The 143,184-nt window shown below is 48.8% G+C and overlaps 1 protein-coding gene and 1 pseudogene across 7 annotated transcripts; both read right to left on the reverse strand.

Annotated features, from left to right (window-relative positions):
- Positions 1–5,641: 5,641 nt before the first annotated feature.
- Positions 5,642–5,854, reverse strand: LOC118632686 (annotated as a pseudogene).
- Positions 5,855–19,635: 13,781 nt separating this feature from the next.
- Positions 19,636–108,694, reverse strand: PAX2 (paired box 2). Of its 7 annotated transcripts, none has more exons than XR_004959987.1 (11): positions 97,809–98,535; positions 94,184–94,352; positions 93,189–93,386; positions 66,830–66,915; positions 65,245–65,364; positions 41,900–42,075; positions 39,518–39,644; positions 24,692–24,793; positions 24,467–24,547; positions 22,364–22,450; positions 19,636–21,910 (listed from the first exon to the last, which is right to left on the reverse strand). XR_004959987.1 is itself a non-coding variant. In XM_036265060.1 (11 exons), the coding sequence occupies exons 1-11, from the start codon at positions 108,389–108,391 to the stop codon at positions 21,834–21,836; spliced, it is 1,278 nt and encodes a 425-aa protein (XP_036120953.1). In that variant the 5' UTR covers positions 108,392–108,694; the 3' UTR covers positions 19,636–21,833. The 7 variants fall into 7 exon arrangements, 6 of the variants coding, with proteins under 6 accessions (XP_036120953.1, XP_036120952.1, XP_036120954.1 ...); XM_036265060.1 differs by lacking the exon at positions 24,467–24,547 and adding an exon at positions 108,367–108,694 and having other exon boundaries at positions 97,809–97,919; XM_036265059.1 differs by lacking the exon at positions 24,467–24,547 and adding an exon at positions 59,731–59,799 and having other exon boundaries at positions 19,636–21,891.
- Positions 108,695–143,184: the final 34,490 nt, after the last annotated feature.

Below are 143,184 nucleotides of genomic sequence, written 5' to 3' on the forward strand. Positions count from 1 at the left end.
TGTGCCATGGGATGAAAAAGGCTGAAAATCACTGCTATAGAGGACTTGGCAACAATCACAAATGGGGCACTGACAGGTACTGACCCATGGGGCTCTCCAATGTATATTGTTGAATGAGAAACACAAGTTACAGAACAAAACCATTGTCTTTTGTGTATATATGGACTTCCTACCTCTCCCCCACAAATTAAGGAGTTTAATAAGGTAAAAACAAGATTCTCCTCGAATTTCTCCATATATATCTTAATCTTTGTAGGATTCAATGTAAATAAGAATCTTAGTGCTAAAAAGGAATTTTTTTTTTTTTTAATACATAGAACCTTTTCTTTTTATTGTGGTAAAAATATATTTAACACAAATTTTGCCATTTTAACCATATGAATGTGGACAATTTGGTGGCATTAATTATATTCACAATGTTGTGCAGCTATTATCACTATTTCTAAAAATTCCTCATCATCCCAAACAGAATTCTCTATCCATTAAGCAATAACTTCCCATTCCCTCCTCTCATAAGCTTCCAGTAACCAATTATCTACTTTGTGTCTCTATGAATTTCCCTATAAGATATTTCATACATGGAATCATGCAATATTTGTCTTTTTGTATCTGGCTTCTTTCACTTAGCATAATGTCTTCAAAATTCATCCATGTTGTAGCATGTGTCAAACTTTTATTCCTTATTATGACTGAATAATATTTCATCATATGTACATGCCACATTTTAAAATCCCTTCATCTGACAGGCATTTTCTCTTGTAATGTCAGAAATCTGTTCCTTCAAATCAAACGTTCTGTGTGAAAACACTAACTGGGAGCCTGTCTTCCATTATTTTAATTTTTTTTTTTTTATCCTCACCCGAGGATATTTTTCCACTTTTTGTACAGATAGAGTGGGAGGGAGAGAGAAGAAGGGAGAGAAAGAGAGAAACATCGATGTGAAGGGACACATCGAGTGGCTGCCACCCGCACGACCAACCAGGGCCGGGGACAAACTGCAACCGAAGTACGTGCCCTTAGCGGGAACCGAACCCGGGTCTCTCTGGACCGCAGGCCGACGCTCTAACCGCTGAGCCAAACTGGCCAGGGCTCTTCCATTATTTTAAATGGCAAAAATGGTAGCAGGTTGTGTCAACTTGAATCCCTCCACAGATTTCCTAAACTGTAACTAAATCCCAGTAAAATGCCAATATATATACTATAAATTATGTTAGGATGTAAAATGCTAAAAAGTTGCTTCCTGGTTACCAAATAAGGTATATAATTGTAACAAAAGTTGCTTTTTTAGCAATAATAAGACCTCTGAGTGTCAGCCACACTCCAGACTCACATCCCTTTGGTGACACATTTCCAAATGTCAACATGCGAGTCTGACATCCTACTAATTTTATTTGAATTGTAACTTGGGGTTTTTCTGGTACATCATTATGTTTAGAATGCCATATTGAGTTTGGGGGATGAAAATACTGTATATTTTCCTTATATAAACAAGAACTGAAAAGCATTATCATGAGATACACGTGTTCTATCAAGTTTGGGTACTAAACACCTAGAGATGCTCTGCCAGGAAAATGGTAATAGGGTGATATGTTCTACAGGATATGCCAACATAGTTAAACAAAAAGCTAAGCATATGTTTTTTATGTACATATAGGTGTATAAACGCACAGAAGAATATACACCACGCTAATAACAATAAAGAATAGACTAGAATTAGAAAAACTGGTCAGTGAGGGCTTTAGCTTTATCCATAATATTTGCATTTTAATTAGTATGTATTGCTTGTGTGATTAAACATAAACATGAATGAATGAATGAATGAATGAATGAATGAATAAATAAATAAATTAATTAAAAAGTGTGTTTAACATCCAGGACAACCTTTGGGGTAGAAGGTCATGTTGTGTTATTAACCAAAGACAGAGAAGATTTGCTACCTTTCCTTTCTTTGCAGAGTGTTGAGGAGAATGACTTCAAATCAGAAACAGTAAAAAAATATTATAATAAAAAGATCCAGGTCCAGATAGGTGTCAAGAACATAATGATCAGGAATTTGCTTTCAGTGGGGAATTGTGGAGGATGGGAGGAGTGGTCTGGGATGGAAACGGACAAGTACTGCATATACTCAGCAAGGCGTAGACAGTGGATTTGGAAATTAAAGATTGTCAAGATTGGTGTTGATTCCTGGCAAAATTCTAGAAATGATGATTGTATATGGGGTCTGGCAATGATTAGCAAGGAGAATGTGTCTGCCTTTGGTGGAAGCTATCATGAGTTCTCTAAGAACACATACTAAAAAGGAGAATATCATGCTTCTTTTGTTGATATAGCTAGGGAAATGCTGAAGATTCTGTTTTTCTTTTTTTAAAAATTAATATTTCAAGACTTTATTTATTTATTTATTTTGGTACGTGCCCCTAGCCGGAACTGAACCTGGGACTCTTGTCTGCAGGTAGATGCTCCAACCGCTGAGCCAAACCGGCCAGGGCTGAAGATGCTGTTTTTGCTTTCAATAGGGCAGTAAGCAGTTTGTCAGATTATGCTTGTGGATACAATACAGAAATGTGAGCCATGTGATGGCCTTGCTTGGAGGATTCATAACTGGTGAATCACTATACCCAAAGGGGTGTATGATGATAGGGTTTATGTCTTGCCAGCGGGAAGTTTTGAGCCTGTGACTCAGCCCTAGTCAGGTGATATTTTTATAAGTGGCTCAGATGAAGATGTAGGTGTCCAGCTCATCACACTTCCAGATGATGCAAAGAGGAACAGTATCACTAATAGGTTGGATGACAATTGAGATTCGAAATGATCTTGACAGGCTGGAACGATGATCATACATGAACAAATGACATATACAAGAAGGTGGGTGTGGAGTCCTGCAGGCAAGTTACAAAAGATCAGAGGTGCAAATATGGGGCTGGAGCCCTGGTTTAAGAATGAATCACTTGAGCCCTGGCCGGTTTGGCTCAGCGGTTGGAGCGTCCGCCTGCGGTCCGGAGAGACCTGGGTTCGGTTCCCGCTAAGGGATGTGCCCCTTTCACATCGATGTTTCCCTCTCTCTCTCTTCCTCTCTCTCCCTCCCACTCTATCTGTACAAAAAAAATGGAAAAATGTCCTCGGGTGAGGATAAAAAAAAAAAAAATTAAAGAATGAATCACTTGAAAAAGACCTAATTTATTTGACAGCCAATTCATTGTGAATCAGTTGTGTGGCACTGTCAGGAGTATGATCACTCCCCTGCTCCCAAACTGCCTTAGTGAATGCAGAAAGCTTGGAATAAGAAAAGTCAGTTGTCCAATTAGGTTCCATATTTGCTAGGTTCAGAGCTGAAGACCCTTTTTAAAATTTATTTTTATTTTTTTTATCCTCACCCAAGGACATTTTTGCATTTATATTCAGATAAAGTGGGAGGGAGAGAGGGGGGAAGAGAGAGAGAGAGAAACATCAATGTGAGAGAGACACATCGACTGATTGCATCCCACACCATTCCAACCAGGACCAGGGAAAAACTGCAACTGAGCTATGTGCCCTTAGCGGGAACCGAACCTGGTACTTTCTGGTCTGTGGGCCGAAGCTCTAACCACTGAGCTAACTGGCCAGGGTTGAGGACCCTTTTGAAGGCAACCCCCATGGTAAAGGATCTAAACATCAAGTCTTTTTTTTTTTTTTTTTTTTTTTTTTTTTTTTTTTGTATCCTCACCTGAGGACATTTTTCCATTTTTTGTTCAGATAGAGTGGGAGGGAGAGAGAGGAAGAGAGAGAGAGAAACATCGACGTGAAGGGACACATCGAGTGGCTGCCACCCGCACGACCAACCAGGGCCGGGGACAAATTGCAACCGAGGTACATGCCCTTAGCGGGAACCGAACCCGGGTCTCTCTGTACCGCAGGCCGACGCTCCAACCGCTGAGCCAAACCGGCCAGGGCTAAACATCAAGTCTTAATGAGTAGAGTCACTATAAAATTTATTACCTAAACTGGGACACATTTGAGAGTAAAATAAAATTATTAATAACTGCAATGTATAATAATTCTACATTTGAGCTATCATCAGAAGAACTGGGAGTTTTTATACCAGAGAAGAAAAGAATTAAAATAATCAAATGGTTGTCATATGAGAAGGGGACTATATTTCTATGGCCCATTATCTTTAAAAAATCATTATTTAGGCCTGGCCAGTGTGGCTTAGTGGTTGAGCGTCAACCCATGCAGCAAGAGGTTGCCGGTTCGATTTCCAGTCAGGGCACATGCCCATGTGGTAGGCCATATCCCCAGTGGGTGGCATGCAGGAGGCGGCCAATGTTTTCTCTCATTGATGTTTCTATCTCTCTCTCTCCCTCTCTCCTCTCTCTAAAATCAATAAAGAAAAAAAATATTTTTTAAATCATTATTTAAAAAGGAATGCCTGATCATTGAAAAATTTCAAATGATAGCCAACTCTCTTCTGTAAAATGGATAAGATACTAGTATCTACCTCGAGTTGTTGAGGTTTAAATGAGTGTAAAGTGTTTAGAATAGTACATGGCATAAGAATTTGTAAGATAAAAATAAAACTGTTTAAAAGAAAAAGAAGTTTTCCCTTTCCTCACTCCCTCCCATTCCTCTATCAGTTATGTGCCTCAGAGGTAGCCATATTATTAATTTGTTGTATGTATTTATAAACATTTTAATTAAAAATTAAACTAATACCCTGGCTGGTGTAGCTCAATGGTTGGAGTGTCAGCCTGTGCACTGGGGGGTCTTGGGTTTAATTCCCAGTCAAGGGCACATACCTGGGTTGCAGGTCCAATCCTTGGCCCCCGTAGGGTGTGTGCAGGAGACAACCAATCAATGTTTCTCTTTTCTCTCTCTTTCTCTCCCCCTCCTTCCCTCTCTTCTCTTTTTAAAAAAAAAAAATCAGTGGAAAAAAATATCCTCAGGTGAGAATTAACAAAATAAATAAGTAAAATAAAAATTAAACTAATATGTTTATATAAAGCAAGTATAGCAAAATCTAGATAATGGCTAACTAACTCTGAGTGATTAGGCTATGGGAGTTCAGTGTACCATTTTCTCTGTTTTTATGTATCTTTGAATTTTTCATTAAAAATAGTTCTTTACATAGCTCAAACAGAAAACTAATAAAAGTTTATAGCTATTCCCTATTAGCTCCCCAAAGGCTGTATTTTAAAATTGTTTAGCTATGTCCTCTGATACTTACCTTTCTATTTCTATTGAAATATTACATTTATATTGCTATATTTGACTTTTCATTTTTCAGAATTATCTATAGACTGTCTATTATGGAAGATGAAGATGGGGCTCTTTTATACCAACACCTATATTTACTTTATCTTTCTTAATTCTCTCAATATAATTATATCACAATTTGGAGTAAAATCAATATTTTGTGTTTATGTAAATAAAATTGCAATTTGAAATTTTTAACATTTTAAAAATGTTTTTTATTGATTTTAGAGAGAGAGGAGGGGAAAGAGAGAAACATCGATCAGTTGCCTCCTGCACACACCCCCACTGAGGATTGAGCCCTCAACTAGGGCATGTGCCCCGACCAGGAATCGAACCAGTGACCTCCTGGTTCATGGGACCAACTGGCTGGGTTTAATATTTTCATACAGTTCAGATCAGCGTGTCTGGTTCATTTCAGTTCCTGCTCTGATAAACCTGAGGACAGGGACTGCTTCAGTTTCTCTGCCTTTGCTTTGTCTATGATGACCAAGGTATAAAGGAACCTGCTGCATTGGACTTTAAACTTCACATTATCCTTATTTTTCTTGATCTGGACAGATTTGGCTTCCTTTCTCATGTTCATGAGCAGGAAGTCCTTGAATTCCTCAATTTTTCAAGGCATGGTTAGTAGCTAGGAGGCATGGAGAGCATGTGAGGCATAGCAAGCGGCAAGAAGCAAGGAAAACAACAAAGAACAAAAGTGTATGTTTTTTACAGCTGAGTCATGTTGTGAATTGCATCACATTTTATTTCTTGTATAACTTTTTTATTTTTCCTGGGGTTAATAAGTGCCTAAGTTTTATTTTATTTGTTAAGTTTTCCAGTTACTTATTACTAATTCATGTCCAAATTCCCAACAGAAATATGAAACTCATTTTATTTTTGTCAACCATATTTTGTCATCTATGGTTACAGGTAGCATCCTTTTCAGACCCACAATTTTTTTTTTTTTTATCCTCACCCGAGGATATTTTTCCATTTTTTGTACAGATAGAGTGGGAGGGAGAGAGAGGAAGGAGAGAGAGAGAGAAACATCGACGTGAAGGGACACACCCGCACGACCAACCAGGGCCAGGGACAAACTGCAACCGAAGTACGTGCCCTTAGCGGGAACCGAACCCGGGTCTCTCCGGACCGCAGGCCGACGCTCTAACTGCTGAGCCAAACTGGCCAGGGCAAAGGGAAATTTTTTTTTTGGTATGTGCCCCTAGCGGGAACTGAACCCGGGACTCTCTGGTCCACAGGCCAACGCTCCAACCGCTGAGCCAAATTGGCCAGGGCGGACCCACAATTTTTTCATTCAGGACCATCACTAGCACAAATGACCTTTTGAGTAAAGTTCTTTAAAAAGGCATCTCCTCTGGACAGACAGATTATAAAAAGGAGCTTCCTGGGATGACAAGTTACAGAACAGTGCTCTCTTTGGGAAGAGCGATTAATAAGTGTTTTCTTCCTCTGTTTATTTATTTTTTATTATTTTTTAAGAATTTTTTTCTTTATTGATTTTTAGAGAGGAAGAGAGAGATAGAAACATCAATGAGAGAGAACATCCATTGGCTGCCTCCTGCATGACCCCCACTGGGGATTTGGCCCACAATCTGGGCATGTGTCCTGACCAGGAATCGAACCAACGACCTCTTAGTGCATAGGTCAATGCTCAACCACTGAGCCACACCGGCCGGGCTTTCCTCTGTGTTTAATGCAACACTTTATCAGGACTGTGACTTGGCAAGCAGCATGCAAGATGGATTTCAGCTTTAATTTATGGCCACAAAGCTTGACACCTTTGGTCAGAAAACAACCTACACTAGTGGTGTAATGTACCTGTTCCTCTTCCTATCTGAACTGGTTAGTCTGTGGATATGTTGCTTGACGGTCACTACTGATTTTCCTTTTCCATCATTTTGGAGATTCCCCACACCCTTCTCCTGTGTTAGATCTTTTGCTTACTGGGTCCCAAGTATTCCTCTTTCTTGGTTTATTCATTCACTTTTTTTAATTGATTTTTTTTTTTTTAGAGAGAGAATGGAAGGGAGAGGGAGAGAGCATCAGTTGGCTGCCTCCTGCATGTCCCCCACTGGAGATTAGGCCCACAACCTGGGCATGTGCCCTGACTGGGAATGGAACCAGTGACCTCTTGATACATGGGTCGATGCTCAACCACTGAGCCACACTGGTTGGGCTATTCATTCATTTTTTATGGAGAACATTCTCCAATAATTTTTAAAGAAAGGATGCCTGAGAATTTGGGGGGATTTGGAAGCATGAAGAAGACTATTTTAGTCTCAAACTTGTTTGATATTTTAGCTGGCTATAGAATTTTAGACTTGAAATGATTTTTCCTAAGAATTTTGAAGGTATTGTTCTATTATCTAATAGTTTTCATTGTTGCTATTGAGAAGTTTGCTACCCTTCTTATTTCCAGACTATTGTATTTAAACCTTATTTCCTCTCTTTCTCTCATTCTGAAAGCTACTCTTTATCCCTTGATGTTCTATAATTTTATAATCATATGCTTTGGTGTGGGAATTTGTAAATCCATTTTGCTGGGTATTTGGTAGGCCCTTTCAATCTAGAAATTCATGTCCTTTATTTTGGGGAAATGTATGGAATTATATTTTGATAATTTTCTCACCTCCATTTTCTTCGCTTTCTTTTTCAGAGTCTCCTATTAGTCAGGTAGTTATACTTTCTGTATTTATCCTCCAGTTTGTTATTTTTTTCTTTCCTACTTTCATCTCTGTTGCCATTCATTGTACTTTTTGGATATTTTCTCAACTTTACCATAAAAACCTACTTTTGAATGTTTTAAATTCTGTTATTACACACACACACACACACATTAATTTATAGGGTTTTAAAATTATTATTATTTGCTAAATGTACCTTAAAATACACACTTTTTATTTCATGAGCATGTTTCTTTTACCTCTTTGAAGTTATTAATTATAAAGTTTTTATTTTAGTTTTCTTCTCTTCCCTGAATTGTCTTAGATTTTTTCAAGCTCTTTTTCTTGTGGTAGTTAATTCTGGTCTCTATCTCTCATGTTAGAGACTTATTTTAAACCATTAATATATTTTCCTGTCCATCAATACACAAAAGTAAGGTAGTAAAAGACTGCTTGGAAACTCTGTGTGCATGTTTGGGCCCTGTTGATCAGTAGATATCACCGAAGAGTAATAAGGTGGAGATCCAGATGTTTTGTGGGAGACCCCGATTGCCAGAATTTTGAGGCATTTTCTATTAGACTGGTCAGTTTCTTCAGAATCTCCAGCTTAGACAGCTGACCAATTGAAGACAGTTGTCAGCTTTCTGAAAATCAAGATAGGGAAGATGTTAACCCCAAATTTAACCAGTTTGATTTAATATAGCAGTGGTTTAAAACTTTTTGTTATTGAAAATTTCAAAAATATATACAAATAGTGAAGACAGTATGATGAACCCAGCTCAAAGAATTATCAGTTTATAGCCAGTCTTGTTCCAATCTCTCTGTCCCCATATTATTTTATAGAAAATCCCAGATACTATATTATTTAATCTGTAAATATTTCAGTTAAATAATTCTAAAACAAAAGGAATTTTTAAAAAATGGCCATAATACCACTAACCCATCTAAAAATTTTACAATGTGCAATTAATGCAGTGTTCACATGTCAATGATTACTTCATAACTTCTCCTCTCCTGCTCTTCCTCTTCTTCCTCTGCTTGCTCTCCTCCTCTTTTTAACTACTTGCAAGATTCAAGTATAATTGCAATTAGTTGATATAGCTCTTAAGTTTCCTTTAGTCTATTTATTTCCCCCCTTGCAATTTCTTTATTGAAGATACCAGGTTATTTGCCCTATAGAGTCTCACAGTCTGGGGATACTATACAAACAAGAGCCTAAATTTTATCTTTGTGATTTTCTCTGTTCATAGTATTATCTGTAAAATGGTGTTGCATATAGAAGCTTGATCATATTCAGGTTTGATATTTTTAAAAATATTACCTAATAGTGTTTTTTTTGTTTTTGTTTTTGCTGTGTTTGTATTTTCTATTTTCATCAAGAGGCACATAATGTTCTGTTGTTTCTCTTTTTGTGAAATTAACAGCCATTGATGTTCATTGCCTAGATCTATTATTCCATTAGGGGTTGCAAAATGGTGATAGTCTAATTCTATCCATTTCTTCTTCATTTATTAGCTGTACAATACTTATAAAGAGAAATTTCCCCTCACCCACTATTTGATTTTCCTGATACAGTTCTTATAAGAAAAGCAGAGAAATGCTTGCTTGATTCTTTCTATTTATTTATCAATTTCCCAAATAATGAGTTGGTTTCTTAGTATCCTACAAAGAAGATCAATAAGATATTTCTCTTAAGTGTAAGTATATATTCATAGATTTAAATATGAGTTTCAGTCAGTTGTAGTATTATTGTAGTATTATTTTCATTGATGCTCAATTATCTCATTGTTGATTAATGGCAGCCTCTAATTGGCACCTAAGTCCTTTTGACTAGACCCTAGTAGTAGTCTTTAATAGCTTTTTTACTTTCTGTTATGACAAGATTTCCAGAATCATCTTCCATTTCTCCAAAGAGTCCTGGTTCCTTTTAGTGTAATGTGGTATTTAAAGACCACAGTCTGGGGACTAGAGGTGCTTATTGCTATTGAGTTGATTAACTCCTTGTCTTTTTCAGTAGGGACAGCTAGGAAATACAGTTTTTGAAAAGGTAAAATGCATCGAGTTATTACTATTGCATCCAATTTAAATCCAGGACTATAGGGATTTTACTTAATCTTCATCGATCTCCTATTTTGTTTTGTTTGTTTGTTTTTCCCACACCCAAAACTCCAACATCAATACCATTGCTTATTTGCTTTATCAGTGTATGTCCCACTAGGGAATGTACATATAGTCAATTACTATGTTTGAAATTACTTGAAATAGTTTCTATGTAGTATGATTCCAACTCAGTGGACAGTTAGGTTCATTTATTTCATTTTGCTTCTGCCTTTTGGGAAATTACTTATTTATCACTTGATTTCATTGGTTTATTATATAAAATATGTATATGATTCTAAAGTCAAATCTACAAAATAAGATATAGTCAGTGAGGTAGTTTCTATCTCGTCTTCTCTGTTTTGTTTCCCTCTTCTTCAATAGATTGAACATTAAAAAAACTTTTTGGTTTATCTTGCCATTTTGTAAAATGTAAGCAAATAAGTATATGTATTCATATTTCTCTTTTCTTTTTTAGATAAATGGTTGCTTATTATACAAATTTTTATTCACCTTAACATTTGTCTTTTAACAAAATTTATGTTTAGGAAAGTTACCTGTTTATGTTGTAGCTCAATCTGCTCCCTGGTTTGCCTCTTATTATTGTATGACATCATCGCCACACTCTGCCATTATGTTATGGCATCATTATATCAGTACATCATTACTGAGTTAACATAGTTATACTGTCAAGTTGTCATTTTGTTGCTGGATTGTGTGCCTTGTTACAGTGTCACTGATTACATGGTTATTTCATTACCACAATACAGCTCTATATTGTTAACTAGTGCATTGACCCATCATTTCCTAGTTCATATTAATAAATTGTCATATGGTTATTCTGTTTCTGGATTACATCATTGCACTATTATTATAAGCCCTACACTATCACTTATACCTTGTGACATACTTTACTGCATTATATTATTTAGGATAATTTGTTTCAGTATTATACTATCACTTTGTCACACAATTACATTGGCCTACTCTAACTAAATGTAAATTTGGAGGATAGGAAAGTGGGGACAGGAAGGTATCTCCCAATTCCACATCCCAAGGCCAATTCACTCCCAAGCAACTGCTCTGTAGTTCTGTCTTTTGGACATCATGCCCAGGCATGCCAAATTCAGGCATATGTATTTAGTATACAAAGTCATGCTCATTGTTTCTAGTCTCAAGTAAACCTCTCTTCTTACCTCTACTGATTGCCCCACCAGCCACCCAGACTCTTGGAACACAAATTTTGGAGTCATCTTTGCCCTATCTCTCTACCTCACCTTCAGATCCAATTGGCGGCCAAATCCAGATATGTTATCTCAGTGAGGTTGCCAACAGGCTTTTGGGCTTCTTGGAGATGGAGCACACTCAGCTCACATCATTCCCCTCTGCCCCTCATGGGAGACTTCTCCATGACAGACCTTCCTTCCACAAGTCTCAGTCTCTCTCTCTCTCTCTCTCTCTCTCTCTCTCTCTCTCTCAACTGCACCAGCCTTCTAATGGTCTCTCTGATTCAACCTTCACTTCAGACACCCTGTCTGGCAGTCAGAATTAAGTTGGCAAATAAAACTTTGCATCTGGCCATCTTTAGAAGCAGTCAATGACCACCCCCTACCATCAAGGGCAGGAAAAAGGGCAAACTCAGCCTGGCATTCATTGCTCTGCAAAACTGGTCTTCCTCTCCCTCATCCCTTTCATTTAATCAATATCCAAGTCCTGTCAGTTCAACTTCTGGTATATATATCAAAATCCATTTTGGAAAGTGCCCTTTCCAGCAGTTTATTCCCCTCCTCCTCTGATCAGCCTATGCTTCAGCCAAACCTCGTATCTGCCCAGAGCATGTTTCTTCCAGACCCTGGGCTTTGCGCTTCTAGGAAATCCTCACAGAAATTCTCTCTACCATTCTAACCTCCCTCTCTCAGTAGCCTCTCCATCATCTGAACTCACTTAGCATGGCTGGTTTGGGTCCATCTGATGGGCTCACAAGTTGACTGTTTTTTTGAGGGTTTCTTATCTCTCTAGTCATCCCAGCCTGCCTTGGCTATTAGGAGAGGTCTGATTCTGGGGAGCTTGGCCTCACAGTTAGGTCAGGGACAGAGCTAAGAAAAGGTTGGGTGTTTATTCATTCATTTACTTATTTAATTTCTCTCTCTCTTTTTTTTAATCCTCACCTGATGACATTTTTCCATTTTTTGTTCAGATAGGGTGGGAGGGAGAGAGAGGAAAAAAGAGAGAGAGAGGAAAACAGAGAGAGAGAGAGAGAGAAAGAGAGAGAGAGAGAGAGAAACATCGACGTGAAAGGGACACATCGAGTGGCTGCCACCTGCACAACCCAACAGGGCCAGGGACAAACTGCAACGGAGATACATGCCCTTAGCGGGAACCGAACCCGGGTCTCTCTGGACAGCAGGCCGACGCTCAGCCAAACTGGCCAGAGCTACCAATTTAATTTCTGGTATCCATTAAATGCCAGGCTCTACAGATAAAGACATGGACTCCATTTTTGTGAAAGTTAACGTTTTTGTGGAAGGACAGACAATGCACAGGTAGGGTGACAATGTTGATGAATGAAGAAATTTGGGAGCTGCAAAAGCTTACTAAAGGGCCAGCGAAGTCTTCCTGGAGGGAGTGACATTTAATCTGAGATTTCAAGGATGAACAGGAGTTAGTCAGGTGAATGGTGGGAGTTAGACAAGTGAAAGGTAGAAAGAGTTTTTCAGGATGAGAGAACAGCATGTGCAGAGCCAAAAGGGAAGGTAAAGGGGCTGGAGCTGAGAGAGCAGGGAAAGCATGCTGGAGGCAAGGCTGGGCTGCTAGCAGAGGCTGGGGTTTGTGCCTTCTCAATTAAGTTAAAAGTTTGAACTTGATCACCTCCGAGCCCATGGTGGTCCACCAAAGAGTGTTAAACTAGATCGTGTGTGTGTGTGTGTGTTGGGGGGCACAACAGGGTATTATATGTACTTTTAAAGCTCACTTCAACTGCAAGTGAGGACCTAAATCAGGAGAGCAGGCAGAGCTGCTGGTGGCCCAGCCTTGGGTGATAGGGGGAAGCTGGAAGCAAGTGGCACAGATTTGACATGACTACAGGAGGTTGAACTGATAGAACTTGGATTCTGATTGGTTGAGAGGGATGAAGGAGAAAGTGAAGTCAAGGACAACTGGTGGGATTCTGTCTTGAGCATTTGGGTGGAAGATTAGGATCAGTGAGTGGCACAGTCATGTTTTGGACTCCATACAAAGAGTCATGCAAGATGGTTGAGATTAGTGATAGTGAAGTACAGAGAGTTAAGGCTTCTAACCCAGTCGGGGGTTGAAGAAGGCTTCCTGATTGGGGTAGCTAGTGGCAAGGCCATGACTAAATGTGGCTTAGGGTACAGGATCAAAAGTTAGGTCTAAGATTGGATCAGGGGAGACACAGAGCTGAGGAAGCAGGAGGCTGAAGACTTGGAAGTGGACTCAGGGTGGCCCAAGTTCTGGGTGACTCTAGCCTTCATTGGTGACAGACGGCTTGGCTGGGCTGGGCTGCCCTCTCTTCCTCTGATAATTAATCCCACACGGGGGCCGCGGGCGATGACAGGGCTGTCTAGCGTGCACTTAAGCATTAAATGACCAATTTCTGTCAGACTAACTTCCCCAGCCTCCCTGTCCCCTCCTCTGCCGCACCCCCCTTGTCTGCACCCCCTCCTTCCGCTCCCTGCACTCCGAGTTTTTCAGCAACTGATGGCTCCTGGTTCATTTCTGTGGAATTAATTGGTCCCTGAATGAATTCTGTTGACAGGGCAATTTATCATGTGTTTGGGCTGACAGTGCGGGTGTCGGGGGGTAGGGTGGTGGGGAGATGAATGTGGGGGCCTGAGATGAAGGGGGAGGGGTCTGAGTTGGGGTGAATGTTGACCATAGATACAGGCTTGAGAGACACCAGCCCTAGGTCTTAGGGGGCTATAGAGTGCCCCCAATCATGTCTTCATCCTTTGCTACACATCATTGATCCCACAAGTTTAAGAGAAAACCCCAAACTGGAGAAGACCCACCAAACTTTGGCCTCTCCCTAACTTTTCAAAAGGGGGGCGTCTTCACTGGAGAATTCAATATCACCCTACATTAACTCTCTGAAGGCTGGAATGGGGTCTGGAGCTTTGGGAAAGAATAAGGCTCTGTGTGTGTGTGTGTGCGCGCGCGCGCGCATGCACGTGCGGGTTTATGTGTGTGCATGCACACTCACGCACTCCAGAATTGAAGGACTGATTAGTCTGGTGGGTAAGGGGGCTGGTCCCTAGGGAGTTGGGCGCTCAGCCGGCCTTGCTAACAGGGGCCTAAGGGACTAGCTAATTAAGGTATTGGGATGGTTGGGCAGGTGGGGGTGTCAGGGAGGCAGGAAATATAGTTGGTCCCAAATAGCTGTTTTCTTTGTCTCCCTCCCCTAGTCTCCTGCCCTGCATCCTCAGTGGTCCCCACTATTCTCCTGTGTCAATGCTCAAAGCCGCTACCTCTAGAAATCTCTAGGCAGACACTGGGAAGAGATTAAAAAGACTGTACTAACTCCCTAACTCCCAACATGGGAGAGATGACAACACATGAATTAATCTATGCCTTTTCCTTTTCTAGCTTAAAAAGCCTTCCATCCTTTCCCCCATCTGAATGTATCCACTCTACTGCCACAAAACTTTCTTGAACTTCTCCTGATCACAGAGCTTGCCTGAGCACCCACAGAATACAACTACAGAAGAACAGGATGTCACATGGGAAGGAGTCCTACAGGCCATCTGATTTTAAACAAGAGGAAACCGAGCATAGTTGTGGGGGGCTTGTTGAAGGTAACACAGTGACCCTGTGAGACAACTTTTGGATTCCTCCTGCTATTGGCTTGGAGATGCCTCCATTCACACATGATTTCTGTTCTACCTCTAGGTTGTATATGGGGACTGGGAGTTCCTTGGGAGGCTGGGTCTTCTATAGGCCTATCCTACAAGGCAGTTGAGGCCATGACTGGGTGCTTGGGGATGGATAGTCACAAAGGTCAGACTATGAGAATGGGCCCAAGGTGCTGCTAGGGTTCATCAAGTGGGGTGGCCACATGGAGGAGAGGGATGTAGATGAGATGGGAGAGGGGAGAGCAGTGTAATTTTGGGAGTCTAGGATATTACGTCCTAAGAGATGGAGTCAGCCAGGGCAAGGGGAGCTAAGAATCTTCCACTCATGTGTGCTCTCCTTGCTGCTACCTGGCAATGAGCTCCTTCTACTCTCACAGACTTCCTTCTGAACCCCCAAGAAAAATGCTTCCAAAATTCTCCTCAAGGCTAAACCCAGCCCTGCTTCCCCCACCCTCAGCAGACAGCAATTGTGTCTCCTGCAATCTTTCTGAACAACCCTACCAGTACCAGACCCCTCTCCCTCATGACCTTCATCTCCCCAGAATACTTCTCTGGTTCCTCCCCACCTGTCACCCCTATGCCTCTACCATATTAGTTCAGGCCTCCTTTCATAAACTCTTCATATCTGTTTCTGAACAGCCCCTCTTTACCCCGGCTGCCTCCCACCCTCTGCCTCAGCCAGGAGGCTTGTCCATAGCCCTGAGCCTGAAATAATCTTCCCTTGAGCTCACTGACAACATCATTCGGCCCTTCTCATGTTCCCCTCTCTTCCCAACCTTTCAAAAGAATTATTTATACTCCTTCTCCTTCTATTTCCGTAAGACTTAGCCACCTCACCTTCAACTCCCAGCACTGGGTATCCCCTATTCACCAAATCCAGTGAACATTCCTTCAATTGTACAACAAAAAAGTAAAATTTGGGCCCTGGCCAGTTTGGCTCAGCAGTTAGAGCGTCGGCCTATGGTCCAGAGAGACCCAGGTTTGGTTCCCGCTAAGAGCATGTACCTCGGTTGTGGTTTGTCCCCGGCCCTGGTTGGGGTCGTGTGGGTGGCAACCACTCGATGTGTTCCTTCCACATTGATGTTTCTTTCTCTCTCTTTCTTCTTCTCTCTCCCTCCCACTCTATCTGAACAAAAAATGGAAAAAATGTCCTCGGGTAAGGATAAAAAAAAAAAAGTAAAATTTGGTTTATTCTTTAAATAATTATGCTTTATGTGTCAAGGATCTAGTTGTCTCTTGTCTCCTTACTTAAAAAATTTTTTTTTCTTTATTGATTTTAGAGAGAGAGGAAGTGGAAAGGGAGAGAGAGATAGAAACATCGACCAGAGAGAACATATTGGCTGCCTCCTGCATGCCCTCCACTGGGGATTTGGCCCACAACCTGAGCATGTGCCCTGACCGGGAATCAAACCAGTGACCGATTGGTGCATGTAGTGCATTGTAGATCAGTTTTAGGATTCTGACTTTAAGGGAGAAGGGGAGCCGCTGGAAGCCTCTGAGCAGAGGAGGGTCATAATCTGCTTTACATGTCGGAGAATCACTCTGCTGCTGGGGGCAGAATATACTGGAGTGGGGGTAAAGATGGAAACAGGAAGACCAGTGAGAACTCTTTTTTTGCAAATTCAGGTGAAGGATCGTAGTGGCTTGGACTGGGATCATTATAAGTGGTAAAATTCTGAACCTATTTTAAAGGCAGAGCTGTCTAGTTTTGGTGATGATCAGATATGGGATGGGAAAGACAGGAACAGTCAGGGAAGATTTAGGGTAGAATAAAGCTATTCTTGACTGAGATGAGGAAGACTGGGAAATCCCCTTAAAGTCTCCATTGGGATTTGCTGCTAATAGTTAATGTCCTCATTCTCTTCATACTTCCTAGTGCTGTGTCCTGAGAGAGGGGGGCTGATTGGAGTCATTAGCACAAATATGTTGGTTACATGGGCAGGAGGGGATTGAATGGGGCAGCTTCCTTAAAGAAGCCATGTAAGTGATGAATACCATTTTGACATTTCTAGCACGGTGTCCTGGCTCTCAACTATTTCATGTCCTGTGACCAGATGCTCCAGCAACATTCTGTCTGGTATATTTCCATGCCTCCATGACTTTGTTCCTGCTGTTCCCTCAACCCAGGATACTTTTCTTCATCTGTTTCTAACTGTCATACTTGGCATGCCTCAGCTCTGGGGGTGGGCTGGGGATAAGACTGGCAGAGTCAGAATTGGGTGAGTTAATGGAGAATAGGTCCTATTTGTGATTGGAGTATGTATATGGGGCTGCAGTTAGAACAAGCAACTGCTCAAGGACTATAGAACATGTTTTGAGGATTGAGCTGAGTCCAAGCAGAAACCAACACCCTAGGTGAAACAGCATGAGAGTGTCTGGACAGAGGTGGTCATTCTCAACAGTGGGACTCTCACTGTCTAATTTGGTATGAGGAGACTAGAAATAGAACAAAAGTTAAGGAGTTCTGGTGGGAACCAGGTAAGAGGACCTGACTCCCAATTTGATGTATTGGGTGAAGCAGCCCTCCCAGTCTGGGGACACCTGGAGGCAAAACCAGGCACTGGGGCCCAGATAACCTGCTACATATGATGAGGGCAGCACTGACTGGTCCAATCCAGTGCCCTGAGGACAACTTTCAGGAACTTACCTGCTGGGCATCAGGCAGTAGTCAGGAGTTCTGCCATGCTGGGTTTTAATGGGTTCTGAGCAGGATCTCTAAAGTGGGGTGTACATCTCCCAGGGGGGTGCAAGATAATCCACTTATCTTAGAGAACATTCGGACTCTTTTGTCTATGTATTTCAATCTCATCATTTTACTATATTATGTCTTTTTTTTTGGTTAATCCTCACCAGCAGGTATTTTTCCATTGCGTTTTAGAGAGAGTGGAAGAGTGGGAGGGAGGGAGATAGAGAAAGAGAGAAACATCTATGTAAGAGAGACACATCAATTGGCTGCCTACTGCACAACCCTGACTGGGGCCGGGGATTGAACCCACAACCCAGGCACCTGCCCTTGACCAGAAATTGAAGCCCTGACCCTTTGGTCTGCAGGCCGTCTCTCTAACTGCTGAACCAAACTGGCCAGGGCACTATTTATGTCTTGTAAAATTTATAATATGTTAGTCCAGTAGTACATTTATGGAATTTGTAAAATAAGTCAATATTTAAATAAATATATTATATTGGGAGTGCATGTTAAGAATTATTTTTACTGATAGGATGTATGATAAGAAAACTTTGAAGACCACCCTTCCAGGAAAATGATAGTTAAGAGAGGCAGTGCCAAGCAGGGTGGAAGGTGGGATGATTATTTGCTGAGATGGGGAATAGGGAGAAGGTACAGGGAGGGAGGGAGGAAATAGAGGATGGACTTGATTAGGGGCTTGCTGATTTGTTGGGGATCCTGCATATCCTCCTGAAGTGTCACAGGGTGAAACTGGGCACATAGGCTTGGGGAAAGAAAGGCCTCTGGGATCCTGGAGGGAAGGAGGTGTCTGGGACACACTACTCCCAGCCAAGAGGGAAAATCACTCCTTAGTCAACCATTCCTGGCAGCTCAGAGCAGCAAGAGCCTTCCAAGTGGGAGGAGGCCCAGCTAAGAGCTGAGCTGGGAAGGTTTCCTAGGGCCAGAGAATGAAAGTCTCCAAGAGTGAGACCAGGTGAAGGCTGCAGCCTTTATGGGAGGTTGATGTTGAGAGGTTGCTAGAGGGAGATAGAGGAGACCCCTTCCAAGTATCTCAGATTCCACCGGGACAATTCTGGACAATCACTCCATCCTTCCCCCACATGAGAACAGAGACACGGGATAGACACAGATCCTTTACGCCCCCCCCTCCCCAATCACATTCTTGTACCGGGCACAAAAACAGTGAGAGTGTCTGAAATAGCAAACAATTCTCCCATTTCCCCACCCCGGGGCCACCCAGGAATATGTAGACCTACACGGTGGAACATAAATAGGAGCACCAACCGACCCACACACTCCTGTATTCCCTCTCAGGGACACACCCAGACTACACCAATCCTAGTTGCTGCTGGCGAGGGCCTAGGACTCCGCAAGGCACAGGGGGCGCGCGAGGTCTGGTGAGCTGGCAGGTTCTTCCTTCGTGGAGCTGGGCACTGTCCGCGCGCGGAACTAAATGAGAGGCGAGGAAACTTGTGATAAGGGTCTTCGGTCTCTGTGCAGACGCGGGATAAAATTGAGGCTGCGCGGAGCAGAGGAGGAAGAAGACAGGTCCCCAACCCCCACCCTCCTTTCCCACCTCCGCGCGCGAGCGCTCGCGCGCGCGCGCACACACACTGGGAGAGGGCCTCTAATGTCGCACTTTGAGAGTCTGAACTCTAAATCTGGGTGCCGGTGGAGAGGCAGGGCGACCCCTTCGGCCTGGTATAGATGTGTAACTCGAAGTTATTGTGAAGTTTTGAAAAGCTCCTTGTCCCAAGGGCGGGGCGGGTGGGGGAGGGTGGTTACTGAAGGGGCCACTGGTCAGGGCCTTTGCCTTGCTTTCAGCTGCCTCTAAGAGGGTCTTGGTAAAGGGGTGGGGGTGGGGTGGCGGTGGCGGTGGGAGTGTAGTTGGGAGGATCACTTAAGGGGTTATCTGGGATCCACCAGTGTGAGGGGAGGCCTGTCCCAGAGACAGGGAGAGACAAACCTGGAGCCATGGGGAGTGACATACAAAATTTTATTATTATTTATTTATTATTTATTTATTATTTATTATTATTTATTTCTCATGTGCACAATAAAAAAAGAAAGAAAGAAAGAAAGAAAAAGGAAAAGAATAAAAACGAACCGACGCGCTTAAAGTGGCCAAGGAGACCAGAGCTATCAGGGGCTCTCCCTCGGGTTCGGCTGGGTCTTGGCTCTGGTGCCCCTGCCCGGCCAGCCCCAGGAGGACTGGAATGGGCCGGGCCTCGGAGTTTGAACCTCGGCACCCTCGCCGCCCCGCTCGGGCCACTGGAGCCTGGCTAGGCGCCGGCAGTTCCCTTAAACTATTCTCTTTTCTCATTTTCCTTTTCAAATAAAAAGGCTCGAAGGGGAGAGAGATCTGGGTGAGGACTCCAAGCCTTTCGTATTTGTTCAAGGACTTTTATTTATTTATTTATTTTCACTTTTATTGACTTTGTTTCTGTTATTTCGAGTCGTCACGATCCACGGGTGAGGAGACATGCAGGGCGCATCGCCGCTACCGAGAGAGCAACTACGGGGCGGGGCGGCCCGGCCGCCGGTAGCCCAGGGCGCGCGGGGCACGGCCGCAAGGGGACAAGCCTGGGGGTGGAGCTGCCACCTCTGATCTAGCCTGCGAGGACAAGGCGGCCGGGCGGGGATGGGGAGAGAGGCCGAGACAGAGACAAAGACGCAGAGTGACAGAGACTGAGGAGACAGAGATGGAGAAAGGGGAGAGATACGCAGGAGAAAGATGAGAGTGAAAACACGGGATTACAGAGGTATAACCAACAAAACTGAGGCGAGAGGAGTCCACAGGACCATGTTCGTCGTTTTGCATAGAGATTTCTTTTCTTTCGTAATTTTTTTTTTGTAACATAAAAAATGCCCCCCTCCCCCAGGACGTGCTGTGCTTTAGTGGGCGTATAGCTGTGTCCCCCCCTCCCCCCCAGCGAGCGGCGACTCTCACAGCACAGAGAGCAGGGCTATCTACAGGCAGGGCGGGCGGGCGGGGACTCTACCGGGTGGGGCGGGGCAGACGGGGTGGAGTTATATACACAGGTGTTCGCCTTCACACGACACACACCGTCTTTCTACAAAGCAGCAGCCTGTTGGGTTTTGTTTTTTCCTTTTTGCAAAGATCATCATATTAAATAAATGTAGACTTCTTGCGGTTCTATTCAGTTCCTGCCGGAGGAGGAGTCTGGGGGTGAAGTGGGCAGCCCCTCACTTCCACCCCGCCACAGCTGAGAACCTGCTCCAGCCACCGGCAGATCGAGAGTCTGTGTCGGGGGAGGGACATCAAGTAACTGTTGGAAAAGACCAGTGCCCAAGGCCTATGGAAACTGGTCCTACGGCACCGGAGAGCCTCCGACGGGGTGGCGAGATAGGGAGGAGTGAGTGATGCAGAGCATCGTGGAATGGGAAAAGGACGGGCAGGAGGGAAGACTGGGAGGTCACAGATGGCAGAGACGCTGAGGTAGGGGCAAGGTGGGGCTGAGAGTCTTGTCACTAGTAGGAGATGCCTGGGCCCTGGGGAACTGGCAAGCTCTGGTGAAGTAGGCAAGAGCCGAGAGTCGGGCTCGGTGGGTGGGGGCTGCTGGGGCTGTGTGCCTTGGGTCCCAACCTTGGAAAGACCTGACGACTAGAGCCCAGCCCCCACGTCCCCATTCCATTCCACCTTCTGGGGCTGGGCACACGCGGAAGGTGGGAAGTCTGGCTGGTGCAGGGGTAACGACTTTCCCCCAAGGGTTCGACAGGAGGCTCTTCCTCCTTCTGCAGAAAATCGTTTTGTTTTTAATTTCCTTTTCCCAGTCCCTCCAGCGAGGCCTCCTGGCGCCGGAGCGTCCAAGTCGGGCTGCTTTGGGGCTGGGCCGCTCTGCAGTTCGCGCTGATTGTGTGTCACAGAAACGTGTCCCCGCGCACAGCGGCGGCCCGGCCTGAGTTCGGTGTTGTGGCTGGTCCGCTCCGGTTCGGCTCGGGCAAGGCCGGGGCGAGCTTGGTGGGGCCCTCCTCGACGCACCACGAAGTCCAGGCAGGCGGGAAGAGGCCGAGTCGGGGTTGGGGGCGGGGCCTGTGCCTGAGGGTCTCGCCCGAGGCTCCACTAGTCCTGTCCTGCCTTCGACTTCGACGGGGTGATGTGAACGGCTGCCGGTGTCCTGGGGTGGGGGTGGGGCTGGGGCGGTGGCCAGGAGGCTTCGCGTCGAATCGGTCCTCCCTCCCTCCGGGGTGGGCGGTCAGACAGGGACGATGTGGAGGCCGAAGCTGTCGGCCTGAAGCTTGATGTGGTCCCCGCGGTAACTAGTGGCGGTCATAGGCAGCGGCAGCAGCGGCAGGGGCGGAGCCCCGGGGGGCGGCACTATAATAATAAGGGGAACCTGGAAGTTAACACAGGAGAAGAATGGGCTGGGTGAGAGGACAAACAGGAGAACAAAAAAAGGAAAGAAAAGCAAAGACCTCCCGGGGCTCGGGTCTGGTGGGATCTGGGCAGGAAGATCTTGGCGGGGCTGCGGGAGCGTTTACTCCCAGGAGAGCTGCATTCACCGGGTGGGAGAGGGACCCAGTCCGCAGCGACTCCCGACTCCCGCCGCCCCACTGTGGATCTTCCAGGGCGGCTGAAGGTGGGGGAGGCTTCTCAGTGACCGGGGAGCAAGAAAAGGGGAAGGCAGGGCGGGAGGCACGGGCGTCCTCAAGGGATCCTCGGCCTCAGTACTGCACTAATGGGCCTGCCTGGGCGGCACCGAGTCGGACGCATCCAGAAGCAGCCGGCCCAGCGGGCGGGCGGGCGGGCAGACGCGCTGAGCCGCCGGCCAGCCAGGTGGCGTACTCACTTAGTAAGGCGGGGTTGCTGAATCTCCAAGCCTCGTTGTAGGCCGTGTACTGGGGGTGGCTGTACGGGTTGCCGGAGAACTCGCTCCCTGCGGGAGTGTGGGGGAGTGGGGATCAGACACGCGCAACACTGGGCCAGCGGCCTCTCCCCGGTCCCAGGTGCAGGTGGGGCGGGCAGGGCAATGCCCACTGTGGCAGGGCAGTGCCCACCAGGCCAGGTGAAGGCGGAGCAATCCACAGAGTTGGTGTGGGGAGAGCCCGTGGTGTGTGTAGAGGGGGAATGCAGAAGCACCCACGAGCCTCGCACACGAACATGGAGGGACCTGCAGGGCAGTGCCCGCCTGGGGCACCCCCCGCGGAGGCGCCTCTGGTCACCCAAGAAGAGTTTATTCTGGGTCCAGTCATGCCTACTCCCCCCTTCCCCCCGCTGCTATGGCGGACAGGGTCTTTTTAGTGGAGACTGGTTCTGGGAGATATAGCCCCACCGGGTGGAAGCAGAGGAGGGTGGCGAAGAAAGGCCCTCGGGACACTTTGTCCCAGAAAGTCCTAAAAATGGCATCTTAGCACTGTGCCAAAGCAAAGGGCTTGGGGCTGTGCTGGCAAACCCCCTCCCACCTTTTCCTCTGAGAGATTGGACTTGTGGGCTACGCAGCAGGAGAAGGAGGTGGCGGGGAGCAGGTTGACTGCCCGCTGGGTCCGTGAGCAGTGAGCGGAGGGCCCGTGGGCTGGGAGCCGTCGGAAGCTGCTTCACTCCCTCCGCGGGAGAAAGGCCAGGCCTCCAGGTTTCCCCCTCGCCCTTTCTCCTGTGTGATGACCCCAGACTGTTTACAGTGATCCCTAACCGCGGGTTAAGTAGAGGAGAAGGGGCCCCTCTCGGAGAGGGAGCTGGGGTGGGGGTGGGGGATGCAGCCACTGGAAAGCCTGTTTATTGACGAGGAGGGAAAGCATGCGTGCAGCAGGATAATGAGCTTCTGAGCTCAACTGTGACCAAGAGGAACTGAGCTATCTCCTTCCCCATCGCTAATGAAACAAGTGTAATTTCCTCATCAGCACTAGATTCTGTTTAACGACTCCCCCCTTGCCACCATGAGCTCTCTGCGCTCCCCTCATCCCCATCTCCTTACAGACTCCCCCCCCTCCCTCACCCCCATCTCTCCAAGACCTTCTCCAGCCTCCACTAGCTCACTTCTGGGACCTTCCTGGAAGAATCTCCTTGTCCCCAACACTTCTATGCCCTCTACTCCACATCTGGGTAGGACTCCCCTCATCCACACCTCAGCTCTTCTTACCCAGTTCCTCTAACTCTCTTCAGCTCCTATTCTACCACACTCCACAGCAATGCCCCCTTTGCCATACCCCTCCTCCAATTCTGCTTATCCAGGGCTGTCCCTGGATGGACAGTCCAAGAAGGGGGCCTGCCACCCTTGTCTATCCACCCCCTCCCATGAGAGTTGAGCTTCAGGGAAGGGGCACACAAGAAGGCAGTCGGGGGAGTGGCTGCAGGCCCAGTGAGTCTCACCCTTTCTAAGACAAGAATTTTCTGGTGTTTATGGAACGGGAGCATCAACTCTCTTTAGCTTCCAGCCTGGCTCCCAATCTAAGGTAAGGGGCTGGGAAGAGCACAAGCTCCAGCTGCCATACCAGAGCCTAAATGCACCCCCTGCCTCTGATCCACACAGCCTAACCCAGCTGCTCTCATACAGGAATGGTCTGAGCTCTGAGGAGCAAGGAGAGTCTGGTTCCTCTGAGGACATGTGAGGGGCTTTAGCATATCTCTCTGAAGCTAGCCTTTCTGGTTCCTGCCATAACCTGTCCCCTGTTCCTCTTTCCTTAGGGACTAGCTCTCTCCTCTCTCTGGGGTGGGGTAGGTTCTCAACGCTGGTTTTCCCTGTGGGTTGGTGTGGACCAGGGTGGCTTTGTCTGAGTGACTGACATGTCCCTGGAAATGGTTCTTGGCTCCAAGTTTCCATGGAAACCAGGGCAGGCTCTTCCAAGCAGTGTCAGCTGGTTGGGGGTGGGCTGGGGCACCGAGGGCTGAGCTGAGGCTGAGTGCTCCCCAGGCACAGGTTTGGATGGGTGGGCCCTGTGGAGGAGCCATGACATACAGTGGAGTGCACACAAGTGGCACTTCTGCAAGCTCCCTACCTAGGTTGCTTATGAAGGAGGATGAGGGACCAACTGCAGCTCTAAAGAGAGCAGGGGATAGAAAGGCAGTGGCTTCGGGGGAGGGGATACTGGATCTCTTCCCACCCCCAGCCTCAGACTAAAGACCACTCAGCAGCTCACCCACAATTAAGTCACCCCCACATAAATTAGGCATTGTCACCTACCAGGCACCATTCCTGCCAGGGTGGAGGTGGGGTAGCTTCCCTGGCCAGTGGGGGGCACGTGAGGGGGGTAACCAGGCAGAGTGGTGCTCGCCATGTCACGACCTGGAAAAACACAAAGGGGAAGGCATGAGGCCTGGAAGAGAGGGGGTTGCCTCTTCTCACACAAGGGTACTCCATGGAAAGAGAACCCTTGGAGAAGAAAGAACTGTGTGTAGACACAAGGGGATGCATGCGATGAGCAGGTCCGGGTGTGCCTTTGCAAGTGTGTAAGCTCGTTACCTAAATGTCTGTCCTACAATCAGCTGTGTGTATGCACCTCTGCTTTGCAAGGCTCTTTGTGTCTTTCTCTGTGCATGTGTGTGTATATGTGTTTCCCCTTGCTTGTGTCTCTTTGTAGCCCAAACCCAGATGGAGAAGGGAGGGAGGATGACCTGGTTTTACTCCTCCTTACACCAAGATATCCAGTGGTCTCTCTAGTAGCCAAATGGACCTCTATGATCTTGCTCACCTCTCTCTTCCCTAACACCCCATCTTTCCTTCAGGCTTGGAGGATACCCCACCACCACCTATACGGGATGATGGGTCTTTCTTGTCCTCTCCAAGTGGTGCTGCAGGTGCTGGGCCTGGCAGGTATGGCGGGCAGGGGGCCAGACAGTGGGTTATTTTGCTGTTAGTGTTTATGGCGTAGAAAACCATCTCTGAAGTGAATCAGAAGCTTTTGAGCCAACAGTGTAAGTGGATCAGATCAAGTTCCAAAATCTGCTCCCCCCACCAACTGCTGGACATCTGTCCTGGGAGTCCTCTATTAGCTAGAGTGGGAGGCAGGGCTTTCCTTAGTGTCCTGGAGCAAAGGCAAAGCAAGTCAATATTAGGGAAATACCTATGACCCACAGACATCTCCTCTGGAACACAGCTGCACCTGAGTGGACCCCCTTCCTGTCTGTCCCCTCCATCACCACGAAGGGGTCAGCACCTCCCCTTGCATTTTAGCATGCTCCAGTCACTAATGACAATAATTTGCCCTCTTTCCTCTCCCATACTTTCATGCCCTAGAGACTACTTTATGCTCTCCTTGGTCCCATTCATCCTCTCCAGATCCCCTTTATTATCCTCATTATATAGGGGCACTCTTTAATTCTAGTGACTCTGTCCAACCCAGGGAAGGCAAGGTATGGCTGGAGGAAGTTATAGAACTATATATATATATATATGGCCCAGTTCGCTTTCTGTTAATCAATTGCACTGATCCTCATCCTCCTAATGGCTGTTCCAAAGCCTGGTTCTGTCTCTCTTTCCTTGCCATTCCCCCCACCTTGAAATTGATCTTACGTCCTACTTTTCTGAGACTTGTGAGTTTTTTCATCTCCACCTTAATGCATCTGAGTGATTCACCTTTCCTACCCTCAGAATACAGAGATATAATTCAGATTGTTATATGTCTAGCTTCCTGCTGAATATTTTCATTAGCTGTCTCACTGTCACCTCAAACTTGACAGGAATAAAAGCTGATTCATTGTCTCTACAATCAGTTCTACCAACAATTTACTTGAAGACCATCAGACCAAAAATATTGGAGTCCTTGACATGGCCTTTTTCCTCCCCTTCTAAATGAAGTCAGTTACCAAGTGCAGTCAGTTCCTCTTAGCAATGTCTGTCACATCTGTCCCTTCTCCATTTCCTCCACCACCTCCATAGCTCAGACCGGCCCTTGGTTTGCCATAACATTTTTCTTGCTTGTATTCCCTGCCTCTACATTCTTCCCCCTCAGGTCTCTCCCAAATGTGGATGCTTGGCTTGTCCTCATGAAACATTGCTCTCATCACTTCCCTTGTAAAAACCATCATTGATTCTCTGTAGGCTACAGTTTGAATCTAAACTCTGCCAGGGTTTCACGGCCTGCCAGGTACCCCTCCCCACCCAGCTTTCTCAGCTCTGATTTGCACCCCTCCTGGTTTGCACCCCTCTGGCTTGTTGCTGTAAAATCTCTGTGCTTTTGCCATATCATTTTCATCTTCTTACTCAAATTGTCTTCTCCTTCCAGCTCAAGCCTTAAAACCTCTACTATTCTACCCATCAGATACGTTTCTCTCTCTTAAATGTCTATAGTGTCTGTGCTCCATGGCTTAACATGCCATTATTTCGTAACACACCAGCCCTGCTGTTTCGTATCATGGCTTGCTTCTTCAAGCAGATCAAAATCAAACCAAGGGATCTGTCTTATGTGCTATCTTGCACAGCTGAGAAATGGTAGATGCTCAATAAATACTTGTCGATTAATTTTGTGTCACTCTATGAACAACAAAACTAATAGAAAGCGTTATATTATTTTTTAATTGTTTTATATGTGTGGGTCTCCTTTGAAGAGATATGTGGAATATAAAGGCTGGGACAAATGTAAATGTTTCAACCTGCCTTTTCTCTAAAAATAGTTGGAACAATGGATTATGAATTTTTACAGGTTGATGAAAGATTTACAGTAAGGGCCTGGCCGGTGTGGCTCAGTGGTTGAGCGTCGACCCATGAACCAAGAGGTTGCCGGTTTGATTCCTGGTCAGGGCACATGCCCAGGTTGTGGGCCAAATCTCCAGTGGGGCATGTGGAGGTGGCCAATGTTCTCTCTCATTGATGTTTCCATCTCTCTCTCCTTCTCCCTTCTTCTCTTTCTCAAATCCATAAAGAAGAAATTTTTTTTTAAAAGAGAAAGATTTACAGTAAGGGACTCATATATTGTGACTCGGCTTTATCATGCAATGGAATGATTTTCCTCTAACCTATTTAATATAGCTTACATCTTACATTTTAAAACTCAAGAAAAAACAACAGAGTAGAACTGTCAAACAAGAGATCACTTTAGACTCCCAGAGAGCAGCAGAAAGAATCTCTGCTTTGTTGTGGGTTTTCTCTCATTGACTTCTATTGTCAGTAAATGGTACACTCCTTCTGACCACCTCTCAGAGAGTGGAAGAGTGGACAATGAGAAAAGTATCTATCAGCTCCTAGAAATGACTAAGAGGAGAGTTAAAGAGGATGTAGAGGTTTTGAAATTAGAAAGATATAGAAACCCAATTCCTCTTGGTCTTGCGATCTTAATGTCTACAGAGCAGCCAGGAATATAAGTATGCTTCTGTCTTAATAAACAAGAATTTAAATGCATCCGAATTCTGATTTTCAGCTGAATGATTTCCATAACCTGTCACACATGAATTCCTTGTAATCTAAGATTTTGTCACATAATCCCGTACTTAGCTTCAGAGACTGATGACTGAAAAGGTGTTTCCAGCAAACCTGGAGGTACCCTACTTCAATGTTTATTTCCACTGGCCTTTTCTCTTGCCAATTTCTAACATTTAGAAACTTTTGCATGCTGAAAGCCACCCACAGAATTGTTGATTAAAATACATTTCTAAATTCGACTTTAAACAAGAAATCTGTGAAGTGCTATTCAGACTTTTTTTTGTAGTCAAGGTGTCAGTCTATTTTTTTCTCAAAATAGATTTTTTTTAATTGAAGTAACATTTGTTTATAACATTATATAAGTTTCAGGTGTACAATATTATTATTTGTTAGCTATAGCTGAAGAACATGAAAACACCTATTCAAAAAGATATATACACTTCTATGTTCATTGCAGCATTATTTGCAATAACCCAGATATGGAAACAATGTAAGTGTTCACTGAGTGATGAATGGATAAAGAGGATGTGGTATATATATAATAGGATACTACTCGGCCACATGAAAAGATGAAATATTGCCTTTTGTGACAATATGGATGGATCTCGGGGGTATTATGCTAAGTAAAATAAGTCAGATATAAAAGGACAAAAATTACATGACTTCACTCATATGTGGAATATAAAAATAAAAGAAGAAAAGAAACAAATGAACAAATAAAAACCAGCTCATAGATACAGATAGATTGGTGGTTATCAGAATTTTTAAATGTGAGAGAAGAAATCCATGATGAGGAAAAAACATGCAAGCTTCCTGATGGTCAGCATACAGCTGTGCTTCTGCTACTGCAGATTCTGGAACATCACTATCACCACAAAGAGATGCCCGTTCAGGATGCCTAAGCCAACAAAGGGACAACCTACTGTGTACAAAGCTCTCTCAATGGCTTCATTAGTACACAGGTGACACCTGAAGAACAGGGAAATATTGACCAAACTCTTGCCAGAGCCATATATTCCTCTGGAACACCATTGTCAATAATGGAAAACACACATTGCAGGAAGTTTTCAAATTATTAAGACTGCCATACCATTTGCCCATCAGAATTCTTTGAGCAAGCCTCTTTTAGTGAGAGAATATGAATGGGTGATGGAATCTGTACAAGGAGGACTCTACAGACCACTGGGTCTTGTGTTACTACAGACAGATGGACAAATGAGAGTGGAGACAAACAAACTGTAAGACAGCACAGCTACCTCCTTAAACAAGCAAAAGCTCCGAAAGAGGGAAAAAAAAACCCAAAACAACCCAGCTACACAGCAAAATACATCAGTTATAAAATATGTGCCATCCAACAGGAGATAGGAAGCAGTAAAGTATTTGCTTTGCTCAATGACGATGCCAGTAACATAAAAACAGCACCAAGAATCACACATAGATAAAACCCCACATATTACAAGAGGATGGACATTTCATGTTGGATACTTGCTTCCTAAGATTACAGTTTTAGAGATGGAAGAGCCTTTGAGATGATCAGTCTAACTTGCTTGTTTTAAAGTTGAGAGAATGGAGGCACACAGAGCCATAATTACTTTCCTATGGCTACGGAGCTAATAAATGACACAGCCAAAGTTTGAAGCTATGTCTGTGCCACGCTACCTTTTAATGATACCACGAAGCCAGATACTCCCAAAAGAGCCAAAGAAAAGGAAACGAAGTCATCCAACAAGCAAAACCTCATATTGTCACAGCCATCATTAAGATGAGGCAAGTACAAACAGGACACAGAATAAAATACTGACACTGAAAGTCTGTAGTAAAACTCCATGGGATGGAGCATTACTCTCCTTTGAGAGTTTTCTAAAAAACAAAGAGGCTCTTCAAGAAACAGTAGTAGTTGAGAATCTTAAAGTACCCAGAAGTGTTAGAAGCACTGTACTTGATGAGGATGTCTTCTCAGTTCAACTGCAGAAGTCCCTGAAGATTCTAAAGCCAATTTCTACAGCAATCGCTACATCTGAATCAGACAGTGCACTTTTGTCAGACATTCTCTACCAAATGGGCCAGATCGAATCAACTGTTTTGGAGAATCTAAGTGAAGTGGCTCTTCAAGTACAGAGAAAAGCAAAGTGAAAAACTATTAAGAAATTAGAAATTTTCAGTCACCACACAATTTATGCTATTTTGTTAGGTCTAAGATTCAAGGGCAGACTTGTGTTTCTACTTGCACCTAGACGAGCTAGCATTCACTGAACGTCTGCTATATGCGAGGCGCTGTCCTAAATATTTTCTGTGTATTATCTCATTTAATCCTCATATCAATCTATGATGTTGATCCGTTTTTAATCACCATTTTATAGATGAGACACTGAAACTCAAAGGTGCTAAGTATTACATTCAAGATAAGCAGTATACTCTGGTGATTCTAGAATGACAGTCTCAAATATTGTACACCCCCAAATAGATAGGTATTTGGTCCAGGAAAGTAACCTGGGATTATGCTTAGCAAATCCTTCCTATAACAGAACATCTTGTCAATTCTTGTTTTTTGCATGTTTCAAGTTCTTCCATTTTCCAAAACAAGGGTTCAGCGATCCTGTAGGACTCCCTAGATGTGCTTCAGGGAGTCCATATAAAGCCATACATAAAATGTGTAGATATACATATATAATGTCTAGATGGCTTTTTATCATATTCTCAAAAGTATTAATTATCCAAAGATTAATAAGCAGCATTTATAAAGACCAAAAGAACCTCTGTTTTTTGGTGTAGGAAAGATACAGATTTGTCTGAAGCCACTTGAACTGTACTGATCAACAAGACTATACAAAGAATAGCAAAATAACATGTGAAGGAGCAGAGAGGCTTATCTCAAGTTAAAAAAAAAAAAAAAAAAAAAGGTCAGCATCAGAAGACCAAGGAAATAATAAAAAGGAAGCTGCCAAAGCAGAGAGATGCTTTGGCTCAGTGATGGCTCTGATAGCAAGACTTATTAGACATAGATTTATACAGCAAAAGTTATACTCAACGAGTTTAGAGATGCTTTTCCTCAGCATCTTTCTCTGAAAATGAGCACTTTTGCTATCCACTTGACACTGTGGAGGACCCTAAGGCCAGAAAACATAACTCTTGTTTTACTATCCAGTCCTCAAGTTTGTCTGCTTCTCATAAGGTAACGAAAATGAAGACATTAGATTGCTTCAAGGTTGGTAGTCTGTGGCTGCATTTGACACACGCATTTATACTACTTCACGCATTTATACTACTTCCAATAATACACAGTTATGAAATTTGTAATTGCTGCCTAAATATACCATACACTTACATTTACTATACCAATTATGGCCACTTTATGACCAATCCGGGTTACTGAAGTAACAAACTTGAAGTCTGTAAAAGACACTTTAAAAGGAGAGGGAAAGAGTTTTTTTGCATACTTCATTTTGTTTCTTATTCCCCAGGTTTCCAAATCCTTCCAAAGATTTCTCCTCTAAGGCATCGGTGCCTGTGTGAGGTCCCCCAGATCGGGCCACTGTCTTGGCCCCACAGCTCCCCATCCTGAGGCTTGTCTTCTCCAGATTCCAGCAGAGGGGGCTGTGCCTGAAGCTCTCCTAGCTGACCTTGCTCCCCACAGACAGCTGGACCTTAATTTAGTCCCTGGTATATCCCAGGTGGGGATGCTGCCCAGATCTCTGTGGGCTCAGTGAGGTCTTCAACTCCACAGCCAACTAGCTGTAACAGTCATGCTGTTCACACCCCTTCTCCTCACAGCACATGGCCTTCATCTGGGCCATTGTAGTCTGCTGGCCTAGGGCCCCACAAGAGAAGGCTTCCTTCTAACTCAGCTGGACTATGGATGGAGCTGCAGCCTCAGCACCCTAGGATAAGGTTAGGGGAGAATCACATTTTCCGAGGGCTCATAGAGAGCTTGGTTACCTTCTAGTCTAACTCCCTCATTTCACAGTGGAAGAAGCCAAAGCTCAAAGTTGGGAAGACATCCTAGACCCTTCCTCATTTCACTTCCACACACTGCCTTCTCTCACTCCATTAGCAAATCGCAAATGAAGACTGGAGTTGGGCAGGTGCTGGCTTTCTAGAAAGCTGGTGCCCAGGCTCACTGATGGGCTCAGAGCAAGAGAGACCCTCATGCTGGGTGGGCAGAGGTTAAGCCTGTTTGCACAGTCTCCCGATACTCCAGCTCTCCCAGTTCCTCTCTGGCTTTATTTTGTTCTCTGAGAGCAATGAATTGTCAGCTCTAATCCTTCCGAAAGCGCAGTGTTTTTCAGGCGCTCTGTGTAAGTGAAACCCTAATCCCAAGGAAAACGGCCACTTAAGCTGCTGGAGCATTAGGCTGCTCTCTGAGCCTGCTCAGGATTTCCTACCTCCCGGCCTGCCGGCCCAGCAGCCACCTGGGAGGAGAGGGGAGGATTCCAGTCTGAAGGCAAGCAAAGCCCTCTCAGAAGCAACAATAGTGGCAGGGCTTGCCTCCAAAGCTCAGGGTTGAAAAAATGCTGGCGTGTTTGTCCTGAGGCTACAGCTAATGTGGGGGAAGGAAGGATTCTGATCACCCTGGGGAGGCGGGGGGTGGGGAGGGGTCTTCCTGTTACCTTGGGGGATAGCTGGCTCTTTGGGGGAAATAGGCTTTCAGGTCTTGCCTAGGTGGCTTTGAGGCCACCAGGACTCTTCTAAGCCTTTGGTCCCCATACATACCTGTAACATTCATTGAAACACCACTATGTAGGTTTTCTGGTCATTTAGAAAAGGTTGGGTTGACTGGCTTTACTTTTACTTAGTCCACCTTTTCTTCGTAGGAAGTGCCAAATAACAGAGTAAACGAGCTTAGTGCTGGGAGATTCCCCCATTGGAGAACTCTCCTTTGGGACACCCCCAGCCTCTCTAAACATCTATAGCAGCCTAAATGTTCCCTATAACCTAGCTAATCATGAAAACAGTGCCCAGTGTTTTCTACTAGGTAACCCTTTGTTGGCCTGAGTCGGCTACTATATGCAATTGAAATAGAGATTATTGATTTTTTGAAAATATTTTGACTCAAATTTGAACTGGCCTCTGTCCCTGATCTCTAAATGAATTGGTGAGACTATGCTATGGAGGACCAAGCACAGTCCATTTGGCATGCTCACCCTTTGGGTCTCACGGATGAGGGGAAAAGATGAAGGGAGGTGTCAAGAAGAAAGGCCCAAGATAATGGGCCAAATTTGAACTCAACTTAGAAGACCATAGAAGTACTTCTTTGCTAAGATGCCTGGGAACCCATCCTACTCCCCTATGACTCTCCTTCCCTCTGCAGTCCCATTATAGCCCCATGTGCTCTGTCCAGGGCACTCTGCTGGGGAGGGCAGCCAAATGGGAAGACCAGTGGGCACAGACATGGGCATGGGATTGGAGCTGGAGATTGAGGTGGTACAGCTTTTATTCTGCTCAAATGTGACCTGACACTCCCAGTCCTAGAGTAGATTAATGCCTCTTCTTTTCAATATCCTTTCCCTCTAGAGGTGGATGAGATAAAGAAGGAAGAAAAAGAGCCTTGATCCAATGACTCCCTAGGCTGCAGGCCCATGGCACCTGCATTATCTGTCACTGTCTCATTGCTATGGAAATGCTCCCATAATTAAATCAGAGCTGAGGTTTGGTGGCTGGAGGTCCTTGGGGATGTGGCTGGAGGCCTTAGGGATGTTTGGAGGAAGATAGCTTCTTTCCATTGGGCCATCTCAGCTTAAATGAAGGGTCCAGGGCCTTGGTTCTGGCTTGGTGCTGCCTCCACAGGAAAGGGCTCTCTGACTTGCTGCATGTTGATGTTGCCCTAGTCCTCTCCTTTCAAGGTTGGAGAGGAACTCTGATGCCTGTGCCCTAAATTCCTCTAGCTAATCGGGCTTTGAGCTGACAGACAAGACTAGGAGACTCCCAGCCTCCTTCAGAAACATTTCTCAGCCTTTATTGCCCTCTCCTCCCCCGAGGGGTTGGCCAAGGGCTAAGCTGTTTGTTTTATGGAGGGAAGTGCAGTTCATTGGAAGTGGGTTGTTAACTACAGGAAAGAGGCAGTTCCTGGACATCTTCAGGACTCCCTAAGTAGGAGGAGGAGGATTTCCCAGGGCCCACACTTCTATCTGCTAAAAGGCCACTTCGCTGACCATCCCAGATGTGGGCGAGGAGTCTGAGCTTCTAACAGTTCACAGCCCTTTTTCAGAAGCTGAGCCCATACTGTTCTCGCAGGTCTCCAGGCCCTGGGGGCCAGCCCCTGCTTTTCTTTGAACTTTGCCTTACTGGCCTCCCTACCTCTGCTCAAACCAGCATCTTCGTCTCCCTGCCTTGGGCACATCCCTCTTGGGCAGCAACCACATCTTCTGGTTTTGGCTATGGATTCCTTCAGAGCTGCAGTCTCTCTCTAGGCATCAAGGGAAGTTTTTTCCAAGCTCTTAAATTAAAGTACCTTCTTCCCACCAGCTTGGGGAAGCTAACAAGGCTCCTCCACCCCACCCCACTCCACTGGGGAGGAATACACTGCCCTTGTAATGATTTCCAATGTTCAGACATTTTTCCAAAGAAAAAAGAAGATTCTCTGTTGAGACTCAGCTGTCTGGAAGCTTGGATGAGCAGGGGACAGGCTCTACTTGAAAGGCTGCTCAAGGCTCATCCCTTTCCATGGCTCCTGAACCCCAAAACACTAAGCTACAGGAGTGGTCTTCATTTTTTACTCTTTATTATCTCCATTATGTCACAATTTGCTGAGCAGTGGTGGGGGAGGGGAAGTGGGATCTAGATCTATGGTAATCATAAAACTATACTTCTCTTTTATCTTTTTAAGAATGTTAAGTATGCTTATTTTATAGTTGTTTTGAATTGTTATTTCTTTTGTTGTTCTTAATCCTTACCCAAGTATATTTTTCCATTGATTTTTTGATAGAGTGGAAGGGAAAAAGGGAGAGAGAGAGAGAGAAACATTGCTGTGAGAGAGACACATCAATTGGTTGGCTCCCACAAGACCGGGGACCGAACCTGCAACCCAGGTACTAGCCTCTGACTAGGAATTGAACCTGTAGCCCTTTGGTCCTTGGACCAATACTCTAACCACTGAGCAAAACTGGCCAGGACATTGCTTTGCACTGTTATGTGATTTCCAGTGCTTGGGGTGCTAATTGTCCTATTTATTGCTTCTGCAAACTCTCCCTCATATGAGGTGTGTGATTTTTTTATAGTGAGCTCATCTTTAGTGGTGGATTTTTTTCCTGTGGAAGTCTCAGGTGCCCTGGATTGGGGAATATCTCTACAGAGAAGGTTTGCCCTTGTTCCTACTGGGGTTTCTAAGTGAGTTACTATTCTGGACAATTTTTTTATGTAAGTTCTCAGCTGGAGGTTCCTGTCACATACTCATGGTATACATTTGGACTCTGAACCAGGGTCAGGCTTGGAGTCTTCATTTCTCATGCAGACTCACCCTCCACCTCTCACTTGATTCCCTGGACCATTGGGGTGAGTTTGTGTGCTTCCCTTTATTGAACAGTGTTGTCCTGCTCTGTTCCTGACTTTATGCAGAGTAATACTCCATTCTAGCTTCCTGCTTCTCTTGGACTCAGGTCATATATCGCATCTGGTGTGTTACAACCCAGCCTCCCCCCTTTAGGGTATGCCTCCACTGTCTCGCATACTGCTCTGGCTTTGAGTTTCCCTCTGTTTCTGGTGCCAGAGAGAGAGGTTGGTTGTGTATTAACAATTCTTGTTGTTACGTTTTACCCATCTGTGTTTTGGTGAGTTTCAGCTGCCTTGCTTCTGGAACTCAGTCTCATTCCTCCATTACCTCTCTGGGACTAAAATGAGGGTGGTGAGAACCATGTGCACGAAGCTGTCCCAGTGTGTGGCAGTGATGCCCACTAGAGGCCAGTGAAGCCTGCTCAGCGTAGCAGCTCCAGAGGCTGGTGTATTCCTTGGCTTCTAGAGCGAGCATGCAGAGCCTCCGCACAACCCCTGACTCCAACCAACTGTTTTGTTCCATTCAGGCTCCAGGGTAGGGAACCTGCTCTCACCTTCAGGGTGGACTTTCACCAGGCCAAGGAATTCTCTAAGTGCTCAGAAGCATCTCCAAAGGCCTTTGGGAATTCTGAAACTAGCACTCATCTTCTCCCAGATCAACATTAATGCCAGTGTCCCCTCATGTTCCTCTCTGGCTGCAGACCTGGCCAGGCATAGGAAGGGAGGGTTCGAGGTGAGGAGGTCATGGGAAAGAGGAGCTCTTTTCTACCAGTGATGACAGACTTGAAGGAATGAAGGCACTGATTTACAGCTGGAGCCAGAGTCCTCACTGAAGAGGCCCTGATCCAGAGGTCCCTGGGACGACTGAGGGGTTGATGGCAGTCCCCTGTGGGATCCTTTGGAAGAATAAGAAGTTAGAAGAAGGCACCAGCCACAGCCAGCCACCCTGAGGAAGCCTGGGGCCTGAGTGCCCTAAACCCACTCCCTCATCTAGCTGGTCCCTTTTTCCTTATCACTTAGGAGTGACTCGGCTCCGTTCCAGACCAGCAGCCTAGAGCAGTGGGCTGGAGAGAAGAGATGCCGCTGAGCTAGAGCAGCCCAGCGGCGGAAGGGAATGTGGGTGATAAATTTAAATAACCAGCTTGACTTGGCAGCTTGCTGAGTTGTGATGCAATGAAATTAAAATCTCGGCAGAACTTGCAAACACTACCCAGAAAAGTCGGTCTCCCTCCTTGGTTCTATGATAGGAAGTGGGGAGGGGAGGCTATCGGGCTGAGCCCCAGCCTCTGGCAGCCACCCTTGCTTGCAATGTGATTAGCTGTGTCCTGGCCCACTGAGCCTCACTCTCCCCTCCACACAATAGTCCAAGCTCCTCTCTCCTCTCAGTCCTGACCTTGTGGAACAGCTGTATCAAGTGGCTGGTGAAGTTTGAAATCAGCCTCCAGTGCCAGGAGGTGGCAGGAATATCAATAAGGTTAGCTCTTCAAGTTGGGCTAGGGCATTCTGGGCTGGTTTCCTCGGAATTCATCCCCAGAGGTTTGCAGCCTCAGATGCCTGTCCCCAGGGAAGATGAGCTGGGTGCCTAAGATGTGGGATGAAGAGGGCTCCTTGAACACCTGGGTACACCTAAGCCAGGCTGTAGGCACAGGATGCTCCCCTGCCCGCTCACTCTGAGCACACACCTGGCCAGAATCAGCTACCTGAAAGGGCCTCCCCTTTACTTCCTGACCAAAGCCTTTCGTATCGGCCAACAAGATTAGCTTTTTAAGATCTTTGAAGGGAATTTCTGCAAATACACCCGAGCCTCTCCCACATCCCAGCCACGCTTGGAGCCTGGTTCTCCCTGATGCCCACATCTTTCCAGAGAACTCTGGTGTCTGCTCTCCTTGCGTCACTGCTCACTGCTCCCCACAAAGTCCTGGCCCGAAGGCCAACATACTGGACCCACTGCTGAGGTGGCCCATGAAGTCCCTGGGCACTGCCCTGTTTCTCACCTTGACAGTACCTTCAGCAAATTCTGTTTGTGGCCATAATAAACACATCATGAATCATTCATCTTTAATAGATTATGCAAATTAGGAGGACATAAAATCAACAAAGATCAATAACTGCAGCCGTTTAATTGCCAGCAAAAACATTTTAAGAATGAGCAACCCTTTCTCGGGTAATGGCACCATTCATCCAAACACTGGATCTTGGCCTAAGTGTAGAAAAATCATTCCCTGCCCCCCATCCCCTTCTATCTCCCCTCCCCCACCTCTCCACACACTTTACTCTTTTTGGTAATTTCCAGTTTCTGAGCGAGTTTCCCCGTCATTACCACTGGTGAACAGCTCCGAATGTTAATGGTTCTGCTTTTGTTACTCCTCGCTTGATTGAAATGTCGCATACAGATTGAGATGTTAGTGCTAACTTGCCACCTGGGAATGTCAAGCTGGGTCTGAAATGAACTTTTCTCACACTTGGATCCAGATGGATCAGCCGGAGATGTTCCCAGGCTGAGCTGGGACCGTTCCAGGGCCATGGGGGGGAGGCGGGTGGGGGAGGCTCAAGGTGGAGGGACTTTTCTGCACCAGCCTGAGTTTTCCTGCAGCAGGAACCCTGCCCCCAGATTCCATCTCTCCAGCCTAGGAAGCACCTGCCTTCAGGACTGTGGCCCTGGGCCCAGGGAAGCACAGCTGGGATTGGAGAAAAGTCTCCTGGGGTCTCTTTCACCAGTTGCCTAGGGAAGTGACCACTGTAACTCTCAGCAGATCAGGAAGGAGAAAGGGGGCCTGGCCTGGGCCATCTCTCTGCCTTGGGTCAGAATACCCAGCAGCTCAGATAGCTTCCAAATTGAGCTACGAAGAGCTCATGCCAAGAGTCAGCTGATAATGTGTCCTGATCCAGCAAAGACTGTCACTCCCAAAAGCCTGACCGTACAGTTCTCTGACACTTCCAGAACTCAACCTCTGGTTGTCTAGCCAAAGAGCTCAACACTATCCAGGCTGGAAACAGTTGTACCAGGACACCCCTTAGGGAGAACTGGGAAACCTAATAACAAACCCCAGGTGGCAGCTGGGTGGCCATGTGCTGCCCATCCCAGGCCTGAGCCATACTCAGATCAGCTCCAAGTCAGAACCAGGGCCCTGCCTTACAGTGAGTGGGGCCAGGCCTGCTTCTGGTCTTTGCCACTGGCTGTGATGCTGGATGCTCGCCGCCTGGGCAGGTCCCCAGGCCGCCTCTGCTCGCCTTGCTCGGCAGGTAACGCCTCAGTGTCTCCCAATCCCCACCGAGACCCTTCTCAATCATTCTGTCTCCCAAGGAACAAACGGCACATTGCTTTTAGTGTCTCCAGAATAATTAGGTGAATTTTAATAACACCTCAATGTGTGTCTCTCCCACTTGGGCACTTTCCTGGCCTGGAAACCCTTCTGCAATGCCAGGCACCTTCCACAGCCAGTAGCACTGAGGCCTAGAGCTTCGTGGGCTGGGCCCTTCACTGCGCCACATCTCAGCCTTCTTTCACGCCAGCTGCCTCTGCTGCTCCTAGTTCATGGGAAGTACCTGGGTTATGTGCCCCTGCATTTGACTGTGGGACAGGCCCCACCCTGCCTGGCCTTGAAATCAAGCCTTGGTGTCTGTGACTTCTCTGGGAAGCCGGAGAAGGGCTAGGATAGTTGTGCTTTTCTGTAACCACCGTGCTGGATGTCATGTCCCAAAGCCCTAAGCCACAGCAACCCAGGCTGCTCAGAGGGAGAGGAAAGCAGGTTCCCAACAAGCTTGGGGACATAAGACCATGGAGGCTGAACCCTAGACACTGATGCTCCAGCTTCTTGCTAGTCTGGACTAGTTAACCTCTGCCTTCTCCTGCACAAGTCCTAGTAAGAGGCTTATAATTCTGGGCACGTTGGTGGAGGCAAGAAAAAAGGCAAAGAGGGGGGCAAGAGGATGGGCAGAAAGAGCCAGCAAGAGCCCCCTTTCCAGGTGGAAGCACACGGAGACCCTGACCACAATTTTTCATCCACACCTCTGCACACATCTGTTCAGGAAGCACCCTGGTTTCTGGAGACTCACTCTCTCTGCAGATATGGCATGGAGCCCACTTGTCACATTGGGCCCCAGACGGCAGGAGCTGAGGTGCTCCCACTGAAAGCCATGCCCCCACCCCCTTGGAAGCCCTCTTACCGGTCACAACGGGGTATGTCTGCGTGCCTGACACGTTGCTGCCCAGCTCGGGGTTGGTGGGTGCAGATAGACTCGACTTGACTTCATCAAGCCCAGGGGTCAGGGCTGGGAGGGAGTACTCGTTCCCCTGGGAGGAGAGAGAAAAGCGACAGCTCTCTATTGATGCACACATGTGGAGAAAGGGCTCAGTGTGCAGATGGGGAGGAGGACCGGGGAGCCCTCCCAGATGGGGTGGAAGGAGATGGCCAGGCAGAGGGAGGGAGAGTGGGGGGTGGGCTGGAGAATGACCAGAGTTTTGTGTGGGCAGATGCGGACCTGACTTTGTGAAGCTGAGGTGCAGCCTATACATTATCAGTTGTTATGCCAGCACCCTTTACATTGCTGTAGAAGCTCTTCCTAAGACGGCCCAAGGGTGGAGTATAGCACTGAGGATCCCCTGCTGAGAGGCAAGGGGGTGTTTTAAGGTCCCCCTGGGGTGGGAAGCTTTGGGGAGGAGGGGCAGACCATGACATGATGGCAGCAGCAGTAGCTGGGGGAAGGGCCTAGTGGGGCCTCCAGCCTGGCACTGCTGGGCCGGCTGATCGGGTGCTGGCGCCCCTTTTTTAAAAACAAACAAAGACAGCCCCATGGGCCCCTAGCTCTCTGCCGGTGCACTGGGGTATGAAATTGGGGAGGGGGAGAGTCCACATGGCTAACAGAAGGGTGGGAGGGGGCCAGTCATTGACTCTGAAAGGGTGTCCTGCCCGAAACACTCGGGTAATTGCCTTTTTATTGCAGCCACCGCCAAGCCAGACCCCAGAGCTGGGCAGGCCAGGAGCCCGCACAAAGCAGGAAAAGTTGCTCTGATTAATATTACGTTAAATTAAAACTGATTTTCTGCTCTTTCGGGTTCGTTTTTTTCCCCTTCCGCTTCCTGGCCCCCCCAGAGGACCCCCTCCCCTCCCCGGCTGGACGGGATTGCCTCGTCATTTCCAATTCCTTCTCGTATTGATCTTCCTGTAGAAATCAGTTTTGTAATTAGCTGCAAATTAGGCCTTCTACTGGGGGTGAAGCTGCCCCCTGATTTATCACCAGAGTAATTCGCTGTGATCGGAGAGAAATTAAAATGAACTCAATTAGGCTTCGGATTTGCTTTATGGGCCCTGCTCCGAGTTTCAGGGGGAAAAATGACTGTGCTGGTGTTTAATAGTCTAATGAAAGTAAATAAAGGTTATTCATTGTAATACAGCCGGGGACTCAGGGAGGGTGCACTGAGCCTCCTGCCTCGGCCAGCTCCTCCTTTGTTGGTTTATGGCTCAGGGCACCTTAAAAAGACTTTTGATTTTTGTTTTATGAAGACAAACAGCTTATGGGATAAAAGGACGGGCGGGGAGAAAGGCGAGTGGCTGCGAGTTGTTGGAGTCCTACAGCGGAATTGTGCTGTGTGGAGCCGGCGGGGCTGTGCTGGTGCACGTGTGCTTGTGTGCTGGGGCGCGCGTGTGTGTGTGCACTGTGTGTGTGCATGCTCTGTGTGTGTGTGCAAGTGCAGCAGAGTGTGTGGTACTGTAGTTGTGGGCCTGGTGTGGGTTGCAGGTGTGGGAGGAATGAGTGTGTGCTCCCGTGTTTGAGCATGTGCACTGTGGGCTACACCGAGGTGTGGGTGGAAGTGGGGCGGAAGGGTGCTGAGCTGGTGGGGGGAATACTGGGAGTACTGTGGGCTGTGGGAGGAGGGAGCCCATGGGTGGTGGTGGTGTGTAAACATGTGTACACGGGTACATGTGAGACGTTAGCAGATGTGTGTCTACATTGTGTACTGTGCGGGTATGCTGTGGGCTGCATCCCATCCTATATGCTCTGGGCTGTTCTGCATCTGCAGGAAGTATTGGCTCTGAGGGGTAGGCTGTCAACCTGCCTGGGGTCACACTGGACAGCTGGATTGGGGAGCAAGAGTCAGGCACAGCCGGGCAAGAAGAGTGCCATGGCTTGCGTAGACCTTCTGTAGGGTTCTGGGGCAATTCAGGCAAGGGACATGGCCAAAGAAAGTTCCTGAGTATTCCAGGCCAGGAGCAGAGAAAGACAGGGCCAGAAGGTATCTGTCAGACCATACATCCAAGCCCTTCATTCTATAGACCGGGAAACTGAGTCTCTGAAAGGGGTAAGACTTAATCAAAGTCATACTCACAGCCAGAACTCGTCATTTCTCACTACCATATACCGTAATGACTTGTCCTAACTCTACTTTAATGTCCTGTGTGAACCTGTTCACAAGGCCCACAGACGGTGCAACCGTAAGTAGCACATACAATGCTGGGTGTATGCATGGCTGATCCCTGTGCATGCTCTCCAGACACTTGTTCTGCCCAGTTCCTTTCCACTTCTGCACCCAGAAAGCACCTTCCTCACCTGTTCTGATTTGATGTGCTCTGATGCCTGGAAGACGTCAGGGTACGAAGGACGCTCAAAGACCCGATCCAAAGCTTCCAGCTGCTGCTGGGTGAAGGTGTCAGCTCGCAAGTGCTTCCGCAAACTGTCCACGCCACTCTGGGAATCTCCATTGGGGACTGAGCCCTCGGACACATCTAGGGGACACATGCACACTCCAGGCATCAGTACAGGCCAGTAGAGGCACAGAGTAGTGCAGTGGGTAAAGGGGGCCACCTGGCTTGGTCCCTAGGGCTTCGCACCCCTGTTGGGACCCCTCACTCCCAGCTTTGAGGCTGGAGGGACTGGCCCAGGGCTGGCCATGCCTCAGAGATCTGGCTGAAGAAGCCAGAGCCTCTGAAGGAGCTGGGAAGAGACAGGAAAGTTGTCCCAGTACGGGGGGCCAGAAGGACTAGACAGAGGTGGAGCCAGAGGGCCGTCTCCCCTGAACCTCTGTCCCCTGGCCTGGATCAGCCTGGTGGAGGAGCTAGGTGTCTAGCATGGGCATTACCCAGCCTGTGGAGAATTGAACTTGGCTCTGAGATGAATTTCAGTTCCACTGACTCCAAGGGTGGAAAATCATCAAATCTCCGAGGCTGAGTGTAACATGGAGACTGGGTGAAGTAATTAACTTCACCACTGAGGGAGGAGGTACTTGAAGCCAAGCTAAGGCACTTTACTTGCTTTGGGCCAGGACTGAGACCAGAGCAGGAGGACAGCAGGTGGCAGGTGAGCAGTAAAATGCTAAGTTGGACAGAGACTGAAGACAGAGTCTTTGTGGATGCTGTTGTGCCCAGGCCACCCAGTTCGGCTTCTGTCCCTGACCTGGACTCTGGTAAGGCCTCTATCAGAGGCCAGTTCCTTGGCCACTTTATTCCTCCTGTGAGTCTCCACAGGGAGCTGAGACTTGCTCCACAAAGGAAAGGCCACAGGGGTGCCACATTAGTGTTTGCTCCCTGCGGCCGCAGGCCAACTCCGTCCACATCCTGCCCTACGCAGGCTTTCTCAGCATTCTGCTCCCCCTGCTTCCTGTCCCTGCCCTCCCACATCAGGTGCACGGGAGTGTTCAGAGTATACAGTGGGCCAAGTGCCAACTCTGCTACCTCTCCCTGAGCCCCACCCTGCAATTCCCCTGCACCAAAGCTGAGTCCTCCCCAGCCACAGCTCGGCCAAAACCAGCTGGGAGCCTTGGGCCTTCGGCCAGCCCATGTTGGAAGCCCCAGGGTGATCCTCCGGGACTGTTATATATATCAGTTTATAGGTGATTATACGATATGATATAATCAATATTGCATTATATACAGTAACACCATACAGTATCATTCGGGAGAACATAGAAAATATTACATATTGATTAACCTCAACCTGCAGCCACCCTATGCTCTCTCGCTGTCCTCTCAGACAGAGCATGGGGGTCTGTTTCCTTAATGGAACCTCCTGTCTTCCCTCCACTTTATTCTGGAGGGGGTGGAAAAACAAAGAAAGTGCGGGGGCCGGCAGAGAAAGAGAGAAAGAGCGAGAGAAACAAAAACCAGGATTGAGTCTGAGGGGGACAGACAGACACAGGGACAACCTCAATGGCATTTCTATGTGCCCTCTGTTCCTATGGACACAAAACTTGGTGGTTGTGTTTTTTTCTGTGTCAGCCTCCGCAATGACTGTCTGTCGGAGAGGGTGCACGCCTTTCTCTCTATGAGTTAGGGTGTAGCGTATTTATATCTCCCTTTTGTGTGAGTATTCTCTGGGTAGAGGCATTTCTACACGTATAAACATCCACATAAATAAGTGTCTGGGTGTGTCAGTGACAGGGTGAAGACTTTTCTGAAAAGGTGTGTGTGACGTGTGTGATTGCATGGGGAGCGTGAGGCCCGCTTCTCTTTCAAGGATGTGCCATCATCCTAATTCCACCCTTGTGGCTATCTGCATGTTTCACTGGGTCTAATTCTCCCTTGCAGGGGTCCCGCTACCTTTTCGGGAGGCCTGGTTGTCAGGGCTGAGGAGGCAGTGAGAATGTCTTCTTCATGTGTGGTTGTTGTAGTGTCACCAGTGCGTCCTGGGGGTAAAGTGTGCATGTGCCTGTGAGAAGGTGCTCACACACTGTGTGCATGAATGTGTGCATGTGTGTGGCGAGACTCATACATGTCTCTGTGTAGATTTGTAAATATGCCTGTGTGTGGCTTGACTAAGCTCGTGTGTGTGTGTGTGTGTGTGTGTGTGTGTGTGTGTGTGTAGGGGCTGAACTGAAGCTTTGTCCTCAGGTCACTGGCTGGAGGAGTCTCTTTTCCTTCATTTATTCGGGGGCCCTTCAGATCTTGACAAATCTGTCACTCTAAATTTGCGAGAGATTATGGCGCTCTCTCCCCAGCCCGCAGAGAGGTGATATATGATATCTGCTGCCCCTATTGATTGCCTGATCTGGTGGCAGAGGCCGGCGAAATGAACTTGAAATGAACATCATGCCTCAACTCATTGTGCGTATAATACACTACTTAATCCCACATTTTTCAGCCGCTATGGAATTCAATTGATCAATCATGTTCCACTGATAGTACTGTTTTAGGGGTTATTGCTGCTCCCTCCACTCACTGACCTTTTTATTTATTTATTTTTTTGTATACTTGGACCCTGGTGATAAGACAGGTTACAGAGGCAGCAATGGAGAGAAATGGGGAGGGAGAAGGAAAGGCAAAAGAAAGCTTGCTACTGGCAGAGGTGGCAGTGGGAGGCGGGGACAGGGGAGAAGAGGGAAGGCAGGGGTGGGGGAGAGAAGGAGAAAGAAGGTGTTGGAGGAGCTGCAAAGCAAACTGGTGTGATGAAAGCATGTAGAGAACCCCCAAGAGAGGCCGCTGGAGGCTCGAGGAGACTCCCCACGGGAGAAGGAAGGTGATGGGGGGAAGGCAGCGGTGATAACAAACACGAAGGAGCACAAGGGAAGTTCTGGGGAATCGGAGGAGAGCCACAGGGGTAGGGAGAGGGCAGTGGCATGACTGCTGGGCAGGGGGGCAGCCTCCAAAACTAGCCGAAGGGCCCATAGGCTCTCCCTCCGGAGAACGGTCAGGCACCTTTCCTTTAGCCAGAGAAGGAAGAGAGGAAGGAGGGTAAGGAGAAAGGGTGGAGGGGAGTGAGGAAAGAGGTTGGGAGGTGCCTGAGGAAGGGCAGAAAGAGAGGACGAAAGGGATGCTTCCCACGCTAGGAGCCTCGGGCAGCGCTGGCTGGGGTGAAGGCACTTGCCACAGCACCGGCTGTGCTTCCCCATAAGCCTGGGTATCCCGCTAACGAGGGCAGCCCAGGGCCTCAAAGAGGGTAGCAGAAGGAGGAGGAACAGGAGAAGAGAGTAGAGGAGGAGCAGAAAAGACAAAAGAACATGGAAGAAAACAACAGAACGGGAAGAGAAAATGAAGCGGCTATCAGTGCCAACCACTTGGAGGGACCTCCTCAGGAGAATGGAGAGAATGAGCTCAGAGTGGGATTCCCCAAGGCCAGGCTCAGAGGTGACAGCACGAGAGAGGGTGGAACTTGGCTGTGACACGGCTGCTAGGCCCAGGTACTGAATTGGTTTTTGGCAGAGCTGGGCTAAAATAGAGGAGGAGGCAGAAGTGGGCCTTGATCTATGCTCCAGAGTGGGCAGGGAAGGAAAGGGTGTGAGTAATTAGATAGCATCCTTCCTCTTGTGGGCACCTGTGGCCAGGGACCATGACCAGGGCATCTCTGGAGCTCTAGTGCCGGGCACAGAGTTGGGCATACGGTTGGTACTCAATGAATGACTGAATAAATGAATGAAGCTCTCCTGGGGAGCATTTAAGCCAGACCCCTGGCAGTAGGTCTCTAAACTGGCTTGGCACCCTAGGACACTCAGTCACTTGTAAGGCAAGTCCCTCACATCCCTAGTTATCAGAGACCCTGAGCAGACTGATACCCCTTTTCACTCAGCCACACAACTTGTTAGCTTCTGGCACCATCGACTCTGGTCCACGAAGCCCTTGCTGCTCTCATCAACACCATCCTGCCCACCTACAGTGCCTCTACCCAAGGGACAGAGAACCCTGTATTCCCAATTAAAAACAGAACTTAACCTTGGAGCTGCAGAACTGCCGTTCAAAACAGGTAAGAGAGGACTTCCCATACCAAGGCCCTGGTCACACAGAGCAGGGTGGGGAAAAAATGAGTCTATTTGCCCGTGGTGGGAGCTGGTTCCAGGGAAAGCCTTTCCTAAATGATGAGAGGAGGCCTGCAGCCTTCACCCTAATGGGATAAGAAGCCCACCCCTCATCCAGACTCTAAGAAGAGGCCTGGAGTACAGTGGCCATATGTCCTGAGCTTTATGGAATAGTTCTGATTTCCAATAGCTTTTCCCAGTCTCAGGCCAAGTGTTTAGACAGGCTGGAAAAGGTGGTTGCTGTAGGGTTAGTAAGACCCCACAGAGCGAGAAAGGCACCGTGTGCTTGTCAGTCCCCAAACGTGGCTGATTCAGCCTTGTTCTGCTGTCCCCTGCCCAGCCACCATCCATTAGCAGTTCGTAGCACCAAGAGCTTATTTCATGCTATTGTTGAACTTGACACAGCTCATTTAATCCCCCCAACAACCCTGGAAGGTAAATACTATGATACCTATTTTAAAGATAAGGAAAATGAGGCAGAGAGACTGAAGTAGCTTATCCAAGGCCATGCAGCTGGTAAATGGCAGTCAGGATTTGAATTCAGGTCCATCTGATTCCAGAGCCTGCCCTCTATATCACTTCACTCTGCTGCCTGGGTGCCAGACCCAGGCCCAGCTGAGGGCCACTCGGCCCCATCCGGGACATGGTTTCATTCCCAGCATCCCTACTTCTCTGCCTTGCATCCTGCCTACACGGAGGCTGCAGCCTGTGGCCCCTGAGCTGGCTGAGCACAGACTGTGCCCAGAGTGATTAGGGGACACCTGGTTCAAAGCCCTCATTTTACAGCAATGAAAACTAGTGGGGTGGTCAGTGAGGTGGGGGAGAGGAGCTGATAAACCCAAGCTCACGCAAGCAAAGTAGACTCTCAGGACTGCAGCCCATTCTGGGACCTTTGTTCACTGCAGCCTGAGCACTCTCCAGGAGAGTGGGCCACCACAGTCCTTTCTGGAACAAGGCAGATATAAATAAATTAATTAAACAAACTGCTGAGTTAAAACTTTGACGTATAGTATTCTTTCAAGGGGAACAAAAGTTCACGCTGTCTTCTCAAACCACTTCATATTTGCTTAGCAGTTAACAAAAAAGTTTCAAAGACCTTAGGTTATTTGGGTTTCCCAACCACTCTCCAAGGTAGGTGAGGATTATAATCCCCTTTTTACTGGATAGGAAGTTGAGGCTCAGAGAAAAGGAGATGAGATTAAATGAGAGTAAGTGACTTGCTCAAGGGCATATCTGCCAGGGAGCCTGGTACAGGGAAGGTGCTCCAGACGTGGCTGAACCAGTGAGCATCATCATCAGCTCCAATCTCCACGCAAACAAAGTGAACTGCAAAACCAAAGATCATCCTGACTGAAAGGAGAGCCACCCCCTCACTCTTCTCATTTAAGTTTTTCCATATCATCCAAGCTTTGTACAGTAAGCCTGCACTACTTCTAAAATCACTAATACTATTCTGTTACTCCTCAATAAACAGATCTCATCTCCTCATTCACTTAGCCTTGTCACACCCCATCTATTCTTGGGCTTCCTGGGAGCAGAGCTCTCTACCTCCCACCTCTCTGACCCCAGACCAGAAACCTCTCTCTGGCTAATCATAAATAAGGTTGTCCAGTGCGGTCTCAGCAGCTTGGAGAGGGGGCAGTCCCTGAATACCATGTCTAAGGGATGAGGGCTAGGGACAAGGAATAAAACAGAAGTGCTCTGTCTTCCTCATATGTGGACATTACACCCAAATTTCCCAAGGGACAAGAGAAAGTCTCGTGCGCTGAGCAAAAGGTAGGCGGGGCGATGGTAACAGACAGAATGCAATAATGTCATTTCCTTGGTCAGAAAGTGCCAAGGTTATCAAAGTCTACAGATTAAGATGGGATGAAAGGGGGCTGCCAATGGGGGAAGTAAGAGTTAAGCATTTGAGGGAACTGTTTTAGAGTTTAGTAAAGAAGTATACTAATTTCAGTTTTCCAAGAACAAACACAAATATCTACCTGTCAATGGGGAAACTGACAACATTAGGGCTTCCGCATCCACTCATGAAATACATTTAACTTTACAAGGTAATTATTATTATTCTCATTTTTGGATGGGGGGCAAAATTATTTGCTCAACACTATCAAATTTGCCTTCTTTGTCAAAGAGTATCATTACCATCATTTATTGAGCACTAACTATGTACTAGGCAGGCTCAAGGTGCTTTCCACACGGTCTCTCCAATCCTCACAGAACACTTGCAAAAGAGATACTGTCAGTTCAACTTCACACAAGAGGAAACAAGCTCAGGGAGAGTTAAAAGCATGTGCAAGCCCACACTGCTGACAGGAAACAGTCTTGGGGAAAGTAAGTCTTACTTCACCTGCAGTCAGAAAATGACCTGAAAAAGTGATACAGGAAGAAAAGAGAAAAGTACGAGGAAGTGGGAACAGTGGGTGATGAGCTTCAGGCTTGGGGGCTGGGGGTAGCAGGAGGGGTCAAGGCCAGCTGTGGTTGGGGGTGGGGCTCTGGGCAGACATTTGCTCCATACCATTCTGACCTATGGCCTCTGCCCCCCCCCTCTCTACACCTTAGCTCCTCTAACATCCTTTCTCCCTCTGAGGGGTTCACCCCCAGGCCACCCCCAGTCTCCCCAGCTGCCAGTTGTTGCAGTTTCAAACTCAATTGTTCTCCTGGTACTGAGGCAAATGGAGTCATTAATTACCTTCTATCGGCTGGGCTGAGTTCAGAATGCGATCAATATTCCCGCTTGTCATTCAGGGCAGTCCGCCTGTGCAGCCCCAGCCCCACCCCCACAGCAGCAGGACGGGAAGGTCTGGGCTGCCACCCTGGCCCTCCCATCTGATTGAGAAGAGGGGGTGTGGGTTTGGGACCAGGAATGGGGCTGCTTTCCAGATTGGGAGAAGAGCAAGGATGAATGGAATGGGGTAGGGAGGAGGCACAGGGGAGAGGGAAGGAGAAACAAAAAGAGTGTGAGAGAATGAGAAGAGAAGGGCAGAGGACAGGAAAAGGGGGATGGGGAGAAGGGAGGGAGAGAGGACAGGGAAAGCATGGCAGAAAGGAGAAACGGACAGGAAATGGAGGAGAGGACAAAAGCGATGCTGCAATGTGCTAGGAAGGGGCTGGGCTGCAGGATGTGCTGTGAAGACCCGGCCTGTCCAAGGAGCTGGGGTGACATATCCCACTGCCTCCCGTTCTTAAACCGGGCAATCTGTGAGACTGCCCTTGCCAGGAAACCCAAGCCAAGCTGAAGAGGAGGGCACAAATCAGCCCTTGGAAATCTGGCCCAAAGACAAGGTTCTGGTAAGTCTTCCAGCCCTGGAAACCTTTGACCAAGCCCAGCTTCCAGGCGCTCAGTGAGTTCATGGTAGTGTGAAAAGTTGGGGTGTGGGTGCCTGGCCTGCCTGATCTCTCTTCCTGTGCACACCTCTGGGGACACTAACTGCTTTAGTGACCCTAACTTAACACTGGACTGGTAGTGACATCTCTTGAGTTGAACTCCTAATTTTGTCGCTCATGTGCTATATGACCTTGGCCAAGTCCCGTGAGCTCTTCTGGATTGAGTTTCCTCAGATGTACACCAGAGGGTTGCTAGCTCCCCCTCAGCAGTATGACTTTCTCCTTTCTCTGTGTTCCAGTAGCCATCTATCCAAACTGCTATTGTAGAAATAACAATAACAAGTAAAATCGATCCAGTTCCCATTATAGTGCCAGACACTCTGCTTAACGTACATACTGATTTAATCCTTACAATAACAGCAGCTAACATTAACTGCTTATTATATATTAGGCACCTACCTCAGAATTTTGCATATATTAACTCATTTAATTTTCACCAGAACTCAAGCAGGGAGCTTCTATTATTATTCCCATTTGAAGACAGGGACACATCTTTTTTATCTTTATAAACCTAGCACTGGGCCTGACACATAATAAGTGATAAAAAGTGTTGACTGATTTGTCAAATAGAATTCCAAAAGCAAAGGTTGATAGATTCTTAACTTGCCTTGTTCAACATTTATCTTTTAGAAGAAAAAAGAAGCAATACAGGGAATTGCTACTCTGGATTCAGTATCACCATATTTTACAGCTGGAAAGTATCAAGATCGTTTAATTCCATCCTCTCTTAGCGATTGAAAAAAAGAGACTCAGAAAGGTTAAGTAGTTTTCCCATGTCACACAGCTACTCATCATTAGGCTGGGAAGTGAGGTCCTCAGTCCAGAACCCTTTCCACTATTCCAGGCTGCTTAATGTTGACCAAGAAAGAAAAACTGATAAAAGGGAAGTGATAGGGATTTGGGGAGAAAACAACCATGTCTAGAGTTGACAGTACCAAAGGAAGGAGGTGTTGGACAAAATCCAGTTGAGGAAAGCGAATTGCTATGTGTTTGAGGGAAAGAGTGGTCGTGTGACCCCATGGCAAGAGATTCTAGAAGGGAACACAATAACTCCATAAGGAGTGGATGTTCTAGAAATGAAATTCTGCTTCTGCAAGCTCAGAGAATCAACCTGACAAAGTAGAGGGAGTGAGAGTGGGGGAGGGGTGGAAAGAGAAGGACATTTAAGGAAAAATCATTGTTGTTGCACACGAATAAGCTTTAAAATATGATGAGCCTAGATTTTTAAAGGACATGTACACCGAATAGTGGAAGATTATGCGGCCATTAAAAAATCATGTTTTCAAAGAATATTTAATGATATGTGAAAATGGTTCTATATTATGTTAAGTGAAAATAGCAAGACAAGCTGTATATACAATATCATTCCAATTTTGATAAAAAATTGTATATATAAAATTATACATGCACAGAAAAAAAAAAAGACTATAACAGAATAGCAAATTCCAACAGTGGTTATCTCTTGATGATGAGATTATGGGTGATTTAAAAAAAATTTTACCGTATCTTCCAAATATTTTACAGTGAGCATGTATGGCACTTATTATCAGACAAACTTATTTTTTTCCTCTTGTAAAAGACATACAACAGATGGAAGGAGGGGACCATAACCAAGGATGGATATGAGACTAGCATAAGCCTGTCAGAAAGACAAAAGCTCAGAACAAGCTGAGACAACAAAAAAGGGTCATGGTAGCTCTGTTTGGACAAAGAACAAAAAGGAAGGCAGGTTTAGGTTCAGTGTTGGGGAGGAGGAGGTAATACTGAGAGAAAAGAGAGAAGGCAGAACTTCTTCACCAAAGAAAAGACTCTTCCAAATGGGACCAGCAGGAGTTGCCCAGGTCAGGAGGAGGCCAGACAGGTGCTCCTAACCATTTCCAATCAGTTAATTTTCCCAGGCCCAGGTCATTTATATAGCAGGACCCTGAGGGGAAACGGCTGATAGGATTCTAGAATTTTTGTTGATAATCCTAGAGAAGCCACAATGAAAAAATGAGGCAGTGACAAAGCCTAACGCCACCCTCCCTTGCAAAAATAAATGGGATGGGTGAGTGGGTAAGTTTATGCAAATAACATTCCAATAAATTTAATATTGGGGTCTGGAAATCTTTTAGAAGAAATTATTATAAAGTTAATTTGTGGGCACTAGAGAAGAAAACAGTGATACCCTGGAGCCTGCATGCATTCACCAAGAATAAGTTGTGGTGTGTTCAGTAGATATCAGCGTTTAGATCAAATGCCATCCCCACTAAGACTTCCTCGATTGTCCTGGTTGGAAGCAACTGCCCCTCTTTTAAAAACAGTCACCATAGCACTTCATATCTTGATTATGGCACCTATCACATTATGCTCATATAATGACGTGCATATCTATCTCCCTATTAGATTAAAAGCTTCTTGAGGTCATGGACTGCATCCTATTACCTCAGTAAATCAGTTTTGCCATGCTTCAGACATAGCAGGCCTCAATCTGTGCATCGACCTCAATTGGATTTTTTATGGACTGATTAAAGAAATGCTCTGAATGTAGTGACTGTTAACTTTTCACAAATAATCTCCTTCCTAACTTGATGGCAAGATGAAGAAAAGTGCAATGGACTCATTTGTACCTAAAACATTCACTGATCACAACCAGCAGGGAGGTCTCCACTGGTGAGACAGGTTGGCTCTCCTTTATTTGAAAGGAAAAGAACTCTTAAAAAAAAAAAAAGAAAAGAAAAACTACTAGGGTGATGATATAGAAAACTTCTGTATAATCTTAATCAGGTGGAATTAAGAGTCCAAACCAACAAGATGAAATTCAACAGGGATAAATGGAATGCCCTATGTTTAGGTTAAAAAAATCAATTACACAAGTGCAGAATGGGGTAGACTGGCTTGATAGCAATTGATGTGAAAAAGATCTCGAGGTTTTAGTTGACCACGAACTCAATACGAGCTTCAGTCTGACACGGTTGCTAAAAAAAATCGAATGTAATCTGAGGCTACATTATGGATGTAGAATCTCCAGATGGAGACTGGCAATGGTTCTACTGTACTTGGCATTGGCTAGACTGTCTCTAAAGTTTAGTGTTTATTTAAGAAGGACTATAACTGTCAAGAATGAATTCAGAGATGGGTAACCAGGATGGTTTAGGGACCTCCCGCAAGTGCAGGGACCACATCATGTGAGAAAACTGAAATCCACTCAGGGCTCAGCTCATTGTTTTTGCAGGTGCTCAGGAAATCAGATAGAAGGAATGGAAGGGAGGTAGGGAGGGAGGGAGAAACACTCTAGGTGGTTCATGACCTTATCTCTATTTTAAAGATGAGGAAACTGAGATTGAGAGAGATTATGTAACTAACCAAAGGTCCCAGAGCAAGTAAGGAGTGGAAATAGATCCCACATCCAGAAATTTGAATTCTAACAATGACAACTATCCAATCATGTCCTATGTCCAGGCAGAAGCTGTGGCCTGTCAGGCAGAACTGCTGCAGGGGAGAGTTCTATGTGAGTGGCCCATAAGACATGACAACATTTAAGAATCTAAGACTCTGCCTTGACACCACTCTCAGCCCAGCTACTGGCCTCCCTCCACATGGAAGCCAGTTATCCCTGAACCAGCCACTCCCAGGCTCAAGTCCCATTTCCTTCTTGCTCTTCTAGCTATTTCTCTGGATTCCTAATGAACACTTAGCCACATGGTTCAGCTTATTGTCTGATGCGTGGTAGCTCCGCCTCCCCCAATAGATTATAAGTTCCTTGAGATCCATTTCCTGGGCCTTTGCTCCTTTCATACCTCCCAACACTGGGGTCTACATTGATACAAAGCTCCCCAGAGAGATCAGTATAAATTTTCATGTATTTATATGCCAAAGCAAGATCACAGATTCTCAGTAGTCTGAAATGGTTTATAGGAAAATTTCCCAAGGACAGAGAGATGGCCTGGATGATCATTTAGGGCCCGCATGTTTCCTAGCTAACTAGTAGAGAAGGGGGAGATTTGAGGGTGCTCTAGAACCCCAGAGAAGTATACTTATAGTTTTCCTGTTTTGAATGTTCCTTCCATCCCAAACCCCTAATTTACCTGTAGAAAGGAAGTGCATGGGCACCCACTGGCAACACAATCACCCTGAGTATATGTGACCCGTAAGGGAGGGTGAGCAAGTGCAACTGGGGGGAGAAGGAGAGGAAGCCAGAGGCATCACAGTGGGAGGGAGCAAACAGGTAGGGGAAGTGAGCACTGGCTGGATTTGGGTGAATGCCCCAGAGTGATCAACCTTCCTGCCTGAGAGCGTTCGCTGCTGGCAGAGGCTGGGCTCAGGCTCACTGGTGCTGGTGGGGAAGGAGAGCTGGCTGAGGGTCTATCTGTGTGGGACCTGAGTCCTCTTCAGTCCTCTCTGGGCTTTCTGCAAGGGGCTGGGGTCTTCTGCCCGGTGCTGGACTCCAGTTGGGGCCAGAACCAGTTGGAAACCTCTCTGGAGTCAGAAGGGAAGGGGGCTTTGTTAGCTCAGAGGACACAAGCAAGGCGAAAAATTACATACCAGGCCGCTCTAAGTATGCTTGTTTAGAGAAACTGCTTGCATTTATGAAGTCTTTGGTGCGGAAAGCAGGGTTGCAAATGACTGCATCAGAGCGACAGTAAAGGCCATTAATTTCCTGTTATGTTTTCCTGCGTTGGGGGCTTTATTAATTTAATTTTACACTGTCGAACAACAGCGAGAGCTGACACTGCCACACCGCCAAGGCTGGGATTTTCTTTTTGTGTGTGTAGCAAGGCTTTGCCTGACATGCAAATCAGCGCTATTACCGGAACCAATAAAGATGTGTGGAGGGAAGAGGGCAGAGATAAGGAAGGGGAGGGAAGGAGGGGAAAGGAGAGAGGGGAGATAAAGGGCGAAAGCCATCCTTGGCCAATTTCTGATGCCCTCCATGCCTTCCACCTCCTGGCTTCCCAGAGTAGCCTCCCTGGTCGACAATTTCTGCTCATCCTTCACTTTCCCTTCTCTCTTCTCTCTACTCTGTGCCTTCAGATGACTCTACCTCCGTTGTCCTCCTCTGTCCCAGATCCTGGCAGAACTGGAGTAAGTTCCCTGGAAGAGGGGGGATGGAGTTCTCCCACTGCCTGCCCCAGCAGAGGCATGTCTCGGAAGCACAGGGGCAAGAGATCAGGCGTTGCCAACCCAGCAGGCTGGAGCGAAGGCCTTTGTTACATACCACTGCTCTTTCCAGTCATTTTTCTCCTCCACACAACCTCTAAAATCAAGGATCCTGGCCTATTTGCATACTGTTAACACACACACATAAGCCCAGAAGAATCTCGAAATGCAGATATTCCAGCTTGCTTATAAGTCCCTCTAAGAGCTCCTATATCCCAACCTTGTCAATCACTTATTTCCTTTGAATTTTCAGAAGAAAAAAAACCCCATCTGTCATTGTTTCTCCTTAGGAGACTCCAGCAACTGTCTTCAGTAGCTGTGAAGTACCTACTTGGTCTAAACCAGTGGTTCTCAACCTGTGGGTCGCGACCCCTTTGGGGGTCAAATGACCCTTTCACAGGGGTCGCCTAAGACATAACAGTAGCAAAATTACAGTTATGAAGTAGCAACGAAAATAATTTTATGGTTGGGGGTCACCACAACATGAGGAACTGTATTAAAGGATCGCGGCATTAGGAAGGTTGAGAACCACTGGCAAACTGCCAGAGAAAAATGGATCCCCAGCATCAGAAAAATGACCACATACTTGCCACCTGAAGTCTTCCCACCCGAAGATCACCTGCCCTGGCCCTCACCCAGAGCGGCTTCCACAAGCTGGGTGCTCCAGTGGTCCACCCTGCTCTCGGCCCAGCTCACCACAACAGTCCACCCAGTGTCCACACTGCCCATGCGTCTGGGTTGGCCACACTGCCAAAGGGGATGGAGGTGGGGGTGGGGAGGAAAGGAGACGGAACTCCTGAAGGCACTCCTACCAAGCACACTGTCTGCATCTCTCCATCCATTCTTTAAAGTCTGCTGGGGTCTAGGGAGATCTGTATGAACCAGTGAGAGAGAGAAGGCGCGGGAGGGAAAGAATGTGTGTGCGTGCGTGCGCGCACGTGTGTGCAGTGTGTCTGTGCATCTACCCGGCACTGGCTTGCCCGTAGTCCTGCCTGCACTTTCTGCTTCAGGAGCTGTTTGGCAGGCTCTGGGAGGCTGCTGGACAGAAGCCAGCTCTCCCTGGGAGGAAAGCATAAACTTCATAGACTGCATTTACTTTAGTGTGGGTTCCGGGGCAGCTTTCCTTCCCTCCTCTGTCTGCTCTCTCGATCACATTTTATCCCAGCCCCCGAGTGCACCCAAACCTCCCCCTACACACACAGGCATGCACACATGCACACACACAGTTTATGGCTAGTACTCCTGAAAAAGGTGGAGCCTGGGGCAGGAGGAGAATGAACAAGGTATACAAGCTGTGTTTAAAGGAGAAAGCCTTGGCCCGGCTCTGGAAAGGGCCTCGCGAGATGCCCATGCACTTGTCTCCAGTGGAGATGAGCACAAAGGGTACTTTGAGGCAGGCAGGCAGGTGCCTCAGGGAGGGAGGGATGCTGACATTTTGTGGGGATGGCCAAATTAGGCACCACCTGGAGGCCGGGCCACAAGGCTCCAAGGAAGGGAGAAAGAAAGCGAGGCCTCCACGAAGGTTGAGGTTTGTGAGGCCTCCCTTGTCTGGTGCTGTCAAGGTCAGCAGGTTCAGGTTCACTGAAGGGTCAGGATGGTTTGAATTACTGGCTCTGCTACAACTCAGCTCTGAGGCTCGTGATCATCTCCCAGCCCTCCCCCAACCCTCCTTGCTTTTCCACCTCCACGGGGCAGAATGGGGAAGGTCTGGAGAGCCTTCTAGCCACCACAGCCCTGAGGAAGGCAGGCAGGAGAGGAGTCCTGGGGCTCCTCGTGCAGCCTGCCATGGTCCGGAAGGCTGCTAGAACCCACTCCTCTGCAGGCAGCGATCCTGGGTCTCCCCAGCCTCCTTTCTCTCCAAACCCTTCTCTGAGGGGCCCCTGCCCTTCTCAGCGACCCACTGGCCTGCAGAGGAGGTGCCCAGGGAGGCCTGAGAGACAGCCTCAGGGCCTGGCCCTCCCTCCTGTCCACAGCCTGTGCCTGGGGAGAAGGGCAGCTCTGAGGCAGCGGATTTCTCACTTCTCACTTGGTGCCCCTGCAGCGCCCCTGCAGCGTGGGGGAAGGAGAACGATGCCTACCTGCAGGGCTGGAAGCTAGCTGCCAAGTGGAAGACTAGGATTTGAAGACAGCCTGATAAGATGAGTGTGCATACACATGCCCAGGAACACACAGACGCCTTTGCTGAGAAAGCTGGGATTCTGTGTTGCACCCACCCCGACTTCTAGTGGTGGAGGGGCGCATACAGCCCTCTACTGCTAATCTGTGCATTCTCTCCTGGGGCTTGGGTCCATCTACTTTGATGTTTTGGCACTTTATATTAAAAAAAAACACAAAATTCTTTTGTGCCAAATTGCAACATACTTCCTCAAGGAAATACAACTCTTTATCTACAACAGCACAGACTGGTTAGGAGCCTGAGGTGGTTAATGATTTGACTGAAGTACAGATTCATGCACCCATGTCAGCTGCACACTGCCATGGCTAAACCCTGGTCCTTCCCCACAGAGAAAAGTCAGTCCACGTTGCACCGGACAAGGTCAAGTTCTTACTAAAACATCGACATGCCCTACACCTACCTCTGTATAATGGCATGGTCAGTGTTCAACAGGCTCATGGCCACCATTGTCCAGGCCATCATTTGTCTAAAATATGCAATCCAACTAAGATAGAAAAAGTCCCCCTCAGTATGAACAGCCTGATTCCCCAGGTTACTGGGAAGATATAATCATAACAATGAATATGTGTTCGTAAGTGGATTTTTTGGTGTCTCAGTGAATGCCGACCTTTGAACCCTCGCTCTTTCTTACACTAGAGTGGACATTAGCCAGGGTTTGGATATTTGTTGGAGAATGAGCGCAGGTGGAGCTTTGTGAATGCAGTTAAACTCAGGCACTTGTCTAGACGGATGATTACCTTCCTGTAGATTTGGCTTCTGGACTTTCCCAGGACTTGCCTCACGAGGGGCAGTCTGTGACCTGTACTAGGTAGTACAGTGCGCGTGAAATAATAGAATTCTGGCAATAATCCACAGAGCACCTGTCCTTCGAGAAACTCAAACTCTGCTCGGCTTGCCTCTGCCAATATAACGTCTTCTGACAGGGCCTGGCGGGGGCTGAGAACAGTGGAAGCAAAGAGAGGCTCTGCGGCTCCTTGTCCATGATGTAAGCTCATGCCAGAGCTCTGAGGACACGCCACCCCAGCGCCACACTCCTGGGTGGGGCCTCTACAGAGGGAATCAGATGGCTGTGTGTGTGTGTGTGTGTGTGTGTGTGTAAGGATTAGGTGGTGAACACAAATAGCTGTGCACAAGTGCTGGGTTTAGGTTAAGGAATCATTTTGTTTACCCAACATAGGGCAACCTCACTATGCCTTCTGGGTCCTCCTCGGCACCCCTCCTAGCTCCTTCAGGCGGAACCCTGGCCCACCAAAATGGTATGTGCTCAGAGAAACTTCCCTAAACTCTTCCCTTACAAGGAATGCTCAGATCCTTCCCTGCCTCTACCAGCCCCCTGCCTCGGGACCAAAAGGCCACAGAGGACGGACACTGTGGGCCTGACAGAGTCAGGCTCTGGCTCCAGCTTCTGTCTCTAAATGTCCGCCCGTGAAAGCCTACCAGGGAGTGCCCACCTGCAGGCTTCCCCCTCGGCCTCCCCCTTCAGCACAAACCCCAGAGCCTGGCAGCCCGCAGGGACAGCCTCTCCTCTTCCCTGGGGTCCTCCTTGCCTGCCTTTCTGACTCGAGCACTCTTCCCGCTGCCCCTCCAGGAGAGCAGGGAAGAGGGACCAGTGGCCAGGGCATGCCTGGTTTACATTAATGAGATACACCGGGTGTAATCCGGCCGGGGAGGCAGCCTACAAAAGGAGGCGATCGCGATCGCGGGCGGCCAGGAGCAGAGCTGCTCAGGTAATTGGTTTATCTATCTGGAAGCAGGGGGAGCAATCTCAGCACAGACAGACTAGCAGTAAAGTCTCTTCCTTAAGGCTATTTCCTTTGTCTTTTCAATTGCTTGCACATCCATGTGAGAGAGGGAGAGAGTGTTAAAGAGAGAGGGAGAGGGAGAAATGTTAATTTGTGAATTAATGGCTTTTCTCAGCGGAATTGTAAATTCAAATGTCACCTCACACGGTGACACCATGGCTGGTCTGCTGAAGAAGCAATGATAAGATCCCCCACCTCCCTCGGTGCCCCTCCCTCCCCAAAGATAGCTGTGGAGTGGAACATGCTACTTTTAATTTGCAATAACAACACAACAGAGGTATGCAGTAATGACTGCCTTCTTCCACCCTCCTCCTGGCTTCCTTCCCCCCAGTCCAGTTGGCTCCCCACTTCCTCCTTCCCCACCCCTTTGCTCTTCTGAAACAATACCTCACCCCACCCTGGCTGCCCCCCACCGCACCCCAGCCAGGGTCTGATCACATGGGGGGTGTCTTTGGAATTGACGATTCTGCAACCCTCTCTTCTCCTTCAATAATCAGGGAATTAATGACCCTGAAGTTAAAGTGAGGCTGATACTGAGGCCCTGCCCAGCGTTGGGAAAAAGCCTTCATTGTTTTCAAGCAGGAGGCGGGCAGCAGTGAGGGAGATTCATGGATGGAGATTGAATATGCAATTTTCTTTCACCTTGCCAAGAGCTGCCCCTGGGCTGTGCCTGGCCTAAATTTTTCCTTTTACCATCTCTGCCTTATCCGGCCCTCCCACCTCCCTTCCATTCTTTCCAGAAAATTACCTTCAAAATTGATTTCCACTTTTACAAACAAATATAATGGGAACACAGGAAAAAACTTGGGCCGTGATGAATTAGGGCTGTCAGGTGCTTCCAGGTCTCCTTTGCTTTTGTTTTACTACCTGATCTGCTCTTTGTTTTTCCAAGGGCTGGAAAAAGTGCCCCCCCTCCACTGAGTGCCTGACCCTCCAGGCCACTGGGGTCTCAGCCCCCAAACCCAGCAGTGGCCCGTGGAGGAAGTGATCCAGGCCCTGAGATTCTGTTAGCTTCTTGGTTTCCCAGAGGAAACTTGAATGACTTCCTCCTCGTCTGCTCACTGTCCTTTAGGAACCCACTCTTAGCAGTCTCTAACCGCCACCCCCAGCTCTTCCCCTGACCCCCACACCATGTTCCCTCTGGCCCCCATACCTCTTAAAGTCCAGACCAGATGCAAACCTCCACCTCCTCTAATGTGGGCAGGATCAGTGTATACCTCGACTAGAGCAAATGAGAGACAGACAGACACTGAGAGATCCCGAAAGACAGTCAGGTAGAAGACGGGGCAAGACCCTGAGACTGGGAGACCAGGCTCCTCTTCAAAGGGTACGAGGGTGCTGAGTGGCAACTCCCATATAGCCTAAGGGTTTAAGTGCTCCCAGCCTCAGTCTCCCTTGCCTTGAGCCCCAGGCCACCCAAGGAGGCAGGTTCAATACAGCCCATGCATTTGCCAACAGAATTCGGGGTGATGCCTATGGGGCCCGTTGGGCAAAAGTCTACATATACACCTGTGCCTCAAGACCACGGACACTAACGCACTCAGGCCTGGCTTGAGTTCTCCCTGTTCACTGGCACTGGTGGACATGCACCTGCTCAACCTGATCATCTCTTCAAATATATACACCGTCCAGAAGACTACACGCCTGCCCAGTACATGGTGCTCCACGTCCCCTTTCACCCAAAGAGCTCAGAATGCAGAAAAGCACACACATACTCACATTTTCATAAACTATGTCCATAAACAAACATACATGTTCCAAGGTAAATAAATAAACTTACACATGGGAACGGGAATGCATAGCAGCAGAGGGAGGGATGCCTCTGTGTTAGGAAAGAAGGGGGCCCTATACTTACACACCACTGAAATGCCTGTGGATGCCGAGGGAGAACATGTGACCCAACTAGATAACCTCAGAGCCAATGAGTAAACAGAGATGGACAAACATCCTCCCGATCACACACGGGGGCTTACGTCTTCCCCCACTGCCTTAGCTGCCCTACTTAAAAGGGTGGCTCTGCCCAAATAAGTTTCTTCCTGACACGACTTCATTTCCTCTCAAAACACAAACCTGCCAATTAGGACTTCCTCCCCAGAAACACAGTGACCCATCTTCCAAGACGGATTGGCTCAACACTATATCCATGACCTCGTGTGGTCCTCTCCACAGTCCCTGTGAAGTGAGTGCTGTTACCATTTCCACATTACAGAGGAGAAGACTGAGCTGATGAAGATTAAGTGACTTGACCAAGGTGCTAGGGTTCAAACCCAGCTATGCCTGACTCCAGAGCTCACGCCATTTCCCACTGGGCCACAATGCCCACTCACACTGTGCTGCAGGACTGCCTGCTGGCCCCCACCCAAATCCTCCTTCCTGGTGGGGGTCTGTAGCCTTCTGCTGGAATCCAGAGCTCCTAGACAGGGCAGGTGCCGCTCATTTCCACAGCTTCATTCCCTCATTTGCTCCAAGTCTAACCTAAGCAACACGCTTGGGGACCTCTAGGAGGGAAACTAACTAAGGAAATAAACTGCTTCTTCCAGTTACAGTGCCATCCAAAGCAGAAGGGAGCTATTAAAGGCAGTGACAGGGCTCGGCTGTTTGCAGCCGTGCAACCTGCCCTGCCTGCAAATGCACAACTGCACCGGTTTGGCATCACTCAACTGCACAACTCATTGTGCACCTAATTAATGGAATGCAAAATCACAGCCCCCTGCAATCCCACACATCGAAGGATGAGACCAACACACCTCCCCTCCCACAGATTAACAGACTCAGACCATATGACTTCATTTGGATTTTTGGACAAGTTATGTAATTGGTCTGTGTTTCAACAACACCGATGGATAGCAGCAACACTTTGGGCCACGGCTGAGCGCAACTGGGTGAGGGTAAAGAACTTCGTTTTTTTCAGCCTAAAAAAATACAAGAGTCTCTATTCTCCAGCCACATCAGCCGGGGCAAGCAACATTTAGGGAAGCAGCGTCCTTCAAAGGACCCTAATATACCCACCCATAATTGTAGCCAAAAAGAGGTAAAGCTTTTAGCAGGGTGCTGAACAGGGGTTTACCTCCTCAGACTGTCTTCTGGCTGCTTTGTGATATAACTTCCTCATCTATCACTGGTCTGTCTGCCTGTCTCATTCTGGGAACTCCTGGACTCTTGGGGGTTGGGGGTCAAAACTTCTTGACTAACACATTTCTCAAAGGAAAGTCTGGGGATTCTACCATACTTCCAAAGGCCAAAGCACGAGAAGGTGTCTCAGGCAGATTCACAGTCACTGTCAGTTTCTTTTTCCCCAGAGTCACAGCTGATCGGCCCTTTACTAATATCCCCACAGATATGATTGCTGCAGATACTAATAACGCTGTCCATATTCCAAGTGCCAGTGCCAATAATGCTCTGGGTATTATCACTGTGAACACCAATAACTACTGCTGAGATTGTCTCCAATAACGCCAGCACACGCTGCAGTGATTGTCCTCGCTAATGCCCAACACCATGACATTGTTAGAGCTGAAGAATAGGCTGAACTGTACCCAGAGGCAGGGGTGGGAGTGGCTTCCTTGAGGACAGAGAGGCTCACAGCTTTCCCTTGGGGTATGACACTTCTAGGGAGATGCCACAGTAAGAGGGACCAAAGGAAGGCAGACCCGGAGGGGCATCAGAGTTCTCCTGGAGGGAGATGTGTCTGTCCACTCCCTCAAGTCCCTTGACATGTATACCTGTTCCCATCCCAAGACCCCTCAGCTCCTGAGCCAGTTTTCTCTTTTGCCTGCAGTGCTGGCCCAGTAGCTAAAGGACACACCTGGGTGTCTGTGCAGCCCATGCCCGAGGCTGCTGCCTCCTGCTACCGGCCTGCCAGCTGCTGTGCTACCTTGGCTTGACTGCAGAGTTGGGCTACATCATCTTGACACATAATTATCTCCCCTATTCTTAATCATCTGAGCTGCTCCCTAATGCAAACTGGGCCTAGCTGCTTAGAGGCACCAAGAGTGGGGGAGGGGGGACTGGGTTGTGGGAGGTCTGCCTTTGCTCTCGCCTCTCTTTTCCTCTCTCTTCCCACCTGGGTCCCATAGATCAAGTGTGTGTGGTGTGGGGATGAAGGGTCAGAGAGAACTGGGCTCCCTTATTGGCTCTGGACTCCACCAGGGTAAGGACAGCTCCATCTGGTCTGCTGTTGGCCAATAGGAGGGAGAGTCAGGGCAAGAGAACCCTCCTACGCCCTAACCCATACCCTCAAAAGAAGCAGGGTCTCTGATCTTTCCTGCTGCCTAGCTGGGCCCAGGAAGTACGTGTTGAAGCAGTAAGAGGAAACTTGCAGGTCCCTAATGTCCCTCACCTAGAGGAGTTCAACTGTCCCAAGATGTCTCCCTGCTGCCCGCACTGTCATCCTGCTGGAGGATGATCTTCCCAGACCCAGCCCTGTCCTCCTCCTGTCCTGCTCATTCACTTTCAGTGGCTACTCGTGCCTGCAGAAAAAGTCCGAACTCCTATATGGTCTGGTCTTGACCTGATTGATCTGTGACCCTAACGCATAACCCTGACTCCCCCTCTCGCCCTTTCATCCCAGCCCAAGTGCCCCTGTACTCTCTCACCACAGATCCTTCTGGCCACAAGGCTGGGTCTATCAGAGAATTTCATACTACCACTGTCTTTGAACATGCCTCTCATCCATCCCTAGGCCCCTCCTCACAGAGCAGCCCTTCCTGGGGCTTACTCTCTCCCCACTCTGAGCTCCCTGGCCTGCAGCCCAGACCTCCACCACAACACAGATATCTGATGGGCCTTTCCGCTCTCTGGGCTCACATATTTTATACGCCTCACTAGACTGTAAGCTCCTTAAGGACAAGAATCATATCTTGTTCTGCTTTGGGATCCTATAGCACCAAGCCTTTCTTGCAACACACACAGGAAGGGTTCACTGAATTGAATTGATTGAGACAATGAATGTGATCAATTGCTCAGAAAGGAGAGTGCTCTGTTCTGGGCCAACCAGGCCCAACCTGGGGTGGCCACAGCCTCATGCCAGTGACTCCCTACTCCTGGCCTCCTTTCATGGCCCATAGGAGCCCAGGAAGCAAAAAGCATACTTGTGTCCAACAGCAGAACGGGAGAGAGAGGTGAGGGGTCCTGTGGTCTATCCTGGCCCCTGAACATCTTTCACTCTAAAAATGCAGGGGCAGTGATTAAAGGAGAAACCCTAGGGTTTGGGGCAGAATCTTCCAAACCACTCAGGGTACCAGGAAGCTTGGCTAAGGCCTGAGTGTGGGAAACCCCCAGGGAGAATGAGAACTAAGGGCTTTTCACACAGCCTCCCCCTGCCCATCAGGGGCTGTGGCCAAAACAACCACAATGAAATTTAGTGAGTGGCAAAGGCCGTGGCAGCCAAATGGGTTTAGATATTTGGGAAGAAGGAAAAATAGAGCCAGACAAGCTGTTTCCCTGTGAAATGAGGCCATTAGGGCTTCTGGAAGGAGGCCAGCACCAGGTCATCACTGTCTTTCCAGGCCCCGGCCTCTCCTACACTCCGTCCCTTCTGCTAGAGACCAGTTCACACTCTCTTTCCCTGGCCCCAGGGAATCTCAGCTTTGTCCCTTTTCTCCATTCCTTCCCCTCTACGGCTGATCCAATCAAAGGCTCATCTAGGCTTGGGATGACCATATGATTTACTATCTAAACAGGGCATTTTTGAGAGAGGAAAGAGATGCTGACTGGCCAAGATGCAGAGACAAAAGGCATAAATTGGGACCATCTGGGCTAATGGGATATATGTCACCCCCTTTATGCTCTTCTTTAGAGGATTCTGTCTGTTTCATGGTATAAACCCTTAAAATCATAAGCCCTCCCTAAACCAGGAGGTGACTGCCTCCCCAGCAGGGACCACGAGATTGGGGCTAGAAGCAGGGTCCGGGCACTGGTGTCCCTGTTTGCCTGGGCCTGCCAGCTTCTGGCCTCACGCACCAGAAGAGAACCGGATGGTCACCAGGGGACCTCTAATGTCATCCGTATGAAAAACACCTTCTCCCAAACTCACAGCCACCACTCTCTCCGCTTACTTCCTTTCCCCTCTCCTCTTCCTCTTTATTCCCCTATCTACCTCCCTGCTTAACAGCTGGCTGCACCATGAGGTTACAGGGGATGACAGAAGGCGGGAGAGGAGCCTGAGTGGTATCTGCTCCCATGGGGGAACACAGAGAAGAAACCATGAGTGGTTTTAGTGGGGCCAGTGTCCATGTGTCACAGAGAAAGGACACCAGGGTCAGCAGCATGTGACACCACTCCCCTATTTCCTGATGGTTTGGGATCAGGTAAGGACAAAGCAAGTTGGCCTTTTATCCTCAGGTCACAGACCAGATGTCCCTGAACCTCCAAAACCTTCCCAAGGTACGTGGTTCATGCTTCTCCTCCTGGCATCCCACAGGGATATCGGGGTGAGTCCCAGAGGACGGGGAGGCAGTCAAGGCTGCTGAGCAGATGGTGAAGCTATTGGCCCCACCAGCAGCCTGCCTCCCTCTCTCCAGGAGCCAGCAGGGCAGTGGGGGGACCTGGGCTTTGCGACTAAAACTGATCTCACAGCAGAGCAGCTGCGAGGCCGGGCCGAAACCGGAGCTCTGAGTCCAAGGACAAAGCATGCACAGGGAAGCCAAGCCTCTTCCCTCCTCCCTACCTTCATCACGTTTCCTCTTCTCGCCATTGGAGCGAGGGATCCCCAGGATCCCGTTGATGGAGTAGGATCCCACTGGATCATTGGAGGCGCTGGAAACAGGAGGGGAGGCCGTACTGGGAACTGGACGAGAGTAAGGAGGAAATGCCATCAGGATAGCAGTTGTGATCGCAGGCCAAAGCCCCAAGGCTGGGGGCAGAGAGAAGCAGAGGAAATAAGGAGGGATGGGGAGCCCATATTCCACTTCTTCCTCTGAGGTTTAAGGGGGAAGGCATTGCTGCACACAGAGCAGGCTATTCACTTCTGTCCATCCCTGGGCTGAGTGGTGACCAGTCAACCCCAAGCCTTCTCTGCAGACCTATAGATTTTGCTGGGGCCCTTGAACTCACTCCCCTGAAGATGAATGGAAATACCAAAGCTGACTCCATCTAGAAGGTGACTCAGCACTCCTATAGTGAGCGCAGCTCCGAAGAGGCCTCCTTGCACAGCTCGTCCAATCCCTGGGGCCCAGAAAATCCTTCTAAACAAACCCCAGCTCACAGTCTCCGGGGCTGAGTCTTTACCAATCCTGATTTAGAATCTGTGGCTTTCTAAGACCTGTCTCTGAATCTCTAGGAGACACAAGAATGGTCTTAATATTCTCCAGGAGTGCATACCTCCTCTCTCCTAGTTGCTTCTGGTCTTGAAATCACTTGAGAAGTTCCTACTTTCCCCCTCAGGGCACAGACTAGTGAACACATTCACTCAGTAATGATCTACTCAGGTACAGCCCGGCCCAACCCTTCTTCCCAGCACATGCTATGGTACAGGCCTAGTAAACAACAGATCCTGCCAACTCCAGGAGGGCTGGGGCCTGCCATTCTACTTCCTGCTGGTCAAGAAAGAAAGGCACAACTGCCAAGACGGGCAGCGAGAAAAGTTTGATCACATCCCAGCTCCTTAAGCCCTGGTACCAAGTACGCTTGGGCCAAAGAGAAGACTATGTTTGGAGTGGTGGCGGTAGAAATATTAGCGGATGTTTTGGTAGGGCCTGGGTCATGTCCCTGAAAGGCCCTGAACAAGGATCAATAAATAAGGAGGCTGGAAAAAGGCAGAGAGTTACTGAGTGGAAGACAGAAAGACAGAAATCAAAAGAGACAGGCCATGAGGCCGGAGGGAGAGACAGAGGAACAAACCCAGAGCTTCACATACAGAGACAAGGAAAGAGAAAGGGAAAGACAGAGAGGGGGAAGAGGAGAGAAGAAGGGAGAGGAGAGGAGAAAAGAAAATGATCATTTTAGAAATTAAAAAATGAAGTAAGAAAGTAGATATTAAAAAAAAAAAAGGACAAGTGGGGAGACAGGATCAGATAAAAACAAAAGCTGCAGAAGGAGGAGGAAGGGAAGGAGAAGAAAAACTAAAGGGAAAATATTGATGGGGAGGGAGAGAGAGAGATGGAGAGAGAAGGAAGGATCCTAGTGAGCTAGTCTCTCTGAGCCTCTAGGAGCTCAGAGAGAGCACAAATTAGAAACAATAGTTCTGGGGTGGAGCTGCGTACCCAGCTCTCCTAGGTGGGGCCCTGCTTCCCCACTTCCCTGAGCCCTCTTACCAATGGTGTGGCCAGGTGCAGTCACTCCAGTCCCAGCCCCGTCTGGTGTTGGGTGAAAAGGCTGCTGAACTTTGGTCCGGATGATCCTGCAACAGCATCACAACAGCATCACACATCACATGTCGCACCAACTGTAGCCCAGAGTAGCAGAGACCAGCCTCTCAGCTCCTTTGGCACCCATCTGCTCCCTGCACCCTGCCCTCACAGACTGCTGCAAGGCTCGAGTTTTCCCTCCTGTGTGCTCCGCCGACCCAGCCTAGTGCAACTCTGGGTGGAGGCAGTCTGCGTTCTGTCCGGCCGGGAGCGCTTCATCAGAATTGCAGCTTGATTCTTGGTATCAGGTACTGGGGCAGCAGAGTGAATAGAACATAGCACCCTTCCCCTTTCTGGGGTGGGACTGCCCACCCTCCCCTTCCTTATCACATGCAAATCTCTTCCTGGGAACAGGACTCCCTGGGTCTGGAGACCATTTCGGAGCTGGCTTTCCTGTTGGAACTGTACCACATACCTCCACAGTTGAGGAGGGGCTGAGCTTTCCCCATTTACTGAGCCGAGGAGAAGTAGCCAGGGAAGGGCTGGGTCACTGGTAACCCTCTTGTCTCCATGATTCCAACACAGCATATGGTCCCCTTGTCAGGCCCTGAACAACTTCTTGAGCCCACTTACTGCTCTCAAACAAGTCAAAGCCCTGTCCCTGTACAACTTGCTGGCCTGATGGCCTCCTTTTCTGAGGTTCTACTTGGATCACAGCTTCTTTACCAGCCTAGTTGAAAAGCCCGGTGCCCCCCACTGTGCACTCTGGGGTGAGTCAAACATCCCAGGACTGGGGATGAGCTGATTTATCAGTGCTCTGAAGGACCCAGGACTGTGTGATACAAAAGGCCACCCTCGGGCCAGGACTGAGGAATGCTCCCTCCCACCCACTGGTCAAATAAGGTGCCCTTGGAAGCAATTTTCCCAACAGTGTTGCTTTTCCCTGCAGAGATGTGTGTGATCCAAGTTCACCTCAACCAGCAGGTAAGTCATAAGCCATGAGTGGACTCCTCTCTAACCAGCTTTCACTGAGCACTGCCAGGCAACAGAAATAAGGCCCTTGTCTCAGTGTTGGATATAACGTTAGGGGAGGAAGACACACACTCAAAGAAAGTTAAGTAACTCCAAGGGGGCCAAGTTGTAAATGCCAAAAGGAGGCAGAAAAAAAATCATTCCCCCCTGCAGGTGGGGGAAGTGGGAGAGAAGTCACTGAGGAGGAAACTTGATGTAGCCCTTCAAAGCAGAGTAGGGCTGAACATACAGACACAGGAACTAGAGGCGCGGAGGATGGTGGACTTACTGGATGGAGGATGGGCACTGGGGTACATGGCAGGGGCCCCATGTCCTGCTTCCGGCTGCCATTTTGTGGCTACATAGTTTGGGGCTCATCATTCCACTTCTCTGGGCCTCAGTTTTTTCTTTTGTAGCTCTAAAAGTCTTAGACTACGGGATCTCTAAGGTATCTTTCTCCAGTACAGAACATGATACTAAGATGAACAAAGAAGCAGAGGGCAGAGCATTATAAGCAGGTGTTGGAGGAGGGTAGAATCAAAGCATGGGGACCAAATGGGCATGATGTTTTAGGGGCTCGTGCCCAGACTAGTCAGCCAGAACAGGGGAGGTATGCAAGGGAGCGCGAGGAAATGAGGCTGCAGACTTGGAAGTGATGAGAATTGTGATTTCCCACTTACTGAGCATCTATTATGTGCCGATATTATATGCAATCCATGCCACTTATATACACTACTGTTAATTCTCACAACCTCTAAAGTATATACTATTATCCTCATTTTGCAAATTGAAAACCAAAGCTGACAGAGGTTAAGAAGCTTACTGGAGATTACACTGCCAATTAGGGTAGAGCATGTACAAACGGATTCTGGTAAAGCAATATAGAGGCAGGAGGTGATGAGAAGCTGATCTCAGGAAAGAAAGGAAAGAATTTGCAAGATATTGTGAAGGTAGCATGGCCAGGATTTAGCAATAACTGGAGTCAACCGTGGCTCTAGAACCCCAAGTCTGGTAACTGAAGAGCTGATGGTTTGTACCACTGTCAGAAAGGGATGCAGGTGGTGATGTTGGTCCTAGACATGCAGCATCTGAGGTGGTGAAGGAGTGTCCAGGTAGACATGCCCACGTCCCAACTGGCACAACAGATATGGGTTTAGAAGATTGTCAAGGAGAGGAACGTTGAATGGTTCAAGAGGCCGGGGGAGTGGATACCACTTTCAGAGACTGGGGGAAAGAACCTGACCTTGCAGGGGTCAGAACTGGTCACACTGGAAATGGCAGAACCAGGATTCAGCAGTTTCACCTAACTCAATGGAGAAGAACATTCCCAGAAGGAGAACATAACCCACAGTGTCAATAGCAACGTAAGGATTGGAAGGAATTGGAAATAAGAGGGGGCATAGATTTGGGGATTTTGGTGACTACTAATGACCATGGGGAGAGAAGTATCAACAAAAGGAAGGAGCCAGCCAAAAGGGGCTAAGAAGTTCATAGGAGAAAGGGAGTCAGCAAGAGTCGATGCATGCCTAGAAGTTTGTAGAAAAGGAAAGGAGAGAAAAGTGGGAAGCTGGGGGATTAAACTGGCAGCTGAGTAGAGGGAAGGCTTTCTAAGGTAGGGGTGACCTGGAATAGTTTGTAGGCTGAGGAGTAAGAACTTGTGAAGAGGGAGCTACTGAAGTAGGCTGAGAGACGGATGGTGAGAGCAAGGCAAAATAAGGAGAACGGAATGAAAGGCATAGGGGAGGAGTTAGGGAGAGATGGCATACTTTGAGGGAGCCAAATGCTTGGAAAAGGAGTTTTTATGGGTTTTATCTCTTAGCAAAGCAGAAGGCAAGGTCATCTCCCAAGAGTTGAGGCAGGAGAAGAGGGTGGTTGGAGCATAATCACAATAGGAAAGACTGTAGTAGCCAAGGGCAGTGTAGACTGGTCTACACAAAAGGTCTAGAGGAGACGAAGCAGTTCAGAGCAGCTGCTTCTAATTCATTGCCACAGCAGCTTCTGGGATCTCACTGACCTGTGGGTGGCTCTGGCTTGAGGGCTGATGGGCTGTGGACTGAGGAAGCCTCAGAGCTGGGGCTAGATGAGACAGATAACTGCTGGCTTTGTGGAGTTTCTGTCTTTGTTACTCAGCGCCTCTGACCCCTGGGGCGCCAGTGCAGATTTAGCTGAAGCAGCAAGTGATGGAAAATCACTACTCCCTGACAGCGGCTTGGTGGTGCCTGGGAGAGGAGCTGGGCAGAGTGCCTGCTGTGAGTTACTGATACTCTTGGTGTCCATCCATGCCCCCTGGGCTGTGGGCACTTGCGAGTCCCCAGAACTGATCTCAGGGAATTTAAGAACCGGGATTGTGGAAACCTGATGGTCACCCGTTGACCTCCGGCATCCCGCACACAACCCATGGAAATATCACTAGAGGTTAAAAAGATAAAGAAAAGCAGCTGCTTTGGGTGACTGCCTGATACAATTTTCCCCCAGCTCCTCCTTTCTTCTCCTCCAATTACTTTTCATTCGTGGCCCTACAGACAGCCAGACACAGCTAAGCCTCCGTGGGCGCAGGCCGGGTTGGCCTGGAAAGTCAAGCCTGGCATACAGGTCTTTGGAGGGTGCAGAAGGGAGCCCTGGAGAGCACATCTCTACCTGGAGGCTGGAAGATGCTATTTCCGGTTTCCAGAAACACTGCCTGATCAGGGTCCTGCCCACCTCTCTTTCCAGCATGCTTTCTTCCCAAAACATCACAGGGATGTTTTTTCTCCCCTAACTTTCCTGGAACCTCCAGGCCTCTGCCTGGGCCCAGCGTGGAGACTTCTGGCGCTCAGCGTCTCCCACACACGCAGGAGTATGACTAGAGCATAGGGACAAAGAGCTCAGTCTGAGTCCCAGCTCTGTTACTTATTGCCTGTGAGACCTTTGGTAGTTTCTTATTCCCTCACCTGTATAATAAAATAATAATACTATTTACTTCCTAGAGCTGTTGTGAGGATTAAGTAGGATAATCCATGTAAAACAGTTAGTATGATGGCTGGCTCAACAAGTACTAGCTATAGTAGTAACAACAACTAGTAGTAGTATTATTCCTATGGGGGACCCCTAGGCCTGGCAGCTTTCTAGTTAGGGGATGAGCCAGGTGCAGGTAGGAGGTCTCTCAGCCCAACGTGCCCCAGCCTGGTCAGTGCAGATGCCTAGAGACCCTGGGAAGAGCATTGAGAAGACAGGAAACAACAGCAGCAGGTGTCACAGTCTGACCCAAAAAGAGGTTGCATCAGAGAAGACAGACTGGGGACTCCTGCCTAGGGGCACTGGGACAGATCTGTAGACAGTATGAGCAGCAGCTTCTTCCGGACCCAAGAGATAGCAGGCGGTGCGGCAAAGCTTTAGAGTAAAGGATGACAAGGGAGGTGGAATCACTCCCTCTTGGGTAAATTCCCAGGAGGCCTTCACCTCCCACCAAGCTGGAGAGGAAAACAGTCCAGTGGCTCTGTGACTTGGACTGAGAGCCCGTACCTCGTCTCCTCATGATAGTTTGTTAACTCATAAAGAAACGGAGAAGCCCTCAACATTCTTAGAAAGCACTGGGGACATTCTCATTCCTCCTCTGGATCTACACCCTCTTCCTCCTCCTTCCCTCCTTCCTTTTTCTGTGTTTCACTCTCTTCCTCTGTCTTTCTGTCTTCCCTCTTTGTCTGTCCGTCTCCTTGCACCCTGAAGTCCCACCGTGGCTGTGCGAGTTTATTGATTCCTGAGAGCTGGGGGAAAGTGGGAAGCAGGGCTGGGGTGCAGGCTCAGGGATGGAAATAGAAGGCTATAAATTATTTGTGACAGGAAAGCAATAGTGGCAGAGTGCTGAGCACAAGTCCTGTGTCACTATTAGATTCCTTTTAGCCTGATGACACTGTAAAAAAGGTTAAGTGTCTGCTGGAATCGTACACCTGGGGGGCCGGGGCAGCCTGGGAGCAGAACAAGCCACTGAGAGCAGGTATATCAATTCTCCAGGCCAATAATATTCCTCTCATTGATCGCCACGCAAAGTTCAAAAATCTCATTACAGCCAGGCAGACCGGGAACTTTTTACAAATCAATAGAATGATATAATGTATGTATACTTAGTACAAATGTATCTATTCATCTATCCATCCATCCACGGTCCGCCTCAGGGTTTCCAAGTTAACCTACCCATCATATTATGTTATGTTATGTATGATATTATATTGCATTATATTATATGATAATAAATGGTGTGCAAAAACTTCCCCTGAGGTGGAGACAAGAAGAGGTCCTATTAGCATTGAAGTGACCTCCGCTCACCTTGGAGGGACTTAGGTGACAGCATTTCCAGGACTCGTCTGGTCGGGATTTCTAAGAGCAGTGCTTCCTTAGCGGAGGCTCCAGTAATAAAAACTACTGAACTAAATATTTACCATGTGCTGGGCAATGTTCTAAGTGCTTCAAACAAATGGTTCACTTAATCCTCACAACAAACCATTTTATAGATAAGGCATATTATAACGTGCTCAAGATCAACCGTTTAATAAATGGCAAATCCGAGGTTTGAATTCAGGTAGACTGACCCCGGAGCCCATACCCTTAACCACCAAACTATACTGCCTTCAGGAGAGAGACAGACCCAAAGGTCCCAAATCCAAACCCCTGAATTCTAGTTCTCTCGTTCTGTTGTATTCTGAGAAACAAAGTTTAGGGGGCTCCCTGAGCCTCAGCATTCCCTTGTATAAAACGGGAGTAATAACACCTGCCATCCAGCTGTTGACAAGGTGATATACACAGGATCTTCCAGTATGTCCCCATGAAATTCTGTCCAGCTGCCTAGCACAGACTACCTTCTCCACCTTGGAATTACTTTCTAGTGGAACGGCAGGCTAGCTCCCTCCAGGCTGTCATATCACTGGTTTGTTCAAAGTCTCTTTGGAGCAAGATGTCAAGTATCTTCATACATGTGTCATACACAAGTGTAAATCAGTTTAAATTGTCCTGGAGTAGATAGTTCACTTTAGAGTTTTTGCAGAAAAGATTTAGTCCCTGGTATGGGGAAAGTCTTTCCTGATTTGGTCAATGAAAGGAGCTCCAGGGGAGAATGTTTCAGGCTAGCTGGCCCTATGCCCGCTGAGCCAGAAGAGTGGTAGGAGGGGCCTCTGCCAGCAGCTTCAACCTGCCTGGGTATTATAGGCTGGATCATTTGGGAGGACAAAACAATATTTGCTTCAGCAAAGGGTATTTTGCCCAACGATTTCAGGTAATTGTTTCAACTCAGGCCTTTTGAGAGCTGCCAACATTAGGCATGTGTCCCTGGCTCAGCCCAGAGGCAAGTCACAGCAACGCAAACAGCTGGAAACTTTTCATGGCAGAACCTCAAGTGTGGTATCATAGATCATCCAGGAAAATTTCACCTCTCCCCAAAATGGTTGTACCTCTCCCTACTCCCGAGAACGCTAAGGAACTGGAATGTCCCCTCTGTACATGCCAGGAACTGAAAAGCTGAAATTTACTACCTCCTCCCCACAGAGGAAGCAGCATCCACCTGCCCATCCCACTGACAGCCTGGAAGCGCTGCACATAAACTCTGTTTCCTGAGGCTCCGGCTTTGCAGTTTGTGCAGCGTTTAGAGTTGTTTGCCCACATCACTCACATGCCCTGCAGGCTCCAGTTTGGACAGCTGACCATATGTCAAGCAGGGTTCGTGCATGAGAATGGCCACTGATGTGGGGAAGCTATGGGCAGGACCTTCTATTCTGCCTGTAGCAGGATATAGCTGGAATATACAGGTTCCAAGGTTAGCAGGGTTCCCCCGAAATGTGTCAAGAGTTTCTGCCTTTTGTTGCTTCTCAGAAGTCATAACTGAGCTCCAAGAGATAAGAGTCCGACTAAAAAACTTGCAGAAGGTTGTCCTCAAACCACAGTCCTTGAACTACCTATATTAGGCAGCCCCTGGAGTGTGTGCTAAATGCAAATCCTGGGGCCCGCTGCAGACCGCCTGGTAAGAATTTCTGATGGTGGTCAGGCCCAGGAATCTGTATTTAAGCAAATTCTTCTTAAAACTCTGTAATATTTGAGAAGGCTACCTTCAGCCAGTGGGTTAGGAAACCATCCTGGTGGTTAACAGGCCAGCCTTGAGAAAGCTGGGGGTTAAGTGAGTTAAGAGTACTTAGGTTCCTTACTCACTCTAACAATTGCCATTTCTCCCCATCTGCTAATCCTGACTCCAACTGTCAAGAAGCTCTGAGTTCCTCTGTGGAGAGTAAACTGTAGGTTTAAAAATAAATAATTTTAGATATAAAAATAATTTCAAAATAGTTTTTGGTACATTCTAGAATGAGAGAATCCCCGTGGGTTCTTTAGATACAAGCACATTTTCTGAATCGACATAGCCTTCTAAGACTGGCACTGAGGGCAATAATCCTTCCACCACGTGTCCCCGGGAGCCCAGGCCAGATACAATTTACCGGGCTAGATGGGCCATGGGGCTTGCCCAAGGGGGCCATAGGAATGGTTTAGATGATGAATGGTAAGCATATGGATTGATTTAACTTCAAGATAGGCATAGGTTTAAAAATTAAGGGGCAATGTGTTTAACTAACCATTTGGAAACCAGTCTGCAGTGCATGCCAAGCCTAGAGCCGTGACCGGACTAGCTTCTCTGTACACTGGCCCTGCCCTCATCTGTGAGGGCTTCAGGGCGAGAGCCGGGGTTCACCCGCTGCCTACCACACACTCCTGCCTGGGAGGCTCCGGAGGCTAGAAGACTGCCAGATATGATGAAGGGTACTGATGTAGACTCATTGCTGGGACCAATTCCTCCCTGTCCCTCTACTGACATGCCCCTCCCTGGGCAAGCAGAAGGAAGCCTGGAGGAAGTGCCTTTTAGCAGCAGCAGAGGTGGAGCCTCATAGAGACTGACAGGCCCCTCTGCCTCTAGCCCCACCCCCTCCCACCAGTATTCAAAAACAATCCATGGTTTCTCTCTCTGTCTACCCGAAAGAAGGTGATGTGGCTAACCTCTATAACTGCTTCCTATTAGCTACAGGATAAACTGAGAATTCCTCAACCTGGCCTTCAAAATCTTTCCCAATCTGGCTCCACCCTCGCTTTCTAATCTATTTTTCTGTTTTCCCTCTTCCCCTCAGGGTCTAGCACAGAGCTGAAACCTTGTTTTCTTGCTTACTCAATTCACTTATTCACACTGAATCCTCCCCTAGACTGTGAGCTCTACAAGGACAGATGTCATGCTTAGTTTTCTCACTATTGTATTTCTATCACTTAGCAACAGTGCCTGGAATAATGTGAATATTTAAAAACTATTTGTTGAGCCCTGACCGCTTTGGCTCAGCCGTTAGAGTCTTGGGTTCGATTCCAGTCAAGGGCACATACCTCGGTTGCGGTTCTATCCCTGGTCCTGGTGGGGGTCATGCAGGAGGCAACCAATCGATGTCTCTCTCTGTCTCTCTCCCTCCCTCCCACTCTATCTGAAGATAAATGGAAAAGTATCTTCAGGTGAGGATTTAAAAAAAAAAAAAACATAAAAACTATTTGTTGAATAACCAATAAATGTTATTACTAATAATAACAATAATATAATATTAAGGGATATAGTTAGTTAATACATGTTTATTATGTACAAGGCAGTGTGCTAAGCACTTTACATGGATTATTTAATTTATTTCTCATAACTTCTTATGAAGATTACCCCTTTTCTATTAATGTGGAAGTTGAAGTTCAGAGAGGTTAAGGAACTTGCCCAAGGTTACACAGCTGTTAAGTAACAAAGCTAGGATTTAAACCTGGGAGCCTGACTCCAGACCCCATGCTGCTAACCATTGGGTAGAATAAGTCAATCATATCAAGAACAGATGGAGAATCCATGAGAGGCTGGGACTAAATAGAAGAGCTGCATATAATAATAGGAAAAATAATAACTCTCATTTATTTCATATTCACTATATGACAGGCATTGTAACAAATGCACTTTCTCATGCAAATCCTAACTACAACTCTATCAAATAGGCATGCCCTCTTTTACACCAAGGAGACAACAGAGAGGTTAAGCAACTTGCCCAAGGCCATGTGGTTAATAGCACTGAGCCAGACTTGGGGTCTGGGCCTGTGACTCCAGTATTTGTAGGCTGAACCCTATTACCTCTTCTGGAAATTTCTGTTAGTAGTTCTTTATGTTTATTACCTATTTGGGCATGAACAAGTTTTCCCTTCAATCTTTTCATTTCCATGATCTGGACAACTGAGCAAATTGTATACATAGATAATTAACAGAGATTACGTGTAGCATTGATTCTAAAGATACTGACCCTCTCCCTCACACATACCATAGCTGTATTTGATAAGCATCATGTCTGTGTCAGAAAAGAACTGCAATATTAGGTTAAGTGGTCTGATTGCCATGTATTTTATATGCACTGGTAGATTTGGGTGTAGATTTTCCAAATTCTCTGTATCTATCTATCTAGCTTTCAAATCATGTACATAATTATGTAGATATACTGCATACAGATATGTTTCTCAGTTTCTATGTTTCTAGAAACTATTTCTATGATTAGTGTGTCTTTATATTCATGTCTACTCTAATGCATTGATCCAAGATTTATGGTACTGATGTATTTATCGAAACCTACTTCATGAATTTCTGCCCAATTATGCCTATTTCTGTCAAATATGTAAGCCATAATCATGCATGACTCCACACCCAACACTATTCCCTTCCCAGGGTGTCTGAGATGCTCACATCACAATCGTGTTTTTATACTGGTCTGTGCACCAGTATTGATGTGCATAAATGTGCATTTGTATACCTGTGTATCTTTCTGTCTATGGCCAGGATGGGGTGGGGGTAGAGTGATGTGGAAATGAGAGAATTATTAAATGCCAAGTAGATGTGCAATAAATTCCATTGATTTTATAAACTCCAACTTGTCTTCAGTCTCCTTCCATTCTTTATCCTAGGGGCATTGCAACAAAAACCTATTTTAAATACCTTTACTTCCCCCTTCCCCCTCCCCAAAAAAGTGTCAATATTTTATTTGGATTTTTAACTTCGCTCCATAACAGTTGTTTGACCTCCTGACTCGTGCGAGTCACATAAATTCTGGGACTTTATTCAGGAGCCATGTTCCTGCTATTGAATAAGCAATTTGGGAGGGTGAATTAATGACTTGTGCTGTTGCTGGAAAGTCCCTGAAGAAATATTAAAATTGCTTGCAGACTGAATCGATACTCAGTGAACACCCAGCAAGAGGGCTTCAGTTCTGGAATGACCACAGAAGGCAGGGCTTGGTGGAAGAAGGGGAATTCCTACACCCAGCTTGACAAGCCCCCTCCTAGCCCACCCCCACCTTTCTCTCCATCCCTGGAGCTTTGTCATTTTAAACAGCAAAGTCTGATTAAATCCCAACCAGGATGAAGCCGACTTGTCCTTTCTTGCGAAGCAGGCTCAGGGGACAGTTTACTCTCTTACTAGGCAATGAGAGCCTGGAGGCCATGTTGGAGGTGATGGTCTGGACACATCCACCTGCTGGAGAAACAGGATGGTATTGCTTTCTGGCAGACTGTGCTGTGCCTGGGGATCAGGAGAGTGCTCACTGGGGAGGCTGGGGCTGTGACCACTTCACACTGGGTACACAGAATGGTTGGGTGTTGCACTGCTGGTTCCATCTCTTTGTGTGTCTGACAAGTGTTGGCTATCACTCAGATGGCCACATGATTTCAGCCTTTGTGTATGGGTGTGCCTGTGGGACGGAGAGTTGGAATTGTGTTGTGTTACAGTGTATAGCATTGTGGGGTCCCATTCCTCCAGCAGCTGGCTTAAGGTTTGTTTTTGGTGTTTTGTGGTATTGTATCGAGGTGACTGCACTTTGTGTAACACTGAGTTAGAGGAATTTAAGTATTGTTTGGTGGCAATGTCCATGTTTCTCCTTTGAATTATTGTGTTTGTTGATCATATCAGCATCTTTTTTTTTTTTTTCCATAATGTATGTCTCAGAGATTAGGTTAATGGGTGTCTCCTTGGTGATGTGGGTTGAGTAATGATGTTGGATCTAGGTGGTGGTGCATAATTTTGTAATTGCTTTCTCCGTGTGGTTGTGAGTGAGAGGGCCCATCCTTTAGCTTTTTAAAGCTTTCTGGTTTAGTCATTTGTACTGCTCCTTTTCAGAAGGAAGATTCTAGAAATGCAGAACGAATCTCTTCTTGACCAAATGCACAGTTCTATTCTTCTTGGAAACAAACTTTCCCTGCTCGATGGAACAGTTCTGACCTTACCCCCTGACACAGGTGCTGGTGCCACCCTCCCTACGTCTGCCTAATTTGGAGAGTTAAGCCCCTAGGCTAAACCCTATGCCTGCTGGTAGTTTAGATCCCTGATGGAGTCAGAGGAGGCTGGATAGGAGAAAACTCCCCAGTTCCAATGGGAATAACGTAAATTCTGGTTCCAAAATTCCCATTAGCTCAACTCTGTAGCTCTGGCCATAGCATCTTCTTCCTTCCCAGTATTTCCAGATGATGTGGCTCTGCAGTCACAGCCACACACACATCATGGAAGAGAACAGAAAAAGGTACTAGGCATGACTTTCCTGAGCTTGTAAGTAAATGCATGAATACATCGCTGGGCATGAGACTGCAAAATATACAGAGCTCCCCAAGAGATTACACATGTCTGCACTTCCTTTGATCGAAAGTTGATATGAAGTATGGACTAATGGATAAGCACATGGGTTTCAGAGCCAGTACTACATGGGTTCAAATCCTAGTTCTGCTACTTAGCCTGTTTGAGCAAGTTATTTAACTTCTCTGTACCTCTCATTTATATACAATCCTACAAAGCCTTATGGGGTTGTTTATAAAGCTTAAATCAATTAATACATGCAACATGCTTATAACAATTCCTACTGCAGTAGGCAGTTGTTAGCTATTATTATTATTATGAATATAAGGATTTACCAAGTAAAGTATCCATAAGATTGGCTTATGTATGTGTATAAACATGAACACAGCCCTGGCCGATTTGGCTCAGCGGTTGGAGCGTTGTCCGCGGACTGGAGAGTCCTGGGTTCGGTTCCTGCTAAGGGCATGTACCTCAGTTGCAGTTTGTCCCCGGCCCTGGTTGGGGTCATGTGGGTGGCAGCCACTCGATGTGTCTCTCACACACTGATGTTTCTCCCTCTCTCTTTCTCCCTCTCTCCTTCCACTCTATCTGAAGATAAATGAAAAAGTGTCCTCGGGTGAGGATAAAAAAAAACAACAAAAAACAAACATGTACACATATGTGCTAATATACATGAAGTCCTAAGATAAATCAAGGAGTTTGTGTGTTAAGCAGCGATGTGCAAAAAACTATAGTCAGCTAGGGACAGTCAGGTAGGGGCAGGAGGTAATTCTCTTCTTGGCCTTCTGGTCCCTTTGGATAGTGGCAGGGACTGGGAGTTGATAGAGTTCACCACTGCCCATCTCCACACAGAGGGCTGCATCTAGCCCTGTGAGGATGAATAGGCAGAAAAAGACGGTGGACCATATATATTTTATATTCATTTTTTTTTTTTTAAAGCGCCCTGGCTGGTTTTGCTCAGTGGTTAGAGCATCAGCCCTTGGACCAAAGGTCACAGGTTTGATTCTTGATCAAGGGCACATACTTAGGTTTCAGGTTCTACCCCTAGCCCCAGTCGGGGTCATGTGAAAGGCAACCAATTGATGTGTCTCTCTCACATCGATGTTTCTCGTTCCCTCCCTTTACTCTCTCTAAAAATAATAATAATAATAATGGAAAGTATCCTCCGGTGAGGGTTAACAACAACAACAAAAAAGTAGCAATGATGGAGTTCTCAGAATTCAAATTTAGCTCACTTAAAATTTTTTTTTTTTTAATTTTTGCCCTGGCCGGTTTGGCTCAGCGGTTGGAGCGTCGGCCTGCGGTCCGGAGAGACCCGAGTTCAGTTCCCGCTAAGGGCGCGTACCTCGGTTGCAGTTTGTCCCCGGCCCTGGTCGGTCATGCGGGTGGCAGCTGCTCGATGTGTCCCTTTCACATTGATGTTTCTCTCTCTCTCTCTGTTCCTCTCTCTCCCTCCCACTATACCTGAACAAAAAATGGAAAAATGTCCTCGAGTGAGGGAAAAAAAAATTTTTAATTTAAAAAATCAGGACCTTTATCAGCTAATAGGCATAAATGAAGAATAGTGGAATCTAGGTGTTAAATTTGGGAACTAAGGAAGGGATAAGAAAGGAATCAGATAAGTAAGTGAATGTTAAGACTTTTGGATGAATCTCATGGAAGTCTATTGAGCTGAACTTGGTCACTTAACTAGGTGAAAGGGGCAGGGAGAATTTGGGGTCTCAGTCTCATTCCATGAGCTTTCCCCTGAGTTTGGGAAACTTTGGTTTTCATCTTTGCTGTCATTGGGCACAGAGTAAAAAAGAGAATTTGCAGATGTCCCGTTACTTTGAGCCATTGCACTGATTACAGCCCGAAGTGAACTTGTCTCATTAATTTTTTCCTTAAACATTTTTATCCCTCAGCAATGGAAATAGCTGCAATGATTATCAAACTCCCATACATCCCTGGAATATGCAGATGACATTTAACAATCAGAGGAACCCTTCAAACCCATCAAATAAGGGCTTTTTCCCATTACTGTTTCATTTTATCTTAAAAAAACAAAAAACAAAACGTCCTACAAAATGCAAAGCACCACATCATATAAAAATGCCGTGAGGTCTAGAAAATGCCAACCTTCAACTCCTCAAGCAATAGTAGATGCATCACAGAGAAGGAATGTGCAGTCATACAAAATTCACATCCACACACATCCACAGAGGGAGAGCTCTCAAAATGGACAAAGGGGGGAATTATATAACTAATTCTGTTCAATGGTGAGATAACTGAGTTATAGAGTTGTTGTTTTTCCTGGATGAACACAGAGCAGGCCCAGCTGTGGGCTCATAGCGGACCACAATTCTCACTGGCATTCATGACGCACAGTTCTGTCCACAGAATATCTTTTGGGCTCCTCAAGCATTTTTATTTTTAAAAATTTCAATGTTTATGTACACTAAAGCTAGAACTCATATACATTGACATAGACACATAACAAGAAATATATACTTGATGAATACTATTGCCATAATAATAACTAACATTTACTGAGCACTTGATATCTGCCAGGTGCAATTCTAAGCAGGTTTATGTGTACTAACTCATATAACCCTCATGAGAACCTATGAAAGAGCTATACGATTATCCCCATGTCAGTTGAGAGAAAAAACTGAGGTCCACAGAAGATATGAGATTTACCTCTAACCATGCAGCCAGTGAGTAAGGAAGCTAGATTCAAACTCTGGTAATCTCTCCCCAGAGCCTGCTTTCTTATATTTTCTATGCCACATAGGTTTATGTGAATTGCCTCACATAAACCGGTGTTTAGCAAAGGTTTTCTGAATGGATGAATGAAAGAATAAATGAATGAAAGACCGTATCTACTAAGACCCCTGATATTCTCCTTCAATATGGCAAAGTGGATTCCCTTATGGAAGCCAGGTCTAATAGACAGCTTAAGCTTGTTTGGATAAAGTGATTTGCCCTCCCAACCAACTTTCAGGTGAAAGTGTCCATCAGCTATGCTTGTTCAAATACTAAATGCTCTAAGCTCCAGCTCTCCACTGACTTTAAGGCCAAGCCCAATCCCCCTTCAAATCAGAAATGAGACGCTAATACATCAAAAACGCTTTCTACCCACAACACTTTATTTCCTAGAGTGTGGTCCTCTGCAAACAGGTGTTTCCCAATGAAACAAAACACCAATACAATGAAAACGGGGATTAATTCTATGCCTGGATTAAAAACTAAGAAATTCAATCAATTACTTAGACATCTTCAAATCACCACATACTTGACATCATATCGACAACATTTATTAGATGATTGACTAAAGGTTTTGATTTTCATCCAAATATTTGGAAGTTGCCACAGTCATTAACCTATTTGTCAGCAAGTACTGATGAGTTTCCAAGAGATATAAATGAACAATAAGGAGAAAAAAAAATAACTCAGAATAAAACAGACTAAAGAGGACAGAGGTAGCAGCTATTCGGCAAAACTAGTCAAGCAGACTCCATTCTGGGAATGGATTGCTGCCTTGGAGATCCATTAGAACATGGATCTAGCTCACAAGAGACTCATGTGCTTAAAGACCTTTAAAGTCTTAAAAGGCTGTATCCTTGCCTGTCTATAGAACTGGACCCAATCAGATCCCTGCACAATGGAGCTGATGGATCAGTCCCCGCATCTGGTATAGACAGCCCACAACTGACAGCCTCATTTGCTCTCTGGATGACTACATGCCTGTGCCCTGAGCATCTCTACGTATCAACAGTCCGAGCTGCAGATTTTGCAAAGCTGGGCGTAAATCTGGTTTGTGAATTTGTACATGTACCTCTATCTATGATTTAGTGCACTGTCTTTTGTCATTTCTCCTACTTCTATTTTCTTTCCCTCTCTACTTTTTAATGCTATTTACAGCTTCCTTACCCATAAGGTGGCACAGCGATCTTTCAGTGTCTCTACTGATATACCCAAATAATTTTTCTTACCCAGGTTTTCTCTCCACTCAACTTAATTTATGTTTTAGTAAGTAGGAACTTCAGATTGTTCCATTCAATAGTATTTAGGTTTATCACTTTTATCAAAGGGATCATGGCACTAAAGGACTCCTTGCAAGGGACATTTGTTTATTCTTATGAGAGACCGGCTCTCCCTGCATGCGAGAAGGCTTTGTGCGTGTGGGCATGCATACACAGCGTTCTCAGTTTGTGCCACTATGCTCCATTGCCCTGTGTCAATGCCATTTGGCACTGGCAGGAAGAGCCCAATGAAATCATAATATGGACAGAAGCTGACCCTCAAAGGGCTGGAGATAAATCCAGGCCCTGGGCCTTCCCTGCCGATGACCACTCAGTTCTTTTAGGGTTATGCCTGTCCTGGCTGCTTCCTCCAATACCTCTTCCTCCCACACACCCCCTTCATCCCAGAGCTGCAGAAGACACTGTGAGGACATTATTCACAAGCAAGGTTTGGGGGGATCTCTTCTCCTAGAAATGTGAGTTGGAGGGTAGAAAACTAGGACAATGCCTCCCTATATTTCTAGGTCATCTATTGTTGTTTTTTTTTCCTTTTCAATTCTTTCCACACCTTTTCATTGCCAACTCTATTTGACCTTGAACTCTGGCCTATCCATTCACACCAGAATGTGTTCCAAGGGGGACAGCACCTCCAAAGAAGCAGTCACCTGGCCTGACAAGCCTGGCGACCAGTAGCCAGAGGGGCTAGCCCATCACTCCACTCCTGGAAATAAATCCCATTGTATTTGCATTTTAATTTTCCACATAAACAAAGGCCCAGAGTACTCGCTTGGGCAGCATCACGGGATGAATTTAATTAGAAATGAAAAGTTTATAGGGCCCTCTTTAATGCGATTAATGCTCAGTTAACATTTATCACATTCGTATGCTGGAATCGCCTTTTCTAAGCAGCCACTGGCCATGAAATGAATTTCTCTCAACTTTTTTTGCACCCACCCTGGGAGGTCATCTCCTAAGGAGTCTGTGCTGCCCTCCAAGCTGTCTTCTACAGCCAGGAATTAGCTGGTCCTCAAAGCCAAGTACAGGGGAAGTGAGAACAGGGGAAGAGACACATTTGTATGTACGGGGTGGGAGGGCAGGGGGCGTAAGAATGAGTTAAACACTATTTCCAGGAAGAACTGGACATGAACCAAGGTGGTACCCTCTGCAAACAGCTGAGTGCTCCGCCCAGCAGACTGACTTAAAGGCTTCAGAGTCTCTTTAATAATAATAATAATAATAATAATAATAATAATAATAATAGATGCTCTTCCTACTACATACACACAGTGCATTTCTGTGGCCAAAAATCAGGTTTCTGCTAGGCTGGTCAGTGTTGATCACATCTGGCTCTCACTTCTCTTCTCCTGTCTTCAGCCATCTTTCTTCTACCCTTTTCCCTGTCTCAGCCAGGGCTCTGTTAGACTGTTCCTTCCAGTCCCATGGCCACTGGGAAGGAACCCAAGTCTTGACCCTGAAGAATACCTCCTTTTCTCTGGCTCTCCCAGAGGCCAGACAACTAGTCAGTGGGAAGGCTGCCTGCCCCGGTGTCAGCTCCTGAGGGAGGCAGAGAGGAGTGGGGGAACATGAAACCTCTACTGGTCCCCAGAGGAACGCTGGCCTTCCTTATCTTATCAAATTCTCTTCAATCTTCAATTAGAGTCTACTGAGATTGGCCTCCTAACCCAAACCAGCTAATCTGAGTGATGATGAGGAGGACAGAGAGGAAGGAAAACATACGGAATGGTGGAGGGAAAGGAGGTATCCTCTCTGCAGATAATAAAGGAGATAAATAGCATGGTCTTTGTCCCTGCCTACATGCACACTCCCTTTGAGGACCTCAGCAGATACAAACAAGTAGTTACTACCTGTTTTCCTAGTAGTGTGTTACACACAGCCACCACCCTGGTATCACACACAACTCTACACCCTCACCTCTAGCACAGCAAACACATGTATACACACTCACAGACTAAATGTGTCAGGACCCTCTATGTACCTGACAGAACTCCAGTCATCAACCCAGCAGATCAACTACCATCCAGTTAATCCTGCATTCTCCCAGTAACATTTACTAACACTCCAAACAGGCAGGCTGTCCAAGTGATGGCAAAGACGTTCGTTCTGGGACCAAACAATCTCTTCAACTAGAAAACCTCTGAATAGTAAACCACTAGCTCTCTGTTCAACAGGACTGACTCCCAAGAGCTCCATAGTCACCAAATTCTCTTGGTATGATCCACAAGGCATGCACCATCCTCTAGAATTAGGATGAGAGGTCACAGGATAAGGGGCGTTATGAGGCCTTCCTCCCTGGCATCTCTATGACCTGCCAAGCTGGATGCTGCCCAAAAGGTTCCTGATTTCCTTTGGCTTCCTTCACCAGTCCAGCAAAGACCCTGGGGCCAAGAGGAAGCATCAGGACCAGGGAAAGCTGCCCCTACTGCTCACATTTGCTCAAGCTCTTGGGCCACTGTTGACTCCCTTCCTGCTCTCCTCCCTCGAGTCCTTCCTCTTTCTGATTTCTTGACCTTACTGTGCCTACAAGGTGGGTACAGTTTCCTTTTCAGCCTGTTGCCCAGTCTCACAGCCTTTCTCCTCCTGCCAGCAACTGCCAAGAGCTGCCAGGAGCTGCCAGGAGCTGCCAGGAGCTGCCGGTCATGTCCTCTGGCTTCCTCTATTCCTGGATGGCTGCAGCAGGAGCTCACTGCAGAGATGCTCAGGAAGAGCTGAAGGCAGGTAGAGGAGGAAGTCCAGAGCAAAGTGGCCAGAAGCTCCCAGGTAGAAGGGGCTCTTATCTGGAATACCCAAGAGGCGAGGACCTCCCTTTCTCTTGGCCTCTCTCCCACACACCCTCCTGCCAGAGACCAGGCTGGAGCAACCGCACTGCAGCAGCCCTACAGCCCCTACCAGCCTGCCTTGCAGTGTGCTGCCTGATGCAGGTGCCTGGAGCTCCAGGTCCTGTGCCACTTCCTGGGCTCTGACACCTTCCTCCTCCCTGGCTGGCCTCTTCTTTTCTCCTTTACCACCTCTGAGCCTCCTCAGTTCCCCTCCAACTGGTCTACCAGCCACCCAGAGCTCTGGCTCCCTCCAACCACCTCCAAGAATTTGCAGGGCTACCAAAGGTCATTGGCTCAGATGCACAGATCCAACCCCTCTATTAAGGCTTCTATTGCTCCCTGCTCTACACTCTTACCATACGCTTCATTCCCAAACACATCTGTCCAGGCTGAGCCAGGTCTGAGATCTTTCCCTTTTCCCTCTCAGCTTCATCACCTCCTTCCATACTCTTCCAGTCCTCAGTCTTACTTTTGCCCTCCTCTTTCCATCCATATCTTGCCCTCTTCTCCCCCAGTTAGAGAGAATACACATCCTCCCTCACCTTCCTCCCTGAGGAGCTTTTGGACTAAGGAGCTCAGGAAATGTCACAGTCCCCTGCACCTGTTGTGAGGTTATGGCTCTGGTCTGGAGCAGTAAGATCAGTTACACAGACTGGGGCTGCAGACCACTAGCCCATGAACTGAATCAGGCCCGAAGATGTGTTTTATTTGGCCAGAACAAAAGTTTTAAAATTCAAATCTGCTGCCTCTAGGCTGGGCCTGCGCACTCCAGCTTCTGTTTGTCCAACTCTTACCATCTCTGTCTCATCTCCTGTGGCTGCTCCCACTGACCTCTGTGCCATGGGCCTGGAGGCATTTGTGCTCCTGACCCTGCAAACACATGGCATCTCCATCACTGCCCCTCACTAACTCACTTCTTGCCAATTTGGATGTTTGGGCACTACTTTTCTCCCGCCACACCCCTAAAATAAACCTGAACTCTCTCAAATGCCAAGGACTCTGTTTCTCTCTCTCTCTTTCCCACACACATGAAAAATACAAAATATCTCCTGATCATCTTAAAAACCAAAAGAAAGAGTCCAGTTATTTTTGTGATTTTTGATGATGAGGCTCTATGGCCTCTCCCATCCTCCTCCCTCCCTCTTTGAGAGTTCCCAGGTCTACATGGGGCCTTGCTCCTTCTGCTCCAGTGCCAGGTCATTCTCCTCTTGTTTCCCACACCCCCGAGAGCTCCCCTGTGCACAGCCTACCCCAGGAGGCCCCAAACATCTGCTTCTGCCATCACACCCCTCCTGGTCTCCACGCCAGCTCCAGCTACACATTTCTCCCACATAATTTCCTATTTCCCTGGCACCTGGATTACTTGGGAAGGGTTTGGAGGCTGGAACCGGGGCCTGGCTGTTGGGAAAGCTCTGCTGATGACTGTGTCCCAGTGCTGCTGGGGCATCTGCAACACTTGGTGGGTCACTGCACTGCAGCTCTGCAGGAAGGGGACCCACCAAGAAGAACATCTTTTGGGCTGTTTACGCAGTTGATCCCTAACCAGTCCTGCCAACTGGGCCAGGACTCAAGTGTTGAAGTGAAGATGGACAGCTGATCACAGCTCTCCATCATAAGGGTAGCTTCCCTGTAGCAAAACCCTCTTTTTGGGGGGCTAACTGGAATATGGAGTGTTACAGTATGCAAAAAGAAGAAGAAGGAGGAGGAGAAAAATTTGGACCCAGCTTGCCCAAGTTCTGAAATGAAGAGTTTTTGGCCCAGCCCCATAATCACCCAATGGCCCAATGACTGCCTCACTGATTAACCTGATGGACCCAAGGACAAGGTGTCCAGCCTTTGCGACTGCATGTCACATCCTATGGGCCTTCTTCCATTTCCACCTCTTTGCCTCAGAACCCTTTCATCAAAGAGCAGATACAAGTTGGTGGGCGCGCACATACACACCTCCGAATATGAATGTCTATGCCTAGAAACCATCATGAGTATATTCAGATGGCACCTTTACAAATAACCTGTTTGTTGAGATGAGGAAAACATCTCAACCTTGTAGTTGACTGGTAGACAGATAAAGCCAAGGTGATTTAATTTCCCACCTGTTTAATATTTAACTTGTGATTTGCACATTGGTTGTGAGACACTGTTTCCCACTCCTCGGGTCTGCCAGGGCACCTTCTCTCTTTAGATTCACCTGCATGGCTGGGCGAGCTGCACTGACCATAGCCATAACTGCCTCCCTGCAAGAATCTGGGCTCTGCACACCTGGTTTAAGCAGGAAGGAAGGAGATACAGGCCAGATTAGCACTCTTTACTGCATTCTTTTAAAGAACAGGAAGTGAAAAAAATTCTTTCCAGTATACTCATTTTCCTTTTACTATAAGAACTCAAATTTCCAACTCCAGGTAGCAACAAAGAGGGGCTAAGGACAGACTTAAGCATTAAAAGTAAAATTGTAGCATAGCTAGAACTTAAAATCTAGGAAGCTAGAAACAGACAATTGAGCCCCTGGCTTAGGGTTTTCCTTTAATAGTCCTGCTGAGAAGACAGGGAAGCAGGATCTCTCTTCCATGTGAGCTCATAAGAAACCGACTCTTCAGAGTGCAAGCTCTTGGTGCTGGTGGGTGGGTGGGGTGGATTTACCTTCTGCATCAGTTACTACTATCACTACTCTTTCTCTGGAAGCTATATCTAGTCCACAAGTACATACCATCATATAAACAACCACATGACCTCATGTGTACCAGAACAAGTCCATTTCCCAACTGTTTGTTCCCTTCCACTCCAACTTCCACCAGTGCCTTTCTTCTACTGATCTACTTTGTACAGTAATTCTCCCCTTATGCCAATATGCTCACAAAGCCAATGCTCTCCCCTGCCACACCCCACTCCAGTACTCCCTTCTCCAGGCACTGTTTCCCTTCCAGGGGCTGCTCTTGCCTGGCCCCATCTCCACTTGGCTAATTCCCCCTGTGGCCCCTGTATTGAACTGTTGTGTTGTCCATTTCCCTGTGACAGGGCTCTGGTTACAGAGTTATTGATTGGTTTTCATGCAGACAGATGGGCCCTTCCTGAGCTCCCATCGAAATCCCTGCCTGTATGGGCTGATTGTTGCCTCTCAGAGTGTAGGATTGCACTGGAGACCACCCTCTATGCAACCTCCATGGCCCAGGCTGTAGACGGTAATAAATGGAAGCAAACCTCAGCAATAATAAAAGCAATTGAGTGGGTTACCTGTGCAGACACAAGATTTATGCCTCTTTATTTTGATGTGATTGTTTTATTGAGTTCTCAGAATAGTTGGGACACTTTATTTATTTGTTTGTTTGTTTGTTTGTTTGTTTATGGGTTTCCCTTTCTTTTCTTGTTTGCATCACCCTCTAAACCCACCTGGAGCATTCATGAGGGGCAACCCTTCCTGTCTGCCTCTTCTCAAGAGTTGCCAACTTAGGTAAGAACTCAGGGCAACCAGCCATTGCTCTCACCTGAGAGCCACTTTGTGGCCTGAACACCCACTCTGAGCCAGCCAACAGGGAAGGAGACCAACATGACTGCTGGCCAAGTCTAAAATAACTAAGAGAACAAAAATGGCTTTTCAGAAGGACAATGCCAGCTCTTTTTAAGGAATTAAGAGGACCAACAATCATGGCTATTTCCCATACTACTCTAATGATGGGTGACCTCAGCAACAGGAGACCCTGTCTGGGGAGGGTCAGGTGAGCAAGCCTTCTCAGACAGAAACTGAAATGTGTGTTTGCTATTTGTGACCTAGTCTGGTAGGCCAGGGGTGAAGAAGGCAAGTTCTCTGTCCTTATTTTTCTCATTCTTCTGTGGGGAGAAGTCTCCTTCTTAGCCATAACTTGCCTTGGCTCTTTGCCATGAGACCAACAGCCCTGACCACCAAACAGCTGCAAAGCTATGGAAATGTGGCAGGAAAAACTGTGCTTCTGGCCCAGCTTTGTGCCAAACCAGGTCCAAGAGTCAAATGTGCAATGTTCTAGAACCTGAGTTTCAGACAGGGAGACACAAACCCTGGCCCTAAACATGTCCTCAGCATTCCCTTGGCTAGGATGAGTGGCTCCCAGCTTACTTAGAAAGATCTTTGAATGAACAGCTGGTAGACCACTGCCACCCCACCGCCAGAGCTCTGATGAAGACCTGTGAATGACACAGGATGGAATTCTTTACCAGCACGGAGGCCGTAGCCTTCTTGAAGCCAGTGTTGCCGCTGCTGAGAGGATGAATGTGCTCACTTAGAGCCAAACAGGCTAAGAGAGAGTGTAGGTAGCAAGTGCTCAGTGAGAAATAGACCCTGGAAGAGTCCACTCCAATGATCTAGGGGCAGGGAGTGCCCTGGTCCCAAAGAGCATAGGGCAGGCTGAAAAAGTTAGGAGAGTGATAGCCTTCCGTCAGCTCATTACAAGAGATTGCCCTCAGGGGATCTTCAGTAACCCTAGACTCTACCTGGAGATTGTGCCTGGTCTTTCAAAGGTGCTGTATTCTCTGCCCAGAGCAACAGCCGAACGAGAAGGCTTTGGCATATAATCAGGAAAATCCTTCCTGCCTACTCAATTGCGATGTAAGTAGGTGACTTTCCCTCTTTCAGTAGCATGGATCTCCCTCCATCTCTTCCCCTCTCTAGGCCATTTCCCACACCAGATTTCAATCTCCAGTCACCTGTTTATAAACACCCGCCCTCTACAGCGGCAGTGTACAAGCCGAAGAACTGGCAACTCCACGCTCAGTGATCAGTCACCCAATATTGAGAATGACTCAGATGCTAAGAAATGATCCACATGTTAAGCAATTCAGTTAACCCTTCAGAATTTGGACAGTGGTTTCTAGGGGTGTAGGAGGTGGGAGGCCTCCATGACCTACTCGTTTGGCTCAGAGAAGTATTTCTATGAGGATTTGCCAATGGAGAGTGTGGGTTGGGTGCCCAAACCCTTATCGCGACAGAATTAGAGAAAGCCAAAACCATTTTTGAAAGCATAAAAAGCAATTTAGTTTATAACCACAATGCTATATTTCAAGTGCGGTGACAGCATCTGTTTTGAGGAGAAGAATATGAAAAACCTTCCTTTTTGGCTCAGGTCGGTGAGCATGTGTGGACTTCCTTTCTTGCCAACCACCAGCACATGCACACCCTTACTCATAATGGTTATCAAGTACCCAACACATGTGGGCATCTCACCAACAGGAATAATCTCAACTCAAGAACACCCCAGTGCACCACACTTTCTGTGCAGGGGGAAATCTCCAGGCTCTTTCCACACAGAGTGAGAATTCACAAAGTTCCTGACATCGTCAGCACCAGCAGAAACACCTGCCTTTATCAGGCTTTATGGTGAAACAACACAACTCAGGTAACCCATTCCCCTTCAGAGCAAAGCACCTTCGGGGCTGAAGCTAAAGCGTGGGGCCCAGATGCATCCCTCCAGCTCCGACTCAGCAGCACACCGAAAGGCTCCCAGAATTCTTTGCAAAATATTAACCGTGATAGGATTTTGTCCCAAAACAAAATTGAGAATACCCTCACTGCTTCTTGTTGACAAAGCAAGCCAGAAAGCCTAACTGAGGACCCAGGGCTGTCTGCCCATGCTGCTAGTGACTTCCCTGTTCCTCTCCTCCCACTCTTTCTCCATCTACAGCAACACCTGCCCACAGATGGCTATTTCTCCACACCCAAAGGAAGCCTCCGTGCCCCTCAGGTGACAGGACTCCACACAGAGCAGATTCTGCCGCTGTCAGAGCTGCCAAGCTGAGGCCGTTCTTTCTCACACTCTCATTTCCCCCGAGACTCACTTCTCTACTTTCTCCCAGTTCTAACAGGTGCACCTCAAGGCCTTGGAGCTTGATCCTGGGGTCACCTGTCCCCTGCTCTCCATGGCTTTTCAGTATGACAGTATCACCAAACTTATACCTAAGCCAGCTTCCAAAAACATCTCAGTCAATGAAGAGTATATTTTGGGGTGAGGAGGCAAGGGGTACTGGACAAGGGGGGCTACCAACACACCTGCCTTGATTGCTTCAACCATCCACCCTTCAAGAGAAGCAATCTGCCTTACCTGTACATGTCTTGGGTTCCTCCAAAGTAAATCGTATCACTGACAGCAGCATTTCTCTCTAATGTTCTCCAGAACACCAGCACCCAATCCCAGTACCACTGCTCCTCAGCAGGGCTACTCTCCCCCCAAGACCTCAGTGCCAACTCACTCAAAGGACCAGCAGCCAGCCAAGAGGCTAAATCTCCAGATGGCTCAGAAAACAATGCGTTGTCTCCTTTCCTTCCCTAACCACCATTCTGGCCTCAGCCCCAAAGCTCCCCCAGCCTTCTCCTCTGGTTTTTAAATGCAAAGACTCATTTCTCTCCCAAACCACCCTGCATCTTTCTCCAGCTCCTTTGGAAAATGTCTGAATGTCAAACTGCTATGCTTTCAATACCTAGCTGAGCCAGGCCCAGGGAGCTGGAGGGTTTTCGGAGGGTGTATAATTAGCTGATCAGTATTATGTTACCCTGTTCATAACTGAATAACCATTTTAATACAGATGGCACACACTGGGATAATTTGTGGGGTCGCCTTGCAGTACGTTACAGCACGAGTGTGGCAGAGGGAATCTTCTTTAGCCAAGGTACATTCTACCAGCTCATTTTACCTGCTGTTTTCAGGATGATTTGGGATAATTCCATATCATTTGCAAAATATTTTTTTAAACCTTGATACGTGATGCCAGTTTCTAAATTATTAGTTGTCCTGATAATGAGCCTATGAAGACTGCAAAGAATAACAAGGGTAGGAAACCCTTACCTCTCATCTCATTTGCTGATTTGCATTAAAATGGGGGGCATGGGTTGAAAGGCTGGCCAAGGTTATCTGGAACTTGTACAGGGTCTCTGTTAACGTCAGGTTGTACAGTTCTGTGATGTTGAAGCCATCCTGTGTTTGCATCCAACTGCTGCTTATGTGTGCTGTACCCACCACAGACAGACACATTTGTACACTGGCTGGGTGTACATACATGGACGGAGTATGCACATGTGTTCTTCTAGGGGACATGTTGGAGGGGCTTGGGGATTGGGAGACTAACTATCTTCTGCTGTTATATGTCAAGCTGACTCCAGCCTGTGTCATCCCCATGTGTCAGAGCCTGTCATCAGTGCACTCTTAGGCCTGGACATAGGCACTCCAGATGGTTAGAGGCATCTCCTAAGGTTCAGCCTTAGAATTCAGAGTTCTCCCTCCCTGACTGACATCCCACTCCTTGTCCACCTTCTCTAGTCCTTGCCAATTACTGGCTAGTGGTTGGCATTTGCTCCACCGGCCTGGATACTCCTGCTTGTAGGCCGGAAATTTGTTCGAAGCTGGCTTGCAAGGCCTGGGCTCCGGGGAGGCAAGCTTTGTGGGAGTTGGCAGGGAGGGTGGGGGAGCCAGGACAGGCTGCTGCCCCTGGGGAAGGGAGTATGCCTTTAGAAAGGGAAGTCTGTTTGGAGGTGATGAATAGACACTGGTCATTTTAAAGGCTTCGGCTGTGGGCTGTGATTGTCTCTAGATACCGAGGTGCGTAATCTTGGAGTCTTAATTACCACAAACACTTGGATTCATTTCCAGGACACCAGCGGGAGAAGCCTGGCAGGGAATACTCAGCCCTAAGGTGGAGACAGCCCTGTCTGTCTGTCTATCTCTCTACCTTCCAGGTCCCTCTCCCAGGCCAAAAGACTTTGGGACTGGGACTAGGGAGGAAGGGCAGAGGCTAGAGAAAGAACCAAGACCCCAAGATCCCAAGACCACGTGCTGGGGTGCCCTGGTGATCAGGAGCTGGAAGCTGGAGTCCTGCCCTGCAGCTCAGGGTGGCTTGCTCACCTGTTGATGGAAGAGACGCTGGGCACTGTGTCATTGTCGCAGATGCCCTCAGCCAGCAGCCGGTCGCGGATTTCCCAGGCGAACATAGTTGGGTTCTGTCGCTTGTACTCAGCAATCTTATCCACCACTTTGGGCGTCGCCACTTTGGGCTTGGAGCCGCCTATCACTCCGGGCTTGATGCTGCCAGTCTCGTAGTACCTGCCGGGAAGGCCGGCAGGGTCAAGGAGCATCAAGAATCGGTTGTGGCCAGGGCGGGGTCTGTAGGTTCCTGAGCCGCTGAGCCACACTCCTGCCCAGAGCAGCCGCGCAGAGGGAAAAGGCCCAGCGTGGCTGAGTGGGCTTCCAGGGGCTGCTTGGCTAGGGCAAGGGACACAGCAGAGGATGAAGGGGAGGACAAGGGGACACTCCCTCTGGGGAGGCAGTTATAACAGGGGCAGGGTGCGCACCAGCCCGAATAGGCGCACCTGGGAGTGGAAGCCTGACTTTCAATTGGGTAAAGCAGGAGGAACAGGGCTTTTCCCCCACGCAGACCAGGGCCGAGGCACCATCTCCAGCACTTTCCCACTGAGTGCTGAGCCCCTTTGGGAACCAAGACCCTCCTTCTGCCTCCCCAGTGCTTATTTTTCTCCTCCTGGGGTCCCATTTTTGCTTCTCCCCCTATTCTTCCAATCCTCCACTCTGCATATCTCTGCTAGAAGAGGCGTCTGGCCCCCTTTCTGAAGGAATCGGGTTGCCTCCCCCAAGGACCCTGGAGCTAGGCAGGCGCTTATACGACCCCACTCCACCCTTGGTCCTGGGGCTGCAGCCACCTCCTGAGCGCCGTCTCCAAAAAGGAGCAGCTCTCCAGATATGCCCCCCCACCACCACACACACAGTCTGGCATTTCCCTCTCCTGCCGGCATCCTCAACTTTTAGCCCAGTCCTCAGGCTGGCGACCCAGGACCGGTGGGGGAAGGAGGCAAAACATCTCCCTGGGGCAGCTCCGAGGCCCTCACCTGCCCAGGATTTTGCTGACACAGCCGTGGCTGACCCGCAGCTGCCGGGAGATGTCGCAGGGCCGCACACCCTGGTGGGCTAGCTCCACGATGCGCTGCCTCACTACGTCGGGCAGGGGCCGGCCGTTCACAAACACCCCCCCAAGCTGGTTCACACCCCCGTGCCCTGCTGGGGAGAGACAAGAAAAAAAACACAACACCCCACACACAGCAGGGACCGGCCATTAGTCAGGGTCCGCGGCCCAGGACGTGTGAAAGGAGCAGGCAGGGTGGAGGGGCATGTCCCGGGAGAACGGTGGCCCGAAGACCACAACGCGGAGGATTGGGGATTGGAACCCGCGGGCCGTAGAGACTCGGAAGTGCAGATTCTGGGCGGAGGACTGGGAAAGAACACGGCTCAGAGACCAGTGCGACACAAGGGAGAAAGTGAGGGAAAGGACAGAGACACAGGGCAAGAGAAAAGAGGAAAGGGGGGGGGCAGCAAAGGGGGAATTAATGCCAGCAGGAAAGAATGTAGCAGAAAGGAAGGGCCGGGCAGAGGACGGAACCTGAGTGGAGCGGGATCCCGCCTGAGCCGCAGGCAAGATGGAGTTGTCCGTGTGCAGGCGAGGTGCTTGGAGGCGGGTGCTTTTGGGGGTCTTCGTAAGGGTGACTGTGCATGAGGACTCCGAACACAGACTGGGACATCTCTAAGTCCCTGACATCCTCTCTACCTTTTTCCTTGTATTTATTTTTAATCGGATTGGAATTTTCCCACCTCTTTTTCTGTGTTTTTGTTTTGTTCTTTTATTTTTTTAATCGAGAATTTTTCTTTCCTTTATGTTTTCTATCCTCTCGCCTCCCTAGTGTCTCAAGTTCAAAGAAAGCCAGGTAGAGGAGGGAAGGCTGAAGAGGCAGGGGCCCGGAGTCGGCTGCGCTCAAAGACACGGAGGCAGCGGTGAGCCGCGCGGCGCCGGTAGCAGCCGCAGAACGCAGGCTGCTGGGGCTCGCGGCTGCCGCTGCGTCAGGCTCGGGGTCCACCGCCTCGCCCGGGTCGCCTGGTATAGGTTGCCCCGGCGCGCGGAGGGCTCGCGGAGAACCCTGTGCAGCCAGCCCAGGCCAGCTGGTGTCCTTCTGACCTCAGACCTGGCAGCCGCCCCGACACCGCGCAGCAGAGTGTTTGTTCGCCTGGCCAAGAGGAGGGTGCTGGGTCTCCAACCAAACTCCGCGGGCTTCCAACCTCGGAACCCAGGTGGTTACCGGATGCCAGGCCTGAGGGCGCTGACCGGCTCCCCATTCTCCCTGGCCTAAAGCAGTCTAGAAAGACTGCACCCAGAGCGATCAACCCGCAGCCGCAGTTACTGATCAATCCAAGCGCAGACTTCTATCGGCCCAGTTGGGCCGAACCGGGCGGTCAACCTGCAGCCCCTGCCCTATAAGCCTCAGGCGACTTTCGGAGAAAGCGGGGACATCTGTGTCCCACTCAGTTCTTTCCCGTCTCCTTGCGGGGGGGACCCAGAGCACTGGCGAGCAAAACCCCTAGGGAGAGGTTTCGGGGTCTGGAGGTGGGGGGAGGCCGGAACATCTAATTTTACCCCCATCTCCGCTGGTCTCCCTACCTCTAGCCCCACTCCTCACCCCTCCCGGCCCTCCAAACCTCAACCATCAATAATTTAGGCCCCGGGAGAACTCGCGTTACCGGTATGAAAAGGCGGCAGCTGCGGGCAGATTAAAGATGAATAATTCAGCCTCCCCGGGCTCTGGGCCCGGCCCCTCATCCCCAGTCTAAGGGGTGGGAATGGAAGAGGACGCGACGGGAGTCCAGGGCTGGGGTCGGAGCCGGCTCCGAATTGGGCCTGGAATGCGCCACTGCCAACGGCGCCGACTCGGGCTGCGGCTGCTTGCCGGCCAGTCCGCCAGCCCGCCGCCCGCGCCGCGGTCTCTCTCTTCCTCCGATCACCTTCAGCTCGCTTGATCCCTTTTAGGTTTCAAAGTGGCACCCAGTGGGCGCCCGGGATTCAGAGAGCCCCCCTCGGGAACAGCCAGAGAGAACAGCGAGAGCAGAGGCAGCGGAGCCGAGGAGCCGGCGGGCTGGGCGAAGACGGCGTGCAGACCCGGTTTCACTCCCTCAGAAAAGGAGCCTGGATTTCTGGCTTGGCTCGCGGAGACTCGCAGCAGCTCAGGGCCCCTGGCTGGGATGTCCTGTGCTTGGATATTCTTTAGGAAAACATATTTTATCCCAGGGGCATTTTTAAAAGCTCCCCCTGTAATGCTAAATGTATGCTTAGAGAGAAACTCAGCTCTTCCTCTTTGGCTCTCCTGTCTGAAGCACATATCCAAGCTAGTTCTAAAAAGTTTCCCTGTGAAAAGTTACAAATCATCCTTAATTATTAATCTACAAAGGAAGAGATGTTTTTATTTGGAATCTATTTATCTAAAAAAAAAAAAAAAAAAAAAAAAAGCCTGAAAAAAATCTCTGGATTGTTTTCCAAGCTAAAGACAAATGACATGAATTAAATTCAAATTTAATTAAAATAATTACCTTTTCTTATTTTTTTTTGTTTCTTTTCTCTCCACCTCCTTTTTTGGTCACATCCTTTCTGTTTTTTTCTCTTTTGTTTCCTTCCCTGTTTTTTATTTTTCTCTCTTTTCTCCTCAGCTTTGGCATTTGCCTTCCTTTTGTTCTTTTCCCATATTTTCTTCCTCTTTGCCTACCTCCTGGCTAGGTCACTGGCTAAACCGACCTCACCAGGAATGTGAGGTGGGCAAGGAGCCTCCAGAACTAGAAGCAGAGCTTTGCTCTGCCCAGGTGCCTCCTGGAAGGCTCCTCTAACTCCATCTCTTGCTGACTTGAATTTCTCCTTGGAACCTCTCTTTGTTTTTAGAGCATCTCCCCTGGAGAGGCAGAGAAAGGTGACCACCACTTCCTACAAATCTCAGACTCCCAACTCAAGGAGAAGAGAAGAGGAAAGAGAGGGAAGGGGAATGGGAAAGAAAAGAAGAGGAAGGAAGTATTTCAAACCAGCCCACGAGAAGCCTTGACTGGGCTGGCAGGGCACAGAGATGCTGGGAGCTGAGGGTCAGAAGGGGGCACCCCACCCCCATACTCTTCTGCCCGATTGTCCTGACACTGAGGCTGCTGGTGCTCCATGTCTCATCCTGGACAACCACATTCTAAGTTGGAGAAAGGCAGAGATGAGGGAAGGGAAGAGAGGGAGGCAAACAGAGAGGGAGGGAAGAAGAGAGAGGAGATAGAGAAAACACAAACCCTGGAAACAGCCAGCCCATTAGTCCCCCAGCCCAGGGCAAGAGGGTGGCTAGAAACGGGGGTTTCTGTAGGGGATGGGGTGTGGATCCACGACTTGAAAAGGAGCAGGTGAAAGGAAGGAAGGAAGGTGATGGGCGCCAGGGAAGGTAGGTAGGCAGGTAGAGGTAGAAGTATGGGTGACAGAAGGCAGAAGGAGAGAATTTGAAGGCTTTAGAAACACTGGGAAATCAGAGAGGAAGAACGAAAGGGAAGACTAGGCGAAGCCAGCGTGTCCTCCAAGATAGGACCTAAGCACCGGGGGCCAGGGCCATGCCAGGACGGAACCGGGTTGGGACGGGGAGCCCCGAGCTGGGACAGAAGCCGGGCGCCGGTACTCACGGTGCATCGCGGAGAAGGGGTCTGCTTTGCAGTGCATATCCATGGGGAGGCAGAGGAGCGGGAGCAGCGCGGCCGCCGCCGCCGTGTCGCCTCTCAAACTCAACTTCAGGACTTGAGGAGAAAAGGGAGGGACGGTGGGGAGTGGGGGTGAGCGGGTGCCCAGCTGCGGCGGGGCGCACACGGGCGGGGGTGGGGGGCGCCGCGCTGCTCTCCCGGCGGGGACTCTTCCCTGGCCGGCCGGAACTGGCAACCGCAGCCACCGCAATTTCCCACCGTCGGGGCTCGGGGCTGGCGATCAGCAGAACGGCCCCGAGGCGGCGGACCGGGCCGGGGGGATCTGGGGGCGCATGGCGCGTGCGGCTGCTGCGGCCAGGGCTGAAGCTGGGAGGGGGAGGAGGCTGGCTCAGCTCTCCTGGAACCCGGTCATCCGAGAGGCGGCAATCGGAGAGGGCGAGGAGCTGGGGTGGCCCGAGGGCGCCGGGCGGGGAGTCGGGCCGCTCCAAGTGTCGGTGAGTTGGCGAAGTTGGCAGAGAAGTAGCAATCCTCGGGATGTCCGAGCGGGCGCCTTCACGAGGGGACAGCGCGAGCCGGGCCCCCGCCCCCGGAAAAGGCAGGCGCAAGCCGCCGCGGCCGAAGGGCCGGGAGGGAGGGAGGGAGCCGAGCGGCGCCGGCAGCACTGGGCTTGCCCCAGGTGGGTTGCGGCTGCGAGAAGACTCGGCCAGAGACTGGAGCCTCAGCTCCCGGTGTGTCTCTCTCTAAAAGCTGTAAAGTCCCCTCCAGACCCCCTCCCCCTCCCCGCGCTGGGAGATGGATGACTTGTCAGACAAAGGCAATAGATTCCACCACTCTGTGATTCGCTAGCGCCGGAGCCCCGAGCTTCGGCGAGGAGGGCCCCGCGCCTGTCACTCCGGTGCCGGCGAGGGGAGGGTAGGGGAGGAGGAAACGGGAGGAAGGAGGGAGCAGCGGGCGAAGGAAGAGGGAGGGAGGGGAGCAGGCCGGGGGAGGAGGGGAAGGGGAACCCGGGATTAAAACTACACTGAGAAACGAAACTCGCCGATAAGATAAACGTTAGATAAGGATAAAGAGCGGCAGCCTAATGAATATTCAGGCTCGACAGAGGGCCGGGGAACGCACCGTGCTTGGAGGCCAGGCTGGAAGTCACAACTCATCCAGCCTTGCCATCCCGAGCTGGGTCCGCATCCCTACTCTTAACCCCCCTACTCTCTGCTCTGAGTTCCCTTCCGTTCCTTCCTGGTTCTTCCTTCCTCTCTCTGGTCCTTCCCGTTCGCCTTTCCCCCCTGAGGTATCTCCCCACGCATGCACCCCCCTTCAGTTCTCATTCCGGGGCAAAGCGCCCGGCAGTTAGTCCTCTCTGGTCCTACGCGCAGCTGCACCCCCTTGCCCATCGGGGTCTGGGCAGCTCAAAACGCTCGGTTTAGAATAGAGGTGGAGACCTAAGGTGAGGACCCGACTGCCTCAGTGGGACCCAACAGACAGTGGGAGAGCATGGGGACTCGGCTCCTGGAACGTGGGGTGGCCAGGAAGGAGGGCTTGGGGAGGGAGACAGTGCAGAGCGACTGGTCGCTGGCGGCAGAGAACGCGGGAGACCAAAGCTGGCTCTCCCCGGCTGGGGAGAAGAGGCTGCGAACAAGGCTGAGCGCCGCTCGCTGCCAGCTCCGCGGATCCGGAGCTAGCACAGGGGGCGCAGCGCGCTCGGCGGGGTCCCGCTCCTGCCGGAGCCGCCGGTCCAGCCTCCGCAGCCCTCGTCCGCACTTGGTCCTTCGCTCGCTCGGGTCCGCTCGCACACACCAGGCAGGAGAAGCCCTTTGTCTCCTAACTGGTTAAATACAGAATATCCAGGAGATCTTTATGAAATATTTTCCCTCGTCTCATAAATCATCTTGGCACTTCAGCTGATGTTTTAACTCTCTCCCTCCTTCGCCGCCCTCCCCCCCTCTCTGGGTTTGCGAAACGGAGGCTCAGGGAAGCCCGCGTTGCGCTCCAACCTCCCGGACTGAAGGCTCCTCTGGTCCTTGCCTGCAGATCCTGGCTCCCGCGGAAGCGCTGCGGACTCGCGCCACTGTCCCGGGCGGAGCCCAGGCAGCAGCTAACAATGGGGGCCCGCAACCACCCGACTCAGCCAGGAGGAGACTCCGACTGGGCCTCTTGCACCCAGGTTTTGGGGTGCCCTTAACCCTCTTGCGGGGCTAGGGCCAGGCTCATCCTGACAGGGTTCTGAGCCACCCACTCATTAGGAGACCAGGTCTGCTGGTATCCTAGCATTTGCCCTACTTCCTGCATCCTCCTGAGCCCGGTCCGCTTAATCCACCTGCGGAGTGACTTCTGGGAGTAAAACACCCTCCCTGCTTGCCTCCTCACTCACAGTCCCCAATCCCACTTCCCTTGGGTGACCAAGCTGATTCCCTAGGGCGGGAGGTTGAAGGCGCAGGGTCCAGCCTGGAAGGTCAGTCTCTTCCTCTCGAGACCTGCAGATGGCGCTCCCGGGTTTGCTTTGGCCTGTAAACCCCACGAACACGCACTAACTTCGTGTGGGAGTGAAGAAGGAAAACCAGAGATCTTGCATCCTGAAGGGAAAGGCTCCCACTTCCAATCCTGGGAGTAAACGGCTGTTAGGTGGTATTAGTTGGTACAGCCTTGGGCTTTTTTCAGGGAGGTAATTTATCTAGAATTGGGGTTGGGGGGTACATCTTGGAAGAGTCCTTACTGAAAGGAGCTTAGAACTCAAGGGGCCTTTTGCCAGCGTTTCCCTATGTTGGTCAAGGAAGTTGTCTTGGGAAGGCTGAACTATTGGAGGAGCAAGATTGTAGGCAGAGCCCCCTCCACACATAGACTCAGATTTTTCCAGAACCAGCTGGACACATCCCTGTTACACATATGATGAAGTGTGGTGGCAGACAACAGACATTTGCAAGAGGCACCTTCACTTTTTGTAAAGAAGGGGGCTTAATGCACAAAGTGTGCTGGAAGTTGTACTCACACTTACCCTTCACATGTACCCCCTAAGAAGTGAAGACCTTTCTATGATAGTCCACTTCCCATCTAGCCCCTGAGATTCTAGAACTCCACCCACCCACCTCACCTCAGCCCCTCCTGAGACCCTTTCTCCACCCAGCACTACACTAGCTGGACACTCACCCTCCCACCAGGCCATCCCCTGGCAGCTTCCTCCTTAGCTTCAGCCTATCCTGGTTTTAGAAAGTCAAAGAGCCCAGCTCCCTGATGATTTTAGCCAAGGCTCTGCCTTCTCCTAGGGCTCCAGGCTGAAGGACTAGCCTCTCCCTCTGATGCTCCCTTCCCTTTCTTCTTCTATGGAGCCTGGTAGAGAAGAAGGAAAAAAAAAAAAAAAAACAAGAAAGGGAAGAAGAAAGAAGAGGAAAGAGAACAGGAAAGAGAAAGAAAGAAAACAACCCAACCCCAAACACAACCCGGGCTCCGACCTGTCAGGGTTGGTTGCTTTTCCCGTCTGCCTCTAAATGAACCTTTTCTCTCTGGTGTTTTCAAAGCGGCCCTTCCACCCCCCAACCTAGGGGCATTTACACTTCAAACAAGGCGCCCGCCTCCCTGCGGAAATTTAAAGGCAAATAAACTTTTGGGGAGTTGCTCTGATACCCATCTCGGGATTTGCTTCATTAGCCGCCTCTGTGCATCTGATCTGCCCAATAAATCTTCCTTGTGGATCTCCGTTTCTTTGCCTTCTCCACTCCCTTCTCTGCCAGGCTTGCCTGGCGCCCAGCGCCCCCTCCCTTGCCGACTTCCTCAGGCAAAGCTGCAGCCCGCCAGAGTCTCTGGTCGTCTGGAGCCTGCTCTGCCAGGGAGGGTGTAGGTGTCCGGGAGGTGGTGGTCCGCCTTGAGCTCCTTTCTCCTCCCCGACAGTTGTACACATGCACAGGCCCCTAAGCCAAACCAAACGCAACTAGCACCCAAAACTACCAAATTTGTTTCGGGGCAGATTGTGCATAAAACGATGGGCTCGTGGAAACCCTATCTGTTGCCCTCAGTTGCACGCAATCCTTTTAGATCCTTCTCATTTTCTGGTTTCCCGGTCCCTGGCCCAGGACATTCCGCCCGGGTGAGGAAAAGCAGAGGCGTGGCTGCCTCCCGTCCACAGGCAGGGCCCTGACCTGGGGCTCAGGCACCGGATCACGAGGAATTTGGAATGGCGGCTGGGTCTGGGGGGGCTTGGGGGGCGGGGGAGACCCCCAGCCGCGCCCCACCCCGCTGGCCTGGGCCTGCCTTCCTCCTTCCACTCCTGACACCTCCTGGGGAGCGGCGAGGGGAGCCAGGGCCGGGGCTCTCAGGGAGGGGATTAGAAATTCCGAAATTAAATGTATCTCCCTAGGAAATGCTTCCCACAGCGAGGACCAAATTAAACGCATTAAAGTTCAGAGGGGAAAGAAGCTGTTTAGAATCAAGGGGGAAAAACTAGTCCGAAGGGGAGAGAAGCAGGAAGGAGGAGGGAAGAGAAAAGGGTAGTACAGAGCAGCAGCTCCGCAGCTGAGCTCCTTGCCCGAATTATTCCCAGTTTTGGTAGTCATCATCACCACAAAAGAAAAAAAAAAGTTCGTCTGACAATCCAAGTCAGGGACGGCAGCGGCCCAGTCGCCCCAAGGGTCCTGGCACTTCCTGGGGCGCACACTCCCAGATAAGATTCCAGGCAGGGGGCGCACGCATCCGGCCCCCTCTCCGGCTCGACCTTACTAGCTCCCGCCCGGCCCTTTCCCCTCCTCCTCCCCATTCTCTCCCCGCCCCTCCCCCTTCCTAGCCCTCTGGTCACGTTGGAGGATGGTTTTTTTTTTTTTTTTGGAAGAGCTTCTGGTACAATATGGAGCACCATGGGCTGCAATTTCACACTCCACGGCACATTCCCCCTAAAGCTACTTTTTTTTTTCCCATCTAAGACCCCCTAATTTCTGCTTCCTCGCTCCCTTCCTTGCTCCCTCCCTCCCTCCTGCTCTCACTTTTCTTTTCCCGCTTTTGTTCCCGATATTTGGGCTCCCTGCTTGAAGCCCGGGGGGCCAGACTACTGGACCGCCCCGCCCGCTCGGTCTGTTGGTCCTGTGGCGGCCGGCGCACGTGCTGCGCCTTTATCCTCCCCGGCCCCTCCCCCTTTAACCCGACTTCTCCTCACTAGTGGTCCTAGCGACCTGCCCGGCCCTTCGCAGCCCCTTTGAAGGGAAACGACAATGCAAGCCACTTGGCCACCAAAGCCGCCTCTTAATGGCACGGGCCTGCCAGGTGACTGCCGCCAGTGGGCCACCCGACTGGGGAGCAGAAAAAATAGTCAAGCCAGGAGAAACTGGGCCAGAAGGTCTATAGGATAGGAGTGAAGGGCTCTACCCAACAGAGAACAAGTTAAGGGGGAGGGGGGCAAAAGGCCCAGTGAGGTCAAACCTGGACACAGCCTATCCCTTCACACACACACATTCACACACGCACACCCCAGACGCGCATGGACCTATGCACTACTATACTAAAGGGACCACTCATCCCACAGCCCATGGGAAGGAGTAGCAGCCACCACCTTTGCCTCTTTGAGCCTCAGTTTTTTCTCCTGTACAATAGGGATAACTACACCTGCCTTGCCTAGTCTGTGGAGCTAGCCAATAGGAAAGTATTTTGAAAACCAAACATTTCTGAACCATAGCTTTCTGAACCCTCTACCTTGCACAAATAGGGAAGGGAGGGTTCTGGGCGTTTAGGCAAGACAGGGAATGGTATCTTCCATCCAACTTCTATTCTATGAAGGTAACTAGAGGATCCCTCACGGTCTGCCTTCCTGTGTTCCTCCTTTTCAGGATTTTCCCCCTTTCCATTGACTATACCACACCGCATCTATGTTTACCACTCTGCCCTCTATCTTTCCTGCCACTCCTCCATTACCATTTCTTCCTGCACGCCTACCCCACTACACCAGCGCAGCTGTTAGAGGATCAGTTAAACTCCCCCAACCCCACCCTAGCAGCCAGGTTAATTGTGGCCTCTGGCGCGGTCCCCCTTGGGCTTGTCTGCCAAAAGCATTGGGGGGAGCTGGCCCGTTGGCGGAGATTTGGGGAAGGAAATCCCGTCCAGTCCGGTTCCAAACAAAGAAAGTTGGTACTCTCAGGACCTGCAGTCAACCTGCCAAAGCCAGAGCGAAGATGAGACGTGCTGGGAGGCCAGACCAAGGGGAGGGGGAGAGGGGCGGGGAAGAAAAGAATGTGAAAGGGGTGCTGAGGGAACAGAGAAGGCACCTGTCTCTGGAAGGCCTGCAGAGGCTGGTTTGGGAGAAGTCGAGGTTCCCACCCGACCAAGTACCCTTCCCAGGTTCCTCCCCAAGCCAGGGTGAGAGAGTCCAAATGAGGCTGAGTGTCGGTGGCCAAGTAATGATTAACCCTCTTCTTAGTCAGGCCTTAAGCCTGCAGCCTAACCTGGCTCTGGTGGAGGGAGACAGTGCCGGTGGGTCCTGGACGTCCCAGGCTCTATCCGCCACGTCCACTCTGACTAAGGGGACTCCGAAGCAAGGGGGCAGGTGGTAGCGAGGGGCGGCCGAAAGGTAACGTGAAGTGCTGGGCAGAGAACGCGCAACTCCAGATGCCGGGCAGAATAGAGGAAGCAAAATAGCTACAGCTAGCGTACAAGGAAAGGAAGGGGCCAAAAGCGGGCGAGGGCGCTCGGCTCTGCTGCGCCGAGGAACAGTTGGAGAGGGGCGGGAGAAGCCCGGTGGGCTGAGTTGTCCCGGAGTTGCGAGCAAGCACCAAATCTACTCTCGGATTCATCCGCGGCGCCAGCCCTCCCTTTCTCCTCTGCCGGCAGCTGTGCGCGTGTGAGGAGCAGGAGGAGAACGCGCCAGAGCCGGGAGCGGGTAAGGAAGGGGAGACCCGCCAACGACCTGGGAAGCGAAGGGCAGGGTCGCCCAGGCGGGGACGGGATGCTCGGCGTCGCGAAGTGGCTGCAGACAAAGGACCAGAGCGGAAGGGAGATGGGAAAACGGGGGAGAGAGGGGCTGGTGAGACAAGAAGAGAACCAAGGAAAAAGGGGGCTCTCGAAGGACCGGCCAAGGTTGGTCTGCTTCTGCCGCCTCCGCCCACTCTAGCCTGAAGCCCGACGTCTTGGGGGCTCACTCCCGCTTGGGTTTCTGCGGGTGGGCCTGTGGCCTGGGGTCGGGGCAGAGGGTGTTGCTGTGGCTGGGGGTGCCTTGTAAGTGTGTGTGTGTGTGTGTGTGTGTGTGAGAAAGTGTGTGTGCGCGCGAAAGCGCGCGCGCGCGCCCGTTTAGGCAGGTTGGGGGAGGACTGGGGAAGGGCCTTCGCTGTCGAGTTAGACCCCTGCCCCGGCGGCTGCAAGCCTCCGACCCCGACCCTTTCCGGTCCAGAGCCATCCATCCCCCGAACTTGAAATAAAAGGGCTGAACTGAATCCCTCAGGAGCCAGGGCACAGGCTCTCTTTGGAAAAAGTGCTTTGGTTTGAGACTTTCAGGGTTATCCGCATCCAGGAATATTTAACTTTCGGTAACTGTTCCTGGGGGCAGTGGGAGAGGGAGATGCAAAGTAAATCTAGGACAGAAAAAAGCCCTGGTCCTAGTAGTTCGATCTGCCAGGTCTGGACCGGCAAGGAGGTCTAGACCCGCGGCTAACGAATGTATTGAATAAACTGACTAATGTAGGGAGAAAGCCTCTTTCAGTTTCTAAATCAATTAAGGAGAATTTCTTATGTGTCTCCTTGGGGGTTGAACGTCTCTTGGTGAAGAGATCGTGAGAATGTGTGGTTGAATGTTGTAAGGGTGTATAAAAGGTGTGTGTGTTAGGGGGATGAAAAAGGGTGTCTAGGCTAGTAGCTGTGTCCCAGGTGGGGCTGAGTTAGGAGCTCAGGACCCATATCCAGCACCGCCCCCTCCTCCTTCTGCCTTCAGCCGAGGCTGCTCCGAGGCCAAGGCCTCCGCAGCCTCTTCCAGAGGGGCCGCCAATCAATCCTGCAGGTCAACACAGCAATTAATAACGGGGTGAAGAGGCCTGGCAAAAGAGGGCGGGGAGGCGTCAGGCTGTTTCTCCCCCAGGCTCTGAGGGCCCGGCGGCAGGACCAGAGAGTGGGAGGGGTCTCAGAGGGCAGAAGGAACCCTGGGAACTCAGTGTGGGCCAGGAAGTGGACCCAGGGCCCCAGGAGGGAGAGGAAGAGGACCAGCGACCGGGAGCCTGAGAGCCAGCTGGGACAGGCCAATATAGTAAAAGGGAAGACATCAAATAAAGGTCTTGTTTCTATGGCTCTGGGGGGTATAGGTGGTAATGGCCAAAGACCAAAATTGACCTAGTTGCCCATTTCTCTCCTCCTCTTTCCCTCTCCCTTTCCCTAACGGTGTTCGCTGCTCTCCAACAGGCTCAGCGACACTAATAAAACCCGCATCCTTCGCAAACCCGGCTGCGGCGGTTGCGCCAGGGCGTCTGCCAGGCACGCTAGCTCGCACGCCTGTGTCATTGTTATTTTGAACTAGCTGGATGAGGCCAAAAGGGGCGCGGGGGCCGTCAGGGGGACACAGGGTCCCCGGGGAACTGTGTCCCAGCCAGACACGTGTACGAAAGAGGTGAGAGCAGAGGAGCAGGAGGGGGCACTGAAAAGAGAAAGACAGAAGGCGGCTCGGAGGGCAGAAGACTCCAGGGCTCCGTGGGGCCGCCTCAAAGGAAAAAGCGGTTTCCTTCTCGCAGAAGCAGCTCCCATCAGGCCCAGTGCCCCAGCTCCTTCCCACCCTTTCCCAAGCCGCGACTGGCGGGAGTGCTATCCCCGCACCGGCAAACGCGGGGGAAAGAGGGAAGGGAAAGGGAGTGCATTGCGCAGCTAGTCTTCCTGGCCTCTCTGCCCCGCATGCCAGGAAAGCCGCTACTAGGTAAGCGCCCTAGTCCCTTCTGGAGCGTCCCGAGCGCCAGGAAACTTGGGATGAGGGCCCCAACGGGCGGTCAAGGATGCCCCCCCCACACACCACCACTCTGCCTTCTCCGGCCTGAGGCGCTGTAGGGGCGGGAGCAGGCTCGTCTTTGGGAGATTTGCTGGAACTGGGAACCAGGTCCACGCTCCTCGGGCCTGCAAGGCAGGGAGAGCCGCCTTCCAAGAGGGAAAATGGAAAAGTGGGAGTGTTGGGATCCTGAGCAGATAGAACAGGGGGCAGGGGTAGGGTTGAGGGCAGGAGGCAAAATAGATTCAGACAGTGAGGAAGAGAGAAGCCTTGTGCAGGAGAGGAAGAAAGGGAGAGAGAGGTTCCCAGAAAGGCCCAGCCATTAGATCTGTCCTTGGGCTGCATATTTATACGGTCGAGGGGGTGCACAGATGGGCTCTCAATTGAATTCCATCTTCAACACCATCAGAGATTGATTTTGTACTCGCTTTTAATTTTGCCATAATTAATTAGATCATTACAACTGTTTGCTATTGATCTCCCTACTTAAACCTCTGGTGCAGAGGGGTGGCCCAGAGCCCTAAAAGCACAGGAGGCCACAGTTGCACTCTTGGGGGCCCAGGTTCCCCAATGGGGAAAAGACCCCCAGGGGAAATGAAGGCAGACCAGGGACTGGGCCAAGAACCTAGAGGAAGGGCAGTACTGAAGGTGAAAACTGTGTTATCAGCTGAAAGAACTAGAACCTGAGCTTGTGGGGGGAGGTGAGTGAGGGAGGGGAAGAAAGAGATTTGAGGAAAGGGAGGAGTGAGACAAAAAAGGGGGGAACACCTGGAGTTGGTCCTTGACCTCCGTGGAACTATTTGGAAAACTCTTAGAAACCTGATCCAAACAACCTAAACTAAACTTGGGCCCTTAGCTTCCCACCCTGAACTACACCAGGGCACCTAGTGGGCAGACTGAGTGGAGTTGGCAGGCTCGGAGGAGAGGGAGAGGAAGGGGGAAAGAAAGAGAGAAGCCCTCCACACACTTAGCTTTTTGGGTAAGCAGCTTCACATTCTCCCTACCTGGGTCCCCTGGAGCCTACCATCTTTCCCCTTGTCCCAGACCTCCCTTGAATTGTTTTGGGGGGGGGGGCGGAGTAGAGCCTTCTCTCCACACATGTTAGGCACATACACCAGCGCATACATTTTGGCTCTTACTCAAATACACAAGACCCTAACACATGTACACACAGACATGTGCACACAGCATGTCCCCATCCGCTTGCACACTTGCACACACACTCACAAGCCTTTTCCACTAGAAACTAAGGCTTTCCCAAGTGCTCCCAACTTGGAGAAAGTTGTTCAAAATATTTAAACACTGAGGGAAAGTGTAAAGATAAAGTCCTAAACGCACATCAGAAAGGACATTCTAGGTTCTGTAAAGAGAGCAAGAGAAGTAACTCACATTTTCTGGATGGAAAGTTTTAAGTAGATTTAGAGGACACTGGGCGGGAAAGCCCAGGAGGCCTCCGTGGTGGGAAGAGGCCACAGAGCCCAGTCCCCCAACCGTTACAGTGGCCACACCAGACAAGTACAGAGAGAAAGGGGAGTGGAGTCCGCCCTTGGCTTGGCCGCCCCGATCCCTCTCAGTCAACCCCCTGGCCAGTGGCGCTGACGGCTAGTCCCTGGCTCTCACCTGCCCGGCCCGAGCTCTGTTCCATGCTCTGCTCCCCGCTGCTTCTGTCTGGGCCTGGGTCTAGCTTCTCCGCTCCTCCGCGGCCCGACAGCGCGTCTCGCCTTTGCTGCCGCCGCCCTGAGATCTGGGCGCAGCCACCCAAGACCGAGAGGCTCAGATAACTCAGGCTGCCCGCCGCCTCGGCTGTGCTTTCCGCTGGAGCCCGTGCTCCCACACCCGGCCACGCTGAGGCACAGCTACTCGTGGGGGAACCCCCGGCTCTCCGCCCGTGCACACGCGCGCACACGCCCCCAAGGCTCCAAGCCAGCCTCAGGCAAGCGATTCCCGCGCTGCCAGAGGCACCCAAAGACCGTATCTCCAGCCTAGATGCCGGCACTCTCTCACCCCACCCCCTTCTTTACTGTGACAAGCGCTCCCTGCCAGTCCACAGACTTCAATGCAGGGGCGTCTTCACTTTCACGCTCTCCCCAATTTTGTGAGTTCCCCTTCCCTGTGACTCACAGCACTAGCCTCATCCTACTTTCTCCATCCTACTTTCTTCACAGCCTGCCACACACACACACACACACACACACACACACACACACACACCTGGTCTCAGCCCCAGTTTCCAAGATCCCTGCCCACACACCCCAACTTTCTCCTCCACACAGTTTTCTCTGGGGGTCCCTGTCACCAATACATTGTGGAACTGCTTATTAAATCCTTCAGAAACTCTCCTCCGGTTTAAAACAACTCAGAATAAAAGGGAAAGTCCTGGTTTCCTTGCCTTAAGGAGATAATGAGGGCCCCAGGGAAAGGGAAAATGACCAGAGCCCTCCCAAACTCCTGTTACATTCATGTGACCACCCACTTGAGTCACACCATTCCACAGTATTCTGATACTCTCACCCCATTTGTTGCACACCCTGTCCAAACACACTCATGCTCTTTCATCCCTGAACAAAGGATCACTTTAGCTAAAGTTCACTTTAGCTTTTCCCCACGTCGTGCCCTTTCTGTCTGGAATTTACACCTTTCACACCTTTGTCTAAATTTTCCTTCAAACCACTCACACACCACTTTCTCATATGCGCCCTCTTGTACTCCTACTTCTTATGCACTCAGACACCCCTCAAGCAGGATTGCTCTCACTCCTACCCTTCCTGTACCCCTTTCTCATTTGCCCCACTTTATACCCCTTCTCACTTACCCTGGGCCACCTGTTCTCACACAGCCTTGCTCACACATGCTGACTAACACTGAAAGGCGGTCAAGGAAAGTGTGGGTAAGCCCCAGCTTAGGTTAGGAACTGGAAGTTCTTCACTGGGGTCCCATCTACTTCAGCGGAAGTTCTTCTAGAAACATTGTACAACTAGAGACAGGAAGCTGGAGGGGTACAGGACCCCAGAGGCAAAACCTATGTCACTGTTTCCCAACTTAAAATCTTCCTACAAGAACATGTATTTCTACTCTTCCAGGCAAATCATGGCCAAATGACCATTATTTGTTATTTAAAACATCAGACTTTGTCAGTGTTTCTTTTCTTTTCCAATCAGTGACTTTCCAATCTAAGAGTACAAAAACTTAAAAGCCAAAAAAAAAAAACTTTTTTTTTTTTTCTGTTATACACAGAACAACATTCCCAAGGACAGAGATGGGAGAGCATATGCATAAATGAAACCCTCATCACACACACAAATCACACTCTCATGTGGTTTCTCTGTTCACATGAGATATTCCCACGCGTAGTTAGCCTCTCTGTCACCTACTCAGAACTGCACCCAGTCACAAACAAGGGCCATGACCTGCTGAGTCATACCTTCACTGTGTAGGTTTTTGTGACTTTGTTAACCTCGCCTCTAAAATAGTGGTAATAATCCTTGCCCTTCTTGCAGGTTTCTCACAAGATAACTTGTGTGGAAGTGATTTATAAAATGTAAAAAATGACCACAGACACATTCATTGCTCTTGCTCCTATATGATCAGAGACAGGAACTGAGACTTAAAGTTCCACACACACACACACACACACACACACACACACACACAGCAGGGAGGCACCCACTGGGGAACCAGGTGTTTTGAACTGGGACACATACACTCAGCTCAGTGTCCCTGCCTGCTCCTGAGCCAGCTCGTCACAGTTACCTGAACACAGGGCCCAGGGTTGGGGCAGTGCCAGGGTTGGGGCCTAGGCCCAGGGGAAGGCAGCTGAGGCCATTGTGCTAAGCAGCCTGTCGCATACCAGAAGGACCAAGAGGAGGAAGGAGCTTTCTTAGCTCTTGGCTCTGATACTCTTGGAGCATTGGGGACTCCAGAAGCCTGCAAAGTGATGCCAGTCAAAGGGCTCAGCTCCATACCTCCGCCTCCCACCAGCCTCCTCCCTCAGGCTCTGTTTCTCTTTGTCTTCAGCCCTCACCCTGTCCCACACTGTCTCTTGGGCCCTTTTGCTCATTGCCCACCCCATTGATTGAGAGTCTCTCAGGTTCTCCAAGGAGTCCCAGGAAAAATGATCCGCCAGCCTATTGATTCTTCATTAGAATTACATTTTCACGTGTGCTAAATTGGTTTTAAAAGCTTTTTCTGTTGTTATTGTCTTGTCAGACCCTGAGGTCCAGGGCAAATCAAGTTTAAACATTGTGGCTTCTTAGGAAAAAAAAAAATTACTGGGGCCAGGCCTGTAATTACTCGCTTTCCTGCCTTATTGTTGTCATGATGACAATTGTGATTTGGTTTAAGTATCTTTAGGAAAAGGGCCCTGTAGGAGGCTTCTCTGGTCTGGCTGGGGCTGGCTGGTGGGGTGGGTATGTGTGGAGAGGGTTCTGAAGCCCCTGGAGGAAGGACACCAGAGCAGTTTTCATTCTCTTGAAAATTAAATTGAACACTTAAACCTGTGTTCATTGCTTCTGGGACAAGAGAAAAGGTAAAAGTTTTAAAAATAATTTTTTTCTCTGCCTTTTCCAGATTGAATAGAGGAGGAATACAAAACACAACCCCACTTATACTTACTCCCTCCCTTTTCTCCTAAATAGCTGGGGAGATGTCAGCCCTTCACAAGGTGCTGAGGGAGACTTTATAGCAGGTTGGAAGTCCAGTCACAAGGACACTTTTAATCATTACACCTTGCACTGGGGGTGGGGGGGATGAACCCAAATGAGGGAGAAGTAGTGTAAAACAGAAAGATAGAGACCCACTAGGGAAGAGAGAGGAGGAGGAGGAAGAAGAGGGGAGAGGGAGAGGGAGAGGGAGAGGGAGAGGGAGAGAGAGAGAGAGAGAGAGAGAGAGAGAGAGAGAACGAGAACCAGGAATAGTGTGAGAAGAATGAAAAGAATGGAAGGAAGAAAGGAGAAAGAAGGAAAGAAGGGGAAAAGGACAGACTGAGAAAAGGAAATGTGCAGAGGAAGGGGAAAGAGAAGGAAAGACAGAGGGAAAGGGACCAAGGCAGTCAGAAGAGCAACCCCGGGGGAGCTGGTAGCCTCCTGCCCCGCCCTCCTCCTGGCCTGGCAGCCCGCAGGCTGCGCTGGGGAGTGGGCACTGGGCGGCAGAGCCCAGTCAGGAAAGCCGAATGTCTCCGTGATGTGTTTATCTCCTAATCAGTTCATTAGTTATAAACAACATGACATTAGAAGTTAGGAGGCAGTTGATATTAATTTTTATTTAACTAGTTGATGTTTAATCCGTCACGCCAGGCTGGGTAGCAGCGAGAAAGATCTTCCTGACACAAAACCAGTTAGAACTTCATAAGGCGCAATCAGTGTCCCCGCGTTGAAACAAACTAGAGAGACAGAGACAGAGAGACGGGGAGAGACAGAGACAGAAGCAGCCCCGCCAGAGACGGAGCCGGCAAGGCGGGCGGGGAGAGAGCTAACCGGCTGAGGGCTGGAGGAGAATAAACTAGGAAGACAGCGCAGAGAGGGCGGCTCGGCGGGAGGTGGCAACCCTGAACCCGGGCTCTGAGCCCGAAACAAGTGAGGGGCCGGGACAGGCGCCCTGGGAAGGCCCGGCCCGGCAGCGGCAGAGCGGTCGGCCCGGTCCCTGCCAAGCCTCCCTGCTGCAACCATTAGCGCCTTCCGCCGTGGAGCGCGTTGGGTGACTGGCAGCCTGGCGGGCCGCCAGGGCTCCCTAAAAGGCCCGGACTTTTGCATATTGCCCTCTCCCAGGTCTGAAGGCTGAGAGACCCTTCCCATCCTGCTCGAGGAAGAGCCGGCGGGGCAAGACAGGAAAGGAGAAAAAGGCGAGGAATTTGTGACCAGCGGCTCAAGTTTGATAAAGTTTGCAGCGGTCACAAGTCAGAGCAGGGTGTGTGCGCGTGTGTGTTGGGGGTGCTCGGTAGTGGAGAAGAGGGAGAAAGTAGGGGGCAGTCTGGGGGTTCTGCAGGAGGGAAAGACTTTCCCCCGAGTTTGCCAACGTCTTCACAAGCGTCCCCTTGTGCGGGGCTCCGAGTAGGAACCAGGCTGTATTGGTTGCGGGCTCCTCGGTGGCGGTGCCGGGCAGCGAGTCCGAGGTCCCCCGGGTTTGCCTGGGTTAGCCTCTCCCCTTAACCCCGCCCCCAAGCACGAGCGCTCGGCTTTTTCCACCTTCACTCGGGTCACCCGCCCGGCACTGGCTTGGTCACGGCTTCCTGCGCCGGCACGGGGGGGGGCCCGGGTTGTAGTTTTCCGCCGTCGCGAAGGACACTGTTTAGAGGGGCAGAGGCATCCTTGTCCGCGCGCAGACTCAAGCCGAGCATCTCACTATTTGCATGTTAATCTGCCTCCACCGCAAAAAGGAAATCGCTGAAATTCCGAAGAAAATTGCCTCTCGCCAGCGGTTAATAGTTAACTCAGACAGGAAAGTTCCCAGGGAAAGGCGAAAGCCAGGGCGAGAGGCTCAGGGGAGGCGGCCTGGGAGGGCCGCGACCGGGCTCGGCCTGTCCCCTCTCCCAGCGCGCTCGGCCAGGCCCGGCCCCGCGCGCCTCCCTTCCTCGAGCGGCGCGGCCTCCACCCTATAATTAGCATCGTTTAGTTCACAAAACCTTTCCTGGGAGAAATCTGTTCTCTCGTTCCGGGGCTCGGTTCAACACCTGATTCCGCCGGGTGAGGCGAATAAATCACTGCGGCGGCGGCGGGGGAGCCGGACCGAGCCCGCCAGACTGGGGCCGCCCGGAGAACGAAAAAGTGAGACTGGGGCGGCGGGGTCAGGAAAAAACGACTCAGGGAGGTGGCGTAACCTTAGCCCAGGGACAGCAAAGGGCCCTGGAAGAAAGACCCAAGGAAAGAGAGGGACCCAGGGCAGAGAAGGGGCCAAATTAGAAGAGAGGGAGCTACAGAAAAAGGTGGACAGAAGAGAAGCAGAGAGAGAGTGGGAAAGTAAAGCCAACGAAAAGGAAGGGAAAATGAGGAGGGAAAACAGAAGTTCGAGAAGAAAGAAGGGCGTGGGTGGAGATTAAGGAAGGGACAAAAGAATAAAGAAAATTAAAACAACAACAAAAGAGCAAACGCTTTTGTTTATCTACAAAAACTCCCCCGCCGGGCTCGGCGGGGAAAGCGCGCCCCGCGGCGGCCAGGGCTCACGCGCCAGGACCGCGGGCCCGGGAGGCCGGGCGCGGTGCAGCCTGCTCGCTCCGCGCTTCAGGCCGAGGAGGGCGCAGAATCGGACTTCGAGTTGAAGTTTCAGGGCACGGAGTCCACAGGAGGATCTGTCCCTGAAAGGAATGGTGTTTGCGTGTGGGGTGTCATCCTGGGTCCAGGGCTGGGAAGGGGATGGGTAGACGAAGGCGCACGGCTCTCTCCGGGGCACGCGCTGAGCACCTGGGACTTCCTGCTCGGGAGCGAAGGGAGGCGGGGACCCGGGGAGGACGGGCTTTGGCCTCCTTCGTACAGACCGTCCAGTGGTCCGGTAGCTAGGACCCTTCCGTCACCCCTCTGTTGCGGGGCCTTGGAGCCCCACCCCGCAGATCTCCACAGTTCAGGCCCACGCGCTGGGCAGAAGCTGCTAGAAAAAAGGCAGCGCAGCGAGAACCGCGACTGGGCGCCAGCGGAGGGCGCATTTCCTGAACCGCCTCTCCGAGGCGACAGAGAGGCGCAGTGCAAATTCTGCCAGGTTTAGGGGTCGGGCTCGACTTTGGCTGCCCCGGCCGGAGACTAGGGAGGAGGAAAGGAAAGAAGAGGAGAAATAAATGGGGGACGGGGTGGGAGTAGTGCAGAAGAGATGTAGAGGGAAATGAAATATGGAAACTGACTGGAGGGAAGGGAAGGAGCCAGGGAACGTCTCCCCTCCGATCTGATTAGGTCAAAGGCACCCATGGGACATCGGGCTGGGGACTGAGACCCCAACAAAGCCTTTGAAAGCTTCACTGCGTGTGGGACCGAGGGTGAGGAGAGGAAGGCTTCCCTATCCACCAAGTAGCCCCGGGGATGAAAAATGCCCTGAATTTTTTCCCCAGTCTTTGGGACTTGTGCGGCGTTGAACAACCCACTCCTTTTCTCCTCCTACCTCCTTTCTCTCCCTGCCTTGTCCACGGGTCAGGTCAGCCTCAGAGCTGGACTAGAGGAGGGAGGAAGGGGAAAGACCTTTAGGAAGAAGAGGGGCAGCTTAGTCAATTCCTACTTTTGCTGGGAGACAGGACAAAACTGCTATCTAGATCAGAACTCTTTGGGCTGAGGAAATTGGGAAGACTGTCCAAGCTGGGCCAGCTGCCAGGGCACCAGTGTCAGTCAATAAACCTGAGTCAACTCTGTGATGGACATTGGGGTTATAGAGGTAAATCAGACACTGGCCCTGCTTTCCAGGAGGACATTACCTGGTAGCAAAGAGAGAGCTATAAACCAAATAACTCTGCAAGATACCTCCTGGAATGGTGACTGGGACACAGGGAAACACAATTAGGGGAGTCAGAGAATGCTTCATAAATGGAATGGGGTCTTGCAAGATGATTGATGTGCACTAAATGCAGAGATAGCTGGGTGGAATATTCCCAGGCAGAAGGAAATAAGGAGCAAAGGCATGGGGTGGGGGTGGGGGGGCAACAACCCATCTAGCTGGGGAACTGCAAAGGATCTTGTTAAGCCATTATGAGGGCTAAGGGTGAGGCAAGGGAAATAAGGTTAGGAGGTGGGCAAGGTCTAGATCCAGGATCACTTTTGCTAAGAAGTTTTTATTTGCTCCTTTAGGCTATAGTATGCCACTGAAGGATTTTTTAAAAATATGTTTTTATTGATTTTTTTAGAGAGAGAGAAACATTGATGTAAGAGAAAAACATCAATGGGCTGCCTCCTGTGTGCCCAACTGGGGATCAAGCCTGCAACCCTAGCATGTGCCCTGACCAGGAATTGAACCAGGACCTCTCAGTCCATGGGATGACACTCAATCCACTGAGTCTCACTGGCCAGGCTGCCACTGAAGGATTTTAAGCAGGGAAGACAAAATATCTGATTTGGAGGGGAAGACCACTTTGGAGGTGTGGACAGGGCACTGGAGGTAGACAGAGCAGCAGAGACTGGGAAAACAGTCTCAGCAAGAGAAGATGGGAGGTCTTGAAACAAAAAAGTCTAAGGAAGATAGAGAAGAGAGGGTGAAAGAGAAGTGGAGGCAGGATGGTCAGGAGTGGGTCACAGATTGTGTGTGTGTGTGTGTGTGTGTGTGTGTGTGTTGTTGGATGAGATGATAAATTAAGGTCCATCTAGGCTTCTGGGTAACTTGAGTCTCAGCCCTGACCCTCCCTTCACCTTCCATCCCCCTCCTTTGCAAAACCCTCCCCCACTCCAGTAGTGGTTACAAAAGTGGAAACCCACATATGTCTGGAGGCAACACTTTTTCACCTGGTAAAGGTAGCCTCATAGAATAATGTGTACCACAGGAAGGGATAACTTCTCACTAACCCCGACACAGAGAAAGCAGCACTGAAACAATGAAAAATGGAGCTAGATTGTTCTGAGGTAGATGGCACCTTTCTCAGATCTAAAACGTACTAGTTATGTGATGATGAATTCACTGTGCCTAAGTGTCATCTGTAAAATGGGGACAAGAATATCTACCTTACAAAATTGTTGGGTGGTATTAAATAAGGGATACTTTGCCCTGGCCGGTGTGGCTCAGTTGGTTGAGTGTTGTCCAATGCACTGAAAGGTCACTGGTTCAATTCGGGGTCAGGGCACATGCCCAGGTTGCAGGTTCAGTCCGCGGGGTTGGGGTGAGTATGGGAGGCAACCGATCGATGTTTTTCTCTCTCCCTCTCCCTTCCTCTCTCTCTAAAATGAATAAAAAATGTATTTTAAAAATAAGGGGTATATTAATCCCTGGCACATAGATGTTTTACCACATTAGTTCATTCCCCATGCCCACTCCAGGCTCAGACCTCTGCATACACCGATTGAGCATTGTCTCCTGAGCTGGCACAGGGTGTCCGCAGTACAAATAACAGTAATATAAAGATATGCTGGAGAAGTCAATCCAGAGGGAAGGCCAGGTGCCCAGCTGAGCAACATTAATAATAAGAACAACAACAAAACAGCTAACATGTCTGAGGGCTTACTGCGTGTCAGTACAAATATTAATTCTATCAATCCTCACCTGTTATTAACCCCAATTTAAAGATGAGAAAACTTTGGTACAGAGAGTTTTAATATCTTGTCCACAAGCACACAACCAGTAGGTGGCAAAGGTAGGATCTGTACCTAGATTCTGAGTTCATAATCTATGCTATACTAGATATTCCTAGTGTCCAAAAGGAAGTCACAGGGAGAAGAGACACTGGCTGTGGCTCAGAGGTTGAGTGAATCTGAAGGGACTCACTCCTTCAGGATATCCATTTGGTAAAACCCAGGAGCCCTCCTCCCCTCTGTTTTCCAGATCCTTACACCAGTCCCCTTTCACCACCTCCGTGCTCTTCTCTCCTCTCTGCCCAGAGTCTCTGAATCTAGAAACTCTGAGATGGGCCCTGCCACCAGCCAGTCAAGTCTATAAGGCTGCAGGGCCACTATCCCTATGAGCCCTGCAGGAAGCTCAAAGCCCTACCTTAGGAGCTGTCCTTGAGGGTCCCCTCCATGCCTCACCCCAGCTGGGCTCAGCTTCTATCAGGCCTTGGTAGATCCTGAGCGTCATTCAACACCAGCCACAGACAAGAATTGCCTGGACTGATCCTGATGTCCACATGCAGGTCTGACCTGAGTTGTCCCATACAGATCCCCATGAGCTGGGTTAAGTTGACCAGGGAATTGCAGAGGAGCACAGAGGACCCTATTCATGAGCCTACCTTCTCTTCCGCTTCCCTGGGTCAACACAACAGGCAGTTCTCAGAACTTACTTAACTATGCCCAGAGAGCTGCCCTCTCACTATATGATGGAACCACCCTACAGCCCCTCCTTTCTCTAGCCCACAGAGGTCTTTCTTTTCCTTCTTTGAGCAGGAGTTATCTTTGCCATAAGACAAAAGTTGAAGATCTAGGAATGATCTAGGTCCGTGGAGACTACCTGTGCCCTCCTTTAACCTATCCAGGTAGATAGGGCAGGAATAAACGTGTGTGCATGGGGGAGAGGTCTAGGCCTATATTTGGAGGGGTTTCGTTTTGCTTGGACTTTAACCAATTCCACATAGAATGGCCTCTGCTAAATAATCTGTGTGTTCTTTAAAATAGTCACTGTAGCCAGGGAGATATTCCTAAAATGCCAGCACCATGGAGCAAACCCATTTATGGACTTCTTTTAGGTGTCTGCCTTCCTGGTTTGCAGCCCAGTCTTTTGAAAATCTTCCTTCAAAATGGGCAGGGTGTTAGGCAATCTGCCAGATCATTGAGACAAGACACCAGGATGAAGGTGACTGGATGGATGTAAATTAGAGAGAGGAGCTTTCTCTCTTGCACCCCCCACCCCAGCTCTTCCTCGAGGAAAGGCTGGTTGGGAATGGTGGTGGTGGTACTGCTGCCTGCAGCAACCCTGAAGCAAATATATCCCCTCCCAAGGACAAGTTACTCTCTAAATTTCCTCATCTGAGCAGTGGGAGGCTCATTCCTTCTGTGTGGGGGAAATTAGAGCATTAGAGCGCCCAGCACCGCGCCTGGCACACAATAGGGACCCCCCATAAATGTCATTGTTAATATCGTATGCCTTTAAAGGAGCTCGCACTTTGTCACTCGCCAGTCAGGGGTTCACAGGCACTCCTCAACACCTGTGGGAGCTGGGCGCTGGAAGGGCGCGCTTCCTCCCGCACAGCCCTGCCTCTGGGTTGTGGGTTTCAGACCCACCTGTCTCTCCAGCACGGAGCCAGAAGCTGGGCGGTGCGCCCAAAAGGGCCAGGCAAGAGGTTAAATGGCTGGGTAGGGTTGGGGGTAGGGGTGAGGGGTGCAAAATGCGCACAGGAGAACTTGCGCCCCCCAGCTTGTGTCCAAAGCGCGCCTGGCTGCCAACACCACGGAGCCCGCGGGGCTTGAACTGCCCCGGGGCGGGGCGGCGAGGATTCCCCGCTCAGAGCAAGCTTGCCTGAGGCCCGCCCCGCCTGCCGAGCACCATCACTCGATTAATAATCATACCCCCCCTCATCCTCCTCTTAAAATTAATAACTCTGTAATTAGAGTCATTTCAGAAGCCTCCTGAGCCGCCGAGGCCGGCCAGGCCGCTGGCCACCCGCGCCGTGGGCAGGAGGGAGAAGGAGGCCGGGCGCGGGGCCGCGGCATCTGCAGGTACAGAATGAGAATTAAAATCGCTCTCAACAATCCAATACACTTTTTATCAGCCATCTATCTGAAAGCCGGGCCCATTCATCATCCGAGGCATTCTCCCTGAAAACAAGACCCATTCAGATTTTATACAAATTATCATATTTATCATCGTCTCCAACTCCGGAGTAACATCTCCGCAAAGTGTCTGCTGTCTCCCTGGGGAGCCGCTCGGCTCCAGCGCCCCAGCGCCCGCCTGGCAATTCCCCCGCCTAGCCTCCTCCCCTCGCTCCTTCTTCCCCCACCACACCCCCATCGTGGGCCCTTCTCTGGCCTTTGATCCACTGGCTCTGCTTCCCCCCACCACGCTCTCTGTTCTCCCTACTCCTCATCAATCTCTCTCTCTTCTCTTCCTCTCTCTCTCTCTCTCTCCCCCCCTCCCCCCACCCCAACCTGGTTTTTAGTGCCTAGTCAGGTCTTCCCTCTCTCCCTGTCTTTCTCTCCATCTCCATACCGGTCTCTATGGGTCTTGGCTTTCTTTCCACACAGCAGCCCCATTTCCCTACCATAACCAAGAAGCAAGAGGAGCCTCTTGTGACAGGACAGCTTGATCCCACCCTCTTGAACTGAGGAAGTGTTCCACAGTGGGGCTCCCCAGTTCCACTCCAGGGATCAACATCCAGGAGTCTGAGGAAATGAAGCAGGGCCATACTAGGCACATGTTTGTGTCCATCACATACTACAAACACACACAACCCACAACACAAACACATAGCCACACATTCCACAAGCCTCCACCACACATAACACACACACACACACAGCTCTCAATATATACCCCATACACACAGCTTCCTAATCACACTCATGTAGCCAGTCTCTCTATACACATAGCCCCCCCTTATACCACACAGCCCCCTAACATATACACACCTTCCTACCACACGCATAGCCCCCAATACATGCAAATGCACATAGGTATGGGAAGACACACCTTCCAAACATACAGGTGTACAGATACACACTGTCCTCTCATAATCTTATCTAGACTCTCAGCCCTGCCCCCCATCTCTCTCTCCTCTCTTTCTCTTCCAGCACATGCATACACTTTAGGCAGAAATGGGTCAGGCACCACAACCTCTGGAACAACATCTGGTTTAGGTGGGGGGATTTGCCAGTAGTCAACAAGATCTCAGCTGCCCCACCCAACTACCAGAAGAGCCCCACTTGCCCTGTATTGACCCCCCAGGGGTTAATGAAATCGCCTTAGTTCAAGCCCACAGACACTAAGACATTTTATAAGGGGGTTTATTCAGATTGCAAGGAGGGAGACCACAAAAAATGACAGCGAGAATGTTCAGAACACAGGTTTCTGACTCAAAAAGCAGTCCAAGGATAACTGCTTTCTTTCTAGTTCTCAGTCCCCAGGGTGACCCTGCTGGCCTCCCTGAGGGCAGCCAAGCTCCAGTCTTATATTAGAGTCCCCCAGCTTATCCTCAGTTTCTCCTCAAAAACCTGCCTCAATGGATTGCTATGAAGGAGCCTATGGCTATGTCTCCTGTGGGCTGTTGTTTGGCTGGTTCATTCATTTCTCAGTCATTAATTCAACGATGATTACTGAGTGCCTTCTCTGTGTCAGCTCTGCTTGACCTGAGAATTACAGTGGTGGGCAAGAGATACCCAGTCTCTGTCTCCATGGATTATAGTCTAGAGCACTGCTGTCGTATAGAACATTCTGTGATGGTGCGAATGTTCTCTCTCTGCACTGTTCAATATGGTGGCCACTAGCCACATGTGGCAATTGAGCACTCAAAATGTAGCAAATGTGACTGAGGAACTGAATTTTAATTTTATTTATTCATTTAAATTTAAGTTTATTTGGTTTGATTATTTAATTGTGGCTAATGGCTACTATTTTGGCCAGCACAGTTCTTGCAGGCAGGTTAGTCTTTATTTTGTTCACTGGGGAAGGATATATATGAAGGAATTTTCTCCCTTCGTCCAGAGTTGTGAAAGGCCTGCTTGTGAGTGTGAGTGGGAGGCCTGTGAGCATGGCTCCTTTACCTGTTTAGACCACTAGTTCCCTACATGCTATAAGAATGCAACCCACACACATGCATGTGAACCAAATAGGCTCCTTCTAAAAACTGTAGATGAGTAATTCCCCATGAAAGAGTAACAGTAGCATTTCTTGAGTATTGCATGGCTACCAGACACTATTTACATATACTATATCATAAGTCTTACCAGGGGTTTATAAATAAAGAGGGCAGAAGTATTGGGTAGACAACAAGGATTGGGTTCTGGGGAAACTTGAGAGGGTAAGGCCTATGATTGTCATGCATGAGTGGGGTCAATGTTGCCAAGTTGTCTAATTTTTTTAAAAAATCCTCACCAGAGGGTATGTTTATTGATTTTAGAGAGGAAGAAAGAGAGAGTGAGAGAGAAAGAGAGATCAGTTGCCTCCCATATGCGCCTCAACCAGGGACTGAACCCGCAACCTAGGTATATGTCCTGACTGGGAATCAATCTGCAACCTTTTGGTGTGCCAGTCTATGTTCCAACCAACTGAGCCACCCAGCCAAGGAAAGTTGTCTGATTTTTTTAAAGAGCAATCAGTAATCTTGGTTTTTGTTTGAAATTAATTGGAAATTATTTAAACAATTTTTTAAAAATCCTCCTGGGCCAGTGTGGCTCAGTGGATTGAGCATCGTCCCATGGACTGAGAGGTCCCAGTTTGATTCCCAGTCAGGGCACATGCCCAGATTGCAGGCTTGAACCTCAGTAGGTGGATGTGCAGGAGGTAGCCGATCCATGTTTCTCTCTCACATTATGTTTCTATCTCTCTCTCTAAAAAAAATAATAATAGCCCTGGCCGGTTTGGCTCAGTGGTTAGAGCGTCGGCCTGCGGTCCAGAGAGACCCGGGTTCGGTTCCCGCTAAGGGCGTGTGCCTCGGTTACAGTTTGTCCCCGGCCCTGGTCGGTCGTGCGGGTGGCAGCCACTCGATGTGTTCCTTTCACATCGATGTTTCTCTCTCTCTCTCTGTTTCTCTCTCTCCCTCCCACTCTACCTGAACAAAAAATGGAAAAATGTCCTCGGGTGAGGATTAAATAAATAAATAAATAAATAAAATAAATAATAATAATAATTAAAAATATTATTTAAAAATCCTAACTGGTCAGATGATCAAATAACAATGTGCAAGGATAGTCACTGCAGCATCTTTGTTTGCAGATTAAAAGTTAATCTAAATGTCCACTAGTAGGAGCTTGGTTAAATGACTTATGACACATCTATTCAATAGAATACTAGGCAGCTTTAATCAAGAATGAAATGAATCTTCATATATAGACTTGCAAAGATCTCCAAGGTGAATTAAGTGAAAAAAAAAAAAAAATAAGGCATAGAACAATGTGTAAGGTGTCATTTATTGAGAGAAAAAGACACATACATACCTCTGGAGAGATATACAAGAAACTGGAAACAGTTGCCTCAAGGAAGGGGGCAGGGGTGGAAGTAAGACTTATTTTTCCCTTTGGTATGTTTTGACTTTTGCACCAACTGCATAATTTACATATTTAGTGTATAGGCCCAGCAAACCCAGCTAAAGAACAGCTATGGCTGTTGATCTGCATGTTTATAACTCTGATCCTCATGGGGGACCCTTTGACGTAGGTATTACTGATGAAATTACACAGATGAAGAAGCTGAGGCTCATTTGGATTAAAGTTGCACAGTTCAAGTTTATACAGCTGGTTAGTGGTGGAGCTTCAATTCTAATAGGTCCCTCTGGGTTACAGGCCATAGCACCACACTGCTTCTTCCCAGAAAAGGGGGAGAATAATGATGCTAATACCATCATTGCTGTCAATAACAATGTTTACTGGGAACTTGCTCTGTGTCAGGCACTGTGGTAAATATTTCACGTCACTTTTAATCCTCACAATAACCTTAGGAATTAGACACCATTATTATCCCATTTTACAGGCAAGGAAGCCAAGGCAGAGAGGTTAATTAAGTAGCTCAGGGGTTCATTGGCCTGGAAGTGTTGGAGCTGAGATCCTTATCTGGGTATTCTAACTCCAGAGTTTGGTGCTTAACCATCTCAGTGCACATGGAGAACTCCACAACCTGTTTTTGTATTCCCCACCTCTGTTGGCTCATCCCAAGAATGCTCTATCACACCTCTCTGGAACCTGCCACAAGTGTACACTGACCTGTACGGTGTGGACTATGTACACGTTTATTTGTCTGAATACATCTGCACAGCTCCGGAGCAGATGCCCTCAGAGTACAGACTTCCTGTGTCCTCTTCCATGGTGAGAAGAAATGGCTATCTCCCTATTAGCAGTGAGCCTTCAGATTCCTTGTGACCTGCCCTTTCTTCTTATACCCCATATACTGTCCATGACTAAAAACAATCTCAGCTGCTTCTTTTCTCCAAGAAAATATGAGAAGAGGGTCAAGGGCCCCAGGCATTAACAATACCAAATGATTGTATAGCATATTCTCTTTTGAGTCTCTTAACACCCAGTGAGGAAAGCAGGAAAGGATTAGTATTCCCTTTTTGTGGATAAAGAAACTGAGACTCACATATCACACACATATGTGCAGGCACATGCACATATGTGTAAGAATTAAAAATATATTGTGGTGCAATTAATAACTTACTCCATTGTCTCATGACAATGTCACTGAAGTCCCTGTCCCCATCTGGGAACCATGGGGGGGGAGCATTATGCAGGGGCTGCAAGCTGGAGATGAAGACAGCAAAGGAAGCTGAGAGGTAAGGGGAGAATCATGGCCTTTAGACAAGAACTCTCCCTATCTGTGTCTTGAATTCCGTGGCTTGTGTTGTGGCTGAGTATGACCAAGGGTCTAATGTAGCTCTCTATGCATAAGGACATGTGTATACTCCACAGGCTCTCAAGGCATCAAACTTCCCACACAAATTTCCCTACTCCACAACAACCTTGTCTTCCTGCCAAGCCTGGGCCAAAGAGCAAGTGAACCAGAAGGTTTGAAGATTGTTAACCTGCCCCCAATTCCCTCAGCCACAGGCCTAGATCCCTAGCATAAGTTCCAACCCCAGCATGTGATTAAGGAAGAAGAAATGGGCAGACATTGAGGGAGTATCCACCCCACCTCTAAGGTGTCCGTACTAATGTTGGCAAAACACAGGCTCCGGCAGAATCCAGAATCTTGGAGGGTCCAGGGTAGCCAGAGGCAGCCTTAAGTGGGGATGGCAAATCTGGCAACTGACTGACCAACTAGGGCTTTCTTAGGGCCTCAAGCATCACCTCCAAGGAATTTATTTAACACATACTTATAAGATACTTGCTGTATACCTGGAATTGCTGTTACCACTTCACAAGTGTGTTAGTTTCCTAGTGCTGCTATAACAAATTATCACAAATCTAGTGGTTTGAAACACTACACTTAGCCTGTCCAGCATGTGGCTCAGTTGGTTGAGCATTGTCCTGTGCTCTAAGAGGTTGCTGCCCCTACAGGGACTCAACCCTCTGTAGGGAGGGTGCAGGAGGCAGTTCATAGATGTTTCTATCTCCTCCCTTCCTCTCTCTCTAAAAATAAATAAATAAATAAATAAATAAATAAATAAATACACATTTTTAAAAACCACCACATTAATTATCTTATATTTCTTGAGTTCAGAAGTCTAAAACTCTGGGTTGGCAGGGCTGTGCTCCTTCTGTAGGCTCTAGGGGAGACTTAGTTTCCTTGTCTTCTCCAGTTTCTATGACACCCTCATTCCTTGGCCCATGGCTGCATCACTCCAATCTCTGCTTCTGTTCTCACATCTCCTTTGTTGACTCTGATATTCCAGTTCCCTCTTATAAGGACCTTTGTTATGACACTGGGTCTGTTTGGATAACACAGGATAATCTCAAGATCCTTCACAAAATCACATCTTCAAAATCCCTTTGCCATGTAAGGTAACATATCCATAGGTTTCGGGGATTAGGATGTGGAATTTTTTTTTGTGGGGGAGACATCATTATTCTGCCTACCCCAACAAGTATTAACTCATCTTATCCTAATAACAACTCTATGAAGTAGGTGCCATTACTAACCCCATTTTGCAGATGTGGAAGCTAAAGGAACCAGAGGTTAAGTTTGTCCAGTATCATACATTTAGTCATGACAAAGCTGTCATTCAACCCCCAGCAGCCTGTCTCCAGAGTCTATGCTGTTAAACACCACACTACAAATATCTGGGGCCCTGACAGAAACAGATGTTCTGGGGCTGCACCTGCAGACACACACACTCTACATGCTCAGACATCTGATGTGTCTGTATAGTTTTCATACACATATAACACACACACATATATACACCTTTCACATATATGTATTCAGTTCACATATATACACACACATTCTCAAACATCCAATCTGCTCACATACAATCACACTACACACATGTACACATACTCTGAACATACACATGCATATTTATGTACACTATGTCAGAGCTTATGCATAAATACATATTCTGCACACATAGCAGACATATCATAATTTCTATGCTATTTGCACACACAAACATCCTGTATTCACAAGCTCATAATGCCCTGTGACATATACACCTTGCATATGTATGCCACAGAACCATGTAAACACATATCCTCTTTATGAACATCCTCTTTATGATATCTTGCAAAAAGATATATAATATTCCTGCAATGTCATACATATTCTTTACATGAATACACCATGCACACACATATACTCACAAATACATATGCTGTCTAGACACTTATCTTACCCACACATAGGTTCTATGCATACACACATATACCCTATATAGAGATTCATTTGGCATCCATACATTGTACGAACACACACCCTACACCCCAACTCTGTGCTCTGCATACATATTTACCATGCATATGTTCTCAAGAACTGTGCACATACATACAGAGACCCTGGGTACACACATACTACACATGCACACATATCCCACCCTGAATGCATGCTTTCACACACACATACAATCCTTTCTTAATACATTTTATATGCACAACCTGCAGTTATAGAGATAATATATATATCCTATTCAGGAGGACAAAATCAACACTGAATTGTCTGCTTTAATTAGAATTTCACACAAAAAATAGCCACCCAAGTGTACAGCCCTATCCGATATTTTGAGATGCTTCCTTAGGCAATTCCCAACACTCGCTGGGGGTTCTCCCCATTTTCCTGGGGTGGAGGCTGAGGCTAGGGAGGGGCTGGGCTGGCCCCGGGTAGCCCCGCCCACCGCCTGCCGCCACCCCCCCACCCCTCCACCCGCTGCTGAGGTGTGATCAGCCCCCGGCTCGTATCCCTCAGCCCCAACAGAAAGTAGTTCCAATGCCATGTTTGTTAACTAGGTTATCTAGGCTGTGGAAGATTTTAATGTTGAATTTTATAGCTTTACCACGCTCTGCCGTCCTTGTGAATATTGTAATATTGCATTTTTTACAAGTTACTCTTCTGTTAATGTTCCAGCTAGTAACTTTTATAATCCTCCTCAATGAAATTTTTTTGTATTCTTCCGCACCGTTAACCCCAATGGCGGCGCCTCGGCCCCTGGCAGGAGGCAGATACGAGATGAATTCCTCTTTAATCAGAAATAATAATAATAAAAACACACACGCGGCTCTGCTTCCTCTCACTCGTTTCCCTTACCGCCGCCGCCACCTCTCAGGGCCGCCTGTGGGCCCTGCGGCCAAGGCCCCGGGCTGCAGACCGATGGTGGGGTTTGGGCAGGACCAGGCTCCGGGCGCTTCCCAGATCTCGGACCCCAGCCTGTTGGCATCTCTCTCCCGGACACTGCGGCTCTGGGATTCCGAGCCTTTTCTCTTGCCCCAACTCTCCGACTCCCAGCTCACCCTCCCTCGTTTCCATCCCTCTTTCTGCCTTGTGTCTGTCTGTCTGGACCTCTTCTGTGGCCCCTGCCAATCACTGTTTCTCCTTTTTTTGGGGGGCTCTGTCCTCTATCCCTCAGGCTCTTTCCTCTCTGTGTGCCCTTCTCGGTTCCTGCCTCTCTTGCGGGTCTCTCCTTCCAACTGTCTAGGTTTCTCCTCGGACTTCTGTTTTCCACATTTTTATCTTCTGCATTTTCAGTCTCTACGTCTTGCCTTTCTTTTTTCTTCTTAGAAGACCAGAGCCATTTGGGTTGGAGTGTGGAGTCCGGTGAGGGATGGGCCCTGCTTGAGGCTTTGGACTGGTGTGGGCTGAGTTGGGATTGGGGATACATTTGGAGCCATTAGAGAAGGGAAGTGTCAGAGAGGGTTATGGCGTCTTTGGCCATGCAAACAGAAGGGATCTGCAGGGGGGAAGGGGAGGATGTCCAAAAACTGGGGGTGAAGGCTAAGTCAGAGGGGCCTAGACCCTGAGGCCTGGGGAGAGAAGGCAGCTGGCCAAAGGCACGCTGGCGGAGTGTCAGACACACACTTGCCCTGGGGTTCCCTTCTTTCTAATAGGAAAGACCTACCAGGGAGATTGGGGGCGGGGGGGGGGGAGCTTTTACCTAGAAAGATGAGGCCTGTAGTTTAGAAAGAGTCTTGATGGAGGGAGATTGTGTGTGCATGCTTAGGTGCATGGGGTGAAGGCCTGTCTTCATTGACAATGGCACAGGAAAGTACCATCTGAGACTACAGCAGACAGCACGAACTCCTTCATTGTGTCCATATTTATTGAAGATCCACTATGTGCTAGGCCCATTGCTAAACTCAGGGAACACAATGAGTGAAACACAGTATGACCTCATGGAACTTATGGACTAGTGGAAGTGAGAGGTATTAATCAAATAATCACACAAATATGTCTGCAAACTGAGACCACAGCTAAGGATTTTTGAGCTGGGGGAAGAGTATATCCTGTGGCTTTCAGGAATCCTTTGGGGGCTGAAGGGAGCAAATTGGACTCAGAGCCTGATAAAGTCTCCATCTTCCTCCTCATGTTCCAGCTCCCAAGAAGTGGGAGGGACACCTGCCCCGATTTTGCAGAGGGAATAACTCCTCAAGTTGTGAAGTGAGCTTTTATCAGCTGGTTTTCAAGACTCCATCAGGTCAGATTTCTCTAGGATATTCCAGATCTGGCTACTAAAGTACTCTCCTCCCTCATTATACAGAGGAAACAGTGGTCCCACACGTAAAAACAGAGGTGCCCAACATCTGGAAATCAATCAAAGCCCCAGCGCAGCTGAACATCTGGGGCACTAATCGCAGGAGCCACCAGACCCCCCCATCCCCCAACCCCGCCCCACCTTGACAGCTCAGCTATCAAGGCACTTCATGCCCCTGTCCTTGCTCCTCTCAGTCTGGACCTGGCTGAGTATCTACCTCAAAGCAATGCTGAGTGTCCCCCTCCCGCCGTGCCAGTGTCCCCGCGTGTGCCCCCACCTGCGGAGTCCCAGGTCCACTAGGAAGTGTTAATGGCCCCGTGCCCCACTCCCACCTCCACTTCGGGTCAGGAGTGAGCAACTGAGGGGGAAATTGTTAAATGACTACCAGGGAAGGGGAGAGGAAGAGGGACCAGAGGGGGAGGGATGGGGGTGGGAATAGGCGGGGCTGGGGCGCCCGGCGCGCCTGTGCGGAGCGCGGAGGCTGCGAGCGCCCGCGACAGTAAAACATCTGTAATGTGCCATTCGCTGCTGCTCGCTGATTGCTCATGGATTAAAGATTAAAATCTCGGCTTTGGCAGATGGGGAGAGAGAGAGGAAACTCTTACGAGCACGTTTTGCATCTGCATTTCATTCTGCTCGGTTCCCTGCGCCACGCCTGGTGGCGCCAGCCCTACCCCGCCCTTCCCTCTCCCTGCTACCCCTGCGTGGCCAGGCTGGGCCGTCCTTCTCCCGCCGCCGGGCCTTTTCCCACCTTCCTGTCTCTGAGCCCTAGGCTCCTGGTCCCTCTCGTTTGGTTCTCAGTTGGGGTTCTCTCTTCTGAAACAGTGTTGGTCACTCTCTCCCTCCCACCCAGATTCCAGGCAGGCCACCATGAACCTCCCCAGAAAAGGGATATCCTCCATTCCACGGGTTGGAGGCATCACCCACATGCTCACCATGCTAGGCTGTCTACCCCCGGCTAGTACTGAGGCAAAGGAGTGGATCCAATCTTGTTACTCCTGGCTCTTGGAGGCAGTGAAAAGTAATTGTGGTGTGCCCTGGTGGATATGTCCCTTCTGTGTTTTTTCACATTGAGCTGCTGTGGAGGCAGGGAGTGGACTAGCAGAAGGGACTAGGGTCAGAGGGCTCTTGGGAGCTTTTAGGGCCAGGAGGGATACTCCTGGAACAGGGTCTCTTCTGGCTTTTAGAGAATCCCTGTAAATTAGCTGGTCCTGGACCACTGAAGAGTTGAAAGGTGTGCTCATGTGCTTGGGGAACTGAGGGCAGATCCACCGGCTTCCTCGTTTTCCTAGCCTCTCAGAATGTGTCCTTGGTATTAGACTGTTGGGGAGGAAAATCCAAGCAGAGAATACTAGAGACAAAGGACTGTCAGAAAGACAGACAGGTATTAGGGAAACAGAATAAGGAACAAAAAGCTTCAGAGCAGTGTAGCAGATGTGAGCACCTGCACCTGGGGGGGGGGGGGGGGACAAGACTGGGAAAGTGGCAAAAGGGGGGCCCTGCCTAGATTCTCAGGGTTCAACTGAGAGGAGGAGGTTGGTTCAGGGTGAACAGAAGAAAAGCTGAAGAAGGATGAACGTGAGGAGGGTCGGAGTGGCAGATGTAATTAATTACTGCATATTAAAATGTTTGTTTACCAAGATGAACAGCGGCCAGAGGTCTGATGGTAATTAATACACAGCATTTCCCAGCCTCTTTGAGCCCAAACCCCTCATGGGAGGTCTGGCAGTGGACTGGGCTGGGTGAGATGCTGGTTTACTGTTGCTCTCCTTTCACCAGGGGTTGGAGCCCAGATTTTGACACTGGAGGGAACCTCAGACAGCACACCTTGGGAAACGACAACCAGACATTTGTGATCAGTGATTTGTTCAAGGCCACCAGCTTGTCAGTGATAGAGCCAAGATAGTAGCCCCCGTTTTCTTGTTTCTGGAAATGTGTTCAAGACCAAAGGAACACCGAGGAGATAGTGCTCTTGGGCAGAAATAATGTAACAGAGAAGGCATAATGGGAAATTAGGGCCAAAGTAGGGACTTGGGAAGAAGGCAACAGACTTATGGCCCATCATGGAGAGGGGAACCAGAGGCCCCCTCACCCTGGAGAGCTGGGGTGGGCAGCATGTTATCAGAAAGCAGCTTCTCCCCACCACACCATGGGTCATGGGGAAGGAGGCAGAAGCAGTTAGTATCCCCAGCCTTAGAGACAGACAGTCTGGCAAGTTCTGCCACTCCCACTCTTGTGACCTTGGAGAAATAATGTAACCTCTGTGAGCCTGTTTCTTTATAAAATGGACACCTCCCACACAGCGTAGTTGGGAGGATTGCATTGATTGTTAGTACTTTCACAGAGGAAACAGGCAGTGGCACTTATGCCAGGTGGCTGCTTCGACTCCCACCTCCTCTTCACTCACACACATCACACTCAACAGCAGAGACACAAGCCATACTCAAACGTTCTTCAGCTCATTCATTCGTTCATCAAGGAGCCAGCTGAGGGACTGCTAGGCAGACGTGGGTGGGGGATGAAAGATGAATCGAAGATGTGCCCCTATTTGTGGGAGCTCACAGGATTCACATCTATGAAGAGAGAATCAAAAGTGAAGGCACAACAGGAATAGCACTTCAGTAAGGGGTAGTCAGGGGATAGGAGTGCCAGCAGACAGCCTGGCCCTAGGCTGGTGGCCCCAAGAGAGGAAACTTCCTGGAGAATCTGGTCCCCAGGCTAGACCACACAGGATGGCTAGGAGTGAGGACGGAGTGGAGGAAGGGAAAGGCTCTGTAGGCAGGGTCAGCACTTGATAGGTGGAAGGCAGGCAGGGCTCACCCCAGACACAGCACTGGGAGCCCATGGAGATCCCACATAGGCCTCTTATTTGAAGGGCTTGGTAGGAAATCCCTCATTTTCTCCTTCAGGCCCTTTTGATCCCAAACCTGGGACTGGGGTCAGGTGGTAGAGCAGGCAAATGTTCCCCTCATTTCTAAGAAGCGGAGTGGGAGCCTTGGGGAGAGGACTAGAAGAGGCTGATAGCAAGGCGGAAGTTGCATGGAGGTGAGCAGAGAAACAGCTGGAGAAGGATGAATGAGGGCATTTGGAGTGAATGAGGCATGCACTCCCGGAAGGGTCTGGGCTGGCGGAAGGCTGCGAGCAGGAGGCCATGACTAGTTTGTGTACAGGAGGGCCACAGGTGCTTGCATGGGCACGTGGCTGTGAATGAGTGTGTTCTTGGGTGTGTGGCCATGTCTACAAGGATATGTTTATAGGTGTGTGAATACATGTGTGAGTGTGTGCGGATGTGTGTCAGCATGTCAGCATGCCCCAGAGTGTCTGAGGGTCCATGTGTGAGGAAGTACTGAGACTACTCTGTACATCTGGGCCATTCTCCTACAGCCAGGGCCCCTCCTCGAATATGTTCCACCTCTGTAGGTGCACTGGGAGGAGAAGCAGGGCCCCTGAAGGTGAGGGGTCGGTCCCCAGCCTGGTCTGACACCCAGGCCCGCCCAGAGTGCACTAGCCTCCCTCCCCATGGCTGTCAGCAGCAGGGCCTGAAATCTGGGTGGGTTCCCGCGTGCAGCCCCTCTCCTGGCTTGGCTTTTTTACACCTCTTGGGGGAAGTCACACGAGATACATTTATTGCATACAAACAGGCAGACAAAAGACACTGCCCCCCAAAAAACAAAACACCCCCCCAAAACCCCAGGAGACCCAGATAAACAAAATGAAGAAAGGAAAAACCACCTGTCAATTCATACCCAGGGAGGGCCTCCTCTACAAGTTGGTATTTTTTTTCCAGTCTTTGTTCTACGTGTACACCGTGAAAACAGAAGTAGGGTCCTGGAGACAGACCGTGTCGCTGCCCCCTGCTCCCCCGCCATCACTGACAGCTACCATGTGCCTCGCCGGCGCCCTTCTCGTCCCCTCCCGCTCAACTCAGCTCCTCTCCTCTCCCCGCCCTGGGACCCATGGGAGGGCTTTGTAGAGACTTGTTGAGCTGGGTCGAGGGGCAGGGTACCTGCGGGGGCGCCCCAGCCGGGCTGGGCCTGGAGCCGGCGAGTGAGCCGGAGCAGGGGAGGAGCCGCGGGAGGGAAGGGAGCGGAGCGGGGCGGAGCGGAGCTGTCGCTTCCCATCAGGCGGAGGATTGTTCCCGACACGCGCAGGCCCTGCGGCGTTTCTGTGTCAGGGAGTTTTGCCGGCGCTGTGACCCATGCGAGGGGGGTCGGGCTGCGCACGGGGAGCGGCCAAGAGTGACCAACGCGGCCGGCCGCATCATCACCACCTGGCCGGGTCACTGCTTCCCGGTCCTGCCCCAGAGCTGCGGAGCGGGGGAGGGGCTGGGGGTGGGAAAGGGGCGGGCTTCTCCTAGTATCACTGCCCCTGCATCCCGCTTGGGGAAGGTCAAGTCGAAGAAGCATTTCCCTCGTAGAGGGGAAGCAGGAGAAATCAACACCTTGAGCCTCAGTTTCTCCCTTTTGAAATGAAAAAGTGATGTTTCCTGGTCCTGAATTGAGGATATTCTGGTCCCTGAGAAGTGGATGAAGCCGCTGGCTGAAGAATGCAAAGCGTGAGGGTGGGCAAGTCTCCCAAAGAGGCCTGGGGAGGCCTTGCCAGGCCCAGGGTTGGCCCAGAGCCAGAGCTGCTCAAACAGGACTGGAACCTGGACTCTCAATGGAGTGAGGCCAGGAACCTGGAAGGCTGGGGCTGGGTGTCTATGCAAATAAGATGATAATTGGGGTGTGGGTGGCTGAGTTTCCTAGGAGAGTCTGCAGGGAGGGAGGGGTAGGCTCCTGACCTCTTCCCCCTACCCACTGGTCCCATCTGAAGTCAGGGGTTCCCATCTTTGGCAATTAATGATTTTGAAAGGCCCCACCCGCACACCATCGGGGCCTTTGTGTCTGCCAGACCAATGGCCCCTCTCCTGGGCCCACCCATCAGTCACCCGGAGCTCCAGCTGTTCCCAGCCTTTGGAGCAACCTCAGCCGTCACTACTACAAATTGACTCTCAACAGCCGCTCTGAGACCCCTTCTCTCCCATTGTCTCAGGACAAATGGCCCTTCCCCTGCTCGTTGCTCCATAGGCCCAGCCCAGGCTGCCTGCTGCTTCGGCAAAGGGGAGGAGAGCCCACTGAGCTGTTCCAGGAAGCCCTCCTTCTTCTCTAAACCCCCAAATCTAGCCAGGCTGGGCCAGTAGACAGTCCCCACTGCCCAGTTGTGACCTATACACACTGTGTCCTTTCCTCAGTCAGGTCTGGGACTGAAACTCCTCCTGTCCCTCTCACAGCCCCTTGAGCTAGAGAAGTCTCACTCTGTACTGGTGGACAGAGGCAGAATGGAGGTAAAAGAGGAGAGAGGGAAGGATTGGTGGGGGAGGAATGGGAACGGGGAGCCGGGGTTCCCAGGAGCCACCATGGCCAAGCACAGAGCCAAGACAATTACATGCCTAGTTTTGTTGATTGCATTAAAATCATTAGAATGAGGGATCTGAAAAATTGTACATTAAGGGTAGAATTAGAAAGGGCTTTAGAGACTGGCACAGGCATCCCCAAAGTGAATCTGGTACAATTAGCTCAAATTGTGTTACACAAACAGACACTTTCACATATCATCTCAATGACCTTCTCACCACTCATCCTCCCTGTCCTTCCTTTTCTCTCACTTGCAGTATCTCTAATCAAACTCTTTCTCCTCACTCCTCCTCTTTTACTCTCTTCCTCTCCCACACTCCACCTTGTCCCCCAGCCCTGACTTGCCCAGGCTGTATTTAATGAGTAAGCCTGAGAGGATCCAGGGTGGGGTCTTTGGCTTTGGGGATGGGAGACAGGCAGACCAAGACATCCCCCATAGCACCTGCCCTTAGTCAAAATGCCCATCCCAACATCTGTCCCAGTATTTGTGCCAGGGCAACAGGAGAGTTAAAATGGTCTGCTTAGGGATGGGGAAGGGGGTGGACCTGTCTACTAATGTCTGTGCAAGAGGAGGTCTGAATGTCTGGATAGTCTATGGCTGCCTCTGTGTGTGTGTGTGTGTGTGTGTGTGTGTCCCTGCTGAGTCTTAATTGTGTTGGTAGCTAGTCTTCCTCCAATGGACTGGTCAGAGTCGTGGGGAAGGGAGCCAGAGTGCCTCTCTTCTGATCTCAGGGAGCAGTGGGCTAAGCTAGACCTGGCTTGACTGTGGTGCTGAGGGGAGACTGTTGCAGCACTGGTAAATGGGGCTATCTGGCTAGGGGAACGGTGGAGAAAGAATGGGGCGTGAGTGGGGGTGGAAAATGGAATTGCCAGCCTGGAATGAATGAATGGTAGAGTTTCTCTTTTGTAACCGAGAATAATTAAGATAGATGTGCGGATGGATTAGCTGTCCTGCAAGGTCAGGAGCGCATTGCCGGATCACTCTATTATTTCGCTGCGCCACAGCTACCCCACTAACGCCTTTTTCATGATATTTTGAACATCCGCACAGAAAAAAACCAAGTGAGTGCGCGAGAGATACAAATGGATCGTTTGGTGGAGAAATCCGTCTTCGTCACCGCCGCCAGGCTGGGATTAATGCGATTGAAGGCTCCTCCAGGCTCCGCCAGGGAGACAGGCTCAGGAAAGCAAGAGAAATTGGTTTGTACCCCTGGGAGCACGATTGATGGGCCCGGCCTGCCAGGCTGGGCTGGGCCCCATGTTCTCAGGCTAAGCTGGGGGCAGGGAATGGGTCTGGGGCCTGGCCTTGGCCTGGGTGGGGCCCTGCCCTGAGAGAGAGGCCTGGACTAGGCTGGAACCTGCAGGAGTTTGCTTTGGAGGCTGTGGATATGATGGTGGGAAAGGTCACAGGCTCTCATGCCCCAGGTAGGGGAAGAACAACAATAAAGGGGCTTAATCCCCAGTAACACCCCTCTTTCATCAGTGGCCAGGGGGAGGCTGCTAACGTCTATCAAGATGTAAGATCTAGCCCTGGCCAGTTTGGCTCAGCGGTTAGAGCGTCGGCCTGCAGTCCGGAGAGACCTGGGTTCGGTTCCCGCTAAGGGCACGTACTTCGGTTGCAGTTTGTCTCCGGCCCTGGTTGGTCGTGCGGGTGGCAGCCACCCGATGTGTCCCTTCACGTCGATGTTTCTCTCTCTCTCTCTCTTCCTCTCTCTCCCTCCCACTCTATCTGTACAAGAGATGGAAAGATGTCCTCGGGTGAGGATTAAAAAAAAAAAAAAAAAAAAGATGTAAGATCTACCTTGGCCAGGTGGCTGGGTTGGTTGGAGCGTCCTCCGGATGCTCCAGGGTTGCAGGTTCAGTTCCAGTCAGAGCACATGCAAGAGTCAACCAATGAATGCATAGGTGGGTGGAGCAATAAATCATGTTTCTCTTTCCTCTCTCTCCCTAAAAGCCAATTTAAAAAAGTTAAAAAAAAAAAAAAAAAAAAAGACGTAGGATCTGAGAATAGGTTCTGAACAAGGGTGATGTGGCCCATTTACTCTCAGAGCAAATATTTACTGAGTCCGAACCATGTTCCAGGCACTGTGCTAGGTGTGATAAACACAGTATGGTTCCTGTCCTCATGGAGCTTGTAGTCTAACTGGGAAGGCAAACACTGAACAAGTCATGTCCAGCAGGTATTATGGAGCTTGTGATAGAGAAGCCACAGCAAGGGGGCAGGACCTCAGCTAAGAGATTAGGGAGGTCTTCTTTCAGGAGTGGCATGAAAGCTGAGTCTTGAAGGATGGATAGGACCTACCAAGATAGGGAGGGCAGAATAGTGATATTTTATAGGTAGAGGAGACAGACTATTTGAAGATCTGGAAATTAGGCGGCTGATGGAGAATTCTTCACCTACCTGGTAGAGGAGACAGAATCTACCATCAGAGAGGGGAAATGACTTGTCCAAGGTTACACAACTAGCAAATGGCAGAGCTAGGGCAAGAACAAAAGCCTTTTTCCTCCTAGTCTGGTGGGAAAGACAGTCTTTGGTCTCAGAAACTGGTTGATATGTGAGCCTCACTTGGGAGGCTATAGAAAGAGGGGAGCAGCTCTGGCCGGTCTTGCTCAGTGGTTAGAGCATCAGCCTGTGAACCAGAGAGTCCCAGGTTCGGTTCCTGCTAAGGGCACATACCTCGGTTGCAGTTTGTCCCCGGCCCTGGTTGGGGTTGTGTGGTTGGCAACCACTGGAGTGTCTCTCTCACATTGATGTTTCTCTCTCTCTCTTCCTCCCATTCTATCTGAAGATAGATGAAAAAAATGTCCTCCAGTGAGGATAAAAAAGAAAAAAGAAAGAGGGGAGCAGGGCACACCCATGTACCCAGACATTCACAAACATGAAGTGAAGATGGGTTCAGTGGAATGATGGGAGAAAACCTGGAAATTTTTGCTTTTGTTTTTTCTCTTTCACTTATTAAATGTATGGGTATGGTAAAAATTTAAACATTATACATGGGTATATGGTGAAAAGTAAGTCCCTTCTCCACTTTCACTTTCAATCTTTATTTTCTCCTTTCTGAAGCAAATACTGGTGTCATTTTTGTGTATAGAAGTACTGTACACACATATTGTAGAAATAGTCTCTACATTCACAAATGATAGCAAACCATACACATTTTTATTTAACAAATTATTTTAGAGATTATTTCAGAGTAATGCACGAAGACCTCCCTTATTCTTTAGAACAACAGTGTAGTATTTCATTGTGAGGGTGTACTGTTACTTATTAAACCAGATTGATATACATTCAGGTTGAAAATGGTTTTCTGCTACTGTAAAAAAAAAAAGTCAGAGTGCCCATCCTCAAAGTACAATGATTGGGTTAGAAGGAATGTATCAGAGGGAGTTTGGGCTGTGGGCTCGAAGGGAGAGAGCAGTGCTGTAAGAGGAGTAAGCAGTAGAGAGGGAGAAGGGCCTGGAGGGACAGTGAGCATAGCAGGGAGAGCAAGGGGCTGAGCCAGCGAGGCTGGAGTCTGAGGTCCCAGTCTGGGCTCTGTTCTAGTTCTGAGTTCTTTACTAGTTCTGGGTGACTTTGAGCAAGTTATTGAACTTATCTGAAACTTTTCTTGGTAATATAAGAACAATATGAACCTCATTAATTGGTTGTGAGGTTTAAACAATTTCCATGATTATGTATGGAAAAATGGGTGGATATATGGGTGGGACAGAAGTAGGTGTACAGTTGTAAGTACATAAAACACAGAGTTTATTCTCGTATTATTATTTATTAATTATTGTATTATTGTCCACATGAACAACTCTAAACCTACTTTTGCCCCACCCTGTACAATAAAATTGGCAATTTCACTGAGAAATGGTATTTGAAATGTTTTTCTTTTTTCTTTTGTATTTGGTATTATCTGTGTTATCTAAAATTTCTATGAAATGCATGCCTTATTTTCACAATCAGCAAGAAGTAATACAAACTATAGACACTCTTGGTGGGGCAGGGGAAGGATAGAGGTAGAAGCCACTGCAGGCTAAAATATTGGGCAAGATTTCTTGGCAGAAACTTCAAGGAGTGGTTGAATTTTCAGAAGAACAGAGCTGGCAAGAGAGCATCAGGTGGAGGGACATGAATGAGCAAAGGCGTGGGGACGAGAAAGCATCTGTGGGAAAAGCAATTCAGTTTAGCTGAAGCAGAGTCCTTGTACTCATTTCATTCATTAGTCCTTTTAACAAACATTTATGGAGCATAAATTCTGGGCCAGGAACTGTGCTCTGCCCTGGGAACATGACGGCGATCAGAAACAGAAACAGCCCCAGTCCTAATGGAGTTAGTGGCAATTAAATAAGAGATATAAGTTACTCCTAGGAGAAGGTCTAAAAAGGGTCCTCTGAGAGCCCTCTAATAGGGGGGTTTAACCTAGTCAGGGAGGTCAAGGAAGGCTTCCTGGAGGAAATCCTCACTAAATTAAAAATTGGAAGGACAAATAGGTGTTAACCAGGCAAATAGGGATGGGAAGAGTGTTCCAGGAAGGAGGAACAGCAAGGTGGATAGCCCAGTCACAGGAGGGAACCAGATGAGTATGAGGTTTAAGTGCAGAGAAGAAGGGAAGGGGGATGGAGACACTGGCTGTCCAGGGCTTGGCTGGCTATGGGAAGAATTTTGGACTTTATATTGAAAGCAGTGGGGAACTTTGGAAGGGTTTAACTTCCACAAGTGACATGATCAGGCTTGTGTTTTCAGCAGTCCCCACCGGCCACAGAGAGTGGAGGTATGTGAATCAGTGAGAAGACCACTGGGTGATATTGTCAACAAGAGGAGTGGTGATGAAGATGGATGAGAAAGAATGGTACTAACTGGGACTAACTGAGGAGGAGTGGAGAAAAGGCTATAGAGGTGTGTGTGCAGCTTGTGGGGAGGGGATGTAAGTCCAGGCTGAAGAGTTTAATCAGTTGGAAACCTGAAATTCTTGATAGTGTATACAAAGAACCTCCACTCGTAGAGTGGAGTTCTTACTAATGCTGGGCTATGCATAACTATTTTTTGCATGCATATCTCACTACCTCTTGCAAGTACCCTATAGAGATGGTAGTTTTATTATTAATTTATGGATGAGGTTAAGCAAGTTATCCCAGGTCATTCACTACTTAGAGGCTATGCTGGGCTTTACACCCTGTGTTCTGGTTCCAGAATGTAACCACCAAGCTACACTGTTATTGAAACTTTTTGAGCAGGAGAAGCATGTGATCAGGGTTGTGACTTTGGAAAATTAATCTGGTAGCAATAGATAGATGGGTTTAGGGAGAGAGGCCCAGAGCTAAACATTTCATCTGGGTAGAAGTTAGGTCAGAGGGTCTAAGCCATGGTGGGACCAAAGTAATGGGAAGGAAGGAATGGATACAAAGGCCACTGTGAATATACAGGATTCAAAGTATGTTTTAGTTCTCTGTTACTGCTGTAACAATTTACCACAAACTTACTGGCTTCAAACAACACCTATTTTATTTTTTAAAAAATATTTTTTAATTGATTTTAGAGAGAGAGAGAGAAACATTGACGAGAGAGAACATCAATTGGCTGCCTCCTGTATGCTCCCCACTGGGGATTGGGCCCACAACCTGGCCACGTGCCCTGATGGGGAGTCAAACCAGCGACCTCTTGGTGCATGAGTGGATGTTCAACCAGTAAGCCACACCAGCCAGTCCAAACAACACCTATTTTAAATCGGTTCTATAGGTCAGAAGTCTGGGCAGGCTCTATTGGTTTCTTTCTTAGTCTCACAATGCTGAAATCAAGGCATCAGCTGGTCTGGGTCTCTATCTGGAGGCTCAAAAGAAGATCAACTTCTAAACTCATCTTCTTGGCATATTTAGTTCCCTGCAGTTTAAGATTTAGATTCCTATTTTCTTATTGGCTGTTTTCTGAGAGTCACTCTCAGCCTCTTAAAACCACTCACTTGTCCTTGCATGTGGCCCCTCCATATTCAAAGCCAACAACAGTGCAGTATTCTGCATTGAATATCTCTGGCTTCCTCTTCTGCCAGCAGCCAGAGAAAACCCTGCTTTTAAAGATCTCTGTGATTAAATTCGATCACCCCCCAAACCTAGCTGCCATAATCTCTATTGTGCCATATAACACAGTCCCAGGAGTAACACCAGGGGGTTAAAGTCATGGGACCATTTTAAAGTTTGAGTAACTACAGGACCACCTGTGTGTATGTGTCTTGAAAAGCTGGGTGAGGTGAGAGAGAAGAAGAGGTGGCATATGGATAAGATAGCTCTGAGGTTTGGAAACTAAATGATTGGGAGCACAATGGTGACAACACTGGGAATAGGGACTCAAGAGGAGAGCTGACTTGGGAGACTGGGTAAGATCATGAGGTAGGCATCTAGGTGGACATATAAGGCAGTGAGAAATTAGGAATTCCCTCTCAGGAGAGTGGTGATATTGCATTATTCTTTACCTTCCTATTGAAATATCTCACACATATAGTAAAGAACTTAATCTTAAGCTTCCAGATCAATGAATTTTACATATGCAGACACCTGAGTTACCACCACCCAGATCAAGATTTTCAGCCCCCTACACATCCTCTTATACTCCTTCTCAGTCATAATTTTTCCATAGGTAACCATTATTCTGACATGATTACCACAGATTCATTTTGCCTGTTCTTGAGCTTCATATGCACAATTATATAGTATATACTTTCATCAAATAATTTATTGGGTGCTTGCTGTGTGCCAGGCTCTGGGGATGCAACAGTGACAAGCAAAGTCCCAGTTCTCATGGAACTTAAGTTCTGCCCAAATTGATGAGATCAATTCTACTGGAGGCAACAAGATGACCAAAGGGGAGAGTGTGGACAAATAAAAAAGAGGGTGAGCCCTGGTCGGTTTGGCTCAGCAGTTGGAGCATTCGCCTGCGGACCAGAGAGTCCTGGGTTCGGTTCCCGCTAGGGGCACGTACCAAAAAAAAAAAAAAGAGGGTGAAGATGAGACAATGAGAACTGCTTAAATTATGGTGGTGGTAGGGGGAGAGTGGAGTGGTCAGAGGATGGAGAGAAGCCAGAGCTCAGAAACCAAAGAACTGGGCTTCAAGAGGAAGGGAATGATCAACAGCATCACATGCTGCTGAGAAGTTAATCAACACATATTTATGGAGCACCTGCTTCATACAAGGCTAGGCACGGAGTGGAATACAGAGTGTCATAAAACTCCCTGTAATAATGATCTCTAACATGTCTATAGAGATAAGAGAGGGCCCTGGCTGGGGGAGGGGGCACCATAAAATTCAGATATGAACATGTCATTGCCCTGCTTAAAACCTTCCTGTGGCCTCCCCTTGCCAGTGCAATTAAAATCAAAACCTCACCACTGCCTCCTGGCCCTTGTGGTCTGACCTCTGTGGACTTCAAAGGCTACATCTTTACCTCTCTGCGGGTCACTCTGACTCTCCAGGCACCCTGGGCTTCTTTTTTCCCTCCTTGTTCTGCTCCCTCCTGCCCCTGGCCTTTGCACACATTTCTTCAGTCTCCCACAGTTTGTATTATGAAACTTTCTTTCCTAACACTTATCATGGTAAGTAATTATACATCTGTTTGATTATTGCATAAATGTTTATCTGTCTTACAAATCAGAGGCCACTGTGAGAGCAGAGACCTTATCTGCTTATGATCATTAGTGATTTCCCAGCACCTAGCTCAGTGCTGGGCCCATAATGAAGGCTTGATAAGCACTTGCTGAATGAATGAGTTTATGAATTTGAAGTTAGAGGCTGTCTTTAAGTCCTGGTTATGTGACCTTGGATAAGTGGCTTTCTTTCCTTTCCTGAGACTCAGTTTCATCATCCATAAAATGAAGGGATAAAACCTCTAGGGGCCTCTATGACCTGATGTCCTCAGATTCGATGACTCACACTCATAAAAATGCCACTGGGCTGCCCGCCAGCACATTAGCACTGATATTAGTGCTGAGTAAGACAGTACGGAACATCAAGTGCTGTAGAGATAGGACAGAGAGAGCAGTGTGAGGTAGGATGATCAGAGAAGACTTCCTGGAAGAGGTGGGTAGACATGAATTAAACAGATGGAAGGAAAAGGGATTTTCAAAAACCAGAGAAGCACCAGGACATGAAATGTGACAGGAGACGAAGATACTGGCCTGGCTGGCTCCTGTGGAAAGAATCCAGCTACCTCTAAATAGGAGAGCTTCCCTGTATTAGTTTTCTAGTGTATCTGTGATAAATTACCACAAACTTAAATAATAAAATTTGTTATTTTACAGTTTTGGAGGTAAAAAGCCCAAAATCAGTCTCGAAGTGTTGACAGGTGGTCTGGAGGCTCCAGGGAAGAAGCTCTTTCCTGGCCTTTTCCACCGTTTAGATGCTGTCCTCATTCCTTGGCTCGTCCCCTTGATCACATCACCTTTCTCTCTGCCTTTGACTGTGCTGCCTCCCTCCTTTGAGGCCTTTGTGATTATAGTATGCACACTCGAGATCATTAACAAAATCACATTTGCAAAGTTCTTTTCACCTATAAGGTAGAATATTCACAGGTTCCAGGGATTAGGTCCAGGACATCTCCAAGGGACCATTTATCAGGGTACCAAACCCTAGTGGTTATTTATGTGGTCTCTGGAGCCAGAATGCTTTAGTTCAAGCCTTGGCTTTGTCACTGATTAGTGGCTTAAACCTTGGTGACTTACTTAACTCCTCTATGCCTCAGTTTTCTCATTCATAAAATAAGGAAATATGGTTGACCCTTGAACAATGCGGGGTTGGGAGCATCGACCATCTGTGTGGTCAAAAGTTCATGTAAAACTTAAGTTGGCTGTCTGCATACACAGATTCCCAACCACAGATAGAAAATACAATGACTCTTGAATAAGGTTTGAACTTCGTGGACCCACTTATACTAGGACAAGTTGTTGTTCAAGGGGCCACTGTAGTAGTACATACCTTATTTCAGCTATCTATATCGTAAACCATTGCTATATCACAAACCACGCCACATCTGTGGCTAAAAACAACATTTAAAAAAATTTTTTCATGATGGGAAGTTCTTCTGCTCTCCATGGTGCTGGCTGCATTCATCTGGAAACTCTCCTGGGGTCAGAACATCCGAGTTGGCCTCAGTGACTTGTCTGACAGTTGTTGCTGGCTGGCTGTTGGCCAGAAAGCCTTAGTTTTCCTCTAGGTGGCTTTTCATCCTTCAGGGCCTCTCTAGAAGGATAGTTCAGACTTCTTTCCATAGTAGCTGACTTGCAAAGAGGTGATTAAGGAAGCTGCAAGGCCTCTTAAAGCCTAAGCCCAGTAGTCACAATGTGTCACTTCTGTCACATTCTATTGGTCAAACAAATCACATGACCAGCCCAGAGTCAAAGGGAAGGGAAGCAGACTTCACCTCTTGTGCAAAGCCACATTGCACAAGTCTTGTGGGACACACAATTTGCTACAGCAGTTGTGAGGATTCCATGGATTAAAACGTGTAAAAGGGCCCAGCCAGTGTGGCTCAGTGGTTGAGCGTCGACCCATGCACCAGGAGGTCGCTGGTTCGGTTCCTGGTCCGGGCATATGCCCAGGTTGTGGGCCTGATCCCCAGTGGGGGGGCACACAGGAGATAGCCAATTGGTGCTATCTCATTGATATTTCTCTCTCTCTCCCACCCCCTTCTTCTCTCTCTAGAA

Source organism: Molossus molossus, unplaced genomic scaffold (genome assembly GCF_014108415.1).
Source record: "Molossus molossus isolate mMolMol1 unplaced genomic scaffold, mMolMol1.p scaffold_m16_p_17, whole genome shotgun sequence".
Lineage (NCBI taxonomy): Eukaryota > Metazoa > Chordata > Mammalia > Chiroptera > Molossidae > Molossus > Molossus molossus.

What these genes read in the sequence shown, in the direction of transcription:
- PAX2 (XM_036265059.1), bottom strand. Translation starts at nt 97,851, where the DNA reads ATGGATATGCACTGCAAAGCAGACCCCTTCTCCGCGATGCACC. An exon ending in GAAGAGGAAACGTGATGAAG is followed by an intron (nt 59,800 to 65,244) that starts GTAGGGAGGAGG and finishes CATTTGCTCTAG; the next exon opens with TCGAGGTATACACTGATCCT. An exon ending in CCTGGCAGGAATGGTGCCTG is followed by an intron (nt 22,451 to 24,691) that starts GTAGGTGACAAT and finishes ACACTCCCGCAG; the next exon opens with GGAGCGAGTTCTCCGGCAAC.